Here is a 122,907-nt window from a genome sequence, read left to right on the forward strand (position 1 = left end):
AAGTTTTTCAAGCATCCTCGTGAATGTCTTCCCAACCAACATTCACGTTAAACTCGATCATCTTTGTAATTGTGGGTCCAAGCTTGGGCTGTGCACACTCCCAAGCTGAATAGTATATATAACAACGCTCTCCTAATTAGTCATTACTCTTTGCTAAATCATATGCACGGATAATTATTGACATGGAGGCCAATGATAAGAAACCAGGGTTTGATCCTTTGAGGTAATCGGATTTTACGAATAATATGTTTTTGTGCCTACGGGCGGACTGAGTTTTAGTAACTTGGGACGACTAAGGGCTTTGATGCGGTTGAATTGACCAGTTAAGCAATGACCTTTTAACAATGAGTCACTCTATACGGAATATCTAAGCGATTTTGTTGGTTTGGCCTTTAAAAATACATATGCACGAACACTTACAGTTACATACTTATGCATATACGTATGTATATATATAAACTTAATTATATATACATATTATACTTCAATTCTAAGGTATTAGTTGATGCAACTAACCACAATCAAATGGTATAGTGATAAATAGACATGCTTCCTCACAAGAGGTTTCGGGTTCCAGTCTTATCCTAAGCATATTAATTTGAGGGTGACTACATGTATGTATGCAATTTTCGTTCATGGTAGGCTCGAGTGAGTTTTCCTTTCCCGGCCAATATCATAGGTGACAACATCGAGGGGTTTAAATAAATTCATTCTATTAGGACTCTCTACCGCGAATCCGATAAAGATAACGTATTCTAGAATTCTCGTAATTAATTATTCACACACACATGACAGACAGTTTACAATTTTGTATTAGAGTATTTCATTTTGTGCGTCCCTCATGTTAATTTTTAATTTCAATTGATCTCGAAAAAGATATGGAATTCGACGAATATTAACTTCATAGCCAGTTTTCTCGTGATTTAATTATGTGAAGCACATATAACGAATTAGACAACGTACGAATTATATTTTATGTCTTAATTTTTGGTGATGTGTATTGGATTTGGATCAAAACGTGTATGAAATAATTGATGTAGACGTTAAAAGAACCACAATTTATTAATAACTAATCTTGACTTCATACACCTTCTGTTTGCTCGTGAACGATGAAACACAACGTATTATACAACATACTACGTTGTTTGGACTTTTTGATTCTTTAATATGTGTGTGGAATAAATTGAAAGCTGAATGAAAAATACAAATGAAGTCTAGATTAAAAGAACCACAGTATATTTACCAACTATATATTTTTACTATGTTTGAACTTTTGATAACGTGACGACTTCAATTCTCCGTATATACATTATTTTCTTTTCACTTTTATAATACACCGTGAACTATACCAGATTTCTAACTTGTAGAGACTGTGATTATGTATGCTTTGTCTCACACCGAGAACAACGAGTTAATTTTCTGACTCGGATATACCCAAGTCGGAGTATCTCTGTAACTATTATTTTCGAACTTTTTCCTTCGGTCAACGGTAAAATATGTAACATAGGGAGGTGTTAATTAATCCGAAACCTCTTTCTAAAGAAATCAAATCGACTAACTACTAAGCCAAGTTAGTAAAAGTTCATTAGTGTTATTTCAAATATAATTTGAACAAACCAGAATAAAACAAACATATTATAAAAGGAGGAGCTTAAGAAGCTAAGCTAGAGTCAAAACAGGAACGTGGACAAACATCGCTTCAAAACACGGGAAAATAAGTTCAAGGAATTGCATTGACATATATGCCCACCTTTCACTTGCCAAGGCGGTGGTCAAAATGTCAAATGCCATCTTTTTTAATTCCAAAATTACCATATTACCATTTCACATGGTTGGCAATGGATGGGCATGTATGTAATTTCCTAGTTAAAAAGGGACAGTTATCAAACTTTTTCAAGCGCAAGCAAACCCCTTTTTTCCTCACACTGTTCTTAGCTGGGTTTCAATCTTAATTTTGTTTTATCATTGAACTAATATTTTATTTGATTTACTCAAATGAGCTGCCTATGGTTTCATACTTGATTCTGTATTGACTTTTATTTCTTTTAAATATAAAGTTAACTTTGATTAAACTGAACTATTTGATGAATCTAATTAACAAACGTCGTAATGTTCAATTCTAGCTTCTTGTTAAATGTTAATGCAATAAAAAAGCTATACAATCAAAAAGGTTTTCATTGCGAGAGCTTTTACATAGTGTACGTGATATATATGGAATTAAGTTCATTTACAAACAAAAAGTAAATTTCTATTTGCAAAATCATAAAGCTAATATTTTATTTATATTTAGATTAGATGACTTTTTCACGTGTAATTTATATGTAAATATATTTTTTTTAAAAGTACGGATCACTCGCAGCAGGGGGTCTATCATATGTTGTCTTAACATATCCAAATATCACTACTAGAAAAGGCCCGCGACTTTCGTCGTGGCCTGCCAAATCCCATTTTTCTTGTAGTGTATAACCTTTTACAAAATTTAGGGTATTTTTTATCTTCATTTATAATTATGATTTGCTTGTGAATAATTAAAATCAAATGACATGTTATCTAAATTCCAAAACCTCACTATATAAATATGTAAGTATGTTTAATAGTACTGTCAATACGCATAAAAATGCATATTCAAGTTATCTACTTTAAATGAGATCGATCTATTTTGAATAATTCCTAACATTCGCTATTATTATACTACTAAACCCAATGAAATCTCAAAGAAAAATAACACTTTAAATACATTTATCTACTCATACATGTACGTATCATCAGATTGCGTGTTTTGAAGATACATATATAACATGCAATTAAAGAAATAACTTTTGCCATTAAACTAAGTGCATATGTTCATATATATAATTAACTAGTTTAATTAATTAAAAAATGTTTTGATTCATTCTATACAAGGGCATTATAAATAGGGTGGTCGCAAAGCTCATTCTCTTCCAAACTACACCTTTTATACCTTTTTCCACTTCTGGTCTTCTTCATTCATCTTTTTCATTTTGCAGCCTCAATTTGATTAATAAAATTTTCCATAGATTAATTTACCAAAAATGGGATCAGGAAGCTCACCGTGTGCCTCGTGCAAGTTGTTGCGGCGTCGTTGTGCCAAAGATTGCATCTTTGCTCCTTATTTTCCTCCTGATGATCCTCATAAGTTTGCCATTGTTCATAAGGTCTTTGGTGCTAGCAATGTTAGCAAGATGTTGCAGGTCTTTTTTCTCTCCCACTACATGTCTATATATGTCTAGTTCTATTATACGTATGTATGCATATGCATATATCTATACATACACATATTTGATATGTTGACCTAGTGTTGTCAAGAACAAAAAATCTTAAGAATTAGGGCTTATTTTGTAGTTCAAATAAGACAAGTAAAATATATATGATATTTATATTTGTTAAGAATTTATAGCTAGCATGATGTGGAAAGAAGATACTCTACTACATAAATATGCTTATACAAACCCTTTCTAAGTCATGATACCAAAAATCTTTTTCTAATAAGAAATGAACAACAAATCATGAAACTTTCCAAGAGATTGAAAATTGGTATCGCGCGTGAAAGGTAGTCATTGTTGCTAGCTTCTTTAGCGATTTTGATAGAAAAGTTGGAGATGGAAAGCATATACAAAAGTCTCCTCTATCATTATCAAGAAATCTATTTGATTATTTAACCCGAAAAATTAGACTTTAGAGACAATAATGCAAGTTTCAAGAAGTAACCTATCTTTTGTCAAAGGAGTATAGTTTACATAAATATGTTTATGTATGGTACAAATATCAACCTTCATTAATAATGTTTAACCTATTTTTTTTTTATCTAAAAATGAATGTTTTTGAAATATAGGAGCTCCCATTTCACCAAAGAGCGGATGCAGTTAGCAGTCTGGTGTACGAAGCAAACGCTAGAATGAGAGATCCAGTTTACGGATGTGTTGGTGCCATTTCCTACTTACAAAACCAAGTCTCTCAGCTACAAATGCAGCTTGCGGTGGCTCAAGCCGAGATCTTATGCATCCAAATGCAACAAGAGCCTGAACTGCCTACAACACATCATCATCCATCCATGATGGATTGCGACGCTAAGTCATTGCTCTTGTCCGGGAGTAATACATCTGATTTCGGTGACCAAATGCCACAGTTCTTGAGCTACACATCTAATAACAATGTAATCCAGGATCCTCTAAAAAGAGAGTCTCTTTGGACATAATCAAGTTTCCCATTTTTCTAGCTCTTTGTTACTTGTGTTAGATCTAAGTTTTCTAATTAGCTAGTTTTTATGAATTTCAGTTTCTGGAGTTTCACCAACTGCTTTTGTTTATTAATATGTTGCTTTTGGTGCTTTAATTAGTTCTTCTTTCCTATTTCATTTCTGCTTTATATGTGCTTTTTCATTCTAATCAGGCAATTTATTAATTTATACTAACAATAGATATTAGAAAATATGACGAAATTCAAGATATATAATACTATATCCATATTTTGTCGAAAAGATACCATATGATCCATATATACATATAATATAAGATATATATATATATATAAAAAGAGATAAATGTGACTAATCAATTTAGTATTGTATATATGTCTTAACATATAACTAATTAATTAGAAATCAAAGGTTTAGTTGAAGTAAAAAAAAGATGACTAGAATTCATATATCAACATCAATTTTATTTTTTTTAAATAAATGTATATTACTCTATATAAGTATACGTATAGTATGTAGATTGAGCTACATTGTTTTCTATTTCACATCCAATCATAGAAAAAAAATATATGATATTCAACTTGATATATGCTAATTCGAAATTTATATATTCTTTTAAGCATCAACTTAAATACGTCCTAATTCTTGTAGCATACATGTCAATAATTCATAACATCGTTCTCATCAAGACATTGACGATTAAATTAAGGAACAAATTGCATATATATCTATGGCTTGACATATTTATATCGGAATTTGTCCCCGTATTATTCACATATATGAAGCTTGCCACATAATTAATCATGCATGCATGTTGTGTTTAAAGTTTTTGATAAAATGGAATCATGTTCAAATGACAAAGTACATTAAAAATACATATATATTCTACGCTTAATTAATTGTTACACGTACATGATACGTACAATATATCAATATATATAACTACTCGTATAATAATACTAGTAAAGAGCATTAATAATTATTGAGAGTATGATATGGGAGACATATACAATATTAATTAGAGAGAAATGGTCAACTCTATCATGTGAGATATACATGTGTGCGTGTCTTATTTTTAAGCTAGAATTATTTGAAGGGAAAAAAAAGGTGAATACTCCCCTTTCATGAAATACAAAGTTAAGTTTTCCAAGAAAATCACAATATTGCCAACGGAAAGAAGTTGGTTACTTACCTAGCTTTTATTGTTGACGTACATGCAAAAAAATGTCTTGTAAAATTATAGTCTAAAAAAATCAATAAACTGAAATGTGCGACTAGCTAGAATGGGTATTAATTCAAGTTTTAACTAATTAATATTCCTAACTACAACTACTATCGTTTTTTTGTTTGTATTTCAATATAATCAAGAGATAAAGACTATGATTGTCATAACTAGTAGGAACGTTATATGCTTCTAGATTTTCCGACATTCACGAGTAAGTTTTAGTCTTATACTTATAAACAAAAGTGAGACACAATAAAAAGGTTAGAAAAAAAAAATGACACACAATACATTGCATATATACGAGTAATTCATTTACAAGCTAGCCAACGTCATAACATATCTTATTTAACATTTGACACACATATATTATTTCATAAACTTTTAAAACTAACGGTTTAAATGAAGTAGTTTGTGGAGTAAGAGTAGTAGTAAAGTACGTAGGGTTTTACTCTTGGCGGTGGTCTTTCTTTATACACATATGAAATGAAATGATAGGTATGGGTTCTCATGTAACTAGAATTTGTAGGAAGTGTGTTTTGAAGAAAGTTTAATTGCATAGAGTCAAAGGTTGCAATTTGATAAAAATAAAACATTATTATAATGACCGACTCTCTACTCGATCCCTCATGGGGGAATGGTCATTGTCGTTCGAAAACAAGATATGTGATTTCTTGTGATATGAGATTGAATTGACTCAAAACACATTTTGTTTTTATTTTAATACTAGTACAATTTTAATCATCAAAAAGTCTACATTGGTTGTATATGTGGATCAAAAATCCAGATAACCTATTGACTTTTATTTTAGATTCTTTAAAAAAACATATTGGTTAATTTTACATTTATAAATTGTCTCGAAACGATGTTCTATTGGTTTTATATCAATCTATGTATGATCTATGATATTGTGTTGAAATAGTACGTTTTCTATATATATATATATATATATATATTTTTTTTTTTGCTTGGATAGAGATATATGATTGCTACATACATCATACTTCTCTCTTACATTACACACGAGTAAGGTTGGGTATCGTTAATTTTGATATACTTCATTGTATGAAACTATTTATAAAAAAAACATCGATGTTTTAGCTTATTGTATCCTTAGGTTCTAAATACATGTATCGGCTTAATCGAAAAAAGCTGGCTGATACTGATGAATTTGTGACCTCGCCTCAAGGCTTATGCATTCGTTCAAGTAGAAAGATTTAGAAGATCAATAGAAGCGAAAATGGAAAACAAAAAGAAACTTTTCTAAATAATGGGTAGGGCTTGCCCGTTGCCCGATTTTTTCTATGGGTTTTGTTGGGCCTATTGTATGGGCTCTATGAAGGAGGGAAAGAGAAAAGTCAGATTGCCTGTAGTCCTGTACAATACTTGAGTTACTTGCCTTTCTAAGAAAAATACCATACGATTTTTCAGATCTACATCAATTATTTACTTTATGGCAAAACCAAAGTAGCTTCCATCTGAGTGTTGTGGAGTGTCAATTATTGTAATTACATTTTGTTACTTGTGATGTGTCACTATATATGTTAACTTAAAACTTTAATCATATGAAATATATATTTATTTAAAGCAATACTACAAACGCATCTAGAAGTTTATAGTGTATCGAAGACATATATTTAATATGCACAAAAACAAAAGTCGAATGAAAGTTTTCAATATATTAGTTGAAACCACAAAGAAGAAAGTGCACAAAAATCAAATAAGGGTACAAAACGTTACGGGGTATGGCCATAATAAAATGACAATATACTGTTAGGAAACCCAGAAGAAAAAAAGTGAAAAAAAATGAGTAACCCGTAATAGAAAGCCCAAACGGGATGCGATGTGACAAAATCCGAATAATGGTAATGGTACGGGATATAAGCATAAAAAAGTTGCAATATATTGTTTGGGAACCCAAAAGGAAAAAAAGGTGTCCAGCAAACCAATAGATAACCTGTAATGAAAAGATCAGACGAGATGCGATTTGGTAAAGTTTTACGGGATGTTACATGGACGAATAGTAACTCACCACGCACACAAGTTACTTCATCAATTGATTCCTTAAAGGCGTGCAGAAAACCAATAGATAACCTGTAATGAAAAAATCAAACGATATGCGATTTGGTAAAATTTTATGGGATGTTATATGGACGAATAGTAACTCGTCACGCACGTGAGTTACTATTCATCAAGTGATTCCTTTTAATAGGTTATATAATATAATATAATATAATATAATATAATATAATATAATGTGTATTTTAGAGCTATTTAAAGTTTATGGGCTTGTCACTATTCTTGTCTTAGTTTCTACTTTATGTCTATCTGAAAATTGTTGTTTTTTCTAATATTTAAAAATTATATTGGCATGGACAGAGAAGGAGCTAGAAAAAATATTTTGATTGGACAAATTTGAAATGTTAGTCTTACGAATTTGATAATTGTATTTATTCTCATATTTACTATTGGAGAAAAGTTATAAATATACCTTTAAAATGAAAAATAATTACATTGTATCAAAATTAGGCTCGATGTACCCCCATGCTAAATTTGTCCATGTGTATGGATATTTATCTTGTGCGGAAAACATGAAATTTTAATTTGTTGTATATAATACTTGATAAAATTTATATGATCGAACTGATTAAAGTTTAGATATGCTTTTATTAATATAATTTTCATCAAGTATTATATGACATAATAATATATTTAAGGTCAAAGTTAATAAAACGAACACTTGAAAAATTCAAAACAAAATACTCAATGAGATAGATGAAATACTATACTAAGAGAAATGTCATGTTTAAAAACTATTTATAAACATAATATTAAAAACTGACTTGACATATGATTTGGCTAATGATATTAAAATGTTTTTACTTAATTTTTTTTTCTTCTTGATTTTAATTGCTGGTGAATCATGAATTTGTAAAATTTGTTTGTATATTTATAACTCTAACAGTCTTCTTATATAAATATAGTTAAAGAGCAAAAATAAAATAATGTACAACTTTAACTAGTTATTGTACTATGAAATCTTGTTGTTTTTCTTCATCTCTACTACATTATAAAACATTTGTTTCGTCAAATTTTTTCAAAATTTCAACATTTCAGCCACTCATTTTCATCTCTCCTCAAATCTCAACTACTCATTTTTTTTTCTCTCATCCATAAATCATTTTACTCCTCTAACTCATTCAAAATATTTTATTTCATAAACCGTACATCGATAAATTATAAAAATTATATGAGTGTTCTTAAAACTTCATGTTCTTTCATTAGAGATGTCATTTGATATAACTTCAACGAATTTTTATATCTGAGGGCGGAGCTCGTACGTTAAGGCATCTGACTATTACTCTCTATGACCAATCACCTCTTATGACCTATCACACTTTAAGACCTATACCCAACCATCTCACCGTTGTAACACGTGAGTATTTTCTCTCGTAAAGAAAAGAAAGTTTTAGATTTTAATGTTGATGATAAAAAAAAATAAAAATAAAGAGAGTTTGAAATTACAACAATATTTAGTTATGTATTAGAATTATTACGTAATAAAATAGGTATATATGTTATGTTATGAATTACTAAAACTTAGTTCCATCACTACCCAACTAAAAATAATGTAACATTGTCGTTAAAATATATGACAATTTTGACATAACATATTCATTATTCATGTGCTCGTTGGATTCACATGATCTAGACCAATAAGATAAAGATAAGGCCATATCACCCAACTAAAAAGACCAACCACTAACTAGGTAAACCAAAGGCCCATAATATTCACTAAATCCTTCATGCAAAATACTCCAAACACATCTACATGAAAATGGGTCAAAATTCATTGCTAAAATCTCCCAAGAAAGAAGAACACTTGGTTCCAGATTCCGAAGTAGACGATTTCTTCGAAAGCAATTTATCTAGCTTATCCGATTTCAAGAGCATTTGGGGGATCAAAGATGAAGGATGTCTAGGAGAAGGTGTTATGAGTAGTAATACTACATATGATGAGATTAGTCGGGATCATTTAATAGAATGGGACGATTGCTTCTCAATGAATGATGAAGATCAAAATTCGGGTGTTCTAAACGAAGACAACTTGGAACGCCGAGAGGAAAATAATATAGCAAATATGATTGGAAATATCAAAGACGAATTGTGTGGAGTTTGGCAAGAAGCAGGAGATGAAGATCAAGAAGATGATAATGAGAATAAAACTTGTTTGAATTTGAACTTGAATTATCAAGAAGTTATGGATGCATGGTCCGATCGTGGTCCTTGTTGGACAAATGATTTAGCTCATTCGACTCCCAACAATGGCTATGTACGTTAGTCTAATTTTTAATTTGTATATTCAATTTACATATGTTTTAATATATATATTTTCAATTTTTTTAGCACGATAGTTAGACTCAAATTTTAACTATATAAGTATATCTAGCATTGTGCCTAGATCACATTGTCATCACACTACGACGCTCTTTCATGTCAGCATCACATTTTCACTGCACAAAACCTATTTTTTGCCTCGAATAAGCACATTGATATCAAACAATTAAAAATGTCAAACAAAATCACATGGTATCATAATAGAAACTCCTTAATGATAATTTTATTTTTATGCATGTATAACTAGTAGGATGGATAAATTCTCTAAACTTGATTGTATTAAATATATTCTAGCTTTGAATGTTTTTAGATGGGAGAAGTGCCGGTGATGAAAGAATCCAGTGCTAGACGCGAAGCAAGTGTTCTCCGCTACAAAAAGAAACGCAAAAACCGATTGTTTACGCGGAAAATAAGATATCAAGTTCGAAAGCTTAATGCAGACATAAGACCAAGATACAAGGTTAAGTTATTGATATTGATTGTGTTTAATTATAGAATACTTCAAATCTAGTTCTATATATAAGTTAATGTTTTTAATTAAAGCGTATGTTGTAGTTGTATGTGGCTAAATCGTACATATAATTTCAAATCTAATTATAAGTTGTTATGAATGCAGCTTATTGTGGTATCTTACTATCTTTTACAGGGAAGATTTGTGAGGAGGGAATCATGAGAAGATACTAATTAAAAAGGTCATGCTGGAAAATATCTACACAAAAATATCTTGTTATGGAATGGTTGATATTTTTCACATCATATCGACATGCTTTGTGTATTGTCTTTTTCAAAGTGCAGTAATGGAAATATCTCTCTTAATGTAGTGTATATATATTTGAAAAAAGAACAAGAAAAAAGTATATTTCTTTGTGTATATATATTATTATGAAGAATTGATCCGTTTTGCATGTTTTATTGTTTCCTAGCACCCATCTTTTGTTTGATAACAATGGTAAGTCTTTGTTTCGACAAACAAGTATGTTTAGTTATTTTATTTTTTTTTGCTAAGTAATATAGGTCGTTTAACTTTTTCTCAAGAAATTAAAAATGCTAAGTAATATAGGTCGTTTAACTTTTTGTCAAATACGAGTACATACAAATATCAAATCAGTATCTACACTACGATAAAAATACTATTTGTCTACACCATTAAAAATCATCATTTTATTTACATTTAATATATGTATAAAATTTTTATGCTTAAATTTGTGAAGAAATTCAAGTAACATTACAATTTTCACACGAAGTTTACAGTATTAATTAGACGGTATCTGTTCTCGCCCATTTATCTTTTTTTATTCCAAATGATTTCATTTTTATTTTATTATCTCACAGAGAGTTTCCTCTTTTGGCAATAGTTTATATAAATTTAGATAATAGTACTAGTAGACTTCTAGCAAAATCATCAATTGGTTAGATAAATGGTTCAGGGTATAAATGATGAGTTGGTGTAGTGGTTTGGAGTTCCTTTGACGACTTATAGGTCTCAGGTTTGAATCTCCATTCCACCAACTTTGAGATATAGATAGTCCTTCTATGAATGATTGACTTGGGTATATCTATGTTCAGAGACGGAGCCAGAAACTTTTCTGCATGGGGGCAAATTAAAATTTTTAAGTGTGTTAGGTTTCTAATAAATAATTTAGGCAAACTATATTTATCTAAACTAGAACTTAATGTGTTATACCGAGATATTAAAATACAAATTCACATCTATATATGAGAAGGAAACAAATAAACAATTAATATGATGAAAACTTATTATCGTATGTTTATTAGAAATTCATTTGTAAAAGAAAAATACTTTATATTTAAAAGAAAACAACAAAACTAAAACTATATTTTTTTGTGATGTATTTACTTACATTCTCTTACATTTTCTTAACTTATTTAATTATACTATAATATTAATAAAGATTTAAAAACTAACTAACCTTTCATATAAACAAATGCAAAAGAGAAAATAAAAAGTTAGAGGGCTAGATCTAAACACACAATCTCCTATTTAGGAGGTTGGGGGAATTTCACTAGGCTATAAGTGTGTATTGTTTCATTTAGCCCTATCTTCAATTATATACAAGTATTTATGTAAGGGCAAAAAAGGATATATGAAAAAAATATGTCACGTCTTCGAAACTTTATGGGGGCGGTTGCCCCCGTTGCCCCCATCGTAGCTCCGCCCCTGTCCATGTTTAAGTTTGAGTGGGCAGAGTTTACCTTTATTAATTGTCGTGCCTTTGGGTGAATTAGTAGGACCCCCCCCCCCCTTGGTTATTTGAAATAGGCATTTCTACTTCAAGAGAACTCTCTAGCGCGGACCCGCTTAAAACAACCTATGTTAGACCTCTCGCTGTCGAATCACGACACGAAATTTTCAAACAAAATTCACCTTTAAAAAAAGGTTGAGGGTCTTTTTTATACCTTTGGTAGAGCATTTCTTTTTCTTTTTAAATTTTTTTTTCTTTTTATTTATTTATTATTATTATTATTAATTTTATTAGGTCTTACCGTTTTACATATTTTTTTAAGGCTCCTAGCAAATATGATGGTTGGTTGGATGGTTGAAGTGCTTGAAGCGGGCCTTAGGAGGCTAGTCTTTAGCACACGTGGCCTAAAGATTGCATCTTTTTCTTTTTGTACCAAGACAATAGGCCCAATAAATTAAAAGCCCAAAAAGACAGTCCCCGTCAACCTGTTTGCCAAGAAGAGTTTCAGATCAATTTAAAGTGAATTAAGCGACGGCTTGATGAGTAAACATGTTTTTGGGCATCATGACAATTTATGTAGTCATCCACATCAGCATCATCAGTTGAAAGAAATTTTTTAACTTATCAAGACGTACGACCCTTAATTGACTTGAAAATAATCAATTATAACTTCTTTGCTTATCGTAAATTTAGTGTGATTTCTTCATTGTGTAAAATGTAAATTAATTAATGTTTTCATATACATATATGAAAAACATACCTTCACTTTTGTGAGACCACTTAAATTTAATTTCCATCCATTAAGTTTGCAAACACTGCCGGATGATCAAAACGACCAACCATCAAAACACGATGCAATACAACAATCATGATCATACATGTTCATGTTATCATTAAGAAAAGAAGTTGACCATATGTTCTTATTTAGTAAAAAATAGAGTTAAAATGTGTCATTTGTACTCACTCTTATATTAATGGTTTTTATTTTATATCGTTAATTAACCATCGATTGATTATGTTTTTCTTTTTCTCACATTGACGGTATAAGAAACCAAAACCAAAATAAATAAAAAAATGAGAATTGAAACCGTATATGGGTCCGGCCATCCACCCAAAAAAAAACCCCATATATATTTGTTTGGTATAAACCGACCATTCAATTCTTCCCATTATGATATCATCTCGTCACGCCAATAGTCCCGTATACACAACTACAACTACCCCTTTATAAATACGACCTTAATTACCCCATGCTCTTCTCACATATCAAACTATCTCTATTATAAATACACACACCAACAAATATATGTACATGTATACATATGTATTTATATACGTATGTATGTAAAAGCGTGTGTATATATTGTAGATGGATGTTGACGAGAAAACATAACAAAACAAAACAGTAGAAACGAATCTATAAAGCTCAGGAGGGATAGCGCCTATGTATGCATGCATATGTGTACTAGTAAACCGAAGGCGCTGTCTATCCTGAGCCTCATGGCTTCTTTCTACTCCATCTATGTTGATATGGTTCCCCGACCATGATAACTTACACCATCCGGTATTATCTTCTTTCCTCTATGAATAGAGATACATTTATATATACTTGTACATATACAAACATTTATTTATGTTTTTAATTATATACCTTTAAGTTCAAGCTCCTTTTATATGGATCTCTTTCTATGTATTTTTTTAGTTATGAATATGGCAAACGATTTTTTGTATTTTTTTTTTCTCGCTTTTAATTATGATCGAGCAGTGGTAATTAACTAGTAATTAAGTTATTTTTATTTAAATGTTTGTTTACGTACTTTTCCAGCTAATACAAAATGTCTTTGTAATTGATGATTAAAAATAATTTCTTGGTATGTAGCCAATTCAAAGTTGAGGATCTGGTCTTCATACGTACATAGAAGGATCTCTTAGACCTCACCAAACACATTTTTGTCCATTAACTGAAATAATAATTGCGGATTTTAATTAATTTTTTAAAGTTTAAAATCTAACATTATTTTAGGACAAAGATTTAGATTTTCTTTATCAGTCAAATTTTATTAATATAAATTTTAGACTTACTATTTGCAACTAAAAACATTTAAAGTTGTTGGCTTATTAAATTATGTTAGATTCAAAATTATGATAAATCTAGTTGTTAGGTGTTTTGATGTCCTCATAATCAGGTTCGCATGTTAATAGGTAAATAACTAAATATGTTGGGTAAATATGTTAATAGGTAAATATGTTGGGTAGCTAGAAAAAGGATTTTGAAATCGGTCTAAAGATACTCTAGTTAAAACACATACACTAAGTCAAAGATACATCTTCCCATATAAATCCGAACAGGAAAATCATCCGTCTACACTCTACAGTCTACACAAAGTGCGTTATTTGAGCCGAACCAATAATTATATTTTAAGAGTTTCTTTTGGTGTGAATTATTTATAACCGTCGAAAGGTCTAAAATATATTGCTTTAACCAAGTCCGTGTTAAAGAATTCACTCGATAAATACATCTTCAATTTAAATAACCTTTTGATAAAAATAAAATAAAAATAAAAAAATAATTAAAAAAAAAACCTCTTTATCACTAAGAGATTTGGATAAAAAAAACTTAGATCAATCATAAGTGAAAACTAAATACCTATTATCACATCCAAATATGTTTAGGAGTGAATAGCCTAATGATATCTTGTGGTGGAATAAAATCTAAGGACCATAAGGTCATGAGTTTGAATCTTACAAAGAGCGTTTTTTCATACCTAGAATTAGTGTATTGGTATTATTTCCAAGTAGGAATATCATCAGGTGGTATCCTAGTAGCACAATTATACTTTAGTGTTCTGTCAATGAACTAAATTTACATTTTAAACAAAAATGAATTTAATCCGTGTACGATCATCCAATTATATTTTTTAGGCCTTTCTTCGAACATACGTCTCAAGCCTTTCAATTATTTTTTCTTTCTTTTGTCATATGCCTCCAATGATTAAACCATATTTTCAAAGATACTTCCTCAAAAAAGAAGTTATGTACTATATATATATTGATTGATGATAGTAATGGCTAGGGTTTTAAATGACCATGTTTTGGTTGCAGGGTCTCTTAAATGACTTGTGGATGTTGACTCCTTTCATAACTTCGTTTGGATCACGTCTTCTCTCAATATATTATACACCTATATTTTACTCCTCCATATAAATCTTTGATTCGAAAATTATTTCAACTTTGTCGTAACTTGTTTATACAATGTATACTTACATGACGTGTATATACAGATTGAGACCATAGGAATTTATTTCCGTCCAAATGGGACCTCGTCAACATATAAACATACATCAATCTCTTTCTGATTATGTTAGTTAGCTTTAGTTTAATCATGTATTATGTATATAATCTATGATTATCGTCGTCCACTTGTCATTCTTGTCGTAAATGGAGAAGTATTTTAGTATATTCTCCTGGTGTAATTAAGAAAGATTGATAAGAAGTTGATAATAATCGAAAAATATGATTAATGAAGAACACCTTGATGTGAAATGGTCTTAAGGCACCCAATTTCATGCAAAAATTCACACTTTTTAGTGTGGACTTTCATAATCGAAAGTTTGATAATAATAATAAAGTATGATACGTATATATATTAAACAAATTTAAAAGATAGTTGGACACTTTGACGTATAAAAAATTTCATCGTACATCTATATATATAAAATACATCTATATATATAAAATAATATCTGTTGGCATTTTATATAAATAAAGATGCTCTAAAGTTGCTTCAACTTTATAGGTAAAGTTGGAGCAACTTGAATCATTGGATTAAAATCAATGATTAAGATTAAAAACTCGAGTTTAAATCTTAACCTTTTATTTCAATCCAATAGCTCAAGTTTGAATCTTAACTTTTTATTTAATCTAATGGTTCAAATTGTTCTAACTTTACTTATAATGTTGAAGTAACTATAGAGGATTCTTATCCATTTTATATATATCTCCATCTCTACTTCTCTAGTTATAAACTTATAGTCTATAGTCATATATATATTTTGCTGCAAAAAAATAAAAATAAATACGAGTAATAAATATAAGTTTTAAAATAGTAATAGTAAAACTATATGATATATCAAGATGAAAATAGTTAGTTGGGCCTGATATGGGTCCATTCAATCATTACAGTTTACGGCCATAAAATAGTGAGGTGGAAATGTCAGATACTTACCTCTCTTATTTGATGCGTTTTAATGCAGTAATAACTTGTACTCAGAGGTTGAATATCTGTACTGTCACTTGGCGGCTCTAATACAGCTGACTTCGTTTATTTAAGTATTTCACCTTTTAAGTTTTTTGTTTTTTCAACAACCGACTATTATCATGGATAACCCAATAAGACTATCTAGAGTATTTGAAAAAAGTGATTGGAAATGTCCCGGAATGACCCTTGATGCCCCGCGACGTTCCTAACTATAAAAATGTTTTGGCCCTTCCATTTGAATGGACATTTGTTTTTTTCTAAAAAATTCACTTGTCAACTTAGTAGTGTACGAGGGACATTCATGGAATGCCTCAATTCTTTATAGTCTGACAAATAACAAAAGACGACTCAAAACACACACGTACCTAGCTAAAGTCCAAACCTATCATATAATTCAATTCCAAAAAAAAAAACGTTCATGAGGTCCCTATTAATGACGGATTAAAAATTATGATTAAAAGAAATAAACATTGAAGGTCAAGTGGTTAATTAGAATCCTTAGACAAAAGTCAGTATTTGATTTTCATGTCAAGTAAGATTAGGGGTTCTTTTATACCTTTAATATAACCTCGAAACAGCTTCCTATAGGCATTGGTAGGGCTACATCTCAATTTCCTCCATACACTGTCAAATACAATATTAAGACCTAGAACCCGTGGAAGACAACATTGAATGTTAGTTACTTTTTTAAACCATCAAGGTTGTATCAAGTAATTAACACCCTTGTCCTTTGCGATAGAGATCAAGAGTCAAGAGTAGATATATAATTAAGAAGCAGTCTCTTAATCTTAAAAAAGGATAAGACTTCTACATCTTAATCTCTTCCATTGTAGTATTGAACCCAAAAATTAAATGTTACTTACTTTTTAATTATGAAGATTAAATCCATATAGCTATACTAGATTTTTTAAGTTTTTTTTTAAATCTATCAAACGAATTACATATAAATTAGTTGTTTATCCATAGTCTGATTACTTGAGGTGTGTTTGGTGTGTAGGTTTTGGATACGGGGAACTAATATAAAACACATTCATGATGTTTGTTTTAAGGAATTGGATTTTGACAATTTCCACAAAACATTGTATTACACCATATAACATTGCTAATAAGGTTGGGATGAGCTTAACGAAAAAAAAAAAATTAGAAACACAAGTTATAGAAAGAATGGCCATAATCTTTTAAGTTTAGCATGACAAAATTATATAACCTTTGTTCTAGATTGAAGAACATCTTCTAGTCACTAAATCTTGTGTCATGTGAAGGAAAAATCTAGAACTAGAATCAAAGAATCTTGGTGGACCTCTTTTATATGCATCAACATTGAGGCAGGTCTAATGGCGGAGCTTGAACCGACTGTAGTTTTCCTGGTCCATTCTCGACTAAGAAGCTCATACCAAAACCCCAAGTGAGATGTGAATCTAAGTGACAATGCATTAACCAAACTCCTGTTGTGAACAAATGATTAATCTTAGTTAGATATATGGATTGACCAAAAGGCTTTTAGCCCGGCTGTATCAAGGTAACCCATTAACTGTTACAAGGTTGTGCGTTCAGGTCCCATACCATGAACAAAGTAAATTAAGCCCCACAAAATATGTGTGGATTAATTGTAACTAAAAATACTAATGTAGTGTTTAAAGCAGTGATTGTTGTAGATGGATAAAAAGTGTTGTGTAATGTAGTGTTTTGGCAGTTAATATTGTAAGCAGATCATAATACCTGGATTATCTGCAATGAAACGTATTACAGACCAACCTCCAACGGGAACATTAACAGTGTTTCTTCGTGGTGGGTCATAGAGGTTAAACTTGGCAGTATCTGTTGATGGATTAAAGTTGCCAAAACCTTGACCCACAATGTAGAATTCGTGTCCATGAAGATGAACCGGGTGATCTTCAGTTGAGACGATAGCAGTGCCTTGTAACACGATTTGTACTTGAGACCCAAATTTTAGTTTGTAGAGTTTAGTCCCAGAAACGGGCTGCCAAAGTGCACGGGGAACATTCCCAGTGTAGTTGAAACGCAGAGGTGGAACTGGAGGGAAGTCCGTGGTGAACACATTTGGTATCTTTTGGTAATGAGCTTGTAATAACGAAGTTGTTTGTGGTAATACAAACGATATGTTGTTCATGCTAGCAGCAAACCTGGTGTTATTTGGGCCTTGGCAAGTTGGTCCAGGGTTGCAGTTCACAAGGCCTAACCCGATTACAAAAAACAGGTCTTCAGTTATATTAGTAGGAACTTTAACTTTGGAAGGACTCTTTAACTGGCTGGTGAATGTGGTTACAGTGGCTGTATCATTGTAAGATGGTAAATTTGGTAAGATTGGCTTAAATGAGGTTCCCATTTGGCCACTGCAAGGTGCATATTTGTATGCAAGGATGGCAGTGGTTGTAGTCTGGTCGAATGGTGCATTTTGAGCACTTTCATATGCACGGGCTGCTATATAGTAGTATCTTGGATCCTGGTCCGCAACTAGAATAACATCGGTTGTTTGACCAGGCCCAAGCATTAGAGTTGTGGTGGTGAATGGCTTGGTGTAGAGTGCATCAGCTGCAACGACAGTTAGTTGGTGGTTCGCGATTGTAAAAAAGAGCTGTTGGTTCAGGGCCGAGTTGATGACCCTCATCAGAACTCTATCGCCACTTTCTACATAAAACTTCATTGTATCTGTGTAACAATATATATTACATTAGGCTCAAGAGCGGGTCTATGTAAATGACTAGGTATGCAGGTAAATACTTTATGCCCAGAAATTTCTAGTTTATAAGATTTTTATTAAAAAACCGTCACAGTAGTATAATCCTGAAAAGACGATATATAGTTCATATCGTTCTATAGAATCCTATATCTGTTACTGATAAGACTAATAAAGCTCGTTAAGACTTTACCTTTGTTAGAGCATCTGTAGAGGTCGCCAGGTTGCCCGTTGATTGTATATGCATTGGAAATATTTGGAGCTCCTCCAGAAAATGTTGCCTGGTTAAGGATACTGATAATATCAAGATTCCACCATTGTCCTGTATATTAAAAGCACGAGTAGCATCTTTAACTACCATAGTAACATGTGTATGCGCCCTGGGCTTGTTAACAGTTTTGCTAATGCAGATCAATTTTTTTAAAATGCAGTTTATGAATCACACGCATAATTCACCTATAATTGTTCACTTACACCAAATTGTCTTATGTGAGCCAGAACCTCTAGATCAAACCAGTAGGCTAAAGGCCCGTTAGTAGTAATGAAAAATTAACCGAGCAATGTCATAAATCATTTGTAAGTATAGACTTATTCATTTTGCAATATGTCAATTTTCTATCAATAACCCTTGCACAACAATCTTTAAATACATCATATACATATATAGCAATAGCTTGCCCCAGTACTGCATCACTTACCAAGAAGAATCGGTATTTCTAGTTTAGGCAGTGGGTAAGGGTAAGATGATCCAAGTTTCGGATAAATGATGAGAGCTCCATAGACTGTAGCTCTTAGCCATTGGCTATGAGCATGCCACCATAATGTCCCCTCCTGCTTAATAATAGTGAACCGGTACGTATAACTAGCTCCTGGCTGTATTGGACATTGTGTGACCCGGTCTGGACCATCTGCCCATGGTGTCCCAATCTGAAGAATCCCATGCCTGATAGATAAATATAGCAAGTAAACTCATATATAGTGGTTCCATATATATAGCAAGTAAAATGTTATTCATCTAATATTAAAGGTTCACTCACCAATGGATCGTGATATTGTAACGAGCATTGTTCAAGACATTGACAACAAGTGTGTCTTCATCCCTAACCTCTAACGTTGGACCTGGGAACTGACCATTAACTGTAATAATATTCTTTGTTCTGCAAAGTCTTTTCACGGGTGTTTCTTGAACCTGTTTTCACTGCTTATTAACAGAATTCGGACAAACATATCACCAATATAACCAAAAAGTATAATTTTTATAACTACTTACAACAAAATCATGATATTGAGTTTCTGCTTTTGTTCTTGAAGATAAAACAAATAGAAGGCCAACTACAAGGGCTATGAAGAATGTTGCATCCATTGGAAACTTATTAGGTTGTTTGCCTTAACTAGTCATGATGTTAACCTTAACATGCGAAAAATGGTCTAATTGACTAAAATTAATTTGGTGCACCAACTGGCTCACTTGGTTAAAAAATTTATACATATGCTACTAATATTCTATATTTTGTTTAGTCCAATCCACCTAAACCAACTTTCAACTTTTTTGATAAAAAAATTCCTGTAAAATATAAGCTTTAGAACATATTTTATACACAAAAATTTCAGTTTTCTCTTCTAGACCATGACTTTCCAAACTAAAAGCATTATGTAATACTAGAATTTTCACATAGGTTTGAAAGATGCACATAGATAATAAATTATGTTGCCTAAGAGTTTGAGGCAGTGGAATATAGACTCTGGGAATGAAAGACTCGTTAGAAGTATTGGGTTTCTTTCTACAATAATATATAACTTTTATAAGAGATCAATAAATAAAATTGTGGTATATAAATAAATAAATAAGATGGGAATCGCATATTTGATGTGGTAACACATATTACATAACTTTTTTTTTAGTCGAGTAGATTAACATGTATTGTCATTATTGGAAGACATGATAACTAAAAGTTGAAAGGTTTAGCTAACAAAAAACTTAAAGCTATGGTTAAACGTAAACAACAATTTAAATAGTATCTTCACAAAAGCTTGAATGTTCAATAGTATTATTGTGTAATATTGGATAACTTAATCATAGTTTTCGAGTAAATCATTTCTCAAAAGTTTAAAACCCAAAACTGGAGAAAAAAGCCTAAAGCTGAAAATAAAAATAAGCCGGGCCCATAGAAAGCCCAATTCAAAGAGCTAATATGGGTCGTCCTTGCCCAAAACAAGTGGTCCAAGACCATATTCATTCAGTAATTTTAAGCCGTTTCTAAGGGGAAAATATTTTATGTACAAGAACTGAAGAAAGTGTAAACAAAGACTGTATATATATATATATCCAAAAAAATGTAGTGGCTATAAATAAAACTGAATATAAAAATAGTTAATTAATATCAAAATTGAATAAAAAGTCTTAAAAAAGTCAACCTCATACATACTTTTTGGAATGAACTTCATTCAATGAAGTAGTACGTAGTATACATTAACAATATAAGAGATGATCCATACACAACACAATTTTATCATGCACAATAATATATGCATTAGACAGTTGTATTGTACAATTATTTAATACATATATTATTTTGTATGGTGAATTTGTGTTGTGTAGGGATCATTTCCCATATAATCCTACATATATAAGATAAAATTAATAAAATTGTAAATGTTAAAAAAAATTGTAAACGTAACACATATTTTTCTAACTCTTGAGTCAAACCAATATTTAAGTATATTATATTATAAAAGTCATAAATAAAAACAAGTTTAAGTGTGACCACACCCATGTGTACTAGTTTCATGCATCACTACAAAAACAAACCTCCAAAGTGGTTCACACATACACACACACAAAAAAAAATATATAAATATATATATATATGAACCAAGCTGTTGCACCAAAATCATCTGTATAGTTGGTTTGTGTCCCCAGGATTCTAACTTAATTCACTATTGACCCATAACCTAACCCCATCACTCCAACTCTTATCCTTCCTATATATATACCAGCCCGTTTTCACAATCTAAACCCAACACCACAAACCTTCATACTAACTTCATTCACGAATATCCGAAAACTTAAGAACCAAAGCTTCACACGACATTCGTGATGTCTAGTTCTTGTAGTCTCTTTCTATGCCTTTTGCTATCTTTTGCATTTGCTACATTTGCGAAAACGCACTACCATCAGTTTAATGTATGTTATATTGTGTTATGTTACGACGTTTTGAGTTATATGGTTTTCTAGGTGCATGGCTAATAAGTGAGTATATATTACTTTGGATTGTCACAGGTTCAAGAACAAGCTGCAACAAGGCTATGTCGAACCCATAGAATTGTTAACGTTAACGGACAGTTCCCAGGGCCGACACTAGATGTACAAAATGGTGATAGTCTCGTTGTTAAAGTCACGAATGCCGCTCCTTACAATGTCACCATCCATTGGTATGTACTTATAGTTTTTATTTGTACTACATTTTTTATGATGCTAAAATGGTTCATATTATATGTCAGGCATGGAGTACGCCAACTGAGGAATCCTTGGGCTGATGGACCTGAATATGTGACCCAATGTCCAATCCGGCCAGGAGCAAGTTACACGTATAGATTCACCATAACAGACCAGGAGGGAACATTGTGGTGGCATGCACATAGCAGATGGCTAAGAGCCACGGTTTATGGTGCACTTGTTATCCGTCCTAAGTCTGGTTCTTCATATCCTTTTCCACAGCCCAAAGTCGAGTTTCCTGTTATTCTAGGTACATTGCACCGCTCTCAATATTCATTTTTGTGTACTTTTCTGATTCAGTAAACTTATTTTTTGATTGTTAATGATGAAACAGGGGAATGGTGGGATAGAAAGGTCATTAGTGTCCTTCGACAAGCATTGTTCACTGGTGCAGCTCCAAACATTTCAGATGCTATTACCATTAATGGACAACCCGGGGATCTTTTTAGATGCTCTAGCCAAGGTTACGTAATCATCTAAACTAACATTAAAAAAAAAAGCCATTAGAAGAGGGCTATAGTTCGTGCTTTTCTAACGGGCTAGCCCAATTGGTTATTTTGATATATGCAGGGACTACGAAACTTGTAGTGAACCAAGGGGATACGGTCCTTCTGAGGGTCATCAATGCTGCACTCAATCAACAGCTCTTTTTCAGTGTCGCTAACCACATGTTAACTGTTGTCGCTACTGATGCCCTTTACACAAAGCAATTTACAACCAATGTGATCATGCTTGGACCTGGTCAAACCACAGATGTTCTCCTGACCGCTAATCAGCAGCCTGGGCGTTACTACATGGCTGCACGAGCTTATGCAAGTGCTCAAAATGTTCCATTTGACAACACCACTGCCACGGCTATCTTGGAGTACAATTCTGCTACTTCACAGCCAATTTTGCCACGACTTCCAGCCTATAACGACACAAACACAGTCACTGCGTTCTCAAACCAATTAAAGAGTCCGGGTAGAGAAAAAGTCCCTACTAAAATAGATGAGAACCTGTTTTTTGTAGTTGGGTTGGGGTTCTTTAACTGCACTCCTGGACCTAGATGTCAAGGGCCTAATAACACACGATTTGGCGCTAGCATGAACAATGTATCCTTTGTACTACCAAGACGGGCTTCTCTGCTTCAAGCTTACACACAAAGAATTCCAAATATCTACACCACAGACTTTCCACCTGTTCCACCTGTAACGTTTAATTACACGGGGAATGTCCCTCGTGGGCTATGGCAGCCTGTCAAGGGAACAAAACTTTACAAATTAAAGTTTGGGTCTAATGTGCAGATAGTGTTGCAGGATACATCCATTTTTTCAACCGAAGATCATCCGGTTCATCTTCATGGCTATCATTTCTACATTGTTGGTCAAGGTTTCGGTAACTTCAATCCGTCAAGAGATACTGCTAACTTCAATCTTTTTGATCCACCACAAAGGAATACAATCGACGTCCCAGTTGGGGGATGGGCTGCCATCAGATTTGTAGCTGACAATCCAGGTAAACCCACATGATATGATGAATCTTTAGTAGGTAAAGCAGAATGTATTTTAAAATCATGAAACTGACAACAAGATTATGTAACAGGAGTCTGGTTGATGCACTGTCACATTGAAACTCATCTCGGTTGGGGTTTTGCAATGGCATTCATCGTTGAAAATGGAGTCGGTGAATCTGAAACATTACTACCCCCACCTGCTGATCTTCCTCGATGTTAAGATCATTCTAGCAACAGCATCCGTTTTCTATGTTTGCGTGATTCGATTGAGTATACTATTAATGATATTTCCTTATTTACTTTGCTAATTGAAGCAGAATATATATGTATCACTATTGATAGATTTTGGGTCAGTCATGATCTGTTCAGTGCATATTATAGTGTGTAATTGATTTTTAAGAAGAAAATACAATGGATTATTAATGCATATCAACTTCAAAATTTCATATATGTCATGACAACACAGAAATGATTTAAAAATAATATAGCTCTCTACATGCAAGGCGGAGTAGATCATAATCTGGATAATATTAAGTCAATGATTCATCACTAAATTTCCAATTTCTGTATACAACCCGGGTCGCTAACAAGTTAATTAGATGGTGGTTCTGTAAGCAACCAATTGCATAGATAAAGATATAAATACATATGAATTTTGGTATTCATTATTTAAGGATGAAAACACAAACGGGTCATCACACTAATAAACGAAACTGAAAAAGGCAAACATAATAAGCAACTGAAAAAGGCAAGAAACATCCGTATGTGTGTAAATGAGAGAGAATGAATATCACAAGTTGGATGGTTTGTATGAAACTCCCTCTTGACTTTTGCAATTTCCTCTTGACAAAGTAATCTTAAAGTCAAAGTTTGAAATGTTCTTTTAGGTCTCCTCTGCAATGATAACAGCATCTGACGGAATCATTCAGAAGTCAAGTAACGAAAAGCCTAGCACCTCTTTGATATAAGTTTCCTGGGATTTTTTAGAATTTTGGCAGAGACCGATGGGTCGCGTCAGTGGGTTCAAGTCCAGACTTTTTCCTTAACTTCTGGATACGGTTAACGACTTCACGTGCAAAACCATATTCGATCAAGACATCATCAGGGCGAAAGTCAATAATAACCAAAACATCATCAGATGCATCCATTTGCTCTTTTGTCAAACCATCAGGACGTTTAAAGTTACGCTCAATTTTGATATCAATGAGCTTTAAGCAGTGACCGGCAATAGTAACCTCCCCTGCTTCTTCAAATGCTAAAATCTCATTTTCAGACATTGCCTTCACTGCCTCTTCGACTACTCTCATTGATTTTCCCAGTCTTTTACCCAAAACATTGAACTCGGGTTTAGCATGCAAAACAGACTATACCAAAGGATCATTGCACGTTACAACAGATGTAACATTGAGCTCTTCTAACACATACTCTTTCAGTTCTCCAGAAATATCATCAAGAAACTCAGCATCCGAATGTACAACAATCATCTCCTTGAGTGGCGTTTTTAGAGGTTTATTGTGGTCTGCACGTAATTTACGTGCACCATCAATAACTGTCATCATTCTGTTAACACTTTGTTCAATCCGATTCTCCCCTTTTCCTTCAACTTCAGGAAAACTACAAAAATGAATGCTTTCCTCTGATCCTTGGTATACTTTCCTCAAGTTTTGATAAAGAACTTCGGTATGTGAATGGAGCCATTGCTTTACAAGAAGTTAGTAGCACATGGTAGAGAGTCGAAAGTGCAGTTCTGCAGTCCTCTTCTCCAGTGCGGCCTTTCAATCTTTTCCGGTTGAATCTTACGTATATATTTGTTAAATTGTCTAAGAACTTCAAGAGATAAGGAACCACTGTATTGAGTCGATAAGCATCCATTTCCTGTCGAACAAAATGAACCAAACTCTGAGTGGCTGAGTTAATCCACTGATCAAGCACATTATCCGAGTTAAGAAGAGTGAGTTTATCAAGAGGAACAAACGTCGCATGACTCTCCACCTCAAGTCTTTTTGCATTTTGAACAAGAAATCTATACGAAAAAATACATCTTTCACAACACTATAGACTCCATCTTTTTGGAATCTTAAAGTGTCTGCACGCACAACTGAAGAATTTATGATGAATAATCGTAGCGCATCAGCACCATGATCATCCATAACTTCCATAGGAGAGGGATAGTTCTTTAATTTTTTACTCATCTTTCTACCATCCTCCGCCAAAACAAGCCCATTGAACTTCTCTACCGCAACAAACCAGCTGGGAACCGCTCTGTAGATGAGAGGCGTATCCGATCTCCGGATACGAATGTCTAATATTTTCCGTTTTTCAGCAGCCTCCCTTTTTCCTTGACTGATTTAATAATATCTTTATCCGCCTCTTTAACATAACGACCACTGAAATCAACGATCCTCTGAGTAAAGTGCCCGTCGTCATCAACTGAAATCAAATGGCCGTAGTGAGGAAGGACCGTCGTATTCGATCGGGTAAGTTTTTGGTTTTTTCGACTTGGGTTTCGAATGCTTTGATTTGTGTCCACCATTATTGTTCTTCGTGTGTTTTGGGAATGAAAAGTCCTTTCCTTCGCATACGTCATCCATCGTTCTTGCAATTTGAAACAGAAAGGCGATTAGAAGGGTTTTTGTTTTTGTTTGTTAAAGAATTTTAATATGAATGTCATATATATAGGTTTCGTGAACCGACTTATATATTTAAGAAATTTAATTGCACACCAAGAAGGTTTTATTCTAAAAATTTTTAAAGATTTTTAATATGAATTTTATATAGGTTTTGTTTAAGTTAATTGTAGGCCAAGGTCAAAAGAGGACCCGTTAACCTACTCATTTAAGAAACTTGAACGCCAAGGAGGTTTTTATCTAAAAGTAAAAACTGAAAACGTCTTGAATTAAATCTTGATTATGAGCAGATTTACAAACATTAAGTGGTTTATATTTAAGGAAAAAGTTATATGATGTTAGCGTTACTGTGATACACCTCAATTTTAAGGTTTGTGAGGACATCATATTCGCTATCTCTTTATACTTGATATATATTGAATAAATCTTAGTCTTAATCTTATCTTAATATATATTAAAAAGGCAATTGACCTAACCGGCCGATCACAACCCTTCAATTCTCAAAATTAATTAAATTATCACATGTCTACATTAAAAGAAGATGATGTTTTTATTATAAAAATAGACACTTTGAATAATTATCACATGTTTTTATTATAAAATAATTTACACTTTGTGGTTTTCCATCATTAATTTATACTTTGACCCAATTTAAAAATAATTAATTTTTACATTTTTAGTTTTTCATCACTAATTTACACTTTAACCCAATTTGAATATAATTAATACTTTATTGCATAATATATTAGCGAACGAAAACAAAATTACTTTTTTGCAAGACATTATTAAGAACTCGGTAAATTGTGCAATCAAGGTTAAGATATTCCTTCTTTAGAAGAGTTTGTATAAAGAAAATTTTGTTACATCATCTATTTTTGATATGATTTAGCATTCGTATTACATTTGAGTATCTAAATTATTTTTAAATATACTTTTTCATTTTAATGTACAAGTGTTTTTTTTTGTTCCATATATTAATTCTTATATTGATACTGTTGTAAAACTCATGGATTTAATATACTATAAGACAACTGACCTAAACTCAATTGACCAATCACAATCCTCAATTTCTCAAAATTATCTAAATTAACACATGTCTAAATTAATTTACACTTTTTGGTTTTCCATCACTAATTTACACGTTAACCCAATTTTTAAATAATTAATACTTTATTACATAATGTCTATCTAATACAAAATATAGCTAAAAGTTAGAGAGGTTACAATACTTGGAATTGTGGATCTATACGATTTACTCTTATACCAATATTTTTATTTAATTATTAATTGTAATCAAATTAATTGTAATATTGTTGTTATTATTAATTGTAATTAGACTATAATTAGGATAACCTTTGTTGTTATTAGTAATTGAAATCAAACTATATATATGATTCTTCTTATATAAACTGAACACTAAAAAAAAGATCAAAACACACAAAATGATTGAAAATCCTACGAACCAACCATGACTAACGAAAATAAATTTACTTTTTTAAAAGAGATCAATGAGATATCGATCAATTGTGTAATCAAATTTAAGATATTGCTTCTCCGAAAGTGTTTGTATAAAAGGAACTGCTACACTATCCAACATTGATATGATTAAGTAATCAGTATTCAGTATTTACATTTAAATATGTCAATAGCTTTTGAAGTAAAGTTTTACATTTAATTTATATTTTTTTTTCTATAAACTAATTCTTATAGTGATAATGTTGTAAACCCGTGTATTTGACACGGGTCTAAAATCTAGTATTAAATTAAAAGCTAAAAAAATCCCGAGGATTTACAAAATTTGCAAAAGAAACACAAAATCTTCTAATTTAGATCTTCAACTTTGAAATAAGCACACAAGTGACTTTCCTAACAACTATCTTAATATATACTATAAGACAGTTGAACTAATGACTTATTAACCAATCAAATCGTTCAATTTCATCAAATTGACTTTCGCTTATGTCATCATTTAGGTTAACTATAAATTAAAAATCCTAATAATCATTATCCAAATATATTATTATATTAGTATTTGTATTATATTGTAGAAAAAGTCTCATTAATTTACATTTTTTGTTTTCCATCAATAATTTACACTTTTTAGCCCTGAATACTTAATTTATATCTACTTATAGTCATCAACTTGAAAGAATTTTTTAAAATTTACAATCATTTTATTTGTTAAAAAAATTTCAATATATTAAATATTGTCTACAAAAATTTATTTCAAAACATAATGACTTATTAACAAATATTAGATTAGATTTTTATAAGTTATAAATATATTAATTTAACATAAACACAATTTGAACTCTAGATACATATCTCAAACATAATAACAGATGACGATATACAACATCCTTATCCTAAACACAATAGGAATCACAAAACATGAAATGATCACAGAACAAATCACGATTTACAACAAAAGGTTACTTGGATATTAAATCAAAATCAATATGAATTTCATTCAAGATTCATTATATATCTCAATAAAAAAAGGTACATAATTTTTCTCCTTTTTTATATATTAGGTTTGTGTATTAATGTTTAAAGTTACAATTGTCACTCAAATCAAGAGTCCTAATTGTTATCAAAGAGTTTGAACACAATCCTAATTGTTATCAAATTATCATAGGACATATGATTGAAAATAAACCTATGCGTATTATGGGTACACATTATGATCAAATACATATACTTGAATGTCAAATACAAGATCAAAATTATGTTTATATTTTAATTCTTAATTATTTTTCATAATAATATCACATTATGAGTACAACTGGTTTCAAAAAGTTATATAATAGATAAATTATTATAACATGTGCCTTGTGGAACGAATATGACAAACAATTCCATCAATATGTCTCAACCAATAAGGGTGGACGGAGTGGAGCGGGCACCAAACCGGTACTGGTCCGGTACCTATTTGAACACCGTTCCGTCCCACCGGTACCGGTAGGGTGGGGAGGAGGATGGGGAGGGCTGTCCCCGGGTCTCTCACCGCCTAGGTATCCGTTTTTTGACCGTTACTTGTGGGTTTTTTTTTGTTTTTTCATTGCATCGATAGATATATATATATATATATATAAATATTATATATATATATATATGTAAGTGTTGCGGTGTGTTTTGAGGTTGAAGAAGACGCACATGAGTCTAAGATTTCAAAAGGATAAGAGTTTTATACATATTTACATTTTACACCCTGAAGTTATAAACTATTTATTAAATTACCTAAAAATTGTTCTTTTCGTTTTGTATGCATTATTATTACTATTATAATTTTTATTTTTATTATTTGTAGTATTAAAACTATTTTAAATTGGTTTAAAAGTTTAATTTTGTAGTAATTACAATTAATTTAAATTAATAAAAAATAGATTTTACTTTTAATTTAATTTAATGAAAAATAGCTTTAAAATAAATAAATAAATAAAGAGTTTTTTTTTAAGTTCTTTTAGTTGTATGTTTTACTTGTTTTTGTGTGTTATAATAAAATTATGTGTTTTATTTGTGTTTTAAGTTGTATTAGTTTTAATTTATTAAATAAAATGTTTTAGCTTTAAAAATAAATAGAAATGAAATTAAAAAGAAAAGTGTGGGGAAGGGAGGGGAGGGGAGGAGTGGGCAAGCCCTCCCCCCACCCTAATGACAGTGACGAACATATGATTATTGTATTACAACTTGCAAAGTATAACACTTAGAACCCTATATCTTCAAAATTATAAGTTTTTATGACTTAACATATGAATATCTAATATTGATAATATCGTAAACCCCGTGTCCAGTGTTGGACATTGGTATAAAATCTAGTACAATACTAAATTAGTACTACTAATCAATGATCAGAACCTTAAATGATTATCGATTTTGATTAAAACATAATCGAACAGTTAAGCTATAGTAAAGACCTAAATTTAAGCTGTAATGTAGCTTGTGATCGTTCAGGTAAGCTATAGTAAAGACCTAAATTTAAGCAAGTGTGTGTATAAAATGAGTGTGAATTGTTACAATTCATTTACTTGAGGGGCTATTTATACATGCTTTCTTAATTTTAACTGACACCCTAGACAATACAAAAGTTTACATTTACAAATTAAATATAAGGAAAATGATCCGTACTGCAGATTTTACCTTAGGTACTGGCACATTAAAAAAAGTTACATATTAAACTTTTGAATTTGATGAACATACATGCCCCCTCCCCTACTTAGATAGATAGGTACTACATGTTTTACCTAACATTTCCTCTTAAACATACTAAACTAATCAACAGTATGTGAATATCTGATCCTCCTAACGATTTCTCCTGATAATAATCCTCCTATGTTTTCACTTATGTGATCAAGTGTGATTCACGAGTTCTTTTTAGGAAGATATATTAGGAGTTATCATAACGATTTCTCCCAATAATAACCATATGTGAGTTGAGTTGTAATTTTCGGGTTGGTGATCATGACTCAGCTCACCGTGGGGGCAAATCCCTCTTTATAGAGGAGACTGTACTTTGGGGGAGAGAAGTTCTAAAACCGATCAATCAAATCACTGTCGCATTTAGTATACAAGAAAACATCAACTTCTACATATAAACTGATGAATCATTCTATTTGTTTCTGTAGAACAAAAGAACTTGCACACAGGCCAAGTATACATGGACGTCCACCAAAGTATGATTAATCTGAAACCTATGAACATTTCTATGCACTTATGCTCAAGTAATTAAGCAAAAGTGAAAAAAGAACAAAAAAAACAAGAACTTAATGATGCCAGACAAACATTGACTTTGTGTGATGAATTTAACATTGAGGCAGATCAGAAGGAGGAGGTAGTAATGTCTCGGATTCTCCAACTCCATTTTCAACGATAAACGCCATTGCAAAACCCCAAGCTAGATGAGTATCTATGTGACAGTGCATCAGCCAAACTCCTGTAAAAATCATCCAAGAATTAGCATATTATGTTTTTAAGACAGAAAATCATGGTCTAGAAGATTATATATGTTCTTTTTGTTAAAGATTTGTAATGTCGTGTGAGTTTGTTTACCTGGGTTATCGGCTATAAATCTGATGGCTGCCCAACCCCCAACTGGGACGTCGATTGTGTTCCTTTGTGGTGGATCAACAAGATTGAAGTTAGCAGGGTCACTTGAAGGATTGAAATTACCAAAGCCCTGACCAACAATATAGAAATGGTAGCCATGGAGATGAACAGGATGATCTTCGGTTGAGAAGATGGAAGTATCTTGAAGCACGATTTGCACACTTGAACCAAATTTTAGCTTGTACAGTCTTGTTCCCTTAACGGGCTGCCACAGCCCACGTGGGACATTGCCCGTGTAATCAAATTGCAAAGGTGGAACCGGGGGAAAATCTGGTGTGTAGATATTTGGAATCTTTTGTGTGTAAGCTTGAAGTAAAGACACTCGGTTTGGAAGTACAAAGGATACGTTGTTCATGCTAGCACCAAACCGTGTGTTATTAGGCCCTTGACATCTAGGTCCAGGGGTACAGTTAAAGAAACCAAACCCCATTGTGAAGAACAGATTGTTGTCGATTTTAGTAGGGACTGATACTTTACCGGGACTCTTTATTTGGTTTGAGAAAGCAGTGACTGTGTTCGTGTCATTGAAGAATGGAAGTTGTGGTAATATTGGCTGTGAAGTGGCAGATTTGTACTCCAAGATAGCTGTACCGGTGGTGTTATCAAACGGGGCATTTCTAGCAGTTGCATAAGCTCGTGCAGCCATGTAGTAGCGTCCGGGCTGTTGATCAGCGGTCAGGAGGACATCTGTGGTCTGACCGGGCCCAACCATAATCACATTGGTGGTAAATTGCTTGGTGTAAACAGCATCTGTGGCAACCACAGTTAGTTTGTGGTTAGCGACGCTGAAAAAGAGTTGTTGATTGAGTGCAGCATTGATGACCCTTAAAAGAACCGTATCGCCTTTGTTCACTGTCAGTTTCGTTGTACCTGCATAACACAAACAAATATATTCAAAACCAATAAATTGTTATTACAACTGATGAGTTTTTTTTCTGAATTCACAATTAGTATTTTTAGACAGCCATATAACCTTGGCTGGAGCAGCGGAAAAGATCACCAGGTTGCCCATTAATGGTAATAGCATCAGATATATTCGGGGCTGCACCACTGAATAATGCTTGTCGTAAGACACTAATCACTTTTCTGTCCCACCATTCACCTGTTTCATCATTAACAATCAAAAACTAAGTTCACCGACTCAGAGAAGTACACAAAAATGAAAAATGTGAGTGGTACAAGGACTAAATTTTATGTACCTAGAATAACAGGAAACTCGACTTTGGGCAGTGGAAAAGGATATGAAGAACCAGACTTAGGACGGATAACAAGTGCACCATAGACCGTAGCTCTTAGCCATCTGCTATGAGCATGCCACCACAATGTTCCCTCTTGGTCTGTTATAGTGAATCTATACGTGTAACTTCCTCCTGGCCGGATTGGACATTGAGTCACAAATTCAGGTCCATCTGCCCATGGGTTTCTCAGTTGGCGTATTCCATGCCTAAAAAAGACAATGAACCATTATAGCATCAATATTATGTGTTTCTATTTAACGATGCAATGCACATACTTAATGATACGTACCAGTGAATAGTGAGATTGTAACGAGCAGCATTTGTCACTTTGACAGCAAGAGTATCCCCATTTTGTACATTTATAGTCGGTCCTGGAAATTGGCCATTAACGTTCACGATTCTATGGTTTCTACATAGCCTTGTAGCAGCTTGTTCTTGAACCTGGGAAAACCAAAGTAATATCAGTCATTATTAACTAGTTTTAAAATTATTTACATTCTAACAACAACAAAAAAAAAAGAATGGTAATGAACACGATGGTACTACTCAACACATACTTTGAACTCATAGTTGTGTATTTCTGCAAATGTAGTAAGGGCAAGCGAAAGAAGAAGGCTAAGCAAGAGAACCCGAGTGATCAACATTGCAAGTGTTTGTGTTTTAGAACACTTTAGAGTGTGAAGAAATGTTGTTGTGTGCTTGGAAGGTGATAAGGAGTGGTTTATATACACAAAGATGGTGCTGAGATTTGGCTATAAGTCAATAGTGAAGTAAGAATCAGAAAAAACTTGGTTGATTTTGGTGCAACCACTAGGCTTATATATTTTAAATGAAATGAAGTGGCTAGGAGACTGATTTTTGTAATGATGCATGGAAATGGTACATACTTTTGACAGAATAACAAGGTAAATGGTTAAAAGTTGTTTGGTCAAAAGGGATGGGTCGAGATAATCTGGACTGGGTCAAGTCAACCCACAAAAAGATTCGATTGAACCATTTGCTATTTTAGCTAAACTTACGTTCTTACCAATTTTGGTTAGTTAAAAACTAATAAAAAGGCTAATGATATGGGAATGTAATGAAGTTTGGTTGAATTAACCACTAGGGCGGTGGTCCATTGGTTGGGAATTTATTTACAAAAAAGGTGAAACTCTCGTCACAGATTCAATCTTTGGTTCCTTAAAAAAGATATCTAGTGGCCACAGACGCTCACCTGATTTGACTCTGGACTCGCAAAGCGAGTAGGACACTCATGATTACCAATAAAATAATAACAACTTTGGCTGAATTTTTATTATATAAAAAAGAACTTTCAAAACTCTCATTTGATGTAAAGAACATCTAAGGCGATACAGTTTGATTTATAACTTAACAAAAACTTAAAAAGATTTTTCATTAACTTTTACATATACAAGTTGAATTTGACCCGTTTGGAGTTGCCTTTTTCACAAATATATTAGTTAAAGCCACAATTCGCACAAGAAGAAGAACGAAATAGAAACTGACAAAATGACTCGACTAGATTCAAACAAGATGCATGCCAAGTCTTCCAAAGTTTTTTCGGACCTATTGAGCCAAAACAAGCACATACAACTATCGATCCTCGCTCATGGTTAATGATTCATGAATGTACTTTGTTTCAATATTACTAAAGATGATGAGTTTATAAACAACATTCAGTAAATTAACATACTAAATATGTATCAATCAGCATATATAAAATAGCCAATTTTGGATAGGCTTGGGCCCTAGTGACCATCATTAATTAGTAAACATTGAGGTTATGGTTAGGATTTGGTGTAATGGGATGGAGAAATGGGTTCATTTCTACATGTGGTTGGTTCACTACCTTGTACTTCTCAACAATTTAAGGAAAATCTGTCTTCTTCTAACTATTTATATACAAAGTCAACATCTTTCAATAAAAATCTGCAATAATTGATCTGTTACTTTAAAATATATTTGGTTTACCATTATACCATAGTTGTTTAACTGTGAAGAGCATTGACCATGGCAATTAAAAAAGGATGCTTGATAGTTTATTTTACACAAGTAGATTTGTATCATGACTAGTAACAGAGTTTATAAAATTTACGAAGTTGGGGGCTATAAAGAGACATATATGGTAGATTAATGGGGTGCAAACATCCACACACACTATGCAGTTATTCACACGTTTGCCGCTAACAGGCGTCAGGACTTGAACCCACTATTTAAGAATTTACGGAACGTGACTCCCGGTGCTATTATTTCAATCTTTTTGTTTTGACTGCTTGACCTGCACGGCTGCACCTAAAGATCCCCTATTATGGTTTTTTATGCTATACAAGTGTCCAGTGGGAGTGAGGGTGTGATTTCAAGATTAGGTGATGATAAAATAAGTATCATGATTAGGCAACTGGTCCTAACCAGTTTATTAGGTGATGGTTTTGGTTTAACTACTAACTACATAAAATATATATATATATATATATATATATATATTTGTCATTGTTACTTTCAATCATTAGCTACTTTTGAAAGTACAAATCACCCTTCTGCTACTTTACAAGAGTAAACATAATACCAACAAAATAAAATTGTCATATATATTTAGCTCAACATACTATAGTCGAGGGTCAACGGTATACACTACATCAGTGCATCTGTTACAAAGGTATTGTTGAGGAAATCTCTTTTCCTGATGAAATGCAAATTGGATTTGCAGCACAAGGATGACCTGTAACCGGAAACCCCTCTCCAACTCATTCGTTAGTGCAAAGAGAACCACTAGCTGTTGACGAGAGATGCAAGCATATAGGACTATAAGTCACCAGGAAGGTGAAATAGACGTACAGAATGTACAGACAATCTTGTAGTTTGTCCTGGACCTGACTGCAATCAGTATTGATACCAAGTTTCTTGTAAATTTGTTTAGTACTATTCAAAGAGAAAATGATAAAGCTAAATGGCATCGTCGCCCAAGCTTTCGTTTCAATTCATACCTAGACGCAAGCAATTGTAACCATTTGATGCAATATACACTTGAGGCCTTGAGTAAGAATTTTAAGAAATACAAGATCAGACAATGCAAATAACCAATAAAAACAATATCTAAAAAAGAACAATACATGAAATGCAATCAATTTACAACAAATTTTGAGAGATTATGTAGCCAAAATTTCTTCTCATACAAAAAAAGCCTGTGAAACCTAAAATAAAACCTCGAAAAAACGAAAAACAAAAACTCACTAATCGTAACAACTAGTGTACAAGAATCGTCAACAAGCATGCCGTGCACTCATATTTGGAGTTTCAGTGCCAGCAATGCCTTGGTTTTCGACTCACAAATACTAAGAAACTCGGCCAAAGCGGTTCCTTGTGCTGTTACTATCTTACGAGCAACATCCACATGACTCCATGACCTTAGTGCCCGAGAAATCCTCTCACCGACTTCCAAATCATCAACCGTTGACACCAAATTTTCAAGTACTTTGACTACTTTTCCAGGCCCATCGTCGCTTTGTTCTATTTGAAGAGACGAAAGCAAGAAGTCAACATCTCCATCAACTGGCTTATTAATTTGTTCATTCAACCATTTAGTAACCAGATCTATTGTGTCAATTAGTGATGAGACGGAATCCTTGATGGCATGTGAGAGTTGAGTGTTTGACTGGTCAGAAGACCCGCCTTTCTTCTTCTTCTTTCCTGATGGAAGAGATGCCCGGACACAAGATTGAATAATGAGACTGTGCCATGTTAATGGCTCCGTCACTAACTGGATCAAAATGGAAAGGTCGGTTCCAGGAGAAGATAGCAATGATTTTGTGGAATTTATTTTTGCAGAAATGCATTGCTCTAACAAAGTACATAATACTTGCCAACTAATAGGGAACATGTACCCATCTGAAGTATTTGCCTTGTGAGAATTCAGGTTCCATGCATTAAAAAACACAGCAAAGTTCATCCAGTCAATCAGGTTTGAAGAAAAATCCTGTTCCAAAAAATAGATACAAAGTTACATCGTCCTTCATTCTTACTATGCAAAGCCTCAAACATATCAAAATGTTCTAAATGAAGTCAAGTAAATCTTCTTAGACTACGACAAAGAGAATGATGGCTTACATGTACAAAAGGCAGCCTCAACATAACTTTATGGAATGATTCGTATTGTGTGTTATGTCTAATTGATCAGGTAAAGTTAAAAAAAAAAATGGCTAGAAAGAATGTGGGTAAAAAACCACCTAAACTGTACTTTTCATGCACAGAACCTCCTAAAACATTATATGTTAAAATTTAATTGTTAAAATAACATACTATGCATGATCATATTTGACACCAACTACTAATGAAAAATAATATAGTTTAATGATCATATTTGACACACCGGGCATGATTCAACCCGCACCAAAAATGAAAAAATAATTATTACTGAGATCTAAAGCAGATTCCGGTCAACTTAAATAAACTTAAAGATAGTCAGATAAATAACTAACATATATTAATACAGGTTTAACAGAAGTAGAAACACAATTAATGGTATCTTACCTCAAAAGACTTTTTACCAGAAGAAACAGCAACAAGAAGTTCTGTTGCATCCTGGAAGGGAAGCCCTACAAATTTTGAATAGGATTCAAGCAAGGACTTGAGCTCTGAGGAGTCTTTAGAATCAAAGCCGTTGAGGTTGAAATTTCCCTTTATCGAAGATGAGGCACATTTTATTGACAAATAGATCAACCGTGGTAGTAGTAACCTTTTCTCAATTGTTCTCATAACCTTTTCTTCTGTTTGTTCAACTTCATCCCGCTGTAAATAAAAGAATAAAAAACCAGGATGTCAAGTATCTATTCATCCTAGTAGAATGAAATATTATTTCCTACAATCTTAGGAATTACTTATTGGAAAAAGAAAACGAATGAGCCTTCATACCAAGTTTTCCTTAGGATAAGACGAAATCGCCTTGTATGGTTCTGCACGCAAAATTTACAAATAAAAATTACCCATCTTTTTTGTTGTTACGATGAAAATTGACCAAATCTATGCAACACTTGTATATATCTCAACCAATTAGAACTTCCACTGAGATTGATAAGGATAGGACAAAAGTTTTACCAGAAAGATAATTTCTGTCGAATGATGGGGTCCACCAAGGTCGTAACTTTAGATCTTCATTATAAGTCAACTTCTTTGACCGAATGTCACTTGAAACCTCAAGAAAGTCACTTCCATAATTCAGGCTTCCAAGTACAGACTAGAAAAGAAAGACAAAAATCATTTTAAAATTGAAAGCTTAATAAAACGTGAAAGTGGGAGGTGAGATAATACTTACTTCTACTTCTTCAAAGCTATCTGCTTTCCGCTTTAATTCTAGTATTGACCCTTCAACCTTTGCAGTTAAATACTGATTGGATCGTTGTAATCTCTCCTTAAATTGAATAAATTCAATTACCTACATAACATTGTACACCATTAGAGTGTTTACGATTTGCATTAAACAAGCAATAAAAATACAAGTCTAATGTAATGAACACATACTTTTGAATAATTTCGATGACGATATGCAAGAAAAGTAAGATCTGCAGATTCCTTGAAGTGATCATCCATGAATCTTAAGTAACCCTTCAAAAGATCATTAACATCTCCCAACAGGGATGACGTTAGCATTTGGGGAAAAATATGATGTGACACGGTTTCCAGGAGGATGTTCTTTACATCCAATGATTTGTACCTACAAGAAGTGGCAAAGAAAAGGAAAAGAGATATGAAAAGTCGTATCAAAACACCTATAGTTATATGCTTTTAAACCTACTACTCTATAAAATATCTTACCAGTCATATGCTAACGGAAGAGCATTCCAATACGAATACAAGTGTATCAATAAAATCTTGTACTGCCACACATATCTACAAAAAGAAAAATGTTTAGTAGTCGATAATATTGTTCAGGACTTCAAGCAATGAAAATGTTCAATGATAGCTTGGATTTTTTTTTCAATAATAAGTAGACAATCGAGGAGAAGAAGATATCAGAAGATGCTGAAACCTTCGAACTGTCAAACCAAGCTCCAACACCATAATAGCTTCCAACAAATAGCCAACGTTTTTGGTACGCCAGAATAACTACAACAAAAAATTAGAATACAATACTTAATCAATAACTGGTTGAAGTAAGACATGATAAAAGATAATAATAACATACAATTATATAGACAAGCAAGATACCTGAACTAGCACATTACATGTCATGGATAAAAATTCTTCACCATGCATACTTTCTTGTACATCCAGGTCCTTTGAAAGCGGAAGGTTATGACAATACATTTCGGTCATTTGAACTGCAAATCCGACAAGGTCTGTACAAAAAAAAGTAGGTGTGTCGAATTGCAAAAATATATGAAAATGAAGAGGCGGTGATATAGCAAATATATTCGGAATTAGTAGGTTTACCTTTGACATGAAGTGAGGATGTGTCACCTATTAGTTCACGTATTTTAAAGAAAGTTATATGTTGCCCAGGAACACTTCTTGAAGGGGTAGAAGAAGCAATGATTTTAACCAAATTTTCTAGTAATTGCTTTTTCATGTCACCAGGTAGCACTTGAAGGAAGACCTCCACGTCAGCTGTGAAGCTGGCCAAATGACCAAACCTGTTGTAATGAAGGTATAGCTTCAGTAGATAAAGTTGTGTTAGGTATTTAAATATAAATATAAACATGATCATCTGATTATACCTGGAGAAGTATATAATAAGATTCTCCATGAGCTTGTCAGCATTACCCTTCCCATATATCATCTTCCTCCTTTCAATTTCAAGATTTGCCCAACCCGGGCCTCTTATAGAATCACTACCTACTTCTGTCATTAGACTTTCGACAAACTCAGAAGCTCTTGATATACGAGAATCAAACAAATCTTCAGCCAAGTGTCTATGTTGGCAGCCCATCAATGTTGAAACCTGAATTGATGAGCTATTAGAACCACTGGGGAAACTGCAGTCATCTTCGAGCAAACAACCAAAATAATGAAGGAAGCACTCCCAATCATCAGGGCTGCAAGAAAAAATAATCAATAACAATCTGCAGTACATACACATAATACAGCTATGGAGGATGACACAAGCAGATCTGAAAGTGTACCACAATTTCAACAACTTCTGAAATATATCTGTCGCTCCACCATAATCACCTGCCCGAGCAAGAAGCCTCCCCTGTCAACTTGTAAGTTAAAGAGCACAAGTATATAAGATATGCAACCAAATGATACTACTAACAGTAATAACCGTAGCCTTTTGCTACAGTACCAAAGTGGTTACGCAATTAATTCAAGATTTCACTAAGCGATTGTTCAAGTAAAATTCACTAGTGATGTATTTTGCAAAAGCAGATGCTTTGATTACTTTAGGAGCAACAATGGGTTGAATTAACCAAGAGCTTAGACAAGTCAGTAGATGGGACAAATGGGTAAGTTGTAACATGTCAATTCACCTTCAGGTTGATAAATGTCGGTTCTGAACCAGCAGGGCAGCAGGGGTTAGATTGAGCTGACTCCGAAAAAACTACTACCTTTTAAATATATAGTTAACGTGTCAATCAGGATTAAAAATGAAGTTAGGCTATTGCAGTAATGCTCCAATATTTTGAGATAATTTATCAAATATACACTATGGATTACTTCGAATATATGTTTGACCCATATTATCCGATTCCATTTTACCCTTTTGACTAAAGTTTTTTATATAGCCCAATTCCCCCATCAGTCAAGCACAGATGACAAGGAATGATATATATGATTACCTAATCATATTGTTAAATTCTACGTCATATTGGCCAATTCCTTCGTTTATGAACTTGAATGTAACTATGAAAGGTGATATGTGATAAAAGGCCCAAATTATATGAACAAGTAACTCTAATATACCATATAATCAGGACAACGGTATCCCTGTTCTCCAAATAAAATCTAGTCTCCAGGCACATTGATTATTAATGGATTATAAAATGCTACTAAGCATGTTCAAAGATCAAAACCATAGCAGAAAAATAACAGCATATATGAACATAAGCCCTGTTTGCTAACTTATTTTCAGTTTCCTTGGTTATATTTAAAAGGTATATATCCCAAAAGAAAAGAACGCTTGACATCTAATTACACTTACAAACTACCTAAATCACTTGACCCAGTTTTTGTGTATGTTTGTGATATATACTAAACTTACTGGGAATGATACATGTGTTTATAAATTGACCTTAACGTGGTTTGAGGTTTCAAGCCCAATAAACTACAGTGTTTTATCATTCTTTTCCATTTCATCATATTCATTGAACACAAATGATCTTGTCAAAAGAAGTTAAATATACTTTACAACAAAAATAGAAGATAGCATAAACTAAGAATAAAATAAGCAGATAGTACCTGCATCCGTAGTTTATCAACTTCAATCATTATGAGTGATCCTAAGCTCCCAGAAAGGATTTCTAAAGCGTCCCCATATTTTGCTTGTTGTTCCAATAGAGAAATATATACACTAAGAGCTGCATCAAATACCATCAAATACAACTATCAACTGTATGTATTTTCACACAATTATCAATAACAATAACAATAACAAATAAAACTTGACCTTCAGGCTCATGCAAACTATGCGAAGCAATGTGCTTTTTAAGTAAAGCTTCGGCTAACTGCAAAAGCTTCTCTCCACCATCGCCACAAAATACCTATTAAAACCAAAAATTCTTTAATAACATGAATGACCAAACATATGTTGAAATACAGTTCGACAATAAGTACAAACCTGCAACTGAATGCTACAAACTGCCCAGAGCAAGAACCGCTCTTCCCAAGCGATTTTATACATTTTAATGGCTATCTACAACAAAAAGAAAGACAAAAAAAACTATAACATCCACAGCTACATAGAAGCTGGAAGATATTGTAGGTATGAAAATATTTCGGGATAACATCAACCTGTTGTTGCTTCACAAAAGAATATTCCCGAACATAACAATTGAACAGTCCCATCATCAGTTCCAAATTGTTCGGAAACTTTCCGCATGCATACTCATAACAACTAGTAGCCATGTCCACTTATAATGTAAATAAAATATAAGTATATAATTAGATTAGATAACTTTTATAAGAGACGGATAAACAGAGTATCTTAGAAATACTAACGATGATCTAGCCGTTGAAAAACAATCTGCAATGTGCTTAGTGTGAGATCATCAATCAAGAACGAGTCATTCTTATACAGCAGATCTTTAGCGTCGATACAGACAGATAGTGCTTCGTCCAATTTACCCATTCTCTCCAAAATAAGAGCCTTAAGCGCCTGCATCACGTTAAAAAATATAATATTAATCACATCTATTCTTACAAAACAAGCAGAAGCTAGATAAAGCCTTCTACTATTAAAGTTCAATTCAGTTTTGATCACCATACTCAAGCCTTCTACTATCAACTTTGCAGTTACTTAAACTTTAGAACATGAGTGATAAGTCGATAACAACCAGTAAAGTTGGCGGTTTCTAGTCTAGAAGAACTCCTAAAAATGGGTAAACAGATGCAGTTTTGCTCATTTAGAACTGACTCCAAATATATGAAAGAAGAAACATGTATATTATGCGCATAAGCGCATTGGCATTATGTAAATCATTCCATAAAAAAAGGGCATTGATATATCCTACTATACATTAGCCAAAAATCCGTCCACTTAAAAAAAAAAAGTCCCCTGATCATCCTCTCCGATAGTAATGTCATGTGTCCATTAGGAAGAATATAAGGCTAATGTTTATGAGGAAACCATTTCGCAAAAGTTATTTGAGGATCTCTCGAGCACAAGTTCAAAGTTCAAGATCAAAGCATGAATAAGTATTTAATTGTCGAAGTACAACTATTCCAAAAAGATCGATTGTAAATGTTACCTAATATCGTTATGTATTACAATTGTCGATTATTATAGCCAAATTTAAATCTCCTAATACCATTTGCTTGATATGAGGCTAACGCATTATTCAAAGGAGTACATCTAGAGTGTAATGCATACAAATGGAGTTTAAGTGATGCTCGCCTTTCCTAGCCGCCGGTTAGATTATCGATCCCACCGCATCACGAGACAGCTATGATCTTATACAAAACTAGGTTTTTCTCTTAAAAATAAATAAAAATAAAAAACAAACTAAACTTAATTGAATCCAGATTTCACTATAGAGCAAAAATAAATCTTAAAGAAAAAAGCTATAAAATAAATAAAGTCACTAAACAGCTACATTTCATCAACAATACCACATAAATAACAAATCTTAATAAATAAATATAAAAACTATTACAATATCTATAAATATACATATATATATATATAAGAAGACTTACAAGAGCGTAAGAAGAGCTGGGGAATTTGGAGAGTAAAGAAGTGGAGAGTTTGAGAGCGTTTTTGTATTGACGGGAATCGATGGCGTCCCAAACTGGACGGACACGACGTTCCGGTATGCCGCCGGCCATTCCGAATTTTAATGACATTATTATTGTAATTAGGGTTTTTGATAACGGCGACTGTGTGTGTGTGTTTTTGTGTAAAGGTCAGAGGGGAAGATATGTTTTTTTTGTTGTTTGGGTTAACTGCGGAGAGAGAGATAACGGAGTTGATAAACGGGGATAACTGAAGTTACAATAGTTTCGTTTACTTTTTAACTTTTAAAGGAAAAAAAAAAAATTTAAGGTTTTTTTATTAAAAAAAGATAATAATAAAAAAAGGTTAAAAGAGGGTTTTCTCCCCGAAACTACATTAGATTCTCATCATCTAAGGGTTATAATGCCGGTAAAATGACTTCACTTAATACCCACATAACTTGGGTATCACTAAAAATGTAAACTCAAATTATATTAGTAACGTGTATATATAGGGGTTAATATACACCTATATTATAAGTTTATTTGACTTTATTTTGTTTGATATATTATAAGTTTGAGTTAATAAGCTTAAATGTCTAAGTAGGGTTGTCAATAAATTCAGGATCGAGTTGACGGGTCGAAAATTCCTAACCTTAACTCGATCCACCAAAACTTTTACGTTAGAAGTTTCAACCCGAGCCTAACCCATCAATCTGGAAAACAAAAAACGGGTGGATGGGTCAAGTTTTAGATAACGAGTCATATTGGTTGGTGGGTTGACGGGGTTATTTCAGGTTAAACAGGTCATATGAATTATAAGTTGGTAGGTTAATTTCAGGTCAAATGGGTCGTGGGTTGATGGGTTGAAAGATCAAATGGGTTGGTGGTTCGACGTATTAAAATTATTATATAAATTCAAATATTTTCGGTTTGATCTTCGATTGGTTAACCCAATTGATCAACCAAAACCTGACCCAAAAAAATCAGGATAGTGGATTGACTAATCGAGATTTTACAATCTTAACCCAATTTTTTTAGGTCAACTTCAAATCAGATTTTGGGGTAGATTCAGTATTAACATCCCTAGGTTCAAATAGGCAAATATAATGAAATTGCTTGTTTTGAATGTTTTAATAAATCAATAATAAATTAACGTTGTTCTATTCATTGTTTCGAATCGGATTATATATCTACTTGTATTGTCTACTGCCTAACAAACAATTTTTTAAAATAAAATTTAATGTTGTGCTACTAAAAGTTAAAAACTAATAGCCAATTGGTAGGTGGCCCATTGGTGAGGTCTTTAACCTTAGGAAAAACCACTAGGGTTCGAATCTCACTTCCTACATTTGTAGGAGTGGATTATTATGGAGAGTTTCGAGAGTCCTGGGTTTTATCCTAGGCATGTGTGGTTCGTGCATGGCATACTACCTAATTGGATGTTATTGTGGTGTCTCGAATGCTAAATGCTAAATACTATCTACAACTCGCTGTTAAAAAAAAAATTAAAAAAACTAATCTCTCTATATAACTGAAAGAGGATATGAAAAATCCTATGTGACACATTTATATAGATAACATGTAGGATTTTTACTTAGTTGTAATGTTTTAAATATTCTGTATTTTTTTCATGCCATGTAGATTATTAGTTATTAAAATAAGTTTTGTACTTATCTTTTTGTAATCTTTTAATTTATCTAATATTTTTATAGAGAGATGCATCTATAATTAAAAATTAATACTTTTAAATTTGTACGGGGTATAATATTAACAAATATTTGATATATAAAAATACTTATATCGATCAAAGATATTCTAAGATGGTACAAGTAATGTATATATATATATAATTATTAAAATAGTAGTTAACATAGTCTTTTAAAGGTCTCTTCAAATTTAAAGCTATTTTTAAAATTTGCCACATAGGTTTTTATCCTATGTGGCATCTCTATAATTTTTGACAATATTTATCTCTATTTTATATATGTCTTTTACAAAATTCAAAAGCAAAGAAAAAAAAATCATAAACTGTATAAACTTAAAATATACTTTTAAAACTGGAAAATATTTAGTTTTCAAAATAGTTATATTCAATCCTACGTATTATAAACTCTAACTATATCACATTTATCATTTGATAAATTAATTTAGTTTTCTTCTTTATTATCTTTTTCTTGGTGATCATGTAAAAACAATTTTCTTTTTTATTTAATATAAGTTTTTTTTTAATTTTTTTTATAAACATGGAGGACCTTTCTCTTTAATTTTTATATATGTTCTTATTATTATGATTAAGGTTGAAGGAAATGTTCATCAACTTAGTTGGTAAAAACCTCCATAATGCCCAATGAACATTTTGAAAATATTCAAGTGTAAACATCAATTGTTTTCAAATTTATCTTTAATAACATTTTGATAGTGATATATTATACCCATATTTAACATTGTTTTATTTAGATTCACATGCTTACGAAATTAATAAGAACAATCACATTGAACTAATTAAACAAAATATTTGTTATTGTGTATGTCTACATCAAAACATTTAAATCAACACTAATTGAACAATAATTTATAATAATACGCGCATCGCGCGGGGTAAAATACCTAGTATATATATATATTAAGAATATATCTAGAATTTTCATTTTCAAGTATGTCTCATCTCATAAAAACTTTCGCGTTTAAATTTAGTCACGTATTTATTAAAGTTATTATGTAAAGTGCTAATTACATATTGATTATAACGAATTATTTTATCATTGAATTGAATATAAATAGTGATTTTTTTTTTCTTTTCATCTTTTAAATTTTTGAAAAATCTTATTATACTTTTTAGTTATTAAATAAAAAATCATTATCTTACATAAGTTCAATAATTTATTCATTTATTGAAAATTTATTCTTTCAGTTTATGCATTGAAATTTGATTTTTTTTTGATACTTTATGCATTGGAATTAACCTTTGATTTCATTTGTTATTACATGATTATATGATTTAGATATTATTTTAAAAACAAGTCTATTAATTAGTATTAATATATGTTTATTTTTTATGTAACTATTAAGTTTATATTTGAATACATTATTGTTACAATATTGTGGTTTATACTTTAAATTTGAAAATGAATTATTTATATTTAGTATTTTTTTATAACAATTATTCACCATGCAACGTATGTGTTTAATCTAGTAAAATAAAATAAAATAGCTATACACCGCTTTACTATATTTCTAACAAAAAACATCATCCAATACTTAACAGACAAAACTTAAAAATAAACATAGCCAAACAATATTACTAGAGAGTTGTACTCATGCGATAATTTGAGTTGGATGTTGTTTTCTTTCACCACTTATCCGAACATATTATCCGTTTAATCAATTTTTATGGCTTGTACTAACGAACTTCATCTGAAAATTAATAAGTAACTACGTACTATATGTCGTGTTATGTGTCGAGGAAAAGTTCATATTTAAGCTAACTTTGGCCTTTTATTTTGTTTGATCAAACTACATACTATTATCTATTTCACTATTTATTTATTTTGGTTGTAAGTAGTAGGCTATATATATATATATATATACTAGGTTTTTGACCCGCGCGATGCGCGATATTTTAAAAATTGATGTATTAATTTAGTTGTCTTACAAATTTAGTGAATGAAAAACTATATATAAATAACATAAAATTTGATGATTCATACGTATGAAAATGGTTAAAAATGAAGTATTTATCCATGCGTTGTGTCAGTTGATTATCATAAAATATAATTAAAACAAACAGTAATAAAAAAATTAGATGTAGCTATTGATGATTAGTAAAATGTGTTTTATTATTTTTAAATCACTTCATATATAATATTATCTTTACATTTCATATTGATGTTCTACATATTGTCAAGTATAAACTCTATGTATTATAAATTTTGAATGTTTTCTTCTGTAATTTGTTTTATGTCATGACATAATACCATTTTTTTATCTGCATGTAGAATTCAAACTACACATGTCTGCGCAGGTCCCTCAAACCATCCTCTAACAATCCACACATACAAATGAAAGTGAAAAAGTTTAAGACCATATTAATGAACCACCAATCTATTGGCTAAAAAAATATATTATTCTAGTTGTTGTAAATCAAAGAAAGAAGATATAAAATACTTTTTACATAGACTAAAAAAAATAATATTAAGTAATTAGATTGATTTACTATAAGAAATTACTTTCGATATAAACTATAAGAAAAATAGAAATAAAAAGGATATATATTCTTAAATTTTGAATCTTCCTAAAGCCGCTAACTTAGTTTACTATAAAAAAATCTAGGAAATTTGAAATACATGATACGGGCTTAGTTTTTTTTTCCAATGGAAGATTTGATTTGATTTTTCTACATAAAAAATATTATTTTTTTCGTACATACATTTAAGATTTGATTTGATAAATATGAGAATAATTTTATTTTTATTTTTTTGGTATATTATATTGTAAAAAAATTATGGAGATGCCACATAGGATAAAACCTATGTGGCAATTTTTAAGGATAGTTAAATTGATGTAGATGCCTTTAAAATATCAGGATAACTACCGTTTTATAAGATATATATATATATATATATGTATATATATATTGTTGAAATATATCCAGAGAAGAGAACTAGTATATTAGAGTTATGTCCGCGTGATGCGGCAGTATAATGATGGTGGCGGCAGTGACAGGTAACGGTGGTGGCGATGTAATGGCGACAACGGTGGTGACGGTGGCGGATTGTGGTGGCGCGCGACAGTTAGGTAGTGAAACTTAAAATTCAATAAAAATAGTTTGTAGTTACAGCGTCCGGCTCCGGACAATTGTATGTTGCGATATCTCAGTTATATCAAAAAATATCTTAAGGTGATAATGTAATATATGTCAGATAAACAATATAAACACATATTTTCTATTAATTTATCTTATCTTGAAAAAATCATAATTAACCCGTATTTTGACTCGGAAATAAATTAAGTACTTTTGTATAAACGAACATAGAGGCATGCAAGAAATAGTGTAACGAGATAATGTCCAATTGAAGTATTGAACTTTAGAGCATTTGTTTTATGATATCAAATGTTATGGGTGAAATTTCAGGTTTCATTATCTTGGGACCTCAAGATCATGGACCTTCAGGATCTTGACACGCCTTGACGAATTACTAATGATAAACTTCAATTATTGTTTCTATGAGAATATTATGCAGGTAACTTGATATTTATCACAAGGAAAATATCTCTAACGGTACAAAATAGATTCAACACATGTCTTATTTGATCAACATGCAAAGAAGACTTAGTCCAACATCATAATCGGACTTCAAAATGAATTCAACATGAGGAGAATATCTTCAAACGGCTACAATATCAGTCAAGATATGCTCCAATGTTCACCAGATGAAGACCATGAAGATCCCTGTAATTTCGGAAAATTAGTTACTAGGCTGCTCTATATAAACGAGGACCTGATCGATCATAGGATGTACAACGTTACACACACTCACATATTTACTTGCTTATTTTCTCTGCTCATACTTGTAAACAACCAACACACTTTTCTTTACTTAGAAAGATCGATCAAGTCGCTCTATCATTGTAACCAATTTACACCATTAATAAAAGAACAAGGCAGGGACGATTGCTTCCTCCCGGGGTTTTTATGTCGGCAATCCATAAAAGATGAAGGGCTTTTTCTCGATTACAAATCTCGGTATTCTTTGTTCCTTTCTCTTTATTTTCCGCATTTATTTACATTTATCTTTCTTTATCTTGCTTAATCTATCTTATATTTGATTATATAGTTATTTGCGAAATCTTTTGACTACCTTCTTTTGTTTAAGTCGACATAATCTTGATTTATCATACTTATTTTAAACGCATCTTTGAATCTAAACCAATTTTACAAGCCCTTAACCTCACGAACGAAAGTTTGGTTACATAATTGATCTAAGTCTTCAAGGTTGATTATCTTGGATAATTTTTGACCAAAACATAAAATAAATCATCACTTATTGATGACAATGGATAAGGATTCTCTCAAGATTCTTAGTTGTAAAAATCTCAATCTTTGAATTAAAATCAAGGGTCAAGATAAAAAAATTAACTTTAAATCTTGACATTTGATTTTCATCAAATGAGTTAGAGATTATTTTAACTTGACCCTTCAAGTTAATTTCAACTGGAGGGATCTCCAGCCGATTGAAAATTTTATTATACATCATACTAGCTTAATAACACGTGTATTACACCGACATATTAAAGATAATACTTATTTGAATATACTAAAAAATGTCTGTAGATATATTATATATAAAAACGATAGATTGATAGCAACCGTTTTATCCCATGTACCAAATTGATACCTAGTAGGGATAGTGTCAAGGTAAGTCAACCACTTAAATTTAATTCTGCCTTTGGCAAGATTCGAATTCAAGTTGCTCCTCGAAAGTAAAAGCTGGTGGCCAACTCTTATACGAAGAGTTGGTTTACATATATTATATATAGTCCGATATTAAGAAGAAATACGTATAAAACTCAAAAGAAACTTAGATATTTCTCAAAATTTTGATACATAGTATGTCAAAAATAGTAAAAATTAAACACTTCTTTTTAACGGCTAACATAAAAAATTTAAGATTAAAATTGCATTACATGTTTTTTGTGTTATCAAAAAAATTTAACACAAATATATGCATTATAAAATTGTACTGTACAATTGTATAATGCATCCAATATTGTATATGGCTAAAATGTGTTGTGTGGGAATCATTTCCTTTATATAATAATAGATACATGTTTTTTTTGGGATTAATCACTGGAAGACCAACGTATTTTCCCATTTGTACACGGTTGCCCATTATACTTTTTTATTGATGAGGTTTACCCACATACTTTTCTTTTTTGTACACGGTTGACCAATATTACCGACTATCACAGGTAAACCGGTCAACTTTAGGTCAACCGTGTACAAAAAAAAATGTGGGTAAACCTCATCAATAAAAAGTATGATGGGCAACCATGTACAAATGGAAAAGTACGTTGGTCTTTTCGTGATTAATCAAAAAAAATAAGTAGTGATGCATGGCTAAAAAAAATATCTTATGGATGATCCCTCATACTTAATACATGCGAAACTTTCTTACTAAAAAAAGGATAACAACCAAATATTTTATACGAAACCCAAAATACAAAAATTTTGAACATTTTGACGTTGTGGATGTTGCATATCATTGCAACCCAATAATAATGAATGTTGGTGCCCGACCTCAAAACTTGTTTTTTCTTTGTAACGAGGTCTTAAGACCTGTGCGTTGTACGTCCGAGATGAATTATATTATTTTCATTTTTAACGTGTGGTTTAAAAATGATTTATATTAGAACGATGTTGAGTTGTGTGTAAGAGTATAGTTATAATATGGAAATAATTATAAAAATAGAATGTAAGGAAACAGTTGACAATATAATATATAGTTGTGTTGATTAAAATTGGATTAATCACGAGAATACCGACGTACTTTCTCATTTTTACACGGTTGCCCGTTATACTTTTTTATTGATAAGATTTACCCAGATACTTTTCTTTTTGTACACGGTTGACCCAAAGTTGACCGGTTTACCTGTGATAGTCGGTAATATTGGTCAACCGTGTACAAAAAAAAAAGTATGTGGGTAAACCTCATCAATAAAAAAGTATAATAGGCAACCGTATACAAATGAGAAAGTACGTTGGTATTCCCGCGATTAATTTTTTTTTTCTTGAACAATGAACATTACAATTATATACCTCAAATAATCTTGAATTATCTGATTATAACTTTTATTTTTTACATCAAAAACCAAGACATCTATACATGTTAAATGTTTTTTCAATCTCATAATGTCATTAGCGGTGTAGTCAAATACGGGTCAATACGGTGTTACATAGTCCACCTACAATATACTGTACTATTTTGGTTGTTTGATAGTTTCACTAATTTGGTCTATTAAAGATACTTTTGGCCCACCATATAAGGTAGTTAAGATACATAAATCATTGTGTGAAGCGAAAAACAAAAAACAAAAATCATGAAGTACCCGATTAAAAAAATATATAATTACGCCATAGAGAACAAGTCCACATAATTATGGTTTTTATTCTTTTCAATGTTAAAGTTATGTTTTATTGTTATATCTACTCTAATTCTGTAATAATAATTTGTATTTATAAGTATCCGTCGTAGCGATACTAATAAACCGAAACATGTTTGAGTCCTCCGAAAAAACATATAAGGCTTAAACTCAACTCCATAGTTTAATAGGTTTCACGATACAAGCTTAAATTCAACTTAAACAAGGTTTGTAACTTCAACTCGAACGCTCAAGATATTCAAAATTATATAAAGATATGAATGACATTTATTTGTTTAATATCGAGTTTTTTATTAGTGATTATCGGTTGTTTACTTAGTTTTATTTTAATGATTATCTTTGGTCATTGTATTAATTATTATTAAGTTTATAAGAAAATTGATGTTTTGTTAAGAAAATTTTATGCATTCATTTTTTAATCAAACGACTGTTCTTGTTTCATTTAATTACATCAAAACCTATATTAAGTGATATCAAATACCACTAATGGGTATATGTGTCTATAATACCACGTCTCTTGGTCTTTGGCATGAGTAGTTTTTGGTGAATGTCTAAATCTTGTGCTTAGTAAGCATAACTCTTAGATTTTTAGTTTTTTGTTTGGTGACTATATAAAACTAACACAGTACCCGCACAATGCGACGATGGTTGTGGTGGTAAGGGTGACTGTTGGTGCTAGAGACGACGTTGAGTGGCGTAGATAATTGATGTAAAAGGTTATTGAAGTTATTTTAGATATATGACTGATATTGTAATTTAATCATTAATGATATTTTAGATAATTCATTCATAACTTTTAAAGAGAGGATCGTTATATTTATTAAATAAATATTATAAAAGTATAAATTAAGTGTATAAGGAAATTAAGATTAATATATAAGGGTATTTTAAGTATAAAAAATACCGAATTTCCTAAAACAGAAGATATCAATATGTTTTATAAGGGGTTATATATAGATAGAAGGTTGTTAAGTCTTAAAATGTATGAAAGTTTGATGGAATGAAAATTAAATTTGTTATTTTGAGTAAAAACAAAAAACCATGATAATAATCAGTGTTGTAAAACTCGGCCGACTCGGCCGGGAACTCAGGATCGGAATTGGAGGTTAAACGGGTCGAGTTGGTTGGAATAGGGTCAAAACTCGGTCAACGATTTGGTCGCTTGTAAAGCTCGGTCAACTCGCCTGGATCGGTCAAAAATCGGGTGGATCGGTCAAGAATCGGCCGGATCGGGTCAAAACTCGGGTCAACATTGGTCAAAGTTTTTTTTTTTTTTTAAATGCTAAATTGGTTTAAGTTTATGATTATAATGAATGAAGCTTGAACTTTGAAGAATTATGTTAAAATTTTTAAACAATTATGTTTCAAGTTTGAAGTTTATTCTATATAATTTTAAAAAATATAAATATTCTATATAAAAACCTGATTCGAGTTCTCTCCGATTCCGATCCGAGTTTTTAAAAACTCGTGACTCCCCCACTCGCCGATCCGATCCCGAGTCACGAATTTTCCAACCTGATAATAACACGATTAAACACATAAAAGTAAAAGTTTATCTTATGTGTGAATAATAAAAAAAGATTGGAGATAAGAATCATTAGATGATGAAATTATATAAATTGATGAAAAAAATAAAATTAAAAATGTTAAACTGTCTAAGTCATCTTCCTCCTTTACTTCCCCATCATCAATCAAACCCCATCTCAATCTCCTTAACTTTACTACTAGTATTTTATTTTAAATTTTAAATAAAAAAATAACAAATAAATTATTTCACACAGAATCCGCGTCTTCCGTGTACTTTCTCGTGATCTCAACTCCCTTCATTCATTTCCACATCCACTTTCACTAGCCCTAAAAAATTCTCAAACTCCCCAACCCACAAATTAAAATTCTCACAAATCAAAACAAAAACCTCACAAAAAAAAAAAAAAAACCTCACAGATTCGAAATGACAGAAAACGGCGAAGAAAAACTAATCGCGGTGGCGCGTCACATCGCCAAAACATTAGGTCACACTGACAACGCTATGGCTGACGATATCCTCCAAATTTTTTCAAATTTCGACGGACGGTTACGTAACAAGCTAACGGAAACTGACGACGGCGATCATCATCAGCGTGATTCTAATAAGCAACGTCTTGATCAGATAATCAAATCATTAGATCGTCAGATCTCGAGGTACGTTGTTATTGACCGTCCGATCTGGTCTGATTCTAGTGATGCAATTAGTTTTTTAGATATTGTAGATGAGTTAGTTGATGTTGTTAGAGAGTATACTCCTATAGGTGTTTCCGATAAAGGCGTAACCGCCTGTTTGGATCGTGCTGAGGATTTACTTCAGCAAGCGATGTTTCGGTTAGAAGAGGAGTTTAAGTTGTTGTTAGATAATGGATATAATGTTTACGATAATGATAACGATAACGAAAACGATGAAAATGATGAGGAAGGAGTGAATGATGGAAATGAGAATGAGGATGATGATGATGATTATGTTGAGATTCCGGTTGCGCATCCTGTTTCGGATTATAATATTGTGATAGATGCGTTGCCGGCTGGTACGATTAAGGATTTACATGAGATAGCGAAAAGGATGGTGAATGCAGGGTATGGGAAGGAGTGTTCGTTAGCGTATAGTGTGTGTAGGAGGGAGTTTTTGGAGGAGAGTTTATCGAGGTTAGGGTTGAGGAAAGGGAATGCGGTTGTCGGGGCGGGTTTGGGTGATGAGGATGACGAGGTGGAGATTGACAAGTGGATTAAAGGGATTAATATGGCGGTGAGGGTGTTTTATCCGAGTGAAAGGAGGTTGTGTGATCGGGTGTTTGGGTACTCGTCTGCGACGGCTGCGGCGGCGGATTTGTCGTTTATGGAAGCGTGTAGGGTTTCGGCTTTGGAGTTGATTAATTTTGCTAATGGGATTGCAATGGGTAGTAGAGCGCCGGATAGGTTGTTTAAGATACTTGATGTTTATGAAGCGGTGAAGGATTTGATGCCGGAGATTGAGGTGTTGTTTGCTGATCAGTATTGTTTGTTTATAAGAAATGAAGCTATTGGAGTTTGGAAAAGGTTAGGTGAGTCGATCAGGGGAATTTTCATGGAGTTGGAGAATTTAATCCGTCGTGATCCGGTTAAAGCTGCTGTTCCTGGTGGCGGTCTTCATCCGATTACCCGCTATGTGATGAATTACCTTCGGGCTGCTTGTTCAAGACCAACTTTAGAACAAGTTTTCGATGATAATGTTGCACCACCAGTGGGAGTTGATAGATCGTTATCTCCATCTTCCCCGTTAGCAGTACAAATGGCTTGGATTATGGAAGTTTTGGAGGGTAATCTAGAGGCAAAATCCAAGATTTATCGGGATCCTGCTTTATCAGCGGTTTTCATGATGAACAATGGAAGGTACATCGTTAAAAAAGTTAAAGATGACGAATTGGGTTCACTTCTAGGAGATGACTGGGTTCGAAAACACTCGGCAAAAGTCCGGCAATATCATGTGAATTACCAAAGAAGTTCATGGAATAAGATACTTAATGCGTTGAAATTGGACAACAATAACTTATCTCCTAATGTTGCTTCCAAGGCCATGAAAGAGAAGCTTAAGCTATTTAATTCTCAATTTGAGGAGATTTGTAGAACTCAGTCGACATGGGCTATATTCGATGAACAGCTAAAAGAGGAATTGAAGCTTTCTGTTGGCGGAACTTTGCTTCCTGCTTATAGAACTTTTATAGGCAGGTTTCATAATATTCAAGATATTGGTAAATATGCAGAGAAACATGTTAGATTCAATGTTGAAGATGTTGAATCTCGGATTGATGGCTTGTTTCAAGGGACTGCTGTATCTGGAAGTGGTCGGAAATGAAAAGTCAGCAAGTAAGCCACTCTTGTTTTTGTGTTTCTTTGGAATGAGTCTAGTGTTGTATCATACTGTCTTATGTATGCATAATGCTCTAGCATAGTTTATGGATGTTGTTGTATGCCATGTAACATTTGTTAAGTTTTGGTCATTTGTATGTGGTTAACGTTTGATCCATCGATGCCCAAATATTAAATTGTTAATGGAAACTACTCTTTTTCTGGTTATTCAAAAGTGCTTTTTTGTTTGGTATTTACATATTAGTTTTGTGGCAACAATAAACTAAATCAACCCGATTATATTCACTCTTGTTTAGAGTGTAGTTTTCCATTTATGTCTTGCAAATCAGATGAATTATATAATATGCATGGAATTACTAATTAGTAAACAATTTCATGTACTTTCTACAACTTGCTGATGACTTGTTTTTCGAGAAATTCAAGAATATAATGGTAAGCTTTTTCACTTGGATGAATGCTATCAAAAAACAAATAGTCTGAACTGTTGTGACACAATGGAGTTAGCGGGGTGCATAAAGGTCCTGCTTCCAGCAACCCTGTTCCACAGCATCCCTGTGTGACTTCACGAAAACCTGTAACCAATACTCTCCAGGTCACCAACTTTTACTTTTAGGCCAATTAACTAACATAAAATAGTAAACCATAGACGTACCATATTTTTTAGGACTCTTAATCATATCCATTATTGGTGTGTAGATGTCTGCATAGAAGATTCTGCTTCCTTGAAGAGACCGTTGGGTATGAGCCAATAGTTCTACTAGTCTTTTGTTATAGATCTGAGCATCCACATTCTGTTCCTCCGCACACGTTCCATCTAAGTTCGCTGTAATTTGTACTGGTAGACAACCAATAGGTGGAAGACCCGCTATTATGAATGTCCGGCAGCCAAGATTGTAGAGTTCCTGCAATTCACCCAAGTTACACTGTTATAGAAACTTCTGGACTAGGATAAATCTGTAGTGTTACATAGATGGTCTTGGACAGGTTCTGGTTGGTCTAACTCTAGTCCTTGTATAACCTGTTATGGCTGAAGAATAGATCTGTTTAGGACCGACTACCAGCTTAAAGCCCTGTCCTGAGCCCTCTGGGGCCGGCTTAAAAGTCTTATATTACCAATAATATGTTTATGATAATAACTAACAGCATTTATACATGTGCATCTCGGTACATGATTTTCTTTTAACTCTAAATAGTGATAGTTAATTGAATATACAAGTATTAAGTAATAATAATAATTAAATACATGAATTTAGGATTAGTCTCTAACCGGGCCTGACCAATACGGTCAACGAAGGAAATATGCAGATCAAAGGCAGACCGGTGGGGGCCTAACTAGTTACATAAGTGGACCTATATCAACTAGATCATGCCTTTAAGTGTATGTGCATCTCTACACACACACACACGTGTGTGTGTGTGTGTATATATATATCTATATATATAAACAAATAATATAACATGTAACTTACTACACCTATGCAACATATGAGTAGTAAATTACATATGCTATTAAGTCATGTAATATGCTATTACATATTAAATGTAATTTACTACTACTATGCAACATATGAGTAGTAATTTACATGTAATATATAGTAGATATTACATTACATATGATGTTTGACGTATAACACATAGAAAGAGAGCACGAGGAAGAGGAGGAGAGAGGACCTTAACAAAGTCATGGAGTCTTTGTAATATAAATTCTTGGTATTCATTGATGTTGAGTAAAACACTCCTTGTGGGGATGTCATAGAAGTTGAATAGGAAGTCGTTAGTACCTGCACTTACAACAACCAAAGCACCACCTATTATTCTGTGTGCCTCTTCTTTCCCAACGATCTTGTTTAACCTTTGACCATATTTCTTGAAACACTCTGTTTGTTTAGACATTGCCACAACTCCTCCAATATTAGCAGTAAGGGCATCGTATCCAGTCCCCCCTGATGCAAAACTGACACCTGTACGTAGCTCATAGGACGAAAGATCTGACTGTAGGAAAGGAGGAATTGTTTGCTTTATCCCTAACAAAGTCCCCATGAAATCGACTACTAGCTTCCCGTTTGAAAATCTGCCCGTAGGAATGTGTCCCGGGAATTCTTTTCCATAAGGGTAATGGTTAGCTTGAAAAGGCGTAGCGATATAATTATTATTGCCCGTATCAACAGTTGAATCACCAAATATCAGAATGGCTGGAAATTTGGTGAAGTTTTTGCCACTTGTAATCTGCAGTAGTAGCACGAAGAAAACCGAAAGGCGAACCATTGATTTAGTGAGCATGGTAAAACGTACTATTTCTAAACGAATCGATAGAAGGCTATATATAGAGTCTTTTTGGATAGCTGCTAAGTAATGGTATTTATGTATTGGAGTAGAAGTAAATTAGCTAAAACCCCAAAGGAAACATGAATCATATCTCTGCAACTCTGCAAGTGACTTGTACCATGAGCAATAGAAGTGGAACCTAATCTATATAAACTGATGAGATGATTTTTGTGGCCTGCAAAATTTTGAAGGAAGAAAAACCGTCTTATTATAGCAAATGATGCTATAAGTAGTTGTACCTTTGGTTTATGCACTTAAATATAGATATAGATATATGATGCAACCATGACTTGGTTCTGCTTGTGTGAACTCTGCAAGTCATATTACCATGTGATTGCCTCCTATTTGAGCTCTTATTCACATTAAGTGCCTGCTGATCTCAATGACTGTCTGCTGGGTTCTTAATAGAACCAATCAGAAATCATTATCACATATGTACAGGAGGTGGTTGGTCATTTTATGTGTTCATTTATTTGGTCTATCTAATAACCTGCCTGATCATAAATACTAATAGCTAAAGTTTTTGTTTTATGGATTCAAACAATTCAATATACCTTATTTAGATCTTGTAGATTATGAAGATTTTCTATCTAGACACGTTCAATATATTATTGTTGTGAGTTTATTCAATATCGGCAGGAATATTTATAGGGTGAACGATTAAAGGTAGAGGGCTGCCTGTTCGTGAAGTGGAGCATACTGATGTCACACTGTATATCGAAACCTAGGAGACTGCCTGAGACTTGGTGTAACTTGGTTCATTCTCTTAGTTTGGAGACTGCTTGAGACTTGATGTGACGTAGCAATTACATTTTAGTAGTCATAGTGATGATCTTTTGAGAATGTCTACAAGAAATATTTTTAATAGTGTAACTAAATATCCCTGAAATAACTGTCTAGAGTCTAGACTATATTTAAATAAAACAATCCAAATTTGCCAAGATCGACAAACAAAATATACACTAAAGTTTAACAACAGATAACATGCAACACTTTACTAAATTATGGAACAAAAACTTGATAAGATAACCATTACAATTCTTATTAGCATTGAACTAGAATCATTATATGTTTTGAGCTTACATATCATACCTCGAATATGTGAAAGTTGGATTTAGTAAAGCTCAAGTCTAGTTTGAACTCAATTTATTCGACAAAAGTTCGACCCTTTTCCAACTTTAACTTATGTAGCTTGCATGTTTGGTAGCATTACACACTATAGGAAACCTTTATCTATTATGTTTTGAGTTGCTTAACTTAAAACTATATATGACAATTCAGTGAATATGTAGTAAGTTGGTATTCAAACCAATGAGATACTCAGTTGACTGGAATCCGACTCTTTGACAAGCACTACAAATTGATGAGTTAATTTATTGTTACCGTCTTTAATCCAAACACGGTAAAATACTACTTGTATAAAATAGCACTGTTCATATACAATATGCCGACTTCTCGAGAATGTACACACAAGTTTCAAGACTAGCATAAAGGGATGATATTTTTCTTGTTCGGATTATTGGAAAAGGACTTGGTCTTTTGACTCAGATTTACACGACCTAACCGGAATATCCCATAGTCATTTTCAGATTTTTTTTTCAAGCTACGATCACCTAAATATATTACACAGTGATGAGATTCGATCCTAAGATCTCTTGTGACTTGTAACAAAGACATTATATATCTTTACTATCAAGCCACCCTTGGTGATAGTAGCTGCTTTTAAAGACAAAGTGAATAATTGATAAGAGTAAAAGGTAAGTTCAAACTTCAAATATACAATCGTAAAAGGACACATCTTTTAATAGATAACGCTTTTTGTATGAGATAGTTGATTTATTCAATTCGTACTATCATAAAGAATATATTCGTTAATAAATTATGCTTAGTGTACTCAAGTTTCGATATCATATATGAGTTTATTATTTTATTGTCGGTATTTATAACCACATATAGTTGTTTCAAACATAAGCTAGTTCTTCAAACAAAAATAACGGTATTTGTATTATCCCACTTAATTTACTGCCACATTTTTTTTTTCTTCTCAAAACACACTTTTTATTTAAATCATAACTTCTTCGTACCCGACATTCTTGTAAAAAAAATTTTGGTTAAGGTATCTGACTCTTTTTGTGAACTGACGAATCCCAAGGTGACCACTCGCAAAATTTGTAGTAATTTTTTTTTGGTTAGAGGGTACCCAGTGGGACTCGTCCCTCACTCGTCTGGTGTAGAGGGATTAGTGAACACCATTGGGTGGGACTAGTCCTCCACTCGTCTCTCGCACTCGTCCGCCCCACTCATTCCTGCAGGGACGAGTTGATGTAGGCATTTTTTGCTTTTTTCTTTTATTTTAATCCAATATACAAGGAAGAAGACAAAAAAATTAGTGGGTCCAGGACTAATCTTTGAGGGATGAGTGCATTGGGTGCATTTTGGATGTATTAGTCCTTAGAGTGTTTTTTGCTGATGTGGCGCTGACATAGACTAGTCCTTGGTGGATGAGTGGTCACCATTGGGTACCCTCTTAAGGTATCTGACTCGTTTTGTGAACTGATGAAAATCCCAAGGCGACCACCCATTTGCGAGTCCAGAACTTATGAAGAGTATGTATATTGTGATGAAACATGACTCAAACACCCTCACGTGACAAAAGCTTAAGGACTTTAGAGTGTATCCATTTTGATGGTTATCTTAATAACTCCATGTCACCCACATGGTCCACTTCCTGATTTCTAGTTTAGTTTGTTACTTGTTTGTTGCTTAAATAATCTCAAATTGGTTTCATGGTTTATCCAGTAACCTTTTTGAAAGTTAGTTTAGTTTGAGATATCTTAGAGATTCTAGTAGTATTTATATGGGTGCTTTGTAACCTATGGATGTACACTCACAATTATCATCAATTAAAAATCCTTGAGCTCTCTATTTTCTTTCATACGTATCAATTTTGTATCTTGATTACCAACATTGTGGTATCAGAGCACTCCTTGGCTCTTGCGCTTCCAACCCTTCCTTTTGTTACTAAACTTTGTTTCCATGGCAGAATCTTTTGCTACCTCTAACCCTACACCCGGTTTGTCCATTCCAGTTTTTCGTGGTGAAGGGTATGATCACTGGAGTATAAAGATGAAGACTATTCTTAAGTCTCGTGAACTCTGGGATGTTGTGCATCTTAGTGTTACCGCGATACCGAACACTTCAACTAATCGAAGAGATACAAAAAAGCAGGATGCTCTTGCATTGACCATCATTCAACTAGGTGTTCATGACCTTTTATTCTCCCGAATCGCATCTTCAGAGTCGGCAAAAGAGGCATGGGAAACATTAAGTGTGGAATTTCAGGGGGATTCTCAAGTCCAATATGTGAAATTACAAGGTCTCAGGCGTGAGTTTGAGAATCTTGTCATGAAAGATGACGAGGCGGTTGGCACGTATTACTCTCGTGTCATGGATAATGTGGGGTGTTAAAGGTCCTATGGTGAAGAACTCACTGATCAAAAGATTGTAGAAAAGATTCTTCGCAGTCTGTCATCCAAATATGATTATGTCATACCATCAGTTGAAGTGGTGTTCAAATCGACTGAAATCACTCTCGTCAAGCTGATGGGGCTCTTACAGTCCCAAGAGGAACGTATGAACAACCGAGTCCACCTTGGAGAACCTGTCAAAAAGTCCGAACATCAAGAAGAACAAGCGCTTCAAATTTTTCAGGACCCGACTAGAGCCCCTCGTGGCCGTGGTCGAGGGACATTTAGGGGACGTGGATATGGTCGCGGTCGAGGCCCTTTGAATCGAAGTAATGTTTCCCAGTGTCATGTTTGTAAAAAATATGGCCATATCAAAAGGGACTGTTGGTATAATCCCGATGATCCACAAGTAAATGTGGCTGAAAATGAAGAACAAAATGAAGGCGGAGACGATGATAATGCTCAGTTACTTCTCACTTTTCATGAGGCTTCGACAAATTACCTGTCCTTGATGACATGTACTGAATCATCATCTCAGAAATCTCACTTGTGGTTTGTCGATTCCGGATGTTCACATCATATGACGGGGCTGAAAGATAGTTTTGTCCAATGTTTTAAAAACTGGTATTTTAGTTATACCGGCGTGGAAAAATTTTCCGGTATTACCGGTATTATCGGTAATACCGGAAATACCGGCCGGTACGACTATTTTTAATTTATTATATTTTTTGTGTAAAAATCCTACAAAACTTGTTACAATTTAACAAAAATAGTCAAAATGCAATTATAATTTACTCAAAAATAATACCAAATATGTATTTCATAACAAAATATAGGTTTTAAAGTTCACAAATAACAAAAAATAACATTAAAGTATCATAAAAGTAATTTTTTTTAAAAATCAAAATTTATTTTTTGAAAATACCGGAAATACCGGTATGGTAATACCAGAAAATATCGGGAATACCGGAAATACCGGCCGGTATTGAATAGTGAAAATACCGGACTTAAAATACCGGTGTGGTCTCCGGTACCGGTAATACCGGCCGGTATTTAAAACATTGGTTTTGTCCATCTTGATTAATTATCTAAGTTAAGGGTACAATTGGGTGATAAGAAACGACTAGCTGTGGAAGGAAAAAGGGACCGTTAAAATAAAAGTCGGGCATGACACTTACAAGACATTAGAAGATGTGTTCTATGCTCCAAAGTTAGAATACAATTTATTAAGTGTTGGACAACTTATGAAAAAAGGATACTCACTTCTCTTTGATGATGGGAAGTGTACAGTCAAAAGCAAATCTAATGGAAATTGAAGTTGCATCAAATAACATGTTTGTCTTGGATGCATCATGTTTGTTTGCTGTGAAAGATGGGCCTACAAATAAACAAGATGAAGAGGCTTTTAAGTGGCATCTCAGGTATGGTCATTTGCATTTTGATAGTTTAAAACAACTACATGACAAAAATATGGTGTTAGGCTTACCTAAAATTTCTGCCATAAAGTGTAAAGCATGCTTTGTGGGCAAACAAGCAAGGAGACCATTCAAATCACACTCTTGGCATGCTAAGGTCAAACTTGGTCTTGTGCACACCGACCTGTGTGGTCCCATGCAGGTCAAAAGCTTAGGGAAAAGTCTATACTACCTCCCCTTTGTTGATGACCTTACAAGAATGTGTTGGGTTTATTTTTTGACCCACAAAAGTGAGGCTTTTGAAAAATTTAAACATTTTAAGGCAGCAATTGAAAATGAATGTGGTTCAAAAATTAAAGTTCTTCGTTCTGACAGAGGAGGGGAGTTTTACTCTAAAGACTTTAATATGTTTTGTGCAAATGATGGAGTCAAGCGAGAAGTCACGGTTCCTTACACCCCTCAACACAACGGTGTGGTGGAAAGAAAAAACAGAACAATCATGAATCTGGCGAGAAGTATGTTAAAAGAGAAGGAGCTTCCAAATTTTCTTTAGGCGGAAGCTGTGGTAGCAGCAGTGTATTCAATGAACAGATCTCCCACAAAATCTCTCATTAATCAAACACCCATACATGCATGGTCAGGTAAAAAGCCTTCTGTTGATCATTTGAGAACTTTTGGTTGTATTGCATTTGGTGCTGTTCCATCTCAACACAGGAAAAAGTTAGAAGATAGATCGGAAAAAACCATTCTTATTGGTTATTCTAATTCAATAGATGGTGTCTACAAACTATACAACCCAAGTACTAAAGATGTATCATTGAAAAGGGATGTCAACTTCATTGAAAGTGACAAATGGGTGTGGGAAATTAATGAGGCTGGTATCTCTCCTGATTTCACCTATACTTTTATTGACCCTTTTCCTACTTATTCATTAGATGAAGACCCACATAGTACCACAACTGATGCTGAAGTCTCACCCACCAACACACAATCACAAGTAGACACACAATCACGTGGAAATCCTTTGACTACACCAGAGCAAAACTCACCTAATAATGACACTCAAACCATTCAAAACAACAGCCCTACACCTAATAATGACACCCCCTCCTCTCTTGCTCATCCTAAACGAATTACAAAACCTCCTTCTTGGTTGCATGACTACACTAGTGGTGACAGTTTGTCAGAAGACAGTGACAATGGCCTCTTAACTTGTCAATTTGCTCTTAGTGCTGAATATCCAGTCACTTTCTCAGAAGCTGCTCTCTCAAATGAATGGATGGAAGCCATGAACCAAGAAATTAAATCTATTGTCAAGAACAACACATGGGAACTCGTTTCTCTACCGGAAGGGAGAACCACTGTGGGAGTCAAATGGTTATTTTAAACGAAAATGGAACCTGATGGAAGTGGGTTAAAGCGTAAGGCACATCTAGTTGCTAAGGGTTATTCACAACAACCAGGACTCGAATTTAATGAAACCTTTGCTCATGTGGCAAGGTTTGAAACCATTAGACTCTTGCTTGCGGTTGCTGCTCAAAAGGGATGGAGCCTACACCAACTTGACGTTAAATCGGCTTTCTTAAATGGTGATCTTGTTGAAGAAATTTATGTTGATCAACTGGAGGGTTTTGTGTCTAAGGAGAAGCCTGAATATGTATATAGACTCAACAAGGCTCTGTACGGATTAAAACAAGCCCCGAGGGCTTGGTATGCAAAGATTGACGGGTATTTCTCTAATCATGGGTTCAAGAAAAGTCAGAGTGAACCTACTTTCTACATCAAGAAAACTGAATGTGGTGATGTTATATATGTTTGTCTCTATGTTGATGACATTATATGTGCATCCTTAAGCAACAAGCTAGTTCTCGATTTCAAGCAAAGCATGATGAAAACCTTTGAAATGACCGACCTTGGTCTTCTTAAGGTATTTCTTGGTCTCGAGGTTATTCAATCTAAAGGTGGCATTTTACTGCATCAAAAAAGATATGCTGAAAGTCTTGTGAAAAGGTTTGGAGTTCCAACACAAAATTGGAGGTAACACCCATGAATTATAATGAGAAACTTTCTGTTAATGATCGGTCAGAAAAAGCAAATGGCGAGATGTTTAGGAGCATGGTAGGTGGTCTTCTTTACTTGACTCATTCTAGACCTGACCTATCGTATGCAGTGAGTGTGGTGGCACGTTTCATGCAAAGCCCTTCAAAGTTGCACTTAGGAGCTGCTCGTAGAATCTTAAAATATGTTGCTGCAACAACGAGTTATGGAAAATGGTACACAAAGGGAGATGACTCCAGACTGATTGGGTTTAGTGATAGCGACTGGGCCAGTTGTATTGATGATCGAAAAAGTGTCTCTGCTTACATGTTCACACTTGGAAGTGGTGCAATCTCATGGAGTTCAAAGAAACAATCAACAGTCGCTTTATCAAGTACCGAAGCTGAATATATAGCGGCTGCAGGGGTATCTTGTCAAGCTATATGGCTGAGACGTATTCTTGAGGATATGGGGCTGGAACAAAAGAATCCCACTGTTATCTACTGTGATAACCGATCTGCGATAAGCTTGTCTAAGAATCCTGTTCATCACAGCTAATCAAAGCATATTGAGTTAAAGTTTCACTTCATCCGAGAAATGGTGGAAAAAGGTATAGTTACTCTGGAGTTTTGCAGCACACATGAACAAACTGCTGATGTGCTTACTAAGTCCCTGACAAAAGAGAAGTTCATGTTTTTCCGATGGATGCTTGGAGTAAGGGAGTTTGATTCAAGGGAGGGTGATGAAACATGACTCAAACACCCTCACGTGACAAAAGCTCAAGGACTTTAGAGTGTATCCATTTTGATGGTTATCTTAATAACTCCATGTCACCCACATGCTCCACTTTCTGATTTCTAGTTTAGTTTGTTACTTGTTTGTTGCTTAAATAATCTCAAATTGGTTTCATGGTTTATCCAGTAACCTTTTTGAAAGTTAGTTTAGTTTGAGATATCTTAGAGATTCTAGTAGTATTTATATGGGTGCTTTGTAACCTATGGATGTACACTCACAATTATCATCAATTAAAAATCCTTAGAGCTCTCTATTTTCTTTCATACGTATCAATTTTGTATCTTGATTACCAACATATTGCTCCTAATGTTCAAACTTGTGAAATTGGGTATCATTGAGTTGTATATGATCTTTTAACTCATATCAGTCGAAATGAAATATCTAACCAATTTTAAGTAGCGAATCAAAGTTGTCACTCTCGATTAAAAACTATAAAAGAAATCACGAATGTGCAAGTACTAGACGACAGGGTACGGTTCTTCACGGGTGCTCTAGTACCCATACGAGTTAAATATTCATTTTTGATTATAAAAAAACGAAATTAGTCATATAACCTTCCAAAACAAGTAATATTTAATAGAGAAACTATATAAAATCAATTTTGGACCTTGGAAATAATGCAGAATGAAGGTAAAAGACAGAGTTTCACACGTTATTCGAACATTATTTTTTTTTGCAGAATAATGTCAAGATTCAAAAGCACAAACTCTCATGCATGGTTTTGTATTACTATTGATTAAGCAAATTCAGGTATTTTATTTATCTATAAAGATCTAGCAAATCGAATTTTGTTATTTATCTATTAATCGGTATTGGCGAGTTCTTGAAAACAATACAATTCTATGACATGTGTATTCTTTGCGCATTCTACAACATACTTTAAAGTGATGCCTTTTGCAACATGTTTGTAGCAAGTATATCTGTATATGACATACCCCAAACTTTAAGTTTGACAACAATTATTCTTTTCGAACGTTATAGAATTCAGAATCGATGATTCTTTTCAGGTTTGCAACACATCCATGATAAGGGGTGCGCATCAATAAGTTTAAAGTTAAAGGTATTTTGGATTTTTTAAAGCTAGAAAGTTTAAGGAAAAAAAAATAATTATTTTTTATAAAAGAGTAAGAACATCGTAGCTAAACTAACAAATTAACACTCTAGGTTAACTAGAAGGAAAAAACTTATACATGGCTAGATGATTCACTGCTGAAGAACAAACCTAAGGGATCGTTGATGATCGAGTTGTTTAGGCCTTTCCTTATAAGGAGGAAGTCCTCAGAACTTCTTCACTGTCACGTCAGCATCACACCACTCAAGACTCCCCTCAGGACTCTCCCTGCCTATAAGACAAACTTCTACCCCACATTCGTGCGTCTTTAATCTTTTTGCAGAGGACTAATTGGTGGGACGTAGGCCTTGGGACGCTCCATGCCAATGGAGTCCAAGTGACGTCCATGGTGGTGAAGACGCACACCCAGGATCATTATAAGGAAAGACCTTATTAGAGTAAATGCTTTTATTAAAACAAGTAAAATTTTAACTTGTAATGGTTTCGAGGCTTCTTGGACGTTGACATTTTTAACCATTTTGGTGAGAAAGAGCTTTTATATATATATATATATATAGGAGAGAGATCAAATAAGAAGGTGTCTTAAGAAGAGAAGGGAGAGAAAGTCTTATGAACCGATCAGAACGTCACATGTGGATTTAAAAAAAAAACGCGGTGGCATTTTTATAAATAAATCAAACTTTTGTCAGCCTGGTTCAGGATCAGCCTGGGTCTGGGTCAGCTTGGTTGGTCAGTTTGGGTTCTGATCAGCTTGGTTGGGTCAGATTGGTCAGCCTGGGTTATGGGTCAGCTTGGTCAGCCTCTAATCTGGGTCAGCTTGGGATCTACATTTGTGTAGATTATGTGTAGTTTTGTGTCAAGCTGACCCAACCCAAGCTAACCAAGCTGACCCAACCCAAGCTAACCAAGCTGACCTAACCTGACCCAGACCCCAAGCTGACCCAACCCAACCCCAAGCTGATCCAAAACCCATTATCTACATTTGTGTAGATTAATCTACATTTGTGTAGATTAATCTACATTTGTGTAGATTGTGTCAAGCTGACCCAACCCAAGCTAACCAAGTTGACCCAATCTGACCCAACTTGAACCAGACCCAACCCGACCCGACCCAACCCCAACCTGACCCAACCTGACCCCAAGTTGACCCAAAACCCATAATCTACATTTGTGTAGATTAATCTACATTTGTGTAGATTGTGTCAACCTGACCCAACCCAAGCTAACTAAGCTGACCCAACCTGACCCAGACCTCAAGCTGACCCAAACCAACCCCATGCTGACCCCAAGATGACCCAACCCCAAGCTAACCCAACCTGACCCCAAGCTGACCCAATCAAACCCTGACCCCAATCTGACCAAACTGATCATGCTGACCAACCAAGCTAATCAGAACCCAAGCTGACCCAAACCTGACCCAACCCAGAATCCAAGCTGACCCAAAACCCATAATCTACATTTGTGTAGATTATGTGTAAATTGTGTCAAGCTGACCCAACCTGAATAGACCCCAACCTAACCCAGACCCAAGCTGACCAAACTAATTATGCTGACCAACCAAGCTGACCCAGACCCAAGCTGATCAGAACCCAGGTTGACCAAGCTGACTAAGCTGACCAACCAAGCTGATCAGAACCCAAGCTAACCTACACCCAAGCTGATCGGAACCCAGGCTGATCACTTCAGAAAAGTTTGATTTATTTACCAAAATTCCATCGCGCATTTTTTTTTTCATTTTGACACATGTCGCATTCTGATTGGTTCATAGGACATTCTCTCCCTTCTCTCTTTAAGACACCTTCTTCTAGAATCTCTACCTTATATATATATATATATAAGTATTTTAATATAACACTCAATTTCAATTGTTTTCTTGTGTTAGTCAAACATGTTGCATACATGAACGAAATATTTTCCCCTCTTTTCTTTTGTCGCCTCATTTTGAATTACAAAAAGATATTTTCGTAAGTGCTTCCAAAGGGAACGAGCAAATATTTGTCGAAATTTCTTGTTGGAACCTTAATTAGACTAATTCTCGATCTCGTAGGTTGATCGATGGTTCCACCTCAACCAGATGATCTCTTTATTAATTCAACTTCAGTTTTTGACTTCACAAAAAACTTGAGTGTTCATACTCTATTGATCATGACTTATAATTTCTTTCGCTGATGACCTACATCAACAAGTGGTTACTCTCAGCAAATACGAGACCTAAACTTGAAAGTAATTTGGAAAGGTCTTTGACTTTGGAAATTTTCAAAAACCACCTGGTTGGAGTCCCACTTTTTACATTTGTGAGCGTGAATTATTAATATGTTTTCGAAAGTCCTGGGTTAGACCCTAGTCATTAATATAGTTTAAGAGTAGAAGTAAGAGTAGAATTATGTCGCTGTTTAAAAAAAAAACTACTTATCATGATAATAGGATAGTCATACCTATTCGTTTGCAATCCAAACTCTTGTTGGTAACTAGAATATTTTGTAAGGGACATGAATCTTGACCCATTCAAATAGCCCACCTGAATATCCAAATTAAAGACAGTTTAGCTTATTTTAATAGTTGAATTAACATATCCCATTGCCATACAATATGTGTTGAGATAACTAAAAACAAAACTACAGTAGTATAATAATCTTATTATTGTTGTGGACGTCGGTGGATGGAAATCTACGCATAATGAAGCTTCCTCGTAACCTTAATTACATGATTAGAACCCAACTACGTACAAAGAATCTTTAATCCCAATAATCTCATTAACTACTACTAACATATACGAGTACATAATTAATGTTCTAGTCACTGCTCAGTATCATTTTCTCGAAGCCAACCATCATCTTTATTTATTTATTTATTTTTAAATATGTCTTAATTTTATTGTATTATGTGTCGTTTTTTACTTTTTAAGATATATCTTGTGATTTCTAACATCTTAATTACTGAGCCCCTTATAAGTTTATAACTAGGGCGCGTTTGGTTCGCGGAATGTTTTTGGAAGGAATGGAATCTTTCAAAAGAATTGGAATCTGAAGGAATGAAATTTGACGGAATGTTTTTGATTTTTTGAAGATTCAAGTGAGGGACAGAATGAGATTCCTTCCCCCATCTCCAAAGAATGGAGATTCCATCAAATGAGGGAATGTTAACATTCCAACGTAATGTGATTCCTCCATCTTTAACTAACCAAACTAAATCCAATTCTATCAGATTTCATCAAATTCTGTGAACCAAACGTGCATATGCCCTATGAATGTAAGATTTCTCGACATTCACTAATAATTCACATTTTTAAATAAAAAAATCTAAGACACTTTCGTGAACGTGAAGATTTCTGTTAGGGCACTGAATTTAATTTTCACTTACGATGTGTGTGAGTGAGTTTTCATTCGAGATCTCATGGTGATAGGAGTTTATTAATAAGGAGTTTAAGTTTGAGATCTATTCGGCATAGAACTTTTTAACGCGTACTTAATTAAGACAATATATGTTACATTTCTCGGTATTTTATGAATAATTCACATTTTCATAGAAAAAATGATATATTATTACAATTTCCAAACTCTAATGCATGCAAGTCTACGTATACCTAACAAGCTACACATTGTATGTTTGTTCTTTTGCCAACAATAAACCAACATCTTAAAGAAATCAATAAATATTATTAACAAAATAAAAATGCGGTAATATATTAAATCGTGTGATTAAAGTGACAGATGCCACTATATGCTTGGAATTGATTAATAAAAAATACGAGTGATAAAAATATAAAACAGTTAACTAAGTTGGTTAAAGCATAAATTGACTAAATGAGGCAGACCCGGGATTCGGGGTGCCGAGAACCGGGTTGTAATATTAAACAAAATTTCAAGTTCATCGGGAAAACAAAACCGGACGGATGAATGTAGTCAAAAATATTATAATTTTGCTTTTTAGATTCTCAGCCAGCTGTTATTTATCGTATATATTTGGGTCAATTAGTTATACAAGATTGAATACGAAGACCAAGAGAAAAATGATTGTTTCTCATGATATTTATATTTATTTATATATATACTAAAAACCAATTTATTTTTTACAACTTTTTATACATAAGTTATAATAACTTTTATATCTTTACCTTCTAACTCCTTAAACTTTTAATCTTTTACAACTTTTTTCATCTTCACTTATTTACCTTTTGACTCTTAAACTTTTAATCTTTTACATTTTTGCCCACAAACTTTTACCTCTACATCTTTTAACCCCCTAAAATTTTTTATCTTTTACATATTTGCCCGTCAATAACATGTTTTGTACAAGAATATAATATGTGAAGTATAACTATATTTAACTTTTGTTTCTTTACATTTTAAACAAGTTTTTATACTTGGTTCTTATGTTTCTATCAAACAACTTTCATTTATACCTAAGTTGTGTTTGATGTGACGTTTATTTTTCTTTAAACTGATCATTCTTTGCCTATATTGTTACTTGTTAGAGTGCCAAATTAATGTTTGCTAGTGACTTTATCAAATAACATTGTCATCCAAAAAAACAATTTGCTAGAGTCCCGCTGCAAGGTGTGTGATGTAATCTGCGACAACGTGTTGAATACAAAACTACGTTTAAGCTTAAATGAATACTTATCCGTGATGTTACTAAAAAACCCCTCGGCAACGCGCGAGTGTTTATTTCTAGTTACTCTTCTAAAAGTTATGAAAAACGTATTGCGAACTTATATTTTTATCAATTCCTTTTGAACACCGTTTAGTTCATTGAAATTCTCATAAACTAACACAGCCGATCTACCTAATAAATATAGATAAAATAAATATTAAAATAAAATAAATAAATGATAATAGGTTTTTATTCAATGAAAATCACAATACATCATGAAAATTATCGTGCATCAAAATATATATTTGTACTAGTAAATCTTAATACATTAATTTTATCATAATCTAAGAGTCAATATTTTGTTCTATTTATTTTATATTAAAATTTGTTTTACTTTCTCAATAATAAATACTATTTATTAATTGTGTCAAAATTAAATAAAAATCACAATTTTCACTATTAAATATTAATATCCCAACATATATAAGGTAGATTTTTACCCTCCAAAATAAGACTTTTAACCAAAGCATGTAACTAGGGATTAGGGGTGAGCAAAAACCGAACTGAAAACCGATAAAACCATAAAAACCGAACTGAAAAAACCAAAAATGATTGGTTTTGGTTTTCTAAAAACCGAAAGTTATGGTTCGGTTTTGGTTTCTAATGAAAAACCAAACCGTAAAAATCGAACCGAACCAAAAATATATATTGTTTACTTTAATTTATATTTATATCATTTTATTGTTAATTTTTGGTAAATATGTTAATATATTAGCATTTTTGTATATAATAATATTATTTATATGAAAATACACAACAATATTGATTTGCTTTAGGGATAATGACCTGTGAATGTAGTGAACTATGACAAAATGTCTATGTAATGTATTAATCTAATCGAGGGTCTATATTAAGTAACGAACTTACCAAAACTGTCTAAGTGATGCATGTTACCGGGTAATCTACAGGTAGCCGGTTACCATTTTTTTTAAGGGATAATGACATGTGGATATAGTGAACTATGACAAAATATCTATATTATGTATTGATCTAATCGAAGGTCTATGTTATGTAACGAACTTACCAAAACTGTCTAAGGGATGCATGTTATTTATTATTTCCAACTCCTCCCGAGTATTTAAGAACTGGTATTTTCTTGTTTCTATTTAGTTATAGTTATTTATTAATATCCCGAAAAGAGAAATGATGAATTCTGAGATCAAGGGGACTTGATCTTTTCAGCTTTAGGCTTGTAATGCGTTCTTCTAAGTTTGTTGTTTTGTTGCTTTAACTAAAATCTAGTAATTAGTTATTCTTTCTCATTTCAATTCTTAGTTATGCTTCAAGAAGCCATGTAAAAATACATCCCTTATTCTCTCATTGTTTGTTTGTTTGTGTGGCTTGTATATATGTACCCTTAGATTTGTGTGTGTGTATATATGTACCCGTAGATTTGTGTGTGTCAATGTGTATATGTTTGAGAATATATATAATAATTGATTTTAGGTTCTTGACCTTATAAGGGATCGTAATCTTCAAATGCGATTTTAATTTTTGAGATCTTTGATTTTTTGGTATATGATTGTGTTAGGGTTGATCGGAATGGGGAGGTAGGTGGCGGCCAGAAGATATGAAGGTGTTTACAGTTTTTATATAATTACAGAACTTATATGCATATATGTTTCCATAACTTATATTTATATATGTTAAATAAATAAATTAATTATTAAGATTAAAAAATAAAGAAAAAAAAATTGATGACCGACTTTAGCCTGTAAAATGCATCCCTTAGACAATTTTGGTAAGTTCGTTACATAACATAGACCTCCAATTAGATCAATACATAACATAGATATTTTGTCATAGTTCACTACATCCACATGTCATTATCCCTTAAAAAGATGGATGGTAACCGGCTACCTGTAGATTACCTGGTAAGATGCATCACTTAGACAGTTCTGGTAAGTCCGTTACATAACATAGACCCCCGATTAGATCAATACATAACATAGACATTTTGTCATAGTTTACTACATCCACAGGTCATTATCCCTTTGCTTTAATAATTGTATAATTAAACAACGCGTAAAACAAATAAATAGTTATATATAAAATTTGTTTGGAGTTTATACAACTTACTTTTATGCATTTGTTGTCATTATTGTGGTGTTATTGTTACTAATATTGTGTTGAAAACTTGTTGAAATAAATTATTGTGTAATTATAGGGTATAAACTTTTCAAACTCAATTTCACTCAAACCACAAGTGGTTAAAAACCGACTAAACCGAACCGAAATAAACCCAAACCAGAAAAAATGAAACCGAAAAAACTGAAACCCAATGGTTTTAGTTTTTAAAAACCAAATTGTAACGGTTTGGTTTTTTCGATTTTAGTGAAAAACTGACCCAAACCGAACTGTACTCACCCCTACTACGGACTCAGGCAAGAGGGGCATGAGATCATTCCGATAAGACGAATTTATCCATTCTGTCCCCACTTTCATTTTTGGGAATCAAAAACAAGTTTAGTATATAAGAGATACATTACCGGGCGTTGCCCGGGGACATTATATTTATTGTGTTCCGTATTATGTAAAAATTATTACATGCTTTTAGAAACATTATATAGCTCAAAACCTGAGTTGATATTGATTTTTTAATGAGTAAGCAATTATAAATTAGAAAAAATCGACAGTATAAATTTATAACAGATTAATATATTATATAAATTCTAAAAGATAATAAGTATGAAAATAGAATATTTAAAATAAAAATACAAAATAATAATACAAACATAATTAGCTAATTTGCCAAATCATTGAAAATAGAAAGTGAAACAAAAATAATCCATAATAATAAAACATCAACCGAAAATAACATTGAAACTAATAAATATTGCAAACAAATTTTTCAGAGATGTTTAGATGTATACGTTCAAAACATACAACCTAGTGTTATGTGTATATATACTATGTAATAGTTCACTTGTAATAATATGAGATAATCTTTAAAATGTTACAAACTTAAAAAATAATAATATGCAATTAAAATAAGTGATCTTTTGTAAACAAATTGGAAATAATTTAAAAGACCAAAACATAATTTGTCAAGCCCAAACTTAAGAATATAAGATGGGTCCAAAAGAAATTGAAGTGACCCATTAAGAAAATAAAAACCGGCCCAAATAAATAAAATGGCTTGTTACTATTCTACATCTTACTGTTATGTGTATATATACTATGTAATAGTTCATTTGTAATAAGATAAGTGATCTTTTGTAAACAAATTGGAAGTAATTTAAAAGATCAAAACATAATTTGTCAAGACCAAAATTAAGAATTTGAGATGGGTCCAAAAGAAAATTAAGTAGCCCATTAAGAAAATAAAAACGGGCCCAAAGAAATAAAATGTTCCGTTACTATTATTTACACGCATTTTCGTACCTTTGTTTTTAATATATATATATTAATATGTAAAACAAAACATCTACCACACACGAAAAAAACTTGACTTTCTGCCTTTCTGGGAACAAAAACCTACTAAATCAAATAAAAAAAGTTTAGTACCATAAATATATAATCTCTACTACCTAATAAAAGAAATCACACCCCCACCATAAATGTTTTCTGCCTTTAAAATTACTTATTTACCCTTGGACTTACCTTTTATTTTTTTCTTTTAATATTTAATATTAATACAAAAACTGATTTTGACAAATAAAGTGGTCACCCATGTTTCTTTAGTATTTACGGTTTAAGATTAATGTTGGTGGATCAATTATTTTTATTAAAATTACAGTTTTCAATTTTAATGATTAAGATGTCCTTTATCTTTTATTTGGTAAGATTAATGGATACGGAAAAGTTTTATTTATAAAAAATCTGGGCATAAAATATTCTAGACCGCCTTCCCCACTACTGCCGCCGCATTACGCGGGTACCATGCTCGTAATTCAATAAACACAAACCACGCCTTTTAATTATCATCAGAACACCACCTTTTTGAAAAGTCGACCAAAAACCCCACACCAACACACATAATCTCTTATTCTCTTATATAAATAAAGTAAGATTGTAATGACATAATATTTTTTTAAAAAAATCTTATTTGGCATCATTAGACTTTTTCTTATTAAATATGTATTATTTATCTAATTAATTTATGACATCATCTTTTGAATTTAAATTTTTAGTTCTTTCATTTGAAAGTTTTTAAATCTTTCAAACCTAATATAATATAAGCCTAATGTATAATAACATTGCTTACTTGCCTCTAAAATATATACATTTTTACTTACGTTTTTTTTTATGTTTCATTATGATAATAAACATGTATTTACAAAACTTGTTTAGAAATACCCAGGTTGAACCCGGGATAATTAGCTGGTGGATTTAATAATTGGCTTCTATACTACATACCCGTAAACAAATTAAAACGGAGTATTTCACATTAGTGTTACATGTACCATTTGTAATTGTATGAATTAATGTACTTAATAATATAAAAGATAGTGGTACGTTACTTGTTAATTACTCTCCTAGGACAAGCCAAGTGGTACTTACTCGTACGTTAATAAGATCCATGAATTAAGAGTGGTCCCGTTCATAGTTAATTACAAATAAAGTGGTCCCGTTCATAATCAAGTTGATGGATTAGTCCTTAATTTATATCCATTACGTACACTGACAGTACTTAAGCATACGGTATTAAGCATCTAAGGTGATCTCCACACGTATAAATTTTAATTACAATGCACAAAAATAAGTATATAAATTATACAGTTGTATATAATACATCCATGTGATGAATACATATTTGATATGGAAGAAGTAAATATAAGGTTGTCTCATACTTAAGCTCAAGCATAAAACCCTTCACATATATATTTTTTTAACCCATGAAATTCATGGGAATCATGTGATTTATTAACTATATAACAAATATTATAAAATTTGTATGTGAAGGGTTCCATACTTAAACTTGAGTATGAGACAATCTTATATTCACTTTTCCCATTTGATATTTGTGTGTATGACGAAATAGAAGTTTTGCTTTGTTGAATGTTTGTACTCTTTAACATTCTAACACCTTGACACCTTGTTAGATCATTTTTATGCAATATTTCTTTTGCCCTTCAAAAAAAAAAAAAAACGATACCTGAGTTCACTACTAATGTTTTCTATTCATAGACCCCAAAATTCGTTGGTTGATAAGCAAAAAAGAAGGTGAAAGCCCCTTTAAATTAGTGCAAACTTTGCAGCATAGAGCGTATGACATTCTTTATTCAGTTTCGTGACATTTTTAAGTTGATTTGATCCACGGGGAAATTAATCAATTATACAGGACGGGTTGGACTCGTCAATGATCTTAGTGTTATATATGTATGTTGCCTTGTTTTGTAATCTTACTTGAAAATATATGATGGTTCTAGGTAAAGTAAAACAAATATAATGTAAAACAAATAAAAGTCGTATAAAATAATTCATTGTAAATCATTGTGCATCAATATATATACTTGTTTATGCATCAATTTTATGATGATGTAAGGTTCAAGATTTTGTTATATTTGTTTTACTTTAATACTTACGAGCATGGTACTCGCGCAATGCCGCGACGATGACGGGGACGACGGTTTAGTGGTGTCGGTGACTGTATTATTGGTAGTGGTGGTGGTGTAAATTGGTGCAGGTTGATGTAAAAAAGATAGTGAAACTTTAATATAAAATGTTGGATATTTTAGTGTAATTGGATTAATTAGTTTGATCAGATATGTTATAATAATACATCATATAGGATTGGAAGTGCGGAGCGCACGCCTATATGAATTTATTATGACCTTAGGGGCGAAGCCCCTAAGGTACAGGGGTCCGGGGGCAGCGCCCCTAGGAGCTGGGTCCAAGGGGCAGAGTCCCTGGCTGGGGTCGAGCTATAGTAAAAAAAAAATTATTTCCACTAAATTGCTATAGTAAAAATCCTTCCGAAAATTTATTTTTCGGAACTTAAGGGACCAAAATTGGCAATTCGTGACCTTTGTGAAAACTGTCGTTTTGACAGTTAATGGGCCAACGTTTATTGTATATATCAATATATACAACTCATATCAGAATCTAATTATTCTCTCTTCTTTCTTTTCTCTGGTTCTTTTCTCTCAAACACATCCACACAGAAAATTCTTAATCTTTGATTGTATCCGATTGTCTGAGTGAACCGCCAAATTGATTCAATCTGAAAGCGATCACGTGCTTTCAAAAATTGATTATATCCGGTTATCTGTTTGTTATCTCGAATTTTCTCAACATAAAATGTTAAGGGAAATTCTGGTAATTCAAAGACAGAAATTAACAAAAATAAAAAAAGGCCTTTTATTTTATAAAGGAGTAGAGATTTTATGATAATCAATCCCTATATGGCCCTTTTCAATTTTAATAAATAAATTAAGCACACTTTTAATTCACGAGAGCACGTACACGACCACCACCCCTCTCGAAAATCAACCAAAATCGATATTAAAACAAATACCATCGGATCTTAACTTATTTCATCGCCTAATTGCTCCTTAATTACGAGGCCAATTCGTATATAAAGAAAAGATAATAAATATTAGACTTATAACATGGAACTAAAACCATGAGTAACAATAACATGTATCTAAATCATATGCAGTTAATTTTTTTTGACAAGTTCATATACAGTTAATCGAGTTTTTTTTCAAATTAGTATAATGGGTAAAATTCCAAAATAGTATAGTTTTAAAAATATTTATCATTATGGGTTGAACTTAATTTTATCTTATATCTATTATATCTAAAAATAAGTAAAAGATCCTTAATCATTGATTAAAAGATTACCGCGTTTACTTTCATGTAATCTTATTTTTTTTATTTTATGCACATGTATCTTATTTTTATAGGAACAATATATGATTTTGTTTAATTTAATATACAGAAAGCTAGAGGGTCTTTTTTTTAGTTTAACTTTTGGATGGTTAAGTTCATCAAATTACAATAAAACTGAACAAATCGTTTGTTTCAATCTTATATATACAGCTTTTTTTTAAATTTAATATCTCATTATATACTAAATATTATTTATCACATTTTGAGGTTAATAATCACTAGTAAGTATATTTTAATGTATAGATGAAACACTTACATTTGGTTTTCAGTGTATTTTTTTATTACGAATATGTTCAATTAACAAACAACATCCTGACTAGTTTATTAGACCTTGCGCCATTTATAGTTACAAATTTGTATGGAAAAAAATTCATGATTTGGAATACTTTCTTTTAATTTTTCAACTTAATAAGTATAATAATATTAAGTTAAATATAACCATAAAATTTTTGAAATTATATAAATTTGGTAAATAATTTTACCCATTATACTAGTTTGGAAAAAAAAACACAAAATAGATTTGAAAATTATACTAGTTTAGTAAATATTTTTGAAACTATACTAAATTGGTAAATAAAATTTTCCATTACACTAGTTTAGTAAAAAACTCCAGTTAATCAATACGAAAATTATTATCGGGCGCCACTAAATTAGTAATGCTTATTTCTCGTAAACATCAATACGTACAATAATTACTACTCGTCGTTGTAGTCAGAATAAATCAATAAATATATAAATTTAATATTTTCTCTTACAGAAAAAGAAATGAAAAAATCGAAGCTACGTTTGCTAATTAATCTCCAAGGACAATACAAATGGTACTTCACATCGTCCGTACGTTAATTAAATACATGAATGATATAATTAATTACGAATGTGGTCCATGGTAGTTCAGTTTATAGTTTTTCTTTTCCGTCTACTATTAAACCGACAGTAACTTATGGGTTTATGCCTGTATGGTCTCATATCTTTTGAACTTCGATCTGCATCGCAGGGACATTTCAAGCTGTTAAAGCTAGGGCTACTCGCATTTTTAGAAGGAAGTGAATATGAGGCTGTTAGGCATTTAAGTTGGGTGAAAAACCCCTCACATTCTTTTTTTTTTTAAACATAAAAATCATGAGGGCAAACATTTATTCAAAATAATAAAATATTGGTATATGATGGGTTTTCACCCAAATTGGATGCATAACAGCCATACTCACTTTTCAAATTTTTTTAATGTGTCATTTCTGTATGCATATATGAATATTGGTCATACGTCGCGCAATACAACAATGTAGTGGTGGCGGCGGTCACGGTGACGGGTGGCGGCGGCGATATCTATGTGGTTCTTAATGTAAAAGGAAATCATGCATGGAAAATGATTAATGTGTGTAAAATTTAGGGCTAATAAAGAATGATTGACACATGACAAAATCAATGATAAGGATTAAGAAAGATAATATGTGGAATACATGTATCAAAATTTAATGAAATACACATACTTTTATGCATGTATTTTTTTTTTTTGAAATACGCATACTTTTATGCATATTTATTATGTATAACTATCATTTTCCATCATGTAGACATTTAATACTTAAAGATAGATGTTGTAAATAAGTTCATGAAGGGTATAATAGAGATTATAGGTATTTCAAGTGGATATTATTAAAAAGATGAATAAAAATAATTATTTTAGGTTATCAACTACTTGGTTAAAAAAAAATAAAAGACACAATAGGCCAGAAATTAATGACATTGGTTGAGGCAAAAAACGCAATGCAGTTACAGATGCTGAATGACGACATGACCGAAAAAGAGCTATTTTCTCTTGAGTAAACTGTCTGCGCAGAAGGAAGGCTGGAAAGAAAAGATACAAGAGATACAAGCGTGGGCAACACAATACCAACATCGAGATACTTTACCTCAACTATCTACAAGACAATTTCCAAATTGAACACCATATATAATTGGGAACGTGTATGAGGTCCACTCTGACTTGCGACTTGCGAGACGCAATTTATCTCGTCAAAATGTGGCAAACACATATCGACCCGGACAAGATTCTAGGATTGTTTTAATATTTAAGAATTATTATGTATTTTTTTTATAAAACAAAAATTAAGATTTATTATGTAATGTTTTGAATTTTTAGGATTTATTATGTAATGTTTTTAATTTCTAGGATTTAAATATAATATAATATAATATTTTTATTTTATAAAATATGTTTGTATTCTTATTAAATTAAAAATGTAAAATTAGTTATAGACATTGAGAGTGAATGGGGAAATATATTGGAAAGAGTTTTACTAATGTTGAAATGTATTGAAAAAAACATTCTGAATGCTGTTAGTACTTAAATATATTCAGTATGAATAATTGATTTAAACCAATGTATACTTGTGACAAAATAATGTTGTTTCATCTCACCTGCAAGTTATAATTAAAAGAATAATAAATTGTATTTTTGGTCTTTGTGTTATCACACATTTTGCAAGTTTGATACAAAAATATGAAAAGTCGTGAAACGTATCCCTGTCATATCACACATGTTGCAATTTTGGTCCAAAAGTAACGTGTCGTTAGAATTCAGCCGTTAATGCCCCATGTGCTTGTCACAAGGGGGTAGTTTCGTCCATTTATTGCTCATAGTACCATTTCTGCAATAATAATAATATTAATTATTATTATTATTATTATTATTATTATTATTATTATTATTATTATTATTATTAGGTATCTTTTTCATTTAATCTATATGTATATATCTATTGCCATCTAGGTTCGAAATAGCCACCTCCCCATCAATTAATTTTCCAGGTGGTGGTTCAGAGGTGGTAGCAGGTGGCTGGACGACAACAGGCAACAAATTAGGGTTTTTATTTAGGTTTCAGTTTGCATAGCCCCATATCGATCGATTGAACATTTGTTTCTGATATTGAATCATACCCACCCTTAATCGCCCCCTTCCCATCTTTATTCTGATTGGAATTTGTCCCAGAGGCGGCCAAAAATGGTGGTGATTGTTCAGCAGCAGCGACATCTTCAAAATTGGGGTTTTCAATTAGGGTTTTGCTATTAAGAACCCTAAATTCGATCGACCTAGCACCAGATTTCGATCCAGAAGCCCTCCCATCCCCGATTAAAGCCTCCCCTATCTTCAGTTGTTCATGAACGGCCGGAATAGATGGCGGCTGGGTGGTAACAGGCGGCATAATGGCTTAATCGAATTGATCAGAAAACGAGGCTGTTTGGATCGAATCAACAGGCTTCAAGAGTGTGGATGAAGATCTAAGATTGTAAATTGATTGAACATATTTTTTATTGGCTTCAAAATCTTGTACATATGTTTGATTTTTATTTCTCAATTCTTTCAAGATTTCTTCATCAGTTTTTTTCTTTTTTTCTTTCCTTTTTCGTGATTGAGACATGATATGTTACATGGATTTGTAGAGAATTGAAAAAGGAACAAGATGGTGTGAAAAACAAGATCAAATTCCGACAAAAAATGGTCGGATTTAGCTTAAAATGGTCGGCGGCTAAAAAACAGAGAAAATCATACTTTTTGCAGAAATGGTCCTATGAGCAATAAATGGACGAAACTAACCCCCATGTGACAAGCACATGAGGGCATTAACGGCTGAATTCTAACGGCACGTTACTTTTGGATCAAAATTGCAACATATGTGATATGACAGGGATACGTTTCGTGACTTTTCACATTTTTGTATCAAACTTGCAAAAGATGTGATAACATATGGACCAAAAATACAATTCGTTCTTAAAAGAATCTATACACTTATCAGTGTGTGGATTATATATGTACACTTTGGAGGAGTACCATTAAAAGCTTACGTACAAATATTCCTTGATAATGAAGAAACACAAAATGTAAGTTCGTTATTTGTCTTAATCATTATATCCAAAAAAATGGGCACATGTCCAATCGTGAAGAAATCAGTTAAATGAAAAGAGTTCCTTTGGCTTTAATCTAACCCTTTGTTTTCTATGTATAAATTAATAGAAAAAACTAATTTTAAAGTTGATAATTTCCCCTCTGTGACCATGTGATAACACAATGAGCATGTTCTTGGCCTAAAGTTAGGCATAGCTTAATTATGAATTATATTATTAGTTTTTTTAAATCTTTATAGAATAAAAATCCAACATGTAATTTGACAGAAGAACAAAAGTTTATGAATATCAAACTTTATAGAACAAACTTTTACCATTAGTTTTTCGTTGATGGGTCGGGAACATTTCTCAACTATTTGTTACCAGTATTATATAAGGGAAAAGGGAATACAAGCTAGGCTGTTCCACAAATTAGGTGTGGAACCACTCACATAATAATAATTTATTATGTCTTGTTTAATTAATAAATGTCTGGGCCCCCATGATTTTTATGGTTTTAAAAATTAATATGTGAGTGTTCCACATCTAAACTTAGATACCCGATAACTTTATATTACCATCCCCATTTATATAAACACATATTTTAAAAACTGCATCAAAAATTTAGTTTGGTGGTCAAGCTTGTTTTCTCTGTAACTAAAATAAAAATCTTAAAAAATAATAAAAAAAAACAAAAAAAATGGGTTGATGGTCACATTTGATGTGAATAGCAACCAGAAGTCAAGTCAAATTTTAAAAATGTCATCTGGCTACGATATGAAAAGTATTCGAAAAATACAGTTATATCTGGTTACGATATGTATGTAACGAATTTGTATTAGAGTATGTCTGTTAATATATTATATGGGTAATGATATTCGTATCATAAAAGTTAGACAACAATCTTACATTAAATAGACGTATTAATGTTGATGCCTTATTGGTATTATATATGTCACCACTTATATTATATAGCCCCATACAAGCCCATATTTATAGGCCCAATAACATAACGGACTTGAACACAAGCTACATAAGATATACTAACTCCGTAACACGTATATTTTCTGATAATCTGTCGAGCCTCCTTATTAAACTGTATAAGAAGTTGAATATTTCATTGGTTGATAAATATATAGACCAATTGTGTTTTATTTTAAAATTAAAAAATTAGGAGCTAGGTTAAACACGATTTAACGTACGTACCGTTAAATGGTTCGTTATATGGTTGGCATCTTACAATCGAGTTAATTTGCTTAGTAACGTCGTAACGTAATGAATATATGAACAAATTTTACTTTACAAACTTAAATATGTTAACGGATTAATGTATTCTAAAATTAGTTTGACAACTTTTTCTTTATAAGTTAGTTGGTATTCGATATTATGAGACAACTCATTATATAATGGTGAAACCTTGAACATCTTTTGAGCTACGAGATTTTGAGCATAAGCTGTTACAACTGATTTAAAGGAAAACCTCCAGAATGCGTCATTTTGAAAAGTTGAACCCATGACTTGAGATAAAACTGGAGATGACTACAACCAGTTGATTCACCCGTTAGTTTGACACCTTAAACTTATTTAAGATACACCCAACTTGAAAAAATTAACAATTATACCAAACTTACGGCACACATGAAGGTTCTCTAGCTAATGAATGCATGTCTACCAAATTTAACATAAATATGTATAATCTAAGTGTCTTTAACATAATTGAAACCAATCATAACCACAACTAATCACACAAATTAAATATACACATTGAAACAATACAAAATTATGCTATATATTTCTAAGGGCATTAATAATGTAAGATCCAAGAAATATGCACTACTATACCATGGCCATTGCTGTCATTTCACATTTGTTCACTTATAATAATACTCCCCCTAACCCCATGATCACCTGTACGGTCTTCTTTCTATATATACATCTCCTAATTCATCACCTCTCCATAACCAACACATTACCAAAAGTTCTTGAGATTTAATTCAATTCAACAAGAAAGAGAAAAAAAAAATCGATTCGTTATTTCGATTCGATAATGGGCAATAGTTTAAGGTGTTGTTTGGCTTGTGTACTTCCATGTGGTGCACTTGATTTAATTAGAATAGTGCATTTAAATGGCTACGTTGAAGAGATCACACGAACCATCACGGCGGGTGAAGTTTTGAAAAATTATCCTAATCATGTTTTAAGTAAACCATGTTCACAAGGTGTAGTAAGGCGAATCTTGATTTTATCAAATAGTACCGAGCTTAAAAGAGGTAGTATTTATTTTTTGATTCCTTCATCCTCGGTGCCCGAAAACAAAAGGCATCCACAACAAAAAAATGTCACCAAAAAGCCCAAAAGAATGACCAAAGTCTCGGTTTCCGACGTGCCCAAAGGCGAAAACGTTGTTGTCGATGTAAACTCGTCCGATATCGTTGTTGTTTCGGAGAGAAAGAAGGTTGGTCATAGGAGAGCTCGAAGGACGGTTCAAGCTAATGAATGGAAGCCTCATCTTGAGAGCATTTTTGAGGAGTGAATGGATATTTCTTTTTTCTTTTTTTGGGTGTGTTTTATAACTTCTTTTTTAATCTCTATGTGTTTTTAATTTTCTTGTGGATAGATTTGACATTTTTTTTAAAACTTCACCTATGTTTATGGTTTTTTTGTAAACGAGGTAAATGTCTTTTTTACCCCGAGAAAATCACATGAAGAAGAGAGAAGAAAAGAGAGAGCAAATATAAATGTGCCCAAGTTCATGTACTTTCATGTCCCAAGTTGTAATTATAAATCTATAAATACTTTTTTAATACACGATTTGTGGGTTTGTTTAATTATGCTTATCGATTTATTTTCGTTAATACATATTTAATGTGAAATCGTTATCCATATATGTGTCGTTCTTATAGGTTAAGTTATTATGAAAAGGTCGATCGATCAGTCCTTGTTTTTGGATTACTTTTTTATTGGCTAAGTAATTTGGGTAACAGAATATCATAATTTCAAAGGTTAGGGTATAAATTGACAAAAAGTTTGAAATTTAGTCATGTATAGTCCCTTCATCAATTAAGTGACGATTCATTTCAAATAAACTATACTTATGCTCCTGCAATGCGGTGGCGGTAGGGGTAGTAATGGCGGAGGTGGTGGTGACGTAGTGAGAACAGCAGTGGGGACAACGATGGTGTTGAATGTAAAAATATTGTAAATTATTTCATTAAGAATATTATAAGTATATTATATAGAGATGTTTAAATTAGTGAATAAAGAAGAGAGACATTTTTTAATTTTAAATGGGTGATTTGTTTTTATTAGATAGTATAGATGGATGAAATATTGGATATAGATCGATGGTACAAACTTTATTTATTCATCTCTCTGTTTCGCCATAGAATTAAATAAGTTTTAACTTACATACCTTTGCAAATCAATCCAATTTCGAGACCTGGAACAAGACAATTAAATTTACTTATCCATACGTCATATTAAATAGAGTAATATTTTGGATTGCATTGTTCTAGAAATAATATTGCATTCATAAGGCACAAACATACACATACGTATATAAGTTGTGGCATGCTTAGTTGTCGAGCATGCCTACAATTCTAAACACATGGAGCTAGGATGGAGATGTGCTACGGTGCTACCAAACTACCAATTACTAATAATGCCATTGACTTTGTTTAAAAGCTTTAAATTGCCGTATATATAAACTATAAAAGAATTCCATGTAAGATGCAAATTTAACAAAAACAATGTGTATATACCTCCAGATATAAATGTATATAGACACATATGGGAAGATTAATTAGTTGTCAATCATACATTTTTGCCTGCGATACTAAATACAGGGAGAGATGTGCTACCAATAACTATTCCCATTGACTTTTAAATTGTATAAGAATTACCAAAAAAAAAATAGCTACCATGTTATTAATCTATATGTTGAGTCGTTGAGACTGGATTCGTTGATGAGACTTGGTCGCTGATGTGGATCACTAGTGAATCATCATCGAGCCCAGTGATTCCTTAACAACTGTTCATTTTTATCCACTTGTTGGTCAAGGCGGGAAGATTTCAAATGAAAAACAACATGGTGATCACTACAACAGTTTTTATCCTTCAAATGAAAAGTTACAGTTAGAAGAAAAAGAGAAACATTACCTTTCATACCTGAAATGGTAATGAAGACAAAAGACATTTGTTTCAAGTACTTTAAGCCAATAGAAGATCAACAACCACCGTCATGTCAACATCCAGATCTCAATTGTGTTGCCTTATCTTTTCCACTATGTAAGGCAACACAATTCGGTGTGTTAGTCCACCATAAACTTAGTGTTTTTAGTTTACATAAGTTGTAATATTTGTTAAGTTTTGAGTGTATCAAAAACTTAATAATTATAATTTACTTTTATATAATTGTAACTCAAGTGTAACAATCAGTCATGTATTTACTGTTTAAGCAATAATACATATGATTAAACTTATATAGTTCTTGTTATTTATTGTTCTATTACTGTTCTAACTAGTTGTTAATTATTTATTAATCTAAGTTAAGCAAACTTGTGAACGGTCACTATACTATTATGTCATATTTATAGGTAGTTGATATCATAGAAAAGAATATTTGTTGCTTTAAACGATAGTATTTTAAAAACCGGTATTTTAGTTATACCAGCGTGGAAAGATTTTCTGGTATTATCAGTATTACCGAAAATATCGGCCGGTATGGCTATTTTAATTTGTTTTATATAAAAATCATACAAAAGTTGTTGCAATTTAACGAAAATAGTCAAAATACAGTTATAATATAACTCAAAAATAATATCAAATATGTATTTCATAACAAAATACAAGTTTAAAAGTTCACAATTAAATATAAAAAAATATATAACATTAAAGTATCATAAAAAAGTTTTATTTGAAAATACCGGGACGGTAATACCGGAAAATACCGCAAATTCTGAAAATGCCGACCGGTATTGAATAGTGAAAATATTGAAAAAATAACGGACATAAAATACCAGAGTACCCTTCGATACTGATAATACTACCGGCCTGTATTTACCGCTATTTAAAACATTTGCTTTAAAATGGATCATGATGAAAACCAAAGGTTGTTTTCCATTAGGGGGTGGGAGTCGTAACGGTGTGAGGCGCGGTGAACCCTGGCCCCGCGCGGGCACACCGCCGCCGGTGGGTCGGGGTGGGGAAGAGGAGGAAGAAAACGGGGAGACTTCACCGAGGAGAGAGAAATTGGAGTGGGGCCCGCGCGCAGGAAAAGAGCCAGTGGTGGCTGGACACGTGGCGAGGGGGAGCGTCTTTGTAGCCGTTGCTTTTTTTTTTTTTTCTCTTTTACCTCTTTCTCTATATATATACACTCTTTTCTTCTTTAAACAACACACAACTACTCTCATTTTCACTATATTTTTATAAAATTCAAACACCCCAACCTTTTCATCACTAATTTCTTACACCCAACACCAAAAAATATGGCTTCCGGTATTTTGGATAATTCGAGCGACTCTCCTGACGAGTCAAACGATAGCTCTATGGAATTCTTTGTTAACGCGTTACACTTTATTGAAGATACGGCAACTTCTAGTGCTCCTCAAACTCGACGGTATACGGACCGGCGTCGGGAAATTGGTCTTGATACTCTTTTGAATGATTGGTTCGTTCAACAACCAAAATACGAAGACGATTACTTTCGAAAGAAGTTTCGAATGGACAAGACCATGTTTTTAGATATCGTGCGCGACATTGAAGCAAACTTCCCGTATTTCCAAGAACGTTACGATGCAAGAGGAAGAAAAAGTTTTACGGCGATACAAAAATGCACATCCGCCGTTAGGCAACTCGCGACGGGTAACGCACCAGACGAGTATGACGAGTATTTGTGCATGGCAGCCAGAACCGCACGAGAGACCCTTGATTATTTTTGTGACGCCATCATTCGGTTGTATAGCCGAGAGTACCTACGCAGGCCGACGTCACACGACGTTGCACACATCTTCGAGGCCCACGAGCTTCGTCATCATATGCCTGGGATGCTTGGTAGCATCGATTGCACACATGTCGAGTGGTCGGCATGTCCTAGACGTTTGAGAGGGCAATACACGAGGGGTGACCACAACGGTCCAACTATTATGCTTGAAATCACTGCGTCACATGATTTGTGGATTTGGCATGCTTTTTTTCGGTGTCCCGGGGTCGAACAACGACATCAACGTGTTGAACCAATCCGATTTGTATGTCACAGCGCGTAACGGAACGGCTCCGGATTCTTCATTCCACGTGAATGGGCGAGATTATAAACGTGGCTACTATCTTAGTGATGGGATCTACAACAAGTGGTCAACACTTGTTAAAGCATACCCGTATCCAACCGACCCTAAGGAAAAAAGATTCAAGAAATTGCAAGAGGCGGCCAGAAAAGATGTCGAGCGAGCTTTTGGTGTCCTCAAAGGTAAATGGAAAATTCTTCAACGACCTCTTCGACCTCTAACGAAAGACAAAATTGGAAAGTATGTTCATACATGTATTATCTTATACAACATGATCATTAAGAGGGACGGGAGGGCAATCTCACCGGTCCATATAATGGACCCGCCAGTGCAACTGGTGTTCGATGAAAGTGTGTATGCGGAGTTAATTGACGAAGAAGTTCATCATCGCCTTCGATATGATCTTACGGAGCACTTATGGGCTCAAGATTTGGCGTATCTCGATGATTAGTTTTTTTTTTAGTATTATGTAATGTTTCTTTTTTTTAAGTATTTATTTAATGTTTATTGTTTTTAAGTATTATGTAATGTTTATTTTTTTTTAAGTATTATGTAATGTTTCTTTGTTTTAATATAATAAAAGGGTATGTTTTTTAATTTTAAAATAATTTGTGTTTTTATTAAGTAAAAATAAATGGAAATAAAAAAGATGATGTGAAAATTGGGGTTGGGGTGAGTATCGCCACCATTTTGGGATGATTTGGGGTGAATTGGGGAAGTTTGAGGTGGAGAGTTTTTATTGGAAGATGGTGATGTGGATATTTGGGAAACTTTGGGGTTGGGGAAACCACTCCCACCCCCCTTACCAATTTCATGCTTTAAAGGAAGAATAGTGAAACCATGCATAATCTTTCACTGACCATTTAATTGCTAGCCATGTCACCAGTCGTGAAGCAAATGGTGTGGAACCCTCGTGAACTTCATCCGTCAAACCTAGGATATTTATTGGGTAAGTGAATATATGTTAGTAATTAAGTTCAAAGGATTTATTGATAGTAGTGGTTATTTTGTTGTGCTGCACATTGTCCATATCTGAGTTTCATCTCTAATATCTTGAATAGTGTATAATTGCATAACCGTGTCACACGTGATATAAAATGTACTCCGTAGTGATATTAACGTTTCGCAACATTGATTCGCATCCATGCCAGTTGTATATGTCGCGCGCGTAAATTTGAAAATATAAAAGGCGTCGGAATAAAGAGTAAGAAGAAAAAGTTTCCATGGTGGCGGATTCAGGCGAATGAGGGTTGTGGTTGAAGAGATGTCGTCGATTTAGTGAATGCGGTGAGTGTTAGTTTATGTGAAAAGTGAGTGATGTATGTGGTTAAAAGGAGTTGGAGAAAAGGGAAAGTACATGGCATGAGAACAATTTAATTATGTTTCTTGTCAAGAATATTAGAAATTCGGTTAGTTGAAATAAGAATCTTAATTTTGAGTTAACCTAACAAAAATGATGATGTATTTTAATTTGAACGACAAATGTTGATGGTTATTAGTTACTTTTTCACATCTTAGAACCAGACAAAACGTTCAATCTCTTATTTGAACCATTAGACTTATAAAAAGCTTATTATCAACTTTCAAATTTCTAAATTAAAATACAAAACTAATCAATGCTTCCATCCATAGTCATAATTATTGTGTCGTATTATAGTACTCCATATCTAACTGATTTTCATATTGATATTAAAATAATTTTTGCCAACTAATTAGCAGAGACTAGTCATTTTCTCTATAGGCCACAACTTAAAAAAATATACATATACCTAGGTTTTTACCTTTAGTTAGACAATTTTTTCTATTAGACGAATACCCGTGTAATGCGGTGATGTAGGCGACGGCGTACGTGTCGGTGGCAACTTGTTGTGGCAACGGCGGCGAATAAGATAGATAATTGATGTTCATGTAATTTAAGGTGTTAATGAAAACAATTTATTAGATAAAAGATGTATGCTATAAAATATTTTAAAAAATTAAAAAATTTCAAAAGTAAAATACATAGTTTTTATTATATATAAGGGAGTATGGATAATGCAATATGTACATTCATACTTGTATAATATAATTATAATAAAAAGTAGAAGGATATACATGAATATGTATCTATTATATATGAAAACAATTATATTAATATATAAGTTCTGCATGATATTGTATAGTAGTATAAAATTTATCAGACATCGAAACAACGTGGTTTTCAATCAGTAACATATATCAGGTCGACTATAACTTAGATCTTTTCCATGAAATTGTTTTCTTATCTTTCGCTTGGATAAAATATCGTAATAAGAAAAATAATTAGTTTGGTCATTATGACACATTTGTCTTATATTGATCTATTTAATGTAATTCAATTCTTTGATGTAGGGTATGTTTGATAAGAAGCTTTTAAGAACTTTTAGGAGCTTTAAGCTTTAAGCTTTTGAGTAAAAGCTCCTACATAATAAAAAGTTTCGTTTGGTTAAAAGAGCTTCAAGCTTTTAGTTCCAATGAGCTTCGCTTGTATGAGTAACATTTGTGAAAAGCTCCTAGCTTTAGGATTTCTATTTACTTAAATAACTCCATGATTTAATTAGCAAAGTACGTTCGAGAAGGTTCTAAACGAAATTTTCTAAACTTTTGTCTCTATCATTATTTTATTTTATTATCAACTTATATATGCATATGGAATATTTCTCGTAATTCAGTATGATATCGGTATAAAAAATTGTATATCATACCACTTGTAATGTAATTTGACGAACATATTACTATGGAATAAAACTTAAATAAAAAATATATATAATTTTGATTTTGAATGAACAAACATAAAATAAAATGAATAACATATATCATTATGTTTAGTACTAGGTGATATCCGTGCGTTACACCGGGCTTTTCTATTTTCTTCGCAATTCATCGTAAATAACATATAATTAAAAGATCTTATAACTTCAAATGAATAATCATATATGATAAAATAAATGATCATATACATTCAATAATAAAATGTTTTTAAAAAGCTGAAGTTAATTAATATGTATTACAAAGAAAAAGTTATAAAATTGATTGGATTTAAAGAACAATTAATATAAGGGGGAAGCATATGTTTATCGGGCTGTACATTTTGTTGGGTACTGTAGGGTTATATTCAGGGGTAGTCATGTATATTTATAAAATATGAATGTTGATTTTGTAACTTTATGTTCACCGGGCTGTATATTTTGTCGGGTACCACAGGGTTATATTCGGTGGGTAGTCATGTATATTTATAAAACATGAAGGTTGATTTTGTAACTTTATGTTTAATTTTTGTATATGCAATACCTAATGTAGGTACAATGGTGCAGTACCTAATATTTTCCCTTAATATAAACAAAAAAAGAGTTATAGATGACTTAAAAATCAAAACATTCGATCCTTTTTTACTTTTGACTTTTAAAAGAACAACATTTAACTGGCTGGTCATGATCAAAAATTGGATTGTTCATTTATATCATAATAATTATAATTAAAAATAAAGTGAATAAAAAGATAAAAATAATCATAAATGGATTAAAGCAATTATAAATGAATTTAAAACCACTCTTGAGATCGATTCGGGAGATGGACAGATGTCATGTGTTTTTTAGTATGCACTTTCTATCTAGTATATTTTGACTTTAAAGATATATATGTATAATAATATGTACATATTTTATAGGGTTATATATATCTAGAGATGTATGTACATTTTTTTTAATTATGTGAAATAAACTTTCATCTGATTTATTGTATGTAATTAACCTCTAAATTTGAACAATTTGTGTAAGAAATTAGTTGGATGCTGACGTGGTACCACCTGACTTCAATCTAAGACGTGACACAATGAGCGTCCTCAGCATCAGCATTAGCTCGTTGCTTACAAAGTTAATTACATACACTAAACCAGATGAAAGTTTTTTACATGTGTCAAATTCTTATGTTTTTCCCATTTAATTTTTCTATTATTTATACTCCACTCCATCCAATGTAATTCCTAATCACTATTAGTTAGCAACAAATAAATGTTAAATAATATAGTTGATATGACATATTGTATTTGCTTAGTTGTCATTTTTTTCTATTTTTGTTAAATGTATATAAATGTATTATTTTTATTTTATAATTATTTTTATTATTATATTTAATTATTATTAATTTTATGTTGTTACTTTTACTGTTGTTCTTATTACTATTATTATTACTTTCACATAATAATTGTTATAATTAAATATTATGTTTATTTAGTCATGTTTTAACATGTTTAACATATATCACATATTCATAAGCTATAATTTTATTATTTGTATCAGTTGTAAACTTATAATTTTTAAAATATCATAAATTAAAAATAATAGTGTATCTATCATAAATGATTCTAGGCCAAAGAAAAAGTTAGCTTTTCCCAAAGATACATATTATTACCCATCAAAAAAGCTTACAGACGTAGACCATCTCCTAATAGGCTAGGAAACCACCCAATATTAGACATAACGTATTCAGGCATAACGACCTTGGTGATGGGAGTTGTGACCATGGTACGTATGACATACATGCCACAAAGCTAACAAATTCCACACTCTACTTTAGTGGCATTCATGAAGATGATGATGATATGAGAAAAAACCAAACGCGGTATCACAAAGGTGCAAGCACTATGTGACTCTACTGGTGAGTGGTGGCATCACCCGTGTTTTTGTACAAACACTATCTAGGTGAAACTTGTGCATTGTACGACCTATTTTGTTTCCTAGTAAATTCAACGCAAATAACATGCAACAAAAAGGATGTTGTACCCGTTCGTTAGACGGACTCGTTAATACTAAATAGTACCCATTAGTACTATTCTTATTACTTTTTACTATTAAATATCGTGTTGTAATGAAATTGAGAAAATGAACGTAAAACAATAACGACAACATTGGGTTAAAATATAGTTTATCTTTATCAAACTTAAAAATGCGTTAATTTTAGTGAAGTTAAGTATGATTAAACAAATAACGATGATAATAGATATACGTGGGGTTACTAATAATATTTTTAACTATTACCTAACTTATTATAAATAGATTAAGATGATTATATATAACATAATCAATAACCTACATAAATATAAATTGTTTATATGACAAGAAATAATATATTTTAAATAACAATAGCAAAATAACGACAATTACAATACGAAACCAATAAATTTATGAAAATAAAAAAAAAGATGCACAATATCGGGGAAAAAAAAGAAAAAAAAACTATTATAGTAGTATTAATAATGAGATGATCTAGTAAATATTTTGATGGTTAAAAATGACACTTTTTGATAGTAAAAGTAAAATTACATCTAATATATAATTTGATATTCAAACCATCTAAGCTCATAGGTTTACAAATTATTGCAAAAATATATAATGCGGAATAACGGAAATGATGTGAACTAATATATAAAATTTAGTTGATGATAGCTACAATCTAATAAATCAAAAATAAATATAAGAAAATTATGTGTAATAATTTTTATATATGTTAAGAAAAATCAATGTTTCATAAAAAGAAAAAAAGTTCAAGTGAGAAAGCAATTAATTAGTAGTATAATCAAGAAAGAGATGAAAAATTAACAAATGATACTGTACATGTTTTGAAAAACAAAATGCAAAAGACAACTGATATGATATATATATTATAAATAGAAATTTATCAACATAAAACAATAGAGCAATTGGCTAGAGCTATCTCCCATGAAACAATAGGTCGCGCGTTCGACTCCTAGTGCAGGCAGCTTAATTTTTGATGATTAACACTAATACTTAGGTGGAAGGTGACGTGGAATCTGATGTGGCGAGTGGAATAATATGGTGATGACACATCATAAAATGCTGACATGGCAGGCTCAGAGAGTGCCACGTAAGCACTTTCTGATAGCCTTTTATATATATATATAGGATTTTTTTTTATATAAAATACAACGGATAAATGGGTAACACCTCACGTGAATGAGCTCACGCCAATTCGAATCCTGACAACACCCTAAAAGTTTGCTACCCATGTGTTAGGTGGGTATAGTGTTGCTAAGGCTCCTTTTTGCATGTGACAGGATTCGAACATGAGAACCCCTGCAGGAAACCACATTATTGTTTAGCTAGTATTACGAAACCTATTTTAATTATGTCTATTTTTGTCATTTTATTAAAAGCTTCAGCTACTTTGCCAAATACTTAAATATATCTAAAAAGCTTTCAGTTACAGCTACTAGGTAGTAGCTACCAGCTTTCAGCTACAGCTACCAGCTACCAGCTATTTTTGCCAAACATACCCGTAAGCTTTGTATCTTTTGGTTCTTCGCCAAAAGCCTCATTCTAATATAAATTTAGTTATGAAAAAAATGGTTGCTTGATAGGGCTAGAGCGTCTTACCACCATATAATTATATACTCGTATATATATATATATTATATATATTATATATTATATTATGTACGTATATAAGGGATTTAGCAAATGAATTAATATCATATTACCATAACCGTATATTAAATATGTGTATAGTATATTGTGGAATTTGTGATACATGTACAATGTATTAAGACTATAAAAAAAAGTGGTACCAATACTTGTTAATTTGCTATGTATAGTTTAAAATCATTCTTCTGTCTATTTGATGTTTGTAAACTTGTGCTACTTAGGTATTGTAATAACCTGCTGGTGTGATGTGTATCCTTAGGTAAAGACACTTCATGTGGAATTAAGAATGAGGAAACACTCAAGTATGGTGATAAGTTAAAGTAGCTCAAGTATGGGAATTAAGAACGAGGACGTACATACTCTCATGATCATAATTCATATATCACTAAAACAAAAAGAGAACCCATCTTTTGGATATGTTTACTATAACATTTAATAAATATGAGATGTCTTTGACAATGTTTCTGTTGAGTCATGGATTCACTGAGGAGACTCGGCGCTGAATATGTGAGCGACTCCTCAATGATGACGAATATCTTCAATAGTTAAAGGATAAGTTTAATGAATCAGCTCACCACCAAAATTTGTAAGTAAAATATAGGCAGGAAAATAAAGATATGAAGACTGGTTCTCAAGAACACGTGTTGATCAAACAGGATGAAGACATGTGACCTTGTACCATAATGGTATCTTAGAGCTTCTCTTTGATACCCGATTTGATAACAAACAAGATGAAGACAGAGATGTCTGCAGACCAGTCTTATACACTAATAGATGATCGACAACCTTTCTAGTGTCAACATCTAATAGGTTGTCATGTGATGCCCTCTCTCTTCTATATAAGACATCATTTGACCTAGCCACACTCTTGTTGGTGTGTTCCAAAATTACACTAAGTGTGTGTTTTTACATTTTTTGTAACTTTGTTAATTTTTATTGTGTATCGAAAACTTAACAATTATTTTTCTTTTCTTTCTTTAAGATACGATCATTTATTCACTGTTTAATCAAAAAAAAATATATGATTAAACTTGGTTACATTCTTGTTCTTTATATTTAAGTAATTTACATTAGTTATTAATTACATAATTTTGTAAACTTGGGACTTTCAATTTCTATGGATCTTAATTATAATACTAATTTTTTGGTTGAATTTTTTCAGCTATGGGTGCAATATTGATCTTCACATATTTATGTCATTTGGTGGGGATGATAGGCCATAAAGTATGATAGGTCATAGGATGCGATATGTCATAGAGTGTGATAGCCAAATCCATAGCCGTAGGGGATCTGCTTTCGGATAAAGTATATCGAATGACATCTCTAATGAAAAAACATGAAATTTTAAGAACACCCATATATTTTTATAATTTATCGATGTACGGTTTTTGAGATAAAAGATTTTGAATTAATTAAAGAAATTTATGGAGGATGGAGAAAAATGAGTGGTTGAGATTTAAGCAGAGAGAAAAAAAATGAGTGGTTGAGATTTTCTTCTAAGGATATTATGAATAAGTGATAATGGTATTTTGGGATTTTCAATTGTATAAAATTAAAAAAAATTGGAGGGAACAAATGTTTTATAATATAGTAGATATATACAAGCATTTGATGTAATTTGGTTTATTGAACATGATGTGTAATTATTAAAATTGGCTTTGAACTTTCACAAGCAAATATACTATTAATTGCGCATAACTATAATCAAACGATAGATCTAATTTACATATACTGTTTTAATTGGTAGGACTTGGTTGTCTCCTATGCGAACATCATCAATAATTTATTTGATAATAGCTAATAATTAAAAAACGTATTTGATTAAGTATTTCATTATATAAAAGTATAAAATTACATTTAAACAAATTGAAAATCATTGTATCTGTGTTAAAGAAAAAGTAAGACAACTTTGAAGTGTTGGGTAAAGGAGGACAAGAATTGGATGATAGTTTAATAATGATATTAAAATGAGACTAAGGAAAAAAAGTAGACATGACCATGCTACCCGCTTTAAATTACAACCTGGCTGTTGAGATATATTTATTGTATGCCACATGCCTCGTTTCCCTACAATTCCAACTCATGCACATTTTAATTGGCTATTTTCATTTCCACTTCTATTTATGATGTTAAAATTGTTATATTAACAAGGAATAGGTTTAGCACCCATGATAACATACGTATATCATAACAACGGGCCGGTTAATAGTCTAGTGATAAAGAAACTCATATGTGAAAGTTTCGACTTAGAAAGGTTCACATTCGAGTCTAAGGGAGATATTTCCCCTAATATGCATTATCGGACAAATTATTTAGGAGTTTTTCGTCGTACAAAATATTAAGTGCGGTAGGTTTCTTCCGGTTAACACAACATAGTGTACATCAACAGTTGTGATATTCAATCTGGATCTACAAAAAAATTATATATAAATATCAAAAATGACATTATTTTATTATATTTCATAATAATGATAGTAAAAAGTTTATTTTTAAACTTAGCTGTAAATTAATTGCATTACTCGTTTATACGGATATAAAAATTAAATTTATTTTGTTTAATTAGGTACAATTATTTACAACTCGATCATTGAGTAATATATAGTTCGTCCTCTATTCTACATTGAACATTCTTATAACAATTTTAATAATATACTCGTATCATATATTGAATATATATTACAAAAACATATTAACGTGAAGTTATAAATTTGAGGCAAGATGCATTTCATCCAAGAAAGCTTTAGACCATATGTCAAACACTAACCTCCATGCCTGTCGTACGTCCCATGCATCAATATATATATAAATGAAAATCTTCTCTACTCCCACGCCCCTTTGTTAAAGAGTGCTTTTATTTATATTATTTGCTCAATCTAGTCTAAATAATTGTTTCTTTGTATTCTTATATATGCATTCAAACTTATAAGTTTAGTGAGAAAATGTTAAGTTGTACCAATATTTGTATATATACTTGATTATTATTTTATAATATAAATTTGGATTCATATCATACTAAATGAACTGAAAAAATCAAGTTTGAACGGAGCAAATCAAATTCCAGATCGTCGTAAGGGTTATCTCTATTTATCGCCGTATAGCTTCGAACGGATTTTCCTCTTATTGGGTATGTGAAATAAGCATTTCTACTTCGAAAAAGCTCTTTAGTGCGGAGCCGGTTAAAACACTGTATATTAGACATTCTCTTGTCAAATCGCGACATGAATCTTCTAGCAAACTTCACCTTTTTTTAAAAAAAAAATTAAACAATTATGCAAGAAGGAATATTAGGACACGACAAGATTTATTTAATGGTTTGTTGTTTTTATTAAATTATTTTTTGAGAAATTAATCTGATGAAAGTTAACAAAATAAAGTTACAAAAATAATTATTAATGTGAAAACATCGATAACCAGCATCACTGACTTACTCATACACTCAAGCATATATAATAACAACATATGAAAAGACAATATTGAGATTCATATGCTTCTAGCTTAGACAGTTAATTACTTAATTAGATGGATAATATAGTGTAAATTACATAATACTTGGGATTCAGAGTAACGTTTTGCTCTTTGATTATATTTTAAATTATTCGTTTACTTGGTATGTCGTCAATAGAGTTAAGAAGTTTAGTATAGATTGCGATGAGATGTGTGGATTCAAAACCCTCTCCAAACTTCTGTAATAAATATTTTTTTGACTTCGGGTTAAACAAGATAGTTTTAATTAATAAATTTGTTAGCTCAAAAAAATACTCATTAATGAGTAACGATTTGATAGGTACTGATTTAGTAGTCACGTTTCAATCGGCAAGCCATCTACTCAAAACGGACTATATATATATATATATATATATATATATGTCATCATATTTGAAATGCAATATATAATTAAACCGCATGCTCTTGTTTTGGCTTTTGGTTGTTCAATGATGTGAAATAAAAGTAGTTGTCCATGTCTGATTATTTTCATAATTACTTTTTAATTTAGTTGATAAACTATGTTTGCTTTATATATATTAGTGTTAGTTGACATATGATATACAAGTACATAAATGCTTTTGGTTGTGGTGGTGTGCATTCTCATTATTTATCATAATCATTTCGGGCTATATAAATTCGATCATTTTTAACAAGCCGATCAATGATGTTAAATTATATTAATCTCAATCTTTCGGTCCCATATACAGTATACTCAACTAACTCTTCGTACAAGAATTGGTCACCAGCTGCTATTTTCTAAGAGCAACCTGGGTCCAATCTTGCCAGAGACAGAATTAAATTTAAGTGGTTGAATTAATTTGACACTATCACTGCTGGGGGTTATATGGGTACCAATTCGGTACATGGGATCAGACGGTTTCTATATATCGATCTACCGTTTTTTTTTTCTTTTTTATACAGTATACTTTTCATCTCACCAAACTTTTTCCTAAATTTCTGTTAATTTCTTCTTCTTTTTAAAACATTAATAAACTATCATTTGTTTCATAGACAATATAGTTGGGAAATGAGTATATATGAAGTGGGAGATCCCAATAAATTACGTAAACATAGAGTTATGTGCAAAATTTTGGAGTTGTTAAGAAGGGATCATTGGCTTCTTTCATGAATCAAAATGTATTTCCCAATGAAGACTTCTCCTTCACTTTCTTCCTTTTGGAGTCATGACCAACCAATCATTTATTCCTTCGTTAAAAAAATAAAGTCATCGATCACAACTAGTATAAATTTTGAAAGAACAAAAGGACATTACGTATTTAATTTGATGAGTTTTCACGTAACCTAACTAAAAGTCGACATTATGAACGTCACTTGTGGCAAGTGGTCGTTACTTCATAAGAGGCCACATAATGCCTCCGTTTCGCTCTCGTCCCCCATTTTTTTCATGCTAGAGACAAGTTGTTTAATGTTTTGATACTAAACACTTTTTGTGTTTAACAAACTTACATAAATGGTAATATCTCCAGCTTTAATAATCAGTTATCTAAGTCTAAAATACTTGATAACAATGCACCATCATTTATTCGCAACATACCATAAAACCAAAAAATTTAAAAATTTCAGCTCATTTTCATATATCGAAGTTTGAAGAATTGGGCCGATATATGATCCAATTGAAACTAAAGACACGAGCTACTTACACAGATTTTAACTGTACGGTAAAGGCCCACCTTCAGGCCCAACTCTAATGTTTATAATTAGCCAAACCCAAGTTTCCTTTAACTTCTTTGATATTTTTCTATTTTAGCCAAGAAATTTTCATTTGAGTTTCTCATGTAAATTATCTGAGAGAGACGAGTCAAAAAATTTATTGAGTTATGGACGATTCGAATTTATTGACTTATGAACGATTCGGTAGGCTTGTCTTTTGATGCATTGCATACAAACTTTTAAGTCGGCTTGTTTGAAAATAACATTTAAAACTAGTTCCTCTTACTAAAAGGTGCTTGTCTCAAACCGAACCCATTATAACCAGTTACCTATCTAGACCCACAGACAAGTTACCATGTAGTAATTTTGCAACCTCTAGTTAAACATATGCATTTCTATGATTTTATTACTTATGCGAAATTTTCTGTACAGGGTGCATTTTATGATGATTTTTGATTTCCTAAAGAACCTTTTAATAATAGTAACATCAATTATATGTATATTATTTTATTCAAAGCTGAAGGTCTGTAATCTGTATGCCTAGGTGAATCTGTCACTATTTGTTCTAAATCAACAATCAGAATCATTTTTGAGTGAAGTCAAAATTTCAACCATTTAGACTTTCTGCTTGATCAATATATACATGCTACAAAAACAATACAACACCAAATGTATGTATGCTTATAACCCTCTCTGAACAAAGTGTATGTGTCGATCCAACAGACGTTACTGATCACTGGATCGAAGCTATTGATCATACTAGCTAGCTCGAGTGAAGCTTGACCCAAAAAACTTGTCTCAAAACCATTGATGAACCAAAACACCTTTCTCCCTCAATGAACTAAACAACTCTAAACAATCTTTATACACTTTTTGATACTTTCTACTCCTTTCACCCTCACAACATCTTTGCCATCTATTATAATGACATTCAAGAAACACTTCATCAACCAAACAAATCGCCCCGGTTTCAACCATTTTCTTAACCAAATCGAATTCCGTCCCTTCAACATCCATCTTCATCACCACAAAATCTTTTTCCCCAAAACTACTCTTCACCCAATCCGAAAAATCAAACCCTTGAATCTTATTCAAATCCCCCATAAAACTAGTAGACGTATGCGCCGTTTGAACACGACCCATTCCTATCTCTTTCTCTCCATTTCCATTATTCGGGGCCCGATTAATTTCAAAAAATAATGACTCATTTCTTACCCAAGCTGCATATGGCAAAAGGGTTATCTTTTTTTTAGACTTATACTCTTGATGAAACCTTTTATCCGCCTCAACCGCGAAAACTTCAAACATTTTGTTCTGTTTTGGGTAATGCTTTTTGAACCAATTTCCAATACTTGATCCATAGTTTCTTGATCCTACATCGATATACACGTATCGCGTTTTAAAGCTTATATTCACCAATGTACTAAGATACTTAATATTTTTCAAATTTTTCTTGAACTCAATCCAAGGCTTTAATGGCTCATTTTCAATTAAAGGTTCCAAATTTCTTATCAATTCCTTTTTATAAGCGGGAATTGAACAAATTCCGGCTAAATTCTTTCTTCTCCGGTGAACCCCTTTTTGCTTTTTCAACACGATTTCTCGAATACCCGGAATTGTCCAATGTTGAACCCCAATTTCCCTAACTCGAATCAATCTAAACGAATCGAATAAATCCAATAACGAATTCAAACTATACGAATCATTAGATTCTGTATGGATCACAAGAAAGCCTTCATTTTTCAAAGTTCTTGTTAATTCGGACGAAAACTGACCTGGGTCTGCAGAGCAATCAAGACCCGTGTGACTCGAAAACTGGAAATCGAATGTATCGTTTGTAAACGGAAGAAAAACGATCTTTTTAGTCGATTTCGGGTTCTTGAAACCCATTTGTTTCAATGCTGTTGTATATTGTATCATTTGGGTTCCAATGGTGAGAGTTCTTGATTCATCGGTTAAATATCGGTTTTCCATCAAATCTTGGAAGGTTTTCGAGTAGTAGTTTACTAGTTTTTCGTCGATTTCGGCTTCGAAAGTGTAGAAGTTTCCGGTGGTGGTGGCTGTGGTGGTGGTGACGGTTGTGGTGGTGGTGGAAATGAGGTAAAGTTGTCTTGCAAGAAAAAACAGAACGCCGGAAAAAAGTGCCCGGAGAAGGAATCTTTGCCGGCAGCCGGCGGTGATCATGGTGGAAGTAACGGAAAATGGTCGCCGGAAACAAGAAGAGTTTGTTGGTGATGACATTGTAAATTTTGGAAGTTAAAATGTGAAGTTAAATTTGTGGAGAAATATTTTTGTTATCAATATATATTTACAATAAGTATATGTTTACAGAGTTAGTTTGAAAGCTGATAAATTCCCGCATATATTTGGTTTATTTTACAAAAATAGCCCTAACGGTTTGAAGGTTGTTACTTATTTGTTAACTAGTTAATGACTTAATGAAATTTGAAAAGAAAACTGAAATAGGCTGATGATGGGCTTTTAGTATTTTGGGTAAAAGAATTGGGTTTTTGGATATAGCCATATAGGTTAAGGTTGGGTTGTGGAATTGGCCACTTGGGTGGGGTTTGGATAAGGTGCAAAAGTAGACAATTTTGAAGAAATGGGATGTTTTGTAGAAAACAATATTTTTCTTACTAGACAATTAAAACAATACTTGTAGAACTAGTTTATTATGTCAAGTATAGTACGGATTTTCTGAAATCGAATATACTGGTTTTAAATATTATTAATTTTTCTTACTAATGGGTCATAAAAAGTTAGTTCCGGAAAACATCACATTTCTCCAAATTTTCCGTAGAACTATATAAGCATTTGGGTCAAGTTCTTTATGTTCAAGAATGAATCTAACTAAAATAATGACGGCAGACGGAATAAAAATAAACAATTGATTCTGTTGATTCTATGAATACCCAGAAACAATTTGTAACACCTTGCTTTACAAAAATGTGAATTTCCAAAAATTTTAAATAATAAATCAAACTCCGTTAATAAAATGCAGAAGCGACTTTTAAAAATCCCAAATGATCCCTAACGGAATCTTAAAACATCATAATTTTCTCATAAAGGTGTTACCGACAAAGTATCATCACAGTAATTCTCATGAAATTCACAATCCACATATTAAATGCCAAACGGCTAAATAACGAGTCTACTAAAATAAAGAAACTAAGGGTAACTAAAGCCATCTTCCACTAGCTCCATTTATTAGCTACCCCACTCTCGATCAAGCCATCAAATGATCAATCAACGCCTAACCTGAAGGCACAACACATTTTCCACAAAACAAGTGTCAGCTTTTAAAACTGAGTAAGATAACAGGTTAGTACAACAAAAAGATTGCAAATTAAAATCATTTCAATAAAAGCGTCTCATGCAAATATATAGGCACAATTACACATATCAACAAATACTACTGAAATAGGATAATCAAATACTACAATATGCCTAACAATCCTCAAATACTACTTTAGCTTCTTTACTAAGCTACTCAACTCTTTAACTACTTAACTACTTAGGTTATGCCATTTAAGATCAACAATAAAGGTTTTGTGTGCAGGCGGTCATAAGACCTCACAGGGAACCTCACACCCGACATGATGGGTAAACCTTTCGGGGGTCCATCGGCGTCGTTATGGAAAGGCATAACCAATCCACGAGTAATACGCAAACTACTATAAAGGCCAATCACACCCAACGGAATTACTCAGCTACTTAAAAGATTGACCCCACCGGGAACAGTATACGTCGCCCCCGGATGGGCTACTTAACACAAATGATCCACGCGACCAGATGTGGTTTAGCTTAACACTTGCTACTCAGTGCTCGAGACTTTGCACATAAAGAATGCTACTCAATTCAACTCATCACATTAGCTACTTTAAAATAGTCTCCATTAAGTTTGCTACTTATTTTTACATATCAACATTAGGGCCCTTAACATGCACGTGACATGGCAACTTAATCAAGTCTAGTGTACTATATGTACAAGTCACAAATAATCATCGACAACCCAATCACAAGCTACATAATCAACAATACAACAATAAACTCGTATCTACTAGCATGCATATACAATGCCCCAATAAACCTTCCATATACAACCCATACCCAATATAAGCATGAGATAGTTAACTTCATAAAATGAGAAGTAAATATAAAAACTAAGTTTTGTTGTGTCTCCAGGTGTCAAAAGTAAGTTATCTTACCTCAAGTCTTTAACAATGAGATCCACACTTTAAGGAACACTACCAACAAATACATTTAACCCGGCTAAATAATTGTACAAAAGCTCATAATAGAATGATTAATATTACTTAAAATTTCTATCGCTATATCCATTAATTTATTGTTGCATTCAACAAATAAAACTCTTAAAGATTGAGTTATCATATATGCAGATATGTGTAACGATTTGCGTCTCCGTTATGATTATTATACACTAATTAAAAACGTCACAATAAAATTGTCACTATATAACTCTACATCTTTGCCATGAGCACGTGAGGATGTAGTCCCTAAATGCTGTAAATTTATCCTTACAGTACATAAGAATAAATCATCTTTTAAAATGATAATCACAATTGACTATTTTAGTTAAATAAATAGAACTCATCTAGCATGGTGCATGGAGTCCTGCTTATTCACAAGTCTATCAACTTTTCCTTCAATTTTGTTTGATGACATAACATGTATTGCATATACAATTAGCTCAAAACTTCTTACTTCGTTTTAACCATCTTGTTGTTACTACTACTGCTAGTATTAACACTTTCTACTATATATTAACTCTACGACTTAGATTAGTTGTAGCAATTTCACCCCCTTTCTTTGAAGACATTAACCATCCATATACTTATAATTGTATAAAACATATACATCACTATATTACAGGTTCTAGTTAATAGAAGACAACTACATACTAGTTACGAAGTCGCGAATCCATTAGTCTATATATAACGGTCTAGTACAAGGACATATAGTATCACTACGTAAAACTTAGCTCAATTTATTTTTAAGGATCGACTAGATTTAAACTAGCCAGAACTACATCTTCATCTTCTTCATCTCATCATACAAAACTCCATTAACATATTTGTTAGCTTTTCATGTTTTTTACATATAAAGAAGGTAATATGATAATAAATATATTGTTTAATTATTTATCCTAGTTTAGCGTAACTCTAAATATTAAGGATCGATCAACTTTTTCATCCACTATAATAATAATATGGACGTCAACGAACTCGTCACGGAAACATGAGTAATTACACGCTTACATAGCTTTGGTTCGTAGTAAATAGTCATATCACCAGAAACTCGACGATATTTATTTTTTCCCCTACTAATATGGCAATATACAAACAATACAAACAGGAAACATACCTTCGATTTATAAAAACCTAGTCGGAACCGAAATCAAAAACAAGTCTTGCGATCCTTCGTCTAGCCTTTCTCTATGTTTCTTGACTCGGGTTGGCACTTAGTGTGCTATGAAAAACCGAATCAAGTATCTCGACAAAACCCAAGGGCGGCGAGGCCACCACTTTTCCGTTTCCTCCTTTGCGTAGAGACTCTTAGGTTGCGTTTAGGGTTTTAAGTTTTGTTTTTCTGAGTATCTAAAGGTCGGATTGATCTAAGGAGAGTATTATTAATTTGTTTATTATTTGGGCCAATAGCCGACATGGCCATGGTGATTGTTTGGGCCGACCTAGAGATATAGCTTTATGGCTATCACATTGACTTATTTTTTTGTTTATTGTTTTCATGGTTCGGCTTCTTAAATTATTTTGACACCCACTGTACTTCAAATTTTCAATTAACATTAAGATAAGAATATTTGTTACATAACTCAGGTGCTTATGATACTAACTATCTTAGATGCAATGCATATATATTGAATGAATGTTACGTACACACAAAGCACATAGACAGGTAGTGATGAATAATAATTAACTAAAAGAAAATTAATGAAACTATAGAAAAGTTTTAGGATGTTACAATTTTCTCCTCCTTGAAAGATTCTGTCCCCAGAATCATCCCAAGTAACCAATTTATTTTTAACTACATTTCACAATTAAGTCAAAACTCGCTTACTTATCTACATATAACAAAATACTACAATCAGATATTCCTAGGAACCCTAAATATGAAAGGCACACTAAAGTAGAACAACAAACTACTGACACTCAACTCAAACGAAATAACGTAATTTATCATTATTTAATAGGAACGGTATTGCAAGGTACCTAGTCATTCGCCTTAGCTTCATAAGCAAGCATGTTAAAGGCACGAGCATTAGTTTTGGGACGATCATCCTTCTTCTCACCATTCTTCAACTGTGGGCAATCTGCTTTCACATGTCCTGTCCGCTCAACTCAAACGAAATACCAAAATTTAGGGTTTTTCACACAAACACGCTCATGTGTAAGAGGAATAAAAATGAAATTTTGATTCAACATAAACTGATCACTTTCTCATGTTCTAATACATATAAATAGTGCTGCAAATTTTGAATGGGCCTCAAAACATAAGTGGGCTGAAAGTTATAACAAAAAGAAAATCTAAAAAACCCGAAAAAGCATATAAAATGGTCAAAAACTCATAGAAAAAGGCCGTTTCGGGGCTCGAAGGTCGACCAAGTTGGGATGCGTCTCGTTTCTGCGGTCGTTTTGACTGGTCATACGCCCAAAAGGGAGCCCTCTAGCAAAAGTTATGCCCATTTTTATGGAAGCCTCTTTTTGTCTTGATTTTCTAAAAACAAAAGGGCCTGATTTTCAATAGTTGGCTTGGGCCTGCATCAAATAAAGTGTATATCAAGTTCTTAATATGATATTGATTACTTGATTACATGATTTGGATAATGAATTAAAACGAAAAGATTGCTTTTTTTTATTTATTTTAATAAGTAAGCGTATGAAAATGCATACGTTTGTGCAAAATCAATGCCCCGAGATTGAATAGGTACACGTTTTGGGCTGCTTTACACAACCATAAGTCATGTTATATGTGTTGAAAGCTTAAAACGTGTGAGATTGAAACTGATCTTGGAGAAGTTAGATCTTGAATTAGTTGTGACTTGTGATAGTCTTCTTTAGTATAGGTTGGTTGGTCCTGTTCATGGGTCATGACATGACCTCTAGTATACTGCCTAAAATCCCTGTTATCCTAAATGCTGAATTCTAGATAATGAAAGGTTAGGGATTAGACAGATAAATATCCGTCACTAAGTTCCCATCATGCAAACTATCACATATATACGATACATATCGTGTTCCTGTCGTTGACCAAATCGATCACACCAAATAAGAAATTCATATTTGTGTCATTCGATCGATATACTTTCATGGGATAAGTGTCTGGAAATGTAATGAATTATACACGAATGTTTATGTTGTGTAATGAACTACTTGGATGTTTATTGTATGTAATGAACTTTCAAATCCAGGTTATTGAATGTATCTGACCAATCAAAAACTTACAAGTGACAGCTTATATAGTTGCCACATATACCCGGTTGCATCCAATAATCAGGATTTAAAAGTTTATTACATACAATAAACATTTAAGTAGTTCATTACACAAAATAAACATTCGTGCATAGTTAATTACATTCTCAAATGTACTTATCTCTACTTTCATTCACGTTAAGTTCCATAAAGAAATAACTATTATAGCATTGGTCTCATATATGAGCTACCAAATGGAAATTATACAACCATGGGAACTATTATCTGTATTGTATACGCATTTTTGGGAAGGCAAATTAAAGGGTAGTATTGATTAGGACACTTGCCTACCAAAATCAGGTAAGAAGCAAATTACAACATTAGAAATGTGACTTATTTCAAGCAAGAAATCAATTTCAACGGCAAGAATTGTATAAATAATTGTACGGTATCATGTCGATATCCAACTTCCCCTAGGTGTAACATATATTCAATGATGAAATCGTTTCATTAGAAATGTGTGACAAAAATCGTTTCATTATTTTAATTATAATGTTAGTCGTCATATATAAAAACTATTGTTTATTCATTTATATATGTTACGGGTCATGCATCGGTTTTTTTCCAAGCTCGTAAACACTTTAATTTTGAGGATCGGTATGTCTTTATGCACATCAAGATATAGAAACAACAATGTACAAATATTGTTGGTTGTTCGGACATGTATATTTTGAGGGAAACTGATAAATATGCCTAAAAGATTGACTTATAAATAGGTCTAAAAATAAGATTGAGATTATGATAAAATCAAGAGTAAACTTTAAAAGTACGGCTTGTTCATTAACATCTTGGAAATATTCTGCTATAGTTAGGGCAGTCAAACCAACTCTCATAGGAGCTCCCGGCGTTCATTACGAGAAAGAAAATCACATGTAACATGTTAATAAATGGACGACTTTTGGTACAATTTTAACATATATATTTATCGTTACTCTTATATCTTTTTTAATAAACCAAAAAATGTGGTGGTATATATTATTTACCAATTTTTATGATAATTGTATGTGGTCCTTGACTATGTATGTATATAATAATAATAATAATAATAATAATAATAATAATAATAATAATAATAATAATAATAATAATAATAATATATCATTGTCTTTAAATCTACATCGTGTTAAATACGTAACAACAACAACAGGGCCACTTCCTCTTAGCGTACTGGATTACAATTTACGTCATCAATTATATTACTGCTTGTATTTTTGACCTTTTCGTTGGAACGAAACTACAATAATATAGACACTAAACACCCATCAGGTATGTTTTACTTGATTACTTATTTTTTTAATAAATTTACTATAGACTGTGATATATTTTTGTTCATTAATTAATAACTTAAAAATAAAAAAGAAGCTTTCATCTAACTTTAAAGTTTAAACAGTTGATTACGTCTACTAAAAAAACGAGATTGTGAAAAACATTACTATTTGAAGTCAATTCGGTTATTACCAAACCCTATCTAATTAATAAATATATGATTACTACAAGTAATATTTATACTTATTTATATATACTACACAGTATATATAGGCCTAACTTGAGAAGAAAAATAAGATTTCTTTTGATTATTACATCAAAATTGCTGCATATTGTGTCCTTAAAGTGTATGGATGATAACCAACATTTTGCGATATACACGTACTATAGATAGTAAATCATTGCGATAGGTGTGACCATCATTAATTCATTATAGCCTACAGTCGTAAGATGAGCTAGCTAGGTAATAGTATCACTTCAATTTAGAATGAATGTGACACCATTATGGCATTTATGAAATACATACAAACCTAACTGATGTACTAAACTACCCTTTTTCTTTAAAATGACAAGTTTTACATTTTAAAAATTCGAATCTCAACAAGGACATTTAAATTGGACAGTATGTTAGAAGTTGGAACTTACACACTCCTGCAGAACATGAATGATAACACGTATGCCTACACACTCAAGAAATAAATGCATGAAACTATGTTGAATCAAGATTCAATCTCATATCTCCAAACCAACATCCTCTCTGTGAGTTCTCTCGAAGAAGAGTACCCCGACTAACCACCTGATCTAAGAAAAAGTGGTTACTTGACTACCTAAATATTAGAGATGCAATTATAGAATGAATATTTTGCTCACATGCCTTTCTTCGTGACATTATAAGGGTAACGGAAGAAAACAATATATTTTTCATGTCCATAAATTTTATACGGAATTTATATAATGTCAAGACAAATATCTTATTCTATCTACATAAGTAGTTTCATTCAATTCACTAATTATCAACCAATGGAATATAATGATATTATTAGATGTTTTAGGAAGAAATAATACAAGTATATAACTAATTAATAAATGAAATAAAAAGGAAGGTTCTTGCAAAGGTTCCTAATTTGACCGTTGACTTCCACCATCGTGTTCATCAAGTTAATCTAGCCTCGCAAGTCACTATCATCACCCCCACGCCATAAATATTTGACCCATTCAAACCTCTTTTTCCACTTATTTTTTTCTTTTTCTTTTTTATTTTCTAAATACAATTCTAATACCACAGTTCAATCAAAAAGGTTTATGAAAAAACTTAAATAACCTTACAACTAAGAGATTCTAGCTTCTAATTTTAGATCCTAATATGAACAGAATGTGTGTAGCTTATTTATTTTATATAAATAATGCTTTAAACATAAATGAATTTGATAAAATTGTATTATAGATATGCAACATATAGATAGATCTATCAGAACTTGTGCTTAAAGAATATATTTATAAAAAATTCAAGACACATAACAAAATATCAAAAAGAAGATACACAAATAGATATATATTAAAAAAAAATCTATATATCTAAAGAATACTTATCAAAAAGTTTTAAACATATTTTTTTTCATATGTCTCTTCCGTCTCTAATTATTATTTCTAAATAAGAATCATTTTTTTTTCTTTTTTGAAACATATTTTTTTTCATATGTCTCTTCCGTCTCTAATTATTATTTCTTAATAAGAATCATTTTTTTTTTCTTTTTTGAAAGGCAAAAAAAAAAATTTAAGAAATTGTTTCTAAACAAGAAATATATAATTTAAGAAAAATACACATTTCACAATCTCATCAAAGAAATTGTTTCACTATATATGTCCAAAACATATTAGAGTTTTTACTTCTAGACATAAATTAATAAAATATATTTACTATAAATGGAAACAACTCGTTTCTTTGTTGATGACGAATCGACGATAACCGTATACTATTTCTACATGGGTATATTTGTACATACAAATAATTTGCATGTAGACGACACAAACCAAAATAAAATGATCGAGCATTAAATTTGGAGCGAAAGAAATACTGCATATACCATTGCTCCAATACAAATATACGTAATTGTTTACTTTATTAAATCAATTTTAAAATGTACTCTTCCGTCTTATTTTAGTCGTTCAATTTTAACTTTCAAAATCTTTTTTATTTAATTTTGACCGTAAAATATAAACAAAAATATTTACAGTAAAAATTGAAAAAATAAATTTTTGAAAGTTAAGAGTAAACAATTAAAATGGAACAGAAAGTAACAAAACCCTAAGTGTGAATATGTAACATGATTATGTCAGCCATGACATATGGCTCCTTAAAATAACGTGGAAAGTCACCGACCTCGATATTTCAAAAGTGCTTCACTTTTCTAGTTTCTACCATCTTTTATTTTCCATCACAACTTTCTTTCTCTATAACTTGGTTCTCGAATTAATTATTTAAAAAGAATTCCACGTTTTTCGCATGTTAAGTCTGGATTAACTTAGATGCAAATCCTAAATCACATAAATGGGGATAGGGTTTTTCTAATATGGGTTTTATCTGAAATTAGAATTGGGTATATGAAGAGGCATATCGCTGAACCCAAATTTACCGTTAAAAAAAATAATAATAAATAAAATCCTAAATGATGATCATAATAAACATTTTCGAACCCATATCAAGAATGAATACACATGATATTTTTAAATATTATATATAACGAACGGCATGAAATAAATGATTCTTTATATATCCGATTTACAATAAACAAAATTACAAGTTTACAACACACCCCCATCATACGTGATACATGAGACTTTTACATCGTAAGATGTCTCGAAACAATGAGGTAAAAAGAGAGTAATTAGCTTCCCTATATGATTTTTTTTATACCAAAAATATACATATATGCATATGGTGAAAAAAAATATACACACAACAATCAAAATGGCAATAAAACAACCAAAGAATTTTTCTTGTATACTCTATCTAAGCCTTTTAAGTATTTAGGGAGATGATTAACCCTTGCTAGCTAGGAAGAACTTTAGAATAGTAATGACTCCAAGAACATGTCGTCACGGGGTTCCTCTTTGGTTCCGGTGAACGCTCTATCTGAATCGTGTTGTTGATCAATGTAGTTGGATTTTAAGGCATTTTCGAATCGTGAGAATTTGAAACTTCCAGGATTTTGCAACATTTCTAATGTAAATGGTGCTTGATTATCTAATGATGGAGAGAACCTAAACCCCTGGTCTGCCATATGATTGTTAGGTTGGTAATGCGACATGGCCAAAGGCTTAATGGCCATAGTGGGCACATTGTTGCTATTATTGGTGGGCTGCAACCGATGGCCAGAGCCACGAGGCATTGGGACATCATGGTTGTGTTTTCCTTCGTAAGTAGTTATCACAGACCTCAAGTCTTGAGACGCGCGCTCAACGTGTTTCCTTACGGAACAACCAAGACTCGTACATTTATAGTAACTCCTACAAAAGTTAAACGAAAAACACAAACATCTTATTAGAAACGATAAAAACTAATACCATTTTTGAACCAACAAAACGATGATAAATTTTGTTTTGGTTTACCTTGGATTAGGGTTCCCCTTGACAACCTTTTGCCCGTATTTTCTCCATCTGTATCCGTCATCAAGTATATCAATATCACTCGTGGTTTGAACCACAACCCTGGGTTCTCGTACTGTCCTAGTTCCTCCAATCATCGATATACCTTCGTTTTCTGATGCTTTCCTGTAATATATAGCACCATACTAATTAGCAAACATTGTTTGATTAAGTTATACATTCAAAAAAAATTCTCCTGATAACAACTCTGTTCTAAGAAAGGAAAAGAAATGTCATTTTCTAAACGCAAAATCTGTTTTGAAAATTAACGCAATCTCAAATAACCCTCTTAATTAGTATATTAACATTATACTTCTACTATAATAGAAGATAAAAAGCAGAAATATACCATCTTTTGGCTTCAGGCTGCTCATCTTCATCAAGATCATCCCCACCTGATCTGCTCCTACTTCGGTCAAACTCATCGTCTCCAACAGACGAGTTCTCCGGTGTAGCAACAGAATCAAACTGCCCAGAACCATTAGAAACATAAGACTGCTCAGGGTAATCATGAACTAGTTCATGATCATTATTATTATTCGAAACCAAACTCATTTGTAAATTATTCGAACCCAGTGAATTAGATGTGGATGATCTTCGAGTAGATTGAGGTTTAGGATGATTATGATTACCCTTATAAACAATCTCAGTAATCTGTCCATCTAAATTAGTCTCAAGTTTCTTTTTCATCGAACAATTCAGATAAGTACACTTATAATAACTTCTAGGATTCTCACTTCCTTTCACTTGTTTTTGCCCATATTTTCTCCAGTTATATCCATCTTCTGATTTCTTATTCAGTGTCTGATTGTTGTAATTAGTATTGTTACTATTATTTGTATAACCTGATTGTAAACTTTGTGTTTGTGAGTTGGATTCTGTTTGTATTGTTGAGATTTCAGGTGAAAAGCTTTGAACTTGAGATGGATATTCATGATCTGATTGCCCTAAAGATTTCGAATCTTGATGGTCTTTTGGTTTCTGATTGTTCCATATTGGTTGCTCCTGAAATTATATAAAAAAAAAACTAAATTAGTATACCTACATATGAATTAGATGAAAAAATTAGTAACAAGAAGCCAAGTATGAATATATGATTATGATAAAATGAACATACAGTGGATTGATTTAACTGTGGTTGAAAAGAGAAATCTAAGAAGCTTTTATGCTCCTTTTTGATGTTCTGTTCTTGGTTTTGAATATTATTGTTTAAACTCTTCCAATTAAATCCATTAAATGGGAAAGAACCAGTTGTTGGAGATGGAAAAATCTGCAAAAAAAAAATAACAACAAAAATGTTAAAATTAACACATAATCAGCAGTTCAGCTAACATAACAAGCTGTTCAAAAAAACAAAAAAAAATGAAGAAAAAAACAAATTATCTGACAAAAAAAATCTCAGAGACATAGCAAACGACACCTAGGCACCTAGCAGGGAATAAAAACTCAATGTTTAGTTGAAAAAGGAAACATTCCTTTTTTTACAACAAAGTTAGAAATGAACACTTTATTAACAAATGAGCTTCATAATTGAGCTAAATAAATATACATGAAAAAATCAATATTTATAAGGATACAATTTTTTTCCACAAAAAGTTAGCGAAACACATTTTTGGGTATCAAAATTGAGTGAAAAACCATAACTTAAATACTAAACTTCATCCAAAATTTCCTGAAAAACTTATTAAATCAGAAGGGAAAAAATCAATGTCTAACTAAATTGGAAACAATTTTTTTTATTAAAAAACCCAGTAGAAGAAATAGTTTTTTCAATCAAATGGGTTTCAAAATTTAGTAAAAACCCATTAATAAAAACCAAAACTTTAACAAAAGCTTCATTGAGACATAACAACAAACACTTGGCAGCCAAAAAACAAAAATTCAGCTCAAAAATGAAAAAAGAAAAAACCATTTATAATCACATCATTTTTCAATTATCAATGCTTACATTAGAAGAAGAAAGAAGAACAGGGGAGTCAAGAAGCTCAGCCGGAGACAAACCGGCCGGAATAGCAAAGTAAGAAGACGGCGAGACGGCCGGCGGGGAGATGGGCAGTGAAGGTGGTGGGAGGGATTTGAATTTAGGTACGCCGGAGCTGATTCTGTCGGAGATCCGGGCGGCGAGTCCGGTGGTTGTTCGGGCTGCCGGAATTTGGTCGGAAAAAGAAGACATGAAAGAAAAAGGAAGAAGAGGAGGAGGAGAAGTTGTGGTATTTGAAGTTGAAGAAGTCGTTATGGAAATAGAGAGTGAATTATTTATAGATGTATAGATATAGATTTTGTATCTAAGATTTTTGAAAAGGAAGGTAAAGAGGAAGAAGTGAAAAGGTACACGTCTTGTGTGTTTATATTACTTTTAACAATAAAGACAAAAATGATGACGTCATACTATATGTTTTTCCCTCCCGGTTTTTTTCGCTAATTGTGAACCCGTAAATGACGTAAAACGCAACTAAAACGGTTTTTCTTAACTTGTGTTGCAGCAATACCATTAGTGTAACGTTCAACCCGATTTTATCCAATCAACTCATAGCTGTAAATTTCACGACAGCAGTGATTCACAGCAGAGTGATTCATGGCTGCAAATGAAAAAAGGAGAAAAAATATTGAGAGAGTGTTTCGTGTGTATGAATGACTGCAAATGAGAAGGAGGATTTGTTTTTGTAAGAAAAGTATTTTAGACAAGTTTCCCTGTAATTTTCAACGGGGGATAATCGGGATATGTTTTTCTTTTATTAACTAGTATAGATAAATAATTAATTTTTTCAAATATAAAAATATAATTTTATTATATACGTTAATGATATATATTGTAAACATTTTTTTTAATGAGAAAAGCTAAAGATAATGTGTTAATTATCTTTTTGTTAAAGTGAGCAATGATTTTGAAAGACGAGATGATAGATGTATTGTTAATGTAATTTTAGATTAGTTTAGAAAAAATGACACCAATTGTCGATATAATTTGAATCAGTCATTACATTCAATATGGCTAAAATGAAACTAGCACGGTACCCACATAATGCGGCGGTGTTATGGCGGCGATGATGTGATGGTGGGGGTCACTGTTGGTGGTGGAGGCGGCGTCGAGTGGTGCAGATAAGTGATATAAAGATAATTGATAAAAGATTAATGGAAATATATTGGATAAATGACTGATATTGTAATTTAATCTTTAATGTTATTTTAGATAATTCTTCCATAACTTTTAAAGAGAAGGTTGTTTTATTTATTAAATAATATAAAAGTATAGATTAGGTGTATAGGAGAATTAAGATTAAGAAATAAGGGTATTTTGGGTATAAAAAAATGTTGAATTTCCTAAAATAGAAAAAGTCAATATGCTTTATAAGGGTTTATAGATAAAGCCTGATTTGAACGTCTAAAGTTATTCTTGTGTCACATATTTCTAACTAGGGGTGTTCGTGGTCTAGTTTGGTCCGGTTTTGACTACATCTCAAACCAAACCAGGATTCGCGGTTTCAACTTATTTCAAACCAAACCGGACCAGGTGTGTTGTCAAACCGGACCAAACCAAACCATGTAAACCGGTCCGGTTTGACCGGTTCAACGGTTTCGTGATTTCTTTTTTTTTCCATTTTTATCCCCAAATAATTTTATGTATATATATTCCGTATATATATATTTTTTTCTTTCTTTTATTACTCAGATAAATATCACGAACACTATGATCGTAATATTATTAATAAAAACACTAATAAAGTTACAATTATATTGTGTTTTATACTCACAAAATATGAAATATTAAAGGTGATGAAGGACTCGAGTCTTATAATTTTGATCTTTGAGTGGAAAATAGTGGAGTAATGAAGATGAAAAAAATAAAAGGATAAACTAAAAATAAGAAAGAATGAAAGAAAAAGTATATTTATATAATTCAAATAAATGTTTATTAGAATATCTTATAATTGTCTACCAAAATTGATAAATATGTGAAGTAAATATATTATATATATACATATATATCTTTTGGTCCGATCCGGTTTTTGACGGTTTACGTTTTGCTCAAACCGTAACCGGACCAAGGAACCCGATTTTTCAAAAATTAAAACGTCAGACCAGGCTTTAACAACTCAATCCGACCAAACCAATCCAAGTACCCCGGTTTGATCCGGTTTTGACGGTTTGAACCCCTAATTCTAACAACTAGAAAATCATTGTGGAGACTAATAGAGTTTAACTTCATGTAAACATATATAAGAAGACATTATGATAATAATGTTAAATTACTTCTTAAATTTTTTTTTATCACTTTATGTAAATGATATTTTAGCGGGCGAGTGTATCAAGTTTAATTACAAAGTATTCATGTATTGAAATTGGTGAATATGTTTAGCTTTTTTAAAAGGTTAAAATGATGTGTATATATGCATTTGTTAAAAGCGCCTTGAAATTTTGTTTATTACATTTGCTCTCTATTATGTAAAACTGTTTATCAATATTAATGTGTTAATCTCAAACCATAGTTGTTTGATTTGTTTGCAAAATATGTAAGCTGATTGCTAACTATTCAAGTTAAAAATTTAGGTGAAAAAAGTACTTATTTGTTAGAGCAGAGGTCGATCGATCATCTAGCTACTCAAGTTGTCAGAGATCAAGAAAATGGTCCAACTAGAATTCAAGCAAACTGTCTGAATAAATATTTTTTATTTTTATTTTGAGTTTTATTGATAACAACCTTTAGGGCTATCAGTATAATTAATTTGAGTGTATTAAAATTTATATTTTATCATACGAAAATTCAGGGGTGGTTTTTTATGTATAAGATAATACCTTTTATGTATATAATAAAATACTAATGACAATCCGTTGTTTCATATTCTTTTTATTTATTTATTTTTTGTCTTATATTAAAGGGCCTTTCGAAGAAAGGAAAACTAGAAACCTTTCTAGAGTGTATTAGCTTATACTTGTCAAACAAGGAGGTAAGTTTAGATAATCTAAAAAATTATTTATCTTTTTTAGTATATTTATATGTATACAATATCTTTTTCAAAAACAAGAAATTCATGTATCTGTTTTGAAACACAACTTGTTGAACAGGGCATATCACTAAATTCTGAATTTCATATGCATTTTCTTCAATTGGTCCCACTTATCAAATATTTCCCAAATCTGCATAATTGGAGTTAAATGAACTTCATCTTAAATCTATTCATCTATTTAAGAAAAATAATCCGTATTGTAGTTTTTACTTATGATTAGGTACTGCCACATTAAAAAAAGTTACAGATTAAACCTTTGAATTTGATAAATATACATAACTCCCTTGAATTTTACATAATCTCTCCTACTTTATCTAAGATAGGTACTGCATGCTTTACCTAACATTTCCCCATCTGTTTATTTAATGGGAAAATATATTCTGCTGTTAAAAGCACTATTGTTGCTCTCACAAACAAATTTGTCACATGATGAATAACTACACAGCCCCCCTAAATGTGATGGAAACAACACGGAATAAAATGTTGACAACAGCATAATAGCTAACCTCTTATTTAATTTTTATAATAATGTAAAGATAAAGATATAATGCTATTTGTTGAGCGTTTAATGGTACTATTATTTTTGAACTTATTGGTTTCGACGAATATCAATTAAAGAAGTGATATTTCTACAACAAATTTTTACCATCAACAACAATTTATGCTTGATACAGTTCTACACTGCGCTATAAATTTTGTACTTTTGTTGTAAATGGCTAAAACTTATTGTATGAATATCACTCCCCATATCGATTATAATGATGATCTTTTTTAAGTCTATCAAAATCGATATTAGAGAAATCATACAATTACAAAAGCGATACACAAAGTTTTGCCACAATTAAGGGTGTTCAAAACTATCCGTATCCGAAAATTTAAAAACCCGATCCGATTTTATCCGAAAAATCGGATACTGGATTCGGATTCGAATAATAATTTTTGAAAATTTCGGATATTTCAGCATCCAAAAATATCCGAAATTATCCGAAACTATCTGAAAAATATATATTCAATATATTACTTTCTAAAAGTTCAGATATTTCGGATATCCAAATTTTCGGATATGTGTTTGGATATTGAAATCCATTATCCGAAATTTCGGACACCTTGTTGGTTTTTTTATAATAGCATTTTATTATCATAAAATGTTAACTGGTTGAAGGATATCAATCGTCAGATACAATAGAGTTTACATCGCGAGTAGCGGGATTTTTATGGCAATCAAACCAAGAACTACTAGACTTTTCTACATTTATTTGATTGTTATTTACAAAGTATTCTATTTTTACTGTAAAAAAACATAAATATGTTACTAGACTAGTAGACTTTCCTATAATATTATTTTAGAAATGATTCATTTTGAATTTTGAAGTGTATTTTTTATTTTTACTAATAAGGTTAGCAGTTTATTGGTAGGTTTTTAATTTGAAATAATCTATCTATGTTCAAGTGAGTCTCATTCTTTACATTTAAATGGATGAGTTATTAGGAGCCTTTTTCTAAGTTGTATGCTATATGTTAAGTATTTGTGTTATTTTAAAATAGGAGTAAGATCGTCTTGTTTTTAAAAAAAAAAAAAATTTTAAAGAAAAAGATTTTGTTAAATGAAGCTCTAAATAATTGTAAATTTATCATAAGATTCAGCGGGTGAGATTTTAATATGGAAAAAAAATACAATATTTTCATTTACCATTTTCCAAAAAACAATGATATTTTTACTCTTTTTTTTCTAAAAAGAATTAATAGTGACATATTAATATTAAGGTGGCGGCTGGGTAAAGTGGATAAATACCGTGACTCACGTGGGACTCTTCATAGGTCCATCTGCGCGCATTTGGTGAGGCGCGAGACATACGCATCCAATCTAGCTGCCACAAATGCCAATTTTGATGGACTTCTTAAAATAATGAAAAATAGTAACAAATAAAAATGCTAAATATACCAGTATTTTTTAGTGTTATAGTTAACACAAAAAAAAATTGTACTATTTATATAAAAAGTCACCTTTGAATCTCATAATTAGAGTACAGCTATTTTAAGCAGGTTAGCCAAAATCTTTAAGACGGTAATTAGCAAAACCCAACTTATAAATCTAACAATGATTAAGTCTATTAGGCATGTTAAAGCTTATGTATTTCAGGCTTATTACAATACTTAAAAGGTTTTTGAGGTGCTTAAGTTATAGTAATAAATTTTTTATAAGAAAATGTTATCCGCTGAGTTAAGATACCATATGTTAGAAGAGAGTGGCTATATATAACGTAATTTAAAAGTATATGCTAATTAGTGATACTGATAATGATTCTATCCATCTGGTAGTTCTGCTTTCATTGTGAATTTGAGCTTTTTTTTCGTTTTTAAGATATCAATGTGAAGTTTGGAATTAGTTAATTTAATATGTTAAAGATGTCCATTCCTTCTACATGGAGTTGTGGACTTTGCGTTTTACTGTTTTAGAGTTAGATTGACTTTTCCTACTTCATACTTTTTTGTTACTTTGAATTTTTCTTTTTATTTTGTCTTTGGTATGAAAGGGAAATCGAGAATAATTGATTATCTATATTTTATAGATAGTGTAAGAGGCTGTATGTTTTCTTAACTACTAGAAGGATATGATATTTACGTAACGTGACGGTATATGGTGGCGGATATGATATTTACGTAATGTGACGGTATATGGTGGCGGTGACAAGTGGTGGTGTTAGAAATGAACCAGTTGATAAGTATCCCACAATTGTTTAGGTGTTTCATATGATCAAACTAGACAACTTCTTAACACGTCTTGAAAACACTTCATATATAGTCCTTGAAAGTTTCCAATCCAAAATTACATACTCCGTATTAAATATCTACTACTAGTCTACTACTACTTATAAAATAATAACTATCATAGTCCTTTTTCAAAATTTAATCTTTTAAAATTTAAAAGGAAAGATGTTGTGTGAAAGGAAACAAAAGCAGTCAAAAAGATATTTTCTAGCACAACAAAAAAAATAAGCCAAGAATCTGAGCGTGTAATGGTTGGTGAGGGGTCAAATAGTTCAAATGGGCCTTTTACTCAAATAAATTGACAATAAAATTAATTAACTAATATAAACTTTAGTAATGTAATTGTTATTCTACATAAGGAAAAAGCTTATCTGATTTTGATAATGTCATACTGATCTATTTAGCGACTCCTGTAGTTCTTCTCCAAAAGTTGTATGTGATTTGTGCTCTCTTTTTTTTTCACAATAATTGGTCATGAATTGAAAATTTAGTTGAAGATTTATTCATGGTGGATCAATTCAATATAATTAGAAAGATATTATTGAAGAGTTTATCTAATTCATTTTAAAAGTTATATAAATATTATAGTTTAGCTAATGTTAAAGTTTTACATTGTTTACTAAGGATAAATTTGTCGACTTGCTGCATGTGGGAAAGCATTTACCTATTTTGTTTTTTCTATTTATATTTAGTTAAAATGTTTTTAATATTTAGCGAGTTTGAGTTGGAAACAAATCAACAATAAAGAAAAAGATCCATACATTTTGTGAGGCATATCATGTTTCTATATTTAATTTACAATTTTATATTATCTTTTCAATGTTTATTTTGATTATAATTTGTAAAAATATTTTTTTCTACATGAAGTATTAGTAATTGAGAAATGTTAGGTTTACAAATTATTTACAAACATAAAGTTTGGACCAATGATATTTGAGTGTGTTTTCTCTCTCTTCTTTCTCTCCCTGAATTTAATTGGTGGGTTATGAGTTTGTAAGAATTAGTTTGTATTTTGTTAGTAATTTACTTATGTATATACATCTTTTAAAACCATATAAGGAATGTAAAATAATGTACCTAAATAAACTATTTTTTATAAACAAAAATTCAGTAATTTCTTAAAGAGATGGGCACAAATAAACCCATCACGATGATCTTATTGATAACTTCGTGGTTATCAAAGAACTGTCTAGAATTTTGGTTCAGATTCTATCAAGGAATGTTAAAAACTTCAAAGTCGTTATGTTGTATAGGAGCTTTTGGTTTATTTTTACACCCATTTGTGTCTTTCGTAATTATATAGTGTGCATTTTTTTTATTTTCGCCCCCCTAAAATGTATAGTCAAGTTCCGTCACTGTTAACATCGTCGTTACCCACTGTCATTCACTCCGCTATCACCCGTCATCGCTACCGTCATTACCGTCTTATCGTGCAAGGATAAGTCTACTTGATATTTGGTATCTAATGTATACATAACCGAAAGTAACCGGAGTTGCCAAAAATACTAAGCGCAAGTCTCAATTTGATAATTTGTCGTTTTAATATAAATAATTAAATATATATAAACTGTAAGATAAGATAATACTTGGCTCAAAACTTCCTATTCAAGTCTTAAAAGTGAAGTAAATTCATTTACCTCCACATATATCATCTATGATGCACTGAAACTCCAAACAGGTAGGTCTACCTGTTTCAGAAACTCCATGGGAACGGAAACTCGTACGAAACGTTTTCTTGAAGTTTCCACATATACCGAAACGTTTCTGTAAAGCTTTCATACCGTATTTAATTAATATTAGGGTTTCAATGAGCTTATCTATTCCAAAAACGACCGTCATCTTGCGACTATGCATACCTCCAAACACAAACCAACTATATTATACATTTGAGCTCACCATCATGCCTTTTCCATTCCAAAATTGATTAGTAAAAATTTAATTCGTGATCACCGGTCACTATCAAACATATTTTATAAAATTATACATATATAATTATACATAATCTCTCAAGTCTCTCTATATATAAAATCAATATTTTTTATTTTTTTATTGCCGTATCCATATCCTAAATTTTTTAGTTTTGCCGTTTTTCGTTCCCGTGCCCATTTGCCGTATCCGTTTCGGTGCTACATAGTATATCATATTCAAATGCATTTTTAAAGTTGTCTAAATATCAAGAGAAACGTATGTTAGACCTCTCGTTGTCGAATCACGACACGAAATTTTTAGCGAAATTCCCATTAAAAAAATATATATATATCAAGAGCAAGAACAGTATTAATAATTAAGTTAATAAATATGAAAATAATGTGAGTAGATGTCTCCATACACCAAGCAGACTTCATTAAACAAGGCAAAGAAAAAGTCAAATTTGTTACAAGTCCACTATCTAATCTAATTTTGATCAATATATATCTAAAGGTAGTCAAAAAGTTGCAATTTGTATGAAAGTTGTATAAGATATTCTAAATTCTCCATTACAGTTATAATATGTGATTAAATTACTTTAGACATGAGTTGTTTCAGTTATTTTAATTCTTAAATAGCCTATGAAACTAAACAAGGCAAATATTTCTTTACAAATGTCTAGTAGTACAATGTCTTAAAGTATATAAATATGTTAATAGGAGTAAACGATACATGATGAGTGACCACTGGCCACTCGGATATAGTTTAGTCCGGGAAAAAATAACGATTGGTTTAAACTCGACCAACTTGGTTGATACTCGTCAAAACTTGGCCAATAAAATTGATCTGAAGTATTTGATTGATTGTGATGTTTTTTAACATATTTTCAATGAACAATTTTCCGTATGTGTAATATTTTATTTGGTATTATCTATAATTTTTATGTTATGTTTAAGTGTTTAACAAATTTTTAATTTTCTAAAGTTAAGTTAGATGGAATTTAGAATAGAGTCTTAGTCTCATAGACCACAACATGGACCCAAAAGTAATAATAAAGTCCGATAATT

General features: G+C 32.1%; 12 protein-coding genes and 1 pseudogene across 14 annotated transcripts; 6 read left to right on the forward strand and 7 right to left on the reverse strand.

Annotated features, from left to right (window-relative positions):
* The first annotated feature begins 3,053 nt into the window (after positions 1-3,053).
* Positions 3,054-4,228, forward strand: LOC122608468 (LOB domain-containing protein 12-like). The gene is made up of 2 exons (XM_043781574.1): positions 3,054-3,212; positions 3,854-4,228. Exons 1-2 carry the CDS (start codon positions 3,054-3,056, stop codon positions 4,214-4,216), a joined length of 522 nt encoding a protein of 173 aa, XP_043637509.1. The 3' UTR covers positions 4,217-4,228.
* A 4,935-nt stretch (positions 4,229-9,163) lies between these two features.
* On the forward strand, positions 9,164-10,741 carry LOC122608045 (protein CHLOROPLAST IMPORT APPARATUS 2). 2 transcript variants are annotated; one of them, XM_043781127.1, is made up of 3 exons: positions 9,164-9,771; positions 10,147-10,296; positions 10,453-10,741. In XM_043781127.1, exons 1-3 carry the CDS (start codon positions 9,271-9,273, stop codon positions 10,507-10,509), a joined length of 708 nt encoding a protein of 235 aa, XP_043637062.1. In that variant the 5' UTR covers positions 9,164-9,270; the 3' UTR covers positions 10,510-10,741. The 2 variants fall into 2 exon arrangements, with proteins under 2 accessions (XP_043637062.1, XP_043637063.1); XM_043781128.1 differs by having other exon boundaries at positions 9,171-9,771; positions 10,483-10,741.
* A 6,871-nt stretch (positions 10,742-17,612) lies between these two features.
* On the reverse strand, positions 17,613-20,359 carry LOC122609277 (laccase-13-like). The gene is made up of 6 exons (XM_043782332.1): positions 20,267-20,359; positions 20,034-20,185; positions 19,695-19,939; positions 19,190-19,318; positions 18,018-18,968; positions 17,613-17,743 (listed from the first exon to the last, which is right to left on the reverse strand). Exons 1-6 carry the CDS (start codon positions 20,357-20,359, stop codon positions 17,613-17,615), a joined length of 1,701 nt encoding a protein of 566 aa, XP_043638267.1.
* Positions 20,360-22,093: 1,734 nt separating this feature from the next.
* On the forward strand, positions 22,094-24,253 carry LOC122607703 (laccase-3-like). Its single transcript, XM_043780727.1, has 6 exons — positions 22,094-22,180; positions 22,277-22,428; positions 22,498-22,742; positions 22,827-22,955; positions 23,063-23,989; positions 24,077-24,253. The coding sequence occupies exons 1-6, from the start codon at positions 22,094-22,096 to the stop codon at positions 24,205-24,207; spliced, it is 1,671 nt and encodes a 556-aa protein (XP_043636662.1). The 3' UTR covers positions 24,208-24,253.
* A 617-nt stretch (positions 24,254-24,870) lies between these two features.
* On the reverse strand, positions 24,871-26,578 carry LOC122609279 (annotated as a pseudogene).
* A 4,838-nt stretch (positions 26,579-31,416) lies between these two features.
* Positions 31,417-33,602, reverse strand: LOC122606981 (laccase-3-like). Its single transcript, XM_043779895.1, has 6 exons — positions 33,516-33,602; positions 33,248-33,399; positions 32,920-33,164; positions 32,694-32,822; positions 31,664-32,590; positions 31,417-31,547 (listed from the first exon to the last, which is right to left on the reverse strand). The coding sequence occupies exons 1-6, from the start codon at positions 33,600-33,602 to the stop codon at positions 31,417-31,419; spliced, it is 1,671 nt and encodes a 556-aa protein (XP_043635830.1).
* A 2,430-nt stretch (positions 33,603-36,032) lies between these two features.
* LOC122606979 (N-terminal acetyltransferase B complex auxiliary subunit NAA25) lies at positions 36,033-43,527 on the reverse strand. 2 transcript variants are annotated; one of them, XM_043779892.1, is made up of 18 exons: positions 43,306-43,527; positions 42,109-42,265; positions 41,902-42,020; positions 41,729-41,803; positions 41,558-41,651; positions 41,350-41,468; positions 40,074-40,144; positions 39,669-39,986; positions 39,385-39,584; positions 39,160-39,290; positions 38,981-39,057; positions 38,767-38,841; positions 38,473-38,665; positions 38,267-38,386; positions 38,050-38,188; positions 37,867-37,907; positions 37,486-37,743; positions 36,033-36,931 (listed from the first exon to the last, which is right to left on the reverse strand). In XM_043779892.1, exons 1-18 carry the CDS (start codon positions 43,450-43,452, stop codon positions 36,239-36,241), a joined length of 3,027 nt encoding a protein of 1,008 aa, XP_043635827.1. In that variant the 5' UTR covers positions 43,453-43,527; the 3' UTR covers positions 36,033-36,238. The 2 variants fall into 2 exon arrangements, with proteins under 2 accessions (XP_043635827.1, XP_043635828.1); XM_043779893.1 differs by lacking the exon at positions 43,306-43,527 and having other exon boundaries at positions 41,729-41,799; positions 42,109-42,199.
* Positions 43,528-53,239: 9,712 nt separating this feature from the next.
* LOC122606980 (exocyst complex component EXO70B1-like) lies at positions 53,240-55,566 on the forward strand. Its single transcript, XM_043779894.1, has one exon. The coding sequence runs from the start codon at positions 53,435-53,437 to the stop codon at positions 55,343-55,345; it is 1,911 nt and encodes a 636-aa protein (XP_043635829.1). The 5' UTR covers positions 53,240-53,434; the 3' UTR covers positions 55,346-55,566.
* An 84-nt stretch (positions 55,567-55,650) lies between these two features.
* Positions 55,651-57,624, reverse strand: LOC122609280 (GDSL esterase/lipase At2g30220-like). Its single transcript, XM_043782333.1, has 3 exons — positions 57,031-57,624; positions 56,012-56,261; positions 55,651-55,931 (listed from the first exon to the last, which is right to left on the reverse strand). The coding sequence occupies exons 1-3, from the start codon at positions 57,622-57,624 to the stop codon at positions 55,744-55,746; spliced, it is 1,032 nt and encodes a 343-aa protein (XP_043638268.1). The 3' UTR covers positions 55,651-55,743.
* Positions 57,625-83,839: 26,215 nt separating this feature from the next.
* Positions 83,840-84,375, forward strand: LOC122609281. Its single transcript, XM_043782334.1, has one exon. It carries the CDS (start codon positions 83,890-83,892, stop codon positions 84,373-84,375), a length of 486 nt encoding a protein of 161 aa, XP_043638269.1. The 5' UTR covers positions 83,840-83,889.
* A 2,953-nt stretch (positions 84,376-87,328) lies between these two features.
* LOC122609282 lies at positions 87,329-88,574 on the forward strand. Its single transcript, XM_043782336.1, has 2 exons — positions 87,329-87,962; positions 88,099-88,574. Exons 1-2 carry the CDS (start codon positions 87,329-87,331, stop codon positions 88,572-88,574), a joined length of 1,110 nt encoding a protein of 369 aa, XP_043638271.1.
* An 11,962-nt stretch (positions 88,575-100,536) lies between these two features.
* Positions 100,537-101,979, reverse strand: LOC122609283. Its single transcript, XM_043782337.1, has one exon. The coding sequence runs from the start codon at positions 101,977-101,979 to the stop codon at positions 100,537-100,539; it is 1,443 nt and encodes a 480-aa protein (XP_043638272.1).
* Positions 101,980-111,262: 9,283 nt separating this feature from the next.
* LOC122609284 (probable WRKY transcription factor 33) lies at positions 111,263-114,649 on the reverse strand. The gene is made up of 6 exons (XM_043782338.1): positions 114,588-114,649; positions 114,106-114,442; positions 113,275-113,427; positions 112,507-113,162; positions 112,122-112,283; positions 111,263-112,019 (listed from the first exon to the last, which is right to left on the reverse strand). Exons 1-6 carry the CDS (start codon positions 114,647-114,649, stop codon positions 111,578-111,580), a joined length of 1,812 nt encoding a protein of 603 aa, XP_043638273.1. The 3' UTR covers positions 111,263-111,577.
* Positions 114,650-122,907: the final 8,258 nt, after the last annotated feature.

Source organism: Erigeron canadensis, chromosome 7 (assembly GCF_010389155.1).
Source record: "Erigeron canadensis isolate Cc75 chromosome 7, C_canadensis_v1, whole genome shotgun sequence".
Lineage (NCBI taxonomy): Eukaryota > Viridiplantae > Streptophyta > Magnoliopsida > Asterales > Asteraceae > Erigeron > Erigeron canadensis.

Excerpts from the sequence above, each read along its gene's own strand:
- LOC122606979 (XM_043779892.1), bottom strand. The coding sequence starts at position 43,452 with ATGTCATTAAAATTCGGAATGGCCGGCGGCATACCGGAACGTCGTGTC. Across the intron at positions 42,021-42,108 it reads TTTTCAACGGCTAGATCATC|TGGACATGGCTACTAGTTGT; the intron begins GTTAGTATTTCT and ends TTACATTATAAG. Across the intron at positions 41,804-41,901 it reads CTTTTGTGAAGCAACAACAG|ATAGCCATTAAAATGTATAA; the intron begins GTTGATGTTATC and ends TTTTTGTTGTAG.
- LOC122609280 (XM_043782333.1), bottom strand. The coding sequence starts at position 57,624 with ATGGTTCGCCTTTCGGTTTTCTTCGTGCTACTACTGCAGATTACAAGT. Across the intron at positions 56,262-57,030 it reads GACTCCATGACTTTGTTAAG|GAACTCTACAATCTTGGCTG; the intron begins GTCCTCTCTCCT and ends GGTGAATTGCAG. Across the intron at positions 55,932-56,011 it reads TAAGAGTCCTAAAAAATATG|GTTTTCGTGAAGTCACACAG; the intron begins GTACGTCTATGG and ends TATTGGTTACAG.
- LOC122609284 (XM_043782338.1), bottom strand. The coding sequence starts at position 114,649 with ATGGTATTGCTGCAACACAAGTTAAGAAAAACCGTTTTAGTTGCGTTT. Across the intron at positions 113,163-113,274 it reads CACAGTTAAATCAATCCACT|GAGCAACCAATATGGAACAA; the intron begins GTATGTTCATTT and ends ATATAATTTCAG. Across the intron at positions 112,020-112,121 it reads AAGGGGAACCCTAATCCAAG|GAGTTACTATAAATGTACGA; the intron begins GTAAACCAAAAC and ends TAACTTTTGTAG.
- LOC122608468 (XM_043781574.1), top strand. The coding sequence starts at position 3,054 with ATGGGATCAGGAAGCTCACCGTGTGCCTCGTGCAAGTTGTTGCGGCGT. Across the intron at positions 3,213-3,853 it reads ATGTTAGCAAGATGTTGCAG|GAGCTCCCATTTCACCAAAG; the intron begins GTCTTTTTTCTC and ends TTTGAAATATAG.
- LOC122609281 (XM_043782334.1), top strand. The coding sequence starts at position 83,890 with ATGGGCAATAGTTTAAGGTGTTGTTTGGCTTGTGTACTTCCATGTGGT.
- LOC122606980 (XM_043779894.1), top strand. The coding sequence starts at position 53,435 with ATGACAGAAAACGGCGAAGAAAAACTAATCGCGGTGGCGCGTCACATC.
- LOC122607703 (XM_043780727.1), top strand. The coding sequence starts at position 22,094 with ATGTCTAGTTCTTGTAGTCTCTTTCTATGCCTTTTGCTATCTTTTGCA. Across the intron at positions 22,429-22,497 it reads TACAATGTCACCATCCATTG|GCATGGAGTACGCCAACTGA; the intron begins GTATGTACTTAT and ends ATTATATGTCAG. Across the intron at positions 22,743-22,826 it reads CGAGTTTCCTGTTATTCTAG|GGGAATGGTGGGATAGAAAG; the intron begins GTACATTGCACC and ends ATGATGAAACAG.
- LOC122608045 (XM_043781127.1), top strand. The coding sequence starts at position 9,271 with ATGAAAATGGGTCAAAATTCATTGCTAAAATCTCCCAAGAAAGAAGAA. Across the intron at positions 9,772-10,146 it reads CGACTCCCAACAATGGCTAT|ATGGGAGAAGTGCCGGTGAT; the intron begins GTACGTTAGTCT and ends GAATGTTTTTAG. Across the intron at positions 10,297-10,452 it reads ACATAAGACCAAGATACAAG|CTTATTGTGGTATCTTACTA; the intron begins GTTAAGTTATTG and ends TTATGAATGCAG.
- LOC122609282 (XM_043782336.1), top strand. The coding sequence starts at position 87,329 with ATGGCTTCCGGTATTTTGGATAATTCGAGCGACTCTCCTGACGAGTCA. Across the intron at positions 87,963-88,098 it reads GAGAGGGCAATACACGAGGG|CGCGTAACGGAACGGCTCCG; the intron begins GTGACCACAACG and ends TGTATGTCACAG.
- LOC122609277 (XM_043782332.1), bottom strand. The coding sequence starts at position 20,359 with ATGGATGCAACATTCTTCATAGCCCTTGTAGTTGGCCTTCTATTTGTT. Across the intron at positions 20,186-20,266 it reads CTCAATATCATGATTTTGTT|GTTCAAGAAACACCCGTGAA; the intron begins GTAAGTAGTTAT and ends CAGTGAAAACAG. Across the intron at positions 19,319-19,694 it reads AGAAATACCGATTCTTCTTG|GACAATGGTGGAATCTTGAT; the intron begins GTAAGTGATGCA and ends TTTAATATACAG.
- LOC122609283 (XM_043782337.1), bottom strand. The coding sequence starts at position 101,979 with ATGTCATCACCAACAAACTCTTCTTGTTTCCGGCGACCATTTTCCGTT.
- LOC122606981 (XM_043779895.1), bottom strand. The coding sequence starts at position 33,602 with ATGTTGATCACTCGGGTTCTCTTGCTTAGCCTTCTTCTTTCGCTTGCC. Across the intron at positions 33,400-33,515 it reads TACACAACTATGAGTTCAAA|GTTCAAGAACAAGCTGCTAC; the intron begins GTATGTGTTGAG and ends TGGTTTTCCCAG. Across the intron at positions 33,165-33,247 it reads TACAATCTCACTATTCACTG|GCATGGAATACGCCAACTGA; the intron begins GTACGTATCATT and ends TGTCTTTTTTAG.